This window comes from Hakea prostrata, chromosome 1 (assembly GCF_041222555.1).
Source record: "Hakea prostrata isolate BN-2017 chromosome 1, UWA_Hpros_2, whole genome shotgun sequence".
Lineage (NCBI taxonomy): Eukaryota > Viridiplantae > Streptophyta > Magnoliopsida > Proteales > Proteaceae > Hakea > Hakea prostrata.
Genome location: NC_142600.1, coordinates 79,920,750 through 80,039,286, shown reverse-complemented (window position 1 = coordinate 80,039,286; position 118,537 = coordinate 79,920,750). Strand labels below are relative to the sequence as shown.

Genomic DNA, 118,537 nt, shown 5'->3' with positions numbered 1-118,537 from the left:
GTCCGGATCAACGACCCTAATTGTGATCCTTGAATGCTTGTTGACCACAAATATAGGGGAGCCACAGGGTACCCCACCTCTCTTAATTTTTTTTATTTGTGGGCTAAGGAACAATTTTTGGCGTTATTTCGTTCTCAGAATGCTGAAGAATGCAAAAAAACGTTTAGTTAAATAGGTCGTCGTTCTTTTGTTTTGAAGAAACGAACCAGTCTAATTTTCATGTCTAAGAAGACTTTTTGCTGAACAACTTTTACTTGTTCCATCGTCCTCAAAAACATAAAGCACGTCAAAAAGGGACACTCAATTCAAACTTCATTCACATGTAACTTCTAATTCCTTTCTGCTTTCATAAGAATTTAAAATTTTTGTAAAAAAAGTTGTCATCTTCTCAAATGTTCTCAGCACACAATTTATCAAACGATCAAAATTGTGTTCAAACTAATGTTCTTTGATAAAACGCTAAAAGACGATTCTCACAAAGATCGTTTTTCTCAGAAAAAGATTGTTGCCAAACGCGCACTAAGGGGATCACAAAGTGCTCTCCTTCAGGGGAGATGATCAATACTCCTAGTTTCATCCTCTGTTCATCTCATTTTTACTGATTAGAAGTACTATTGAATGGTTGTTCTTTCTCATTCGATGGTAAATAGCATCGTTGCAATGAAAGAAATTGAGGAATAAGTTCTTAATTAGCCAAAGCATATGAAATATGGAGGTTTGTTAATAGTGACGCACATTAGCTAACATAAATGGATGTGTGAAGTAAGGTCATTTTTCAATGAGAAATTTATTAGTTAATTCTCTAAACATCCATGAGACTAAGATATGTGATAGTATTGCCTTTAAACCTTGCTTATTTTTTAGGAAAGTTTCATTTATATACTATATTCAAGAAAGATTTATTTCATAAGATTTTTAGGGCGGGCGGGTTCATACGATCAATTATAGCCAAACTATGGGTCATAATTTATAAATTAAGTGTTTGGTTGTGGAAGACGGTCATCCAAAACTATTTGCGCGAATTGGAGGAAAATTTATAGCTTTTTTGAAACCGTTTCCCCCTCCTATAAATCCGATTCCGTTTTAGTGTAAAAGGTGATATATGAATCATGATCTAGAGTTTTTCAACCAGCGGGTATAATTCTCGATTCTGAACCCAGTTTGAAATCTCTAGATTCATGTAACCAAACAGGCCCTAAAGGGTTTTAATTTTGAAAATATATATTTACTATCGCTGCTTTTCCTTCCTTCCTAATAAAATTTTTTATTTTGACAACCCAAAATATCATTTTAAAGTTTTTTCTCAATATTTCACTCCTAAAATTTTGGTAAATATCTTTTGCTAAAATGTTTTGGCTAATAGTCTTGTTGTATTTCATTGACTATATTAGTTTTACCAGGCTGAAAAAAAAAAATGTAGAACTTTTTACTTGTGACTCGTGGGGGGTGAAACTGAAAGTGCCTCCTTTAAGTGCCAAAAATTACTTGTGAATCAACTAGGTATTGCTAGTTAATCACACATGCATTATGTTTTTCTAGTTAGAATGTAACATGCAAGAGTAAAACTAGAGGATAACCATAGCAACGGTGGAACAAAAAAACAATTGTAGGCTTAGAAAGTTGTCCACCTACCATTAAAGAAGTATTGTAGTGGATGAAACGGTCAAGGGGCTTGAGATGGTTCTTCAATCTCACTTTCAACTGCCACCAGCTTTCGTGAATATAAAAGTGCTGCTCAGGGGCAGAGTCAGAATTTAATATAAGAATGGGATCCATATTTCAAATAGAACATAATGAATTTTCTATCCATATTTTTTTTTTTTTTGGAGGGGTAAGATCAACCCATTATCTTTACCACTAAAATTTTTGTTAAAGTGGGGATCAAATACTAATATTTCAGATATGGAAAGTGGGTTAGAGGGAAAATTTCAAAATTTTGAGAAGGACCAATTGGTGATGACCAGGACCTCTCAATGAAAAGGTCATGAGTTCAATGCTTCCTGGGGTATATGTAATGTTAGGTAAGTACAATCCATGATCTCAATGTGAGATCAAGGTCTTATATTTATATTGAATAATACAACACACGTGTGAAAAACCATATAATAATAATATGGTATATTATTCCCTAATACCCTCCCTCAAAATCAATGGTCCTTCTTGGAGCTTGAGTTTGGACCTAAGGAACCGAAACCGAGTGGAGGAAAGAGCCTTGGTGAGTATATCAGCTAGTTGATCATTGGTGGACACATAGTGAACCAAAAGATCTTTCTTGGCTACCTTATTGATCATGCACAAAATGAAAATCCACTTTGATGTGCTTTGTTCGAGCATGAAATTCTAGGTTCACAGAGAGATAGGTTGCTCCAATATTATCACACCATGATGTAGGAAGGAGAAAGTTGAGAGACCCCTAACTCAATCAAAAGAAATTGTATCCAAGTCAACTCAGTAGTGGCGAGTGCAAGGGCACGATACTCACTTTCTTTACTCAACCTAGAAACCGTGGTTTGCTTCTGAGATGGCCAAGAGATGAGGTTGGAACCAAAATATATAAAACAACCCCCATCAAACTTTCTATCATCATGACATCCTGCCCAGTCAACATTAGAATATGAATCCAAAGAAAATGTGGTGGAAGGATGAGATGTAAACCAAATAGAATAGTGCCCTTGAAATAACATAATAATCTCTTAAGAGCAACCCAGTGTGCCTTTGATGGTGCTGCTAAAATTGATACAATTTGTTGACAGATAATGATAAATTAGGGCGTGTGAGGGTAACATGCTGAAGACCTCCAACAAATACTTCGATATAAAGTTGGATCAGCAAAAACCTTCCCATACTCAGAAGATAGCTGACTAGAAGAAACTATCGGAGGACTAATCGGCCTAGCATCAAGCATCTCAGCCTCGGCAAGTAAACTGGAAATATATTTCTGTTGTGATAAAAGAATCCCAGTAGGTAAAGTAGTCAACTCAATACTCAAAAAATAAAGAGCACGACCAAGACACAATAGTAGGATAGTTAAAATTTATTAGTTAATTCTCTAAACATCCATGACACTAAGATATGTGACAATATTGCCCTTAAACCTTGCTTATTTTTTAGGAAAGTCTCATTTATATACTATATTTAAGAAATATTTATTTCAAAAGACTGTTTAAAGGGTTTTAATTTAGAAAACATACATTTAATCATGGAAAGAAGATTCGGCGAATTTCCTTCCTTCCTAATAAATTTTTTATTTTGACAACCCAAAACGGGCGAAACCCTTACGTAGCCGCAAACCGCGATAATCCTGGATATATATTTCGCGATATTTCGGAAAAAATATTTTTTAACTTTTTTTGTGTATGCTTTTATACTATTTCTTGCACTTTTTAGGCGATTTCTCAATTGTATCACAATCTTACCAATTTTATCACAATGATTCAAGACTCAAAAGTTAATGTGTTAAATGTAATTCGGAAGAAAATCTACAGAGAATAACTTATAAATAGAAAAACTTTTTATAGTAAAATCATCAAGATTAATGAGCAATCTTACCAACTATATTCTAGTGATCTAGTCCTCAAAAGTCAACATGCCAAATGTGGTTAGGGAAGAATATATACATGAAATAATTTATGGAAACAATTTAATTATGAAGATATTTTGTAATAGAATCGACGGTTAATCTTTTCAACTATGTCCGAATGATTTAGGCCTAGAAGGTAACACATTAAATGTGGCACGAGGAGATTTAAATGGAAATATATATTAAGAAATAATTTAAATATCAAAGCAACATGCCAAATGTGATTAGGGAAGAGTGTATACATGAAATAATTTATGCAAACAATTTAAATTAGTAATGAATCTTATAAAATAATCTTCAGAGTGATTTGATAATCGTTCCAATTATGTCCTAATGATGTAGGCTTTATAAGGTAACATATTAAATGTGACTAGGTAAGAGAATTTAAATGGAATAATTTTTAGGAAATAATTCAAATTTACCACATATTTGCATCAGATTAGGATAAGCATCAAATTTACCAAAATTATTGCATAAAAATACTTAAAAAAAATTAGGGGAAATTCTATAGGGAAATATCGGCGGGTAGACGGAAAATATCAAATCCCCTCCATTTAATATCGTACTGCTTTTCCTTCCTTCCTAATAAAATTTTTTTAATTTTATTTTGACAACCCAAAATATCATTTTAAAGTTTGTTCTCAATATTTCACTCCTAAAATTTTGGTAAATATCTTTTGATAAATTGTTTTGGTAAATATTCTTGTTGTATTTCATTGACTATATTAGTTTTACTAGGCTGAAAAGAAAAAATGTAGAGCTTTTTGTTATTACTTCTAGGGTTTTCCTCAAAACCCTAAACAATAATAAAATCATGCAAGAACTAGAATGTGATATAATATATTAAGAAGTATTAGACATGCCTTACACCAGGAGTATATTAAAGAAGATTGACGCAAACATTGAATGCCAAATCTGCAGAGTGACAAAGCTTTCTCCAATCTCTTCGTCTTTCTACAGAAAAAAGGAAAACAAAAGAACTTAAAAGATTGAAGGGACTCCATCATAACTATTTATAATAGCAATCCCAAACTCTAGTTCATTTCACAATGGACCGGTTTGGCACATCTCAGAAAACATAATGGTAGTGCATCGGCTTTGATGTGTTAAAACCCCCATCAATTATTAACCCTAGTAATTAATCCAATCTCATATATTGCCTGCCCGGATAAATCTAACAATCTCCCACTTGAGCTAGATTAATTACTTTGTTATGATAAATTAATGTGGCCATGAAATCTCAATAAAAAAATCTGTCATTAATCTTTGATCCAGTTAACAAGTTCATTAATATTGGACAATAGTAGAATATATGTCTCATTATACGACATATTTCTTTCTATTATTCACATCAGAAGTTTACTTACTAACTAAACTGAAATGAGATGAATAAGGAAAATATTCAACAATTGTGATCACATAAACAACGTTATTCCTTGTTGATCCTTCATCATATCCATTATCCATGAATATCATTATATTCATGGGTTGCCTTGGACAGTGGTTGAGATTTTACCACGTAATCAAAATGAAACTGAACGGTGCATAATCAAAATAGTGGGGGTTAATTTGTAGATATAATTTTTTGTTTTTACATTATAAGGGTTTAATAGTTTACGGATTTACAAAATAAAACCCCTCCATTTACCGTCTGTCTCCTTCTCCTGTCTCTTCTTAGAAATTGAAAAGTTGTGCAAGAAATTCAAGAAGAAAAGAGAAGGAAACAAGAAAAAATCAACCAGCATGCCGATCTGAGCAAAGTAAGTATGGCTGGAGACAGTTCTGGAGCTACCATTGTCCATAATATGGCTTTGCGAGCAGGAGAAACACCATTAAAGGGGGTGAGATTTGTTTGGTTGGCTCTGATTCATCCTTGGTTCCATGGTGAAAAGCATCTGGTGAGTTCAGAGACGAGTGAGGAGGTGAAGAAGGCTAAAACGGATAAACTGTGGATGTTGGTGTGTCCTTCGAGCAGTGGTTGTGAGGATCCACTGATGAATCCAGCGACTTGTTCTAATTTGCAGAAGATGATGGGTAAAAAGGTGCTTCTATTTGTTGCAGAGATGGATGGGTTGAAAGAAAGTGGGTAGGAAGGAGAAATAGAACTAATAGAGAAAGGAGAGGGTCATGTGTTTCATCTCCTCAATCCCACCTCTGAGAAGGTTGTGGCATTGTTGTCTCGCTTAGCTTCCTTCATCAACTTGGACTAAACTCCCTAGCTGAAGCTCAATAATCAGTGTCTGGAACTAAAAATACTATTAAAAATAACCATTATTTGTGAATTAAGCTTGGTATTCTGATTTGGTGTTTTTCCCCTTTTCTTGAAAAGCTGTGCAAGAAATTCAAGAAGAGAAGAGAAGGAAGCAGGAAGAAATCAATAAGAGCCATAACCCAGAAACCCAGCCAAGATTTTAAAGCAAATGCAGTCAAAGGGTCATCCTGAAGAACTGGAAATCATTTAGATTTAAGGCTAGATCTAAAACCCCAGCTTTTAGAGAATTAAAGAGGGTAAGATCAAAGAAGAAAAGGAAAAATAAATTGCAACAATCCCCTCTTGATGCTTTTGATTTCCTTTAGCAGTTAGCTTACTTGATTCAACCCACAAGTTGAACAACAAAATCTGCAAATCACATTTTGAATGGTTAAAAATCTAACATAAAAGAAGAAATTTTTTATTGAACAACTTTGTTTATATGGTGCTTATTATACAATAGTATACAGATGTTCGAACCAAAATTTTCGATCTCGCCGGATCTTGGTGTTCCAGTTTCTCAAATCTCTCCTAAGCTTTCTCATTGACTCTGATATCTGGGAGTTGCTCTAAAATCTGAACTTCTTTTGTTGATTTTTCTCTTTTTTTCTTGAATTTCTTGCACAACTTTTCAATTTCTGGGAAGAGAATGAGAAGGAGGAAAGAGAATCGGATAAATGGAGGGGTTTTATTTTGCAATAAAAAGGGAATTTTCACCGGCCCCCGGGGGGTGGGCCCCCGTTTTTTTTCGAAAAAGAAAAGACACCCCCCCCCCCCCCCCCGACAAAAAAAAAAATAGATATTTATTTTACAAAAAACCCCCAAATATTATAAATATAAAAAAAAAAAAAAAAAAAAAAAAAAAAAAAAAATTATTAATAAAAAAAATAAAAAAAAAAATTATTAATATTTCCCCCCCCCCCCCCCCCCCCCATTAATAAACTATTAATCCCTTATAATGTAAAAATAAAAAATTATATTTACAAATAAAGACTGGCTAATTAATTCTGCACTGTTCAATTTCATTTTGATTACATAGCAAAATCTCAACCTTCAACTGCTGCAAATAAAAATCCATCATAACTGGGAGCTTATCCAAATTCATGGTCTCCCGCCCTAATATCGTTGCACCACCAGCACTGCTAAGTGGTGTCTAGTGGGTTGGGTGCCCAACATGTATGTTCCCCCAAAAATCCTTAGACACGATTCCAATACCTAAACCTATGCACTAAAATTTTCGTTGATTCATATAAGTTGTAATTTGGAATTTAGTCCCATTCTTACTCTATTCTCCTGCCTTCATCTACTATGTAATTTGAGGGTTCGGCTCCTCTATAGGGAGAATATCTCTGAGAAGTGCCAAGTGACTTTCGATCGCTTGCCACCTGGATTATTCTGATCTAATGTCTTAGATTAAGCATCTCTATCTTACCCAAGTGAAACCCATGGACCCGAATTGAACCGAACCACCGGGGGTGGTGGTTTAGTGGTCCCAAACTCACTCCCAAGTGGTTTGGTAAACCTCATGTCCCAGGTTCGAATCCCCTCTGCTCCTCTGTTTCTTGCATTGAGCAGTTTTGTGCTCTTTGGCCTGGGCATGAGTGCTACCCGCTTCTGTGGACTATACTAGGCCTCCGGTGGGACTCCGCTGACAGGGCCAGTGCTTGCACTAGTAGTGCACTGGGCTAATGCTTGCATAGGTCGCATTCAATAAAAAGTCCGAACATGCGTAGCGGGGGGCTAGGTCGCCGCTAATGCATCCCCTCTTTTATTTACCAAAAAAAAAATTTGAACCGATTTTTTAAAAAAAAGAGATTTTAAAAAAAAAAAAATCATTATCTTACTTCGATTTAGATCCCTTTGTAATAAACCCAATCCATTGCTCCAATATTGGAAAAAGTTCGCACATTTCACGATGTTTGAGTGAACCTAGAAAGGATAATTGGTCGTTTACCAAAAAAAATAGACAGGATAATTGGTCAAAACAGGGAGTTTTCTCACATTCCACCACTGGTTGCCAGCGTTTCTCGATCTGAGTATGCTGAAGAACAGTGAAGTTAGGGGTTCAAAGAGAAGTGGGAAGAGACGGCAGTGACGAAAAGAACAAGGTAATAAGACTTTAATGGCACCATTGAGCCTGCAAGATCAGGGGCGATGGAATAAAATAGCTTGAGGCAGAAAAGAAAATGGAAAATAGTATGATTTCACCAAATGCTGAAAACAACCTGAGTTTTTTATTTTGCAGGTTTATGCAACCAGGAAGACAAAATTTTTTTTCCTATTTTCTTTTTTGTTTTATATCAGAGGGGAAAGATGGGATTCAGAATCTGGTGAAGACCTCTTTTCCTAATATTGGAGAAACGAATTGGGTTTACAGAAGGGATCTCAATCGAAGAAGATGAAAGTCTTTTTCCAAATCAGGTTCTGGTTTAATTAGGGTTACATGGGTTTCAACTGAGCACTCCATGGGAGATAGATATTCTCTTTGAAGAGGCGCCAAACCTGAAGATTGAATCTATTGTAATCGTTCTAAAAGCCACAGTTACCTTCAAAATCTACTAAAACGATTTGTCAACCATAGAATTCTCTCAATCTGATGGTGGCTAGTGCATTCATACATCCACATGTAATTTAAGATGGCCTGAATCTGGATCATGAAGCTGCAAAACTCTTCACCATACATCTAGCAGTTGTGGAGCAACTTTGCATCAAAATAACACTCAGACGCTAAAACTAAAAAGACACCACAGAAGCACCTGTAGCCAAACAAATCATACATGATACAACACTTCTGTATTATTCTCTTTTACTTAATACAAAACAGGGGAGACAAATACTGACTCCGTATCAAACAACAACCCAAAGGCTGTTTGTATGGAAGAGCCATTTCTCCTTCTCTTTTTTTTTCTTATATCTATAAATTCTCTGGTCTGCAACCAAAAGTTAGTAGTTTTCAAGGAATTATACACTAATTTCCAAACGTATGCTCAGTTGAGCTCGCCGTTCAAGGATTGCTCACTGCAAAAATATCCAAGAGAGCCAGTGCCTGATTCAAACAAACAACAGTTTCAGGTAACCAATAATTTGAACAGGTACCCATAAGAAAAAAAGAAAAGTTAAAAATGAAAATTTTTTATTAGAAGCCAGAGATGTGCATACCTCAGGAACGCTGAGTTCTAGTCGGAACTTGGGGCCATCGTAGTGGTGAAGGATAGGTCTAAAAGCATCTTCCTCCAATGGCTCACAATTCTTTTTTGTAAGAACTCGTACCTGTCAAACCCAAAAAGAAATTTAGATGTAAAGCAAGAGAGCAAAATTGGGTTTTTTTCCCTTCCTAATCACCTCATAAGATCTCATAAAACCATAAATGGTGAAGTGGAAAACAGAGGAATACCTGAGCAGGGAAACGAGATTCACCAGGACATTTCTTGTCCTCCCAAGCAGTAGGATCGATATTAGTGCCCCCAAAACTTGCAGCCTGAGCAACAACATAGATGTGTCAAAGAAAAATCAAACAAGAATCTTGATCAAAATCTCTTTTTTTTGTGTGGGAATAACACCAACCGTGAAAATTCCATGGAGTTGGTGGGTGGAGTAGTTGTAGAGGAAAAGGGGCAATCCAGGGGTTATAGCTCTCACAGAATCTCGGTATCGAGGAGGAAGACCTGAAACAAAAGTGGGTTTAGTTAGAATTCTAGATCTAAAGTTCTACAGAAATGAAATTTAATTTGAAACAGGAAAAAAAAACTAAGAAAACAACAGGAAGAAAGCATACCAAAAAGCAGCCTTTGGAGATTTTCCTGCATCGTTTCGTTGTTGCAGACAAAGATATAACCACCAATCGTCTCATCACGAGGGAGAGACTCAGATGCTGGAAGCGTCTTAAATCTCTTGTCGGCGCTGTTCTTACTGCTACTGTTATTATTGTTGTTGTTATTCTTTTTTCCACTTCTGCTCTCTAGATCTTCGTTCCTGATGCCTTTGCCCTTGTTGATGCTGCTATTATTAGGGTTGATGTTGATGTTGACCTTGCTATTATAATTGTTCTTGCCTTCAACGATGGACTTTGGGTAGATTCCCTTATCGAAGACTCCATTAACGCCGGCGTTCTTTGGAACACCACCCAGAACTCCATCGAGACCACCGTCGATCTTCCACCCGTTGTTGAACCCACTGAAGTTGGATCCTCTTCCCATCTTCCAGTCATCGTTGACCCCATTTACATTCGATTTCAGAACTGAAGAAGCTCGATCTCCTCCAACCCTGATATCAAAATTCCTCCTTTCTTCTGGTCTCTTCGTGGTAGTGAACGAATTTCCCCATATGCTATCGTTGATCGACAGATTAGCCAAGTTAGTCGATTGCAACCTGAGTTGATCACTGAACTGCCAAAATGATTGCTGGTTGTTCTCCATCTTTCAACCTCTGTAGCTTCCTTCTACTGGCTTTTTCTGGGTTTTCAAGTAACAGAGAAATGGGAAGCAAAAAGGCAAAAATCAAGCAAAAAATCAAGCAAAAAGGATCAATTAATTCCTGGTACTAAACTTGGTGGAGCAGGTCTGTCTCTCTATCGAGTATCTATATCTTAATATCTATATAAAAAGAAAGAAAGGGAGAGATGAGTGACCAGATTCTTCTGCTGAAGAAGAGCTGGAGAAGGAAAGGAAATAAGAATATAGACAAAGACAAACCACAGGAGATAACGTGTCGGTATTGATATTGATTTGAATAATGAAAGAATCGAGAATTTTAAGGTCAAGCAAAGTTAGTGGAGGAGTGGCTGCTTTGGAGGGGCCATGTTTGTTGACGCCATTAACGCGTTCCCATCTAGAAGGTATTTGCCAGATACTAAGTAACGCCCGCCTTTGTTGCTTCGTCTTCTTCTTCTTTGGTTCACGTGAATTTCTAAGTTGAAAAGCAAAATCAAACAAGAAATTCATTTAAAAACAGATAAAGAAAGGGTTTGGTTTGATTTACTATTTTTCAGGGTTACGATCGTTCCAGCTGGTTCTAACTTCTAACTAGAAATGGACATCTCTACCACCTGTTAGGTAGGCTGAACAAACCCCAGCCCGTGTCCTTTTTGTCAGTCAGGATAGTCAGGGTGGGGTGGAAAAAAAAATATGTGGATCCCATGTGTAGTAGGGTGAAGGAGAAAGAAAGGAAAGAAAATGAAAGAATTTTGTGAAAAAGTGATATAATGGTTGGGGGTAGGAAAATTGAGCTGCCACATCACTAAACAAGCTTTCTTGATTCAAGGAAACTTCTCTCTTACTTTCTCACCCTATGCAACCAAACAATCTACCATTTTGGGATTTCAAGAAAAGTGAAAAATCTATAATTTTTTCAAGAATTTTCCCACCTCTTTTTTCCCACCCACACTTTTATTCCAACAAACAAACGCAACCGAAGTAAAACTATATTAAAGCTCACATGGATCTCACCATTATTATGTGGTGAGTAGCATGCAGGGCACACATACCTTTACCCTCACGGAATGAACTTGGATGGAGCACACCTTCTTTACTTTTTTTTCTTGAATAATTATTATTGTATCCATGTATTATAGCTTAATTATTAAAATGACTTTACTCTTTATAAAATTACGATTGTCTTCCCCTAGTTTTAAGGGTATAAAGAAAACATTGTGATTGGATATTTAGTGTTTATTTGCCTTTCTAGAATTAAGAAACTAAAAAACAATATTATCCTCATTTAGGAGAGTGTGAATCATTTTTCGTGACGGTGTTACAACCACAAATTATGTAAGGCCCAAAAGTGAAAAATAATAAAATATTAAAAAAAATATATCACCCAAAATTCTGTGGGCCCCTATAATTTGTGGTCAATAGCCGTCAAGGTAGCACTGAGTGCTCCTCGTCAGGAGAGATGATCCAAACTCCATTTAGGGGGAGGGAAAATATTATATAAAATACCAATTTTACACTCTTTTCTGCCTATTCTTATATCTTATACCCTTTCATGGAGGAATTTCGCATATTTTCATATCTAGAATTTTCATAAATTTACATATACAACATATATTACTGTCAAGAGTTAAGTCTTTCTTTCATATAGATTTTCTATTCCGAATTGTTATGTTAATATTACTGTCAAGAGTTAGGTCTTTCTTTCATATAGATTTTCTATTCCGAATTGTTGTGGTTGTGGTACCGAAAATACTGCAACGGAAAGGGTGAGCAAGACACCCCTACCCCTGCCGATCCATTTATGTTAGATCAATGGGAGAAAATTTTGCATTAAACCCTTTTGGTTGATTCCTTTGGCATATTCTTATCATTTTTTATTTTTTTTAAAAAAATCTATCAATAGTAGTAATTTCCTATAATTTATAAGGTAAAATTAGAAAGTAAATAAATAAAAACCCATAAAGTAAGAACTTCTAAAATTGGTAACGTCAAATTAGAAAGTAAATAATAAAAATTAAAATACCACTAAATTGAAAAGTAAATAAATAAAAGCTAAAAAAAATAAAGAATTACCTAATTTTTTATTATCTTGTATTTTGAATCTCAGTTTGAATTTTGTCTAAGATGAGAGAAGAAAAGGAGTTGGGTTCTGCATCTGTGAGAGAGGTGGAGGAAGAAATACATGTTGCTTTTCCCAAGATAAGAGAAGAAGGCAAGATTTTTCTTTTTTTTAAAAGTTTCTCTCTTAATTTTAAAATTAAAGAAGAAGATCGTTTAATTTGAATTAATTTTTTGTGATTACTAAAGGTAATAATGTAATTTAATATAAAGTAAATAATATTTAATTTTAGAATTATTTTTAAATTTTTAGATAAATTAAAGATTTCATATCATCACTTAACCAATAGTCTAAGGCTCTTTTTGGTTCATTCTCTTCCTTTTTTGGGTTTTTCTTTTTTTTTGGGCTGTGGGTGCCGATAAGATTCAAAACAGTTTCAAAACCCCCCCCCCCCCCCCCCCCCCCCCCCCAATTTAAAAAAAAAAAGAAGGATATAAAATAGTAATTAAGCTAGGTTCAGGTTTACAATTGAATTTTATTGATCAATAGCGTTACTAGGGAAGAAAAGGACTGGTGACGGGTCTCAACTCCCAAATGTCTTTGTTTGCTTAACAGCTAAGGCAGAAGAAGACATTAGTTAGGTTTTATCCTTTTAATTTATGGGATTTGTTTAAGGAAATTAATCGTGATTAAACAGTCTCCCCTTCCCTTGACTTCTCTTCTTTTTTGGGCAAGCGTTTTCCGGTAAGACCTTTTGAATAAGTTGGCAAGAGATTTTTGGGCTAGCCATTGATTTTGTCTCATTTCTTTTCCTTTTCATATGGGTTGTGAGTGTGACTTCTCTTCTTTCTTATGAGGTGTGAGTGTGATTATTATTATTATTATTATTTTTTAACCGACAGCTTTTTATATATAGTATATTACATAATATATTATCAAGTAAGATCGAACTCACAATCTCTCTACTAAGATGTGTTGGTTTTACCAACCGACCAACCCTGCGATAGTGTGAGTATGACTTCTCCCCCACTGATATATGAGTCTAGATCTTCTATCTGTCACGATAGAAGTTTATGTTTCACTTACACCTCTCCATCACATATTATAAAAAGAAGATCTACTTTTGAACTATAAAAAATGAATTAAAGTTGAATCCCCAATAAAGTAGACAATTGTACTCCCTTCACCCCTTCGTCACACATCAAGAAGGGTGGTGAGCACTGTTAATATCAACTAGATACGCAAATAAATGACCTAAGAGTCATGATAATGTGGGGGATTTGCAAGGTATCTGCCAAAAACATGCCATCTCTAATAGCTTCTAATTCCAAAGCAACAGTTTTGTTGTACTGGTGTTTTTTTAATACTAGAAATGAAATGCCATCTGGGTCAAACCCAAGACCTCCCCACTGAGAAGTATGGGTCTTTACCACTCAACCAACCCTGCATTGGCAGTTAATAGACAGTTTCGTTTCTAAATTTCCAGATGTTCCAAGCTAGAGTACTCAAGATGGTATCCAATATCTGGAGATGACTTTAGATAAGGCTTGGCAGCCACACTTCCAAAAGAATGGCTTATCTTAACCTTCGGCATCTTGTGTTAATGCTCCAAATTAATTCCCACAAAGGGCTGTGAGGAGATGGCAAGTTCACTTGAGGTGTCACCAATTAGAGTGAAAAAGGTAACAAAAATTTGTACCCCAGAAAAGGTAAAAATAAAAGGTAATAAAAAGAAAAGGAAAATATGTCAAAAGATAATCAGTTATAGGGCTGAGCTAGGCAGGGCTTTTGCAATCCCAAGTCTAGCCCTATATATTCTAATCTAAGCTCATTCCCGCCCTGACCTTAATTCAGAGCCAAGGATTATTATCCTGACCCTAAGTCCTACAGGGCCAAGCCAAGCTCATTCCCGCCCAGATTGGCCCTATCTGTGGCCTTGATTAGCCTTGTCCTTAGCCCTAGCCCTGAATGACCCTATACTTGGCCCTGACTGTATCCTTGTCTCTATTCCTAATTCATTGAAATCAAAAATGGGAAAAAATTAGGGCCAAAATCAAGGATGGGTCGGGACAGGCCTGACACGCCAAAGAGTAAACCTAGAGCCCTTGGCCCTCAGGGCCAAAATCTTGAGCCCAAGCCTATTTGGGCTCAGGATGGGCTTAGGGCGGGTCATTGCCAAACTTGCACCCCTACCAGTTATGGACAATATCAAGACCATGTGATACACCAACATGGAGAATCTAAAACTAAAAAATTTGCTAAGCCTTAAAATTTTAGATTTCTTTTCAATTAGTACTTAGGCTTCGTTTTGGTAAATCAAGATGTAAATTATACATTAAGCAAGGAAAACAAACTAACATAAATAGAGTTTTTTTATAAGATGCCCACTTAAGTGGGTCTATAATTCTTGACTGTCCATTTAAGTGGACTAAATTGCATGGTGCCCACTTTACACTTTTTGTAAAATTGCAAGTTACCCAAGTTAACTTTTTAATTAGTTTAAAACTAAAATGGTCTTTTTTTTGTAAAATTGCAAGTTACCAAGGTTAACTTTTCTGTTGGTTTTAAAACTAAAATGAAAAAGTTAACCTTGGGTAACTAGTAATTTTACAAAAAATGCAAAATGATGTAATTCATAGGCTCAATTAAGTGGGTTTCCCACAAAAAACTCGAAACTAAAACATAACTTTTCTTTTCTTTTTTTGGTAATCAAGTAGTTCATTATAAGGAGCAAAGGATGTGGCCAAGCAAAGCTCTAATAACCACTCGTTGGATCTTGACCAATCTTTCAGGCTCTCACCGAAAGGGCCTTCTGGACTAGGATATCATTATCAACTATAACATTAACTTTTCTAGGAACATAAGAAATCTAAAAATTTCCAGCAAAGGTAAGAATATCTTCAATCAAGGGCTTCACCAAAGAGGGACAACAAGTGCTATGGCTTTTAACTAGTTTTGCTAGCTGCTGGTTGTCCGTTTCCACTTGCACATAGTTGATCCAATCCGCCAAACAACAAAGCAGTCCCTCTCAAAGTGAAGAGCCTCCTCACCTTCCAATACCGAAGAGAAGTGATTAGGAATGGACCATGCAAGTTGCGGCTTCGTTTCCCAATCTCTTACGGTAAACCCAAGTACACCTTTCCCTAGCTTTTCTTTCCAAGAAACACCTACATTTAGCTTGGAAAAAGGTTGAGACGGAGGAATCCATACACAGCCCCTATTATCAAGTGAGTTTGGTAACTCTCCATCCCGATATTGAGTTCTTCTCCTATCTTGCCAATACTCCTCATGTGCTCTTGTAGCCTCAAGAATCACCTCACTTGCTGTCCACTTCCCCCCCCCCCCTTTGATTTTGTCATTTTTTGCTCTCCAAAGTGTCTATGCAATGAAGGAAACAATACTATTAAGTTTTCTCACTTTCTTTTCTAACTTCTTTCCATCCTCTTATCCATTCGGCCATGCCACCCAAATTTGTTAAGGTACTTCTCCAAGATAAAGAGCTGCCAAACTATACTTATCTTGCAAAGTTACATCAAAATAAAACATGTGTGACATCTTCTTTGAATTCCCTGCATTCGCCCACAAGTATCGTCCACCTAAATTTTCTGTGAGCTCAATGCAAGCTTAGGCCTCAAAGCCAAGTATACGCTCCCCTTAACTCTTGAATGAACATTGAAGAATAGTTTAGGGCCTATTTGGTTACATGAATTTAGAGATTTCAAATCTCTGGATTCATGAATGCGAGAATTATACCCGTTTGGTTGTAAAATTTTCTGGATTCATGAAATCTAGAAATTCACCTTTTTACATTAAAACGTGAATCAGAGATTTATGGGTAAGGGGTGAAATCCGGAGATTTCAAAAAAGAACAGACATCACAAAACACGCGATCAAAAGTAAGGAGAACATTCCACAACCAAACATCTAATATAAATATAACCCAAGATTGAAATCAAGATTTGAAATCCACCATAAAACCAACGGGCCCTAGAGATTTAAATCCGGATCAGAATGTGAGATTTATACCCGTTTGGTTGTGAAAATATCTGAAATCACTCACATTAAAAACATGAGTATATAGATTTACGGGTATGTGGGTGAAATCCAGAGATTTTACCCCTACTATAAAAGTGCTAAACATTTACACATTCACAAAAATAACGTTGACCAAACAGTTTTTCAGAATGAATCTACAGATTTCATTCCATAGATTCAAGTTAACTAAACAATAAAATTTATGATATCTCTAGATATTTGAAATCTCCAGACTCATGTAACCAAATAGCCCTTAGAAAGTTGGCGAGCACTAATTAATATCAAGACTTCATAATATTTTAACACAAAATTTAAAGAAGAACTATATATCTTAGATGTAAAATAATGTTCAATTTTAATTTTTATTTTTTATTTCTACTTTTGAATAGCTGCACACTTTGGCATTCTAAAACTTAGGTGTAACTTTGTCCCGAATGGCCTGAAGTTGTCCTGGCCTATTCTAGCCTACTTTAATCATCCAACCTTTATAACCCTACCCTTCCTGCTATTAAAATTATTTTGTTTACTTTGTAATGGTTCTTTGTATTCTTTTTTTACTGCTTTTATTTGTACACGATGATGTGATGGAATTAAAAAAAAAAAAGAAGAAGACGAAGAAGAAGAAGAAAAAGAGTTAAAGGGTGCCAGAATGAATTGAGATTCACATAAGCTCGATTCAATTTCACCCTATATGGCTATACTTGTCACTAGACACACCATTGATCAATAAACTTTTTATTCTTTTTTATTTTTTCTTTGCAGTCATCATCAAACCAATCACAAGGACTGAGAACCTACAGGCCGAGGGGATTGGAGGGGAAGGATGAAATGTGTGAGGGGACGAAGGTTCGAAATCAAGACATCCTTACTTACTACCTTTAGATAAGGAGACTGCCACCATGGGCAGAGCTCTCCATGGGGGTCATAGCCCCATTTGATTTTTTTTTTTTTTTAAAATTCTTTATTGCAGCCCATTTTGGCCATTTTTAATTGGTAAGAGGGTTGTGCCCTCATGTTTAATCCTAACTATCTCCACTGTGGCAGCACTTCTACAAGAAAAAGAAAGAATAACTGTGATAAGATCATAGCGTGCGTGGCATTTTGACGGTGGCTGTTAGAAAGAAGAGTTCTAGTTAGTGGACTTCTCCTAATGGCTCTTTAATCATTTATCTTTTGGCTTTATTTACTTTTTTCTTGACCCCTATCATTCATGCGAATGTGTCCACCTCACAATCCAACAGGCCTTGAGGATACATTTTTCTTTATGAAACTATGTAGCATTACTGAAAAGAAAATTATACAGTAAGTCCTTGGTGTACAACCCACCTGAGAAACAAATTGTAATGCAAGAACAGAATCCAAGTTAAGTACATCATGGCTCAAACTAAATTGACATCAATTGTAGCAGTGTCTTGAACAGAAAAAAATAAAATAAATTATCACTATGTAGATTTGAATTAATAAATCATAATCTCATAGAGATGTTAGCTAAAGAGACTCGATAAGCATGATGATTATTGAAGTGATGCATCCAATATCTACAGATGACTCAGATAGGGCTTGGCAACCACACATCCAAAAGAATGACTTGTCTTAACCTTCGGCTGATGTTGATGCTCAGGTTAATTCCCACAAAGGGCTGTGAGAAGGTAAATGGCAAGTTCAGTTTAGGTGTCAGTCACCATTGAAAGTGAAAAAAGGTAACAAAAATTGGTAACCCAGAAAAAGGTTGATAAAGGGTAATAAAAGTTTACTTATTTTATCAGGAAGGATAAATATGTCAAAAGATAAAGGGAAGATGCTGTTCTATTTTCCAGAAGGATGTGGTGAACAATCTGCTACTATGGCTGAAGCGCTGGCACTCAAGAAAGCTCTAGAATGGGCACAAGATTTGGAGCTCTCTTGACTTGATCATTAAGGAAGACAATTGGGATTTTATGGATCTCTTGAACAATAGGACTAGAGAAGCTTGCTAGAGAATAAGATCTATCATCAATGATAGCCAGGTTCTCACAACCTCTTTTGATTTTATCTGTTCAATCACTACAGGTAGATACTTTAGAACTGCATGGAGCAAGAAATCAGCAGATTTTTTGGACTGAGGAATCCCCCCTCCTTTTCTAGTTTGGCCTTTTGTTATTTGATAGTCTTGAGTTGTAAGGCTGAACAGGGTTTTACACCAACATGGAGAGTCTAAGACTAAGCCAAGCATACTCTCCTTGACTCTTGAATGAACATTAAAGAATAGTTTAGAAAGTTCTAGTTTTATTTCTTTTTGGATCGGAGAGCACTGATTAATAATTTAATATCAAGACTTCAAAATATATGGTGTTACTTTGGCCCGAATGGCCTGAAGTTGTCCTGGCCTATTCTAGCCTACATTAGTCATCTCAATCTTTATGGCTCCAACCTTCCAGCTATTGAAATTATATTGGTTACTTTGTAATGCTTTTTGGATTTTTTTTTAATAGGCTTTTATTTGTACATTGTGATGTGATGGAATTATCTATATGTTAGAAAGCAAAGAACAAAAAAGAAGGAAAAAGAATAATGGTTGAGTTTTCCAACCTTAAACTAAAGGTAGGACAGGCCTTTATCTTCTTTTTTTTTTTTTTTTTCTTTTTTGGGTAAAAGGTAGGACAGGCCTTGACTGACTTAAAATGTGCCAACCGAAAGAAAAAGGAAAAAAAAAAAAAAAAAGGCATAGACTGACTTAGGGTGCCTGATTGAATTGAGATTCACATGAGCTTGATTCAACTTGACCCCATATGGCTATACTTGTCACCAACACCAATATCAATATATAAGTTTTTTTTTTTTTTTTTCAATACAAAATATATATTCTCAGTCATCATCAAACTAGCCACAAGGACTGAGCCTCATAGGACTAGGAGATAAGAGGAGGAGGGGGTGAAAGATGTAGAGAGACAAATGTTTGAAATCAAGACCTCCTTGAACTTATTGTCTTTACATAGGAGACTGCCACCATCGGCGGAACTCTCCAAGAGGGCCATGGCCTAATTCGATTTTTAAAAAATTTCTCTATAGTAGCTCATTTTGGCCTTTTTTGTTAATTTTTATAATCATTTGGTCCTCTTTCCAGTGTGAAATATTAGCATTTTCCTCGCCCTCTCTTTTTGAATAAAATATTGAAAAATATAGACACTGGGTAGAAAAGTCATTGTGTACCCCACGTTGACTCTTGTCCCTGCTCTGCCGACTATGCTAAGAGCGCGTTTCAAAAAAAAAAGAAAAAGAATGACTATCAAAAGATCATAGCCTACGTGGCATTTTGTTGGTGGCTGTTAGAAACAAGACTAACTAGCAAGTGGACAGATCCTAATGGGTCTTTAATTATTTATCTTTTGGCTTTACTTACTTTTTCTTGACCCTGTTATTCATGCGAATGTGTCCACCTCACAATCCAACAGGTCTTTAAGGGTACATTTTCTTTATGAAGAGAACCATACAAAAGTCCTTGGTGTACAACCCATCACGATAAACAAATTGTAATGCAAGGACAGAACCCAAGTTAAGTACATCACAGTTCAACTAAATTGACATCAAGTATTGCAGTGTCTTGAACAAAAAAGGAAATAAATTATTACTATGTAGATTGAATTAACAAGTCATAATCATTCTCATGAGATTTTAGCTAAGGAGACAAATAAGTATGATGATTATTGAACCAACTGAGGTTTCAACAGAAATTTCACAAAGAATTTACATACAATCAATCCCATATGACACCATGCAGTGTTTCTGTGTTTGCATACTATCGTCATCTCTAATTAGCTTGGCATTCTATGGATTTGGTGTCCAGGTTGCATGGTTGTTATATGTTTAATGGGGGCTTAATTTGATCTATGAGCACTAGATTGGGTTAGATAGAGTTAAGAGTGCCAAGAAGAGATTACCTGATTGGGATTCATATTCAATACGAATGAAGCAAACCATGGAGGAACTTGAGCATTGATGGGACGAAAAGCTTTCTTCCAATGGGGCTGCCGCTATCATCCTGTTGATAGAGGAGAGCTAGGGTTGGTGTTGTGACTATTAAACGAATGGAAAAGATAAAAAACATAAAGTGCAACCTACTATATGTGGCCAAATTGAAGTGATACTGACTTGCACAGCAGTGACGAGAGCAACCCCTGTCGGAGGTAAAGGTGGATCACATTAATCAATCCTCTTCATCAATAAAGCTACCTTCACCAAAAGCTCTATATGGATTGGAAAATCTTTCACAAATATCCCGTGCTAGCAGTGTCCACCCAGGAGGCTAGGACCCCTCCAACCTCACTTCTGCATAAAGTCGAACACCTTGCGTGCATTGGTAAATTCGTCAGGAGACGTAAGGAGACGAGCTTCTTACGATCTACAGAATGGCTGGACCAGTGGTAAACTGTTGATGTACTTGGGGAACGTTTCGATCTGGAATAATACACGTTCCAAGTTTCCAACCTCACTTAAGCATAAAGTCAAATACCTCGTGTGCATTGGTAAGTTCATAAGAAGAGAAGACAGGCTTCTTACGATCTACACAATGGCTGGACCAGTGGTAAACTGTGCTGTAATTGAGAACGTTTCGATCTGGAATAATACCGGTTCCAACCTCAGTTAGGCATAAAGTCGAACACCTTGCGTGCTTTGGTAAATTCGTAAGGAGACGTAAGGACACAAGCTTCTGACTGGACCAGCGTAAACTGTTGCTGTAGTTGGGAACGTTTCGATCTGAAAAAATACCCGTTCCAACCTCATCTAAACATAAAGTCGAATACCTCGTGCGCATTGCTAACTTCAGAAGAAAACAAAGCTTATTACGATCTACAGAATGGCTGGACCAGTAGTAAACTGTTGCTGTACTTGGAGAACGTTCGATTTGGAATAATCCCCATTTCACTGGTAGTGTTTGGCAGAGTTATCTCTGTTAGATCGCTTTCGTTGCTGACAGATAAAAGCAGAGCTTTGAACTTTGAGCTCTCTGTAGTCAGTAAACGATGAGGAGCGTAATTTGGTCAGCATCAAGGTAGAAAACTGGTGGCAGACAACGACATTCTATTAGTCACCACATTACCGTAATTTTGTAACTTGATATATATTCCAATGGAAGCCACAGAGCCCACAGGTTCCTGTTAAGTTCTGCTCTCAGTGTACTAATGGAGAAAGAAAAAACCACTCCACCTCCTCCTCCTCCTCTGACGACGACGGCGATTTCTGGAGATACCAAGCAAAAATCTGAAGCTGACGATGGAGGTACAAGGCATCCTGTGTACAGAGGTGTGAGAAAGAGGAGGTGGGGAAAATGGGTTTCAGAAATCAGGGAGCCAAGGAAGAAATCAAGAATTTGGCTTGGTTCCTTTCCAACGCCTGAAATGGCTGCAAGGGCTTACGACGTCGCTGCTTATTGTCTCAAGGGACGTAAAGCTCTGCTCAATTTTCCTGAAGAAGCCGAGTTTCTTCCTCGTCCTTCTACTTCTGCTGCTAGAGACATACAAAGGGCAGCTGCTGCCGCTGCAGCAGCGGCGAAATCGGTAATGTTGGAGAAGCAAGAGATTAATGAGAAACCCAACAGCAGAAGCGATGAAGATGACGATGACTTCTGGGGTCAAATTGAATTGCCGGAGTTGAAGAGCGGAGGCGGCGCGTTTTGGCCTGGTATAGCGACTGAGCAACTTCTTTTGTCTGAATTTGGTTAAAAAATTGAATCTTTTTTCAAAAACACGTCGATGTGAAGCAAACGTGGATGGAATCGAGGATTTCCCTGAAGCTCTTGTCTCCATTTCTGCAATTCTTCTTCCACTGTGTGCCAAGTTGAATTGCTGATCTCCAATAAACAAACCTTGAGTGTGTCCCTACTAGCTCAAGATAAAACTACGTGTTAACTCTGTAAGCATACCTAAATTCTTAATTTCTTATATTTGTCTATAATAATGTAATAAAAATCTCTCTCTCTCTCTCTTAATTTCTTATATTTGTCTATAATGTAATAAAATCTAATCTCCTCTCTCTCTCTTGATTTCTTCTATTTGTCTATACTGTAATAAAAATCTCTCCCTTTCTCTCTCTCTCTTCTTTTTCTTTTATGATGAAATGAAAATCCATTAATTGCAGGTTTTCTGTTGACAAGGTTTAAATTTTTTTTCTGAGGTGAACTACCATAGAAGGAAAGGATATATATTGGTTTGATAATTTGGAAGAAAAATGTTCAGAGTTTTGGTTTGGAATTCTTTTTTTTTTGGTAAGATAAAAAATCGAAAATTTTCTTTGTTACTCATGCAGTTCTAGATCGTAATATGTGGTATTTTTGAGATTCAACGATAATAATATTTCCTGCTTTCTTATATTTACAATAGTTTGATCTAGAAAATTTCATGTATTACAATTTGAGAGTCGTGCAATTTCTTATTACATATATTTTAAATATACTTTTGAAATGAAATGCTACTTAATGTTGCATTTGACTTAGCTATCCTATGTTGACACAAAATCTTCTTGAAATTTTTATGGATAAGAATGTAAGATATCTAGAGAGATATTCCTAAGGTTAACTATATACTTTATAAGAAATTTTTACTTAATAAGCAGGAGCATTTACTCTTTCAGAATTTGGTAAAAATCTTATCTTGAGTCATTGGTGAAATAAGAGATATAATAGCCTGGATGAGAGTTCTTAAGAGAGGGGTCAATGTCTTCTCTTATCTTATACTAGCAATCATAGAGGGAGGTGTATGTGTCACAAAATTCAGTGTTTATATTAAATTGATCTCTCTACTTTTTTGTTTGGATAGAAAAATCGATCTCTCTATTTTTGGTTTGGTAGAAAATTTTATCTCTCTCAACAGTGTTTTTTTCTTTTTTTCAGTAATCATCTCTCTCTACCGTGTTACGACTTTATTACATTATTATTGGTATATCTTGCATATTTTTAGAAGATTATAACGGGTAAACTACAAAAAAAAAATTGCAAGACATAGACTAGAATATATATAAATTTTTTTTTTTTGTTTGAGGTTCATCCGGGACAGCTTATGCGCACCTCGATTATATCCTCAGAAGAAGCTTTGTCGTCCGCAAAAGTCGAACCCATGACTTCTCCACTGAGAAGTATGGATCTTACCACTCTACATTGAGGCTAGGGGACCATAAACCCTCCCTCCCAAATTTTTTTTTTTTTTTCTTTTCATTTTTTTGAAATTTCCTCTATAGTAATCTTTTCCATGTATGAAATATCAGCACCTCCCTCCCCCAAATCCCCAATTTTTTGAAAATTTTTCCATTTCTTTTCTAAAACTTTGAAAATTTTTTTCAGACCGTCTTTCCATGTGTGAAATATTAGTACTTGGCCCCTCTTGAGTATTACATCTAAGCTTCACTAGGCTGAGCTCCCTCAAGACTCATAAAAGCTCTTTTGAGCCCCTTTTCATTTTTTTCTTTGTAACTAGTGAAGATAAGGTACACATGCATGTGTGATATATTATTGAATGTACTTTTTTTTCTTTAAGTTGCATGTTTTTCACTTTAGGTTAGACGTTAATTTCATAATGGAGGAATATGAACAGGTGAAAATTAATTACGTCTTAAACTAGGGTGGAATTCAAAGCAATAATTGAAGAGTTGAGGGGAGGAAGATTTGAGATTTTTCAAAAAGGAAGAGTTAAGAGAGTAAATAATGTTCAACAACGAAAAGGGGCTCAAAAGAGAAACAAAGGGCACAAAAAATACCCCTGTGTCCTTTGGATATTTTTATTTAATTTTAATTTTAATCTACTAAAATAGAAACGGAATAGTTGCTCTGCAAGATTACAACCCAAGGAAAAGACGAATAGTCTGCTTCAAATTCATCACTTGTGAACTACTGAAAAGTGTTCGTTAAGTCAATTATTTATATCAACAAAGGGCAAAGAGTGGCTCAATTCAAAGATTCCAGAGGAGACGCAGAACGGTAGGTTTTTGATGATGTAATGGGCTATTGATTTTTCCTTTGGGCAATCAAAGGAGGATTCTGTCTCTTGTGCTCGGTGGAAAAAATGGATTTTCTTCCCAATAGATGAGGAAATAAGGAGAAATGGGATATATGTGCGAAAAGGAAATTGCAGGTGTTGATCAAAAGGCCGAAACCTAGCCCTAAAATTTTGATCTTCCTTCTCATCCTCACCATCGTTCGTTCCGTCTTTGGCAACGCTTGTTCCCTCTCTATATAATTTATCGATCCTTACCCTGTTATATTTTTTTTTCTCTCATTTTTGTTAAAATTCTGTTCGAACAACTGGATCTAAATTCTAGTGTTAGAATTGTTTCTTTCAATCTCGAAGGGCTCTGTTTTATTGCTAGGGTCTTGTATCTTTACATATTTGATTCTTAGATCTGAAGTATTGTGAATTCAAGGCTTTGTAACCTGAAGTTAGGGTTCAAACTGTAGCTGCAAGGTGTGCTTGTTGTCGTCTTCTACAACTCTTTTCCTCCACTGCTTCTTTCGCTGTTGAAGCTGCAAGCATCAAAACACAGAAAAATGGCCCGTAAAGAGGAGTGAAGATTACATGCATCAAGAGGAAAATTTCGTCAATGTTTTTTCCCCCCCTCTTTTTTAAAGGGATGTGAATATTATTAAAACTAAAATAAATAAAAAAATCCAAAGGACACAGGGGTATTTTTGTCACAAAATTTATTAAAGTAACAATTTCTATTAAGCTTGTCTTTATTTAATCATTTCTTAAAACCACAGGGGAGCCATATGCAAAAATAAATTTATATTGGACTAAAAGTGACATGGACCAAACCTTAGGGGGTCCAGATGAAAATTACCCATGGATTTTAAACATCGGGATTCTTAATACAAAGAAATATATTAATGATAATTATATATTATTTCTATTAATTAATGTTGCATTATGAGTGACAATTACAATTCTGGACATCATTCTTAAATGATTTAAAGATCAAATGAATTGAAAATGCAAGGTTATTTTAGGAAAGAGAAATATAACCATGTCCTTTGAGTGCGTGTTCAACTAATGATAATCATTTTGTCTATTAATTAATATTGTGTTTATGAATGATATTTTAATTTTGAAAATCTTTCTTAACTACTTTAAATATCTAAATAATTGAATAGATAAGGGTATTTTGGGAAAAAGAAATGTAGCCATGTATTTTCAATTTGTGCTTTTATAATAGTACTAATAATAGTATATATGATATATGATATGATATTATTTAGCACTCTTTCTAGTGAGAGAGAAGAGAGAGAGGAGAATAAATAGGGGTTGAGGAGTTAATTTTTAACTATGGATGACATTATACCCATTACTTTACCTTTAAAAATTGTTCTCAATATTGAGGAGGGGTCAAATAGTGATATTTCACATCTGGGAAGAGAGAAAAACTGAAAAAAATGAAGGAAATTAATATAAAAATTTTAAAAATCAAAGGGAGGGGTCATGCCCCCGGGCCCCACTGTAGTTCCACCCCTGCTATCTCACGCAAGAAGAATGGTGAAAAACACCTCTGGGCCTGCTATTAGGTCAAAGTTGTGTCTTAGTTCTCAGGTCAGTCGATGGTTTTAGCCAGGCTCACATGAATGATCTCAGATTTAGTGCAAAAGTCTTTGCAACTGAAGTGGATTGGGCAGAAGTTGAAGACATCTAAGTTTAAATGTTCATTTGGATCAATACACAAACACATGGTGTGCATTACTTTAAATTGTCTATGTCTAAGGCCCACAAATATCTAATTCTTAACATGACGCCTCTACCTCTAAGGACCACAGATATCTAATTCTTAACATGGCGCGCCAAAAGCAAGCTTACATTACGTTTATATACATTGAGTGAAAAATGCTTAGGTAAAAGCTCTCTATAGGGAAACATGAACCCTACATATGTGTGAAGCTAAAGACAAATGAGAACAGATCTCACAACATTAACTAGAGATCATGATCACCTTTTGAAAGGATAAAATGGTCATTTTATTCGATACGTATAAATGAGTAAATGCCACGATAATATCCTCTCACTAGAAATAGAGGCATTTCTTAAATTGCTTTTTTCATTCCAGGACAAAACACGTTCAAATGGTCTTGGGCTCATGGAGACCCACCAACCCAAATGGTCCATGAAAAGTCTAGACCATGAGAGATTTGTTATATACCTTAAGCTTTGTTTGGTTGCAAATGGAAGTGAAGGGAAGGGAATTTGATTTTTCTAATTAAGAAACTTTTGCACTCATGACCTATGTAATTGCATAAATTTTATATGATATTTGGGAATGATATATTTTACATGTGATGTTTATTTACATGTTAAAATCAAAAGAAAATGGATGCAAGGTAAAGTGAATTTTGATGAGCAAATATGAAATAATTTGGAGTACTTAGTAATGCAATACAAAATAACAAATACAAAAGAATATGAAAATTTCCCTTGTCTTCTCTTAAATTCCCCTTACAATCTGTTGTGGATAAAATATTACTGAACCGGGTCCATCTTTGGTTCAGTCTTTGACCCTAGTATAAGACGGCCTGACCCCACAGTCGGGTTCGTTCATGAAATACCATATCGGATCTGTTATTGTTTGAATTTGATTTTTATATTCAATTTTTGAATTCAAGTTTTTCAAATTTGAATATTGTAAATGAGTCTTGTACAACAGCCATGTTTATTTATAAATACACAAAACTTACCCATCAAGGTAAGCAACCTACTTATCAAAATTAGAGTTTTTCTTTGCATTCTTTCAGGACATCAGGTGGGTTCAACCGTCTGATCGCGTTCGGCCATCATGATCAGCTTCGGCCATCACGGTCGGGTTCGGAAATCATGATCGGGTTCGGCCATCATGGTCGAGTTCAGAAATCATGATCGGGTTCGGCCATAACGGTCGGGTTCGGACATCCGATTGGCTCATTATAGTGTGATGAGGAAGGAACCATGCGATTCCAAGGATAAGCATGAACCCATAAAATTCGGGATGGATAACAAATCAAGAAGTGGTTGTTATCGCTTATGGAAGTTGGTGATTGTGCAGGACATGGTAACTGCCATGCACTTAGGGTAAAAGATCGTGTGATCAAGGGAAGTTGTCCATCATCCCACTAACGGGTCTAACCGTTAAGATCTGACGGTCACCAGAAGAAGCTCAAACGAGTTCAACGGACAGGATTAGAAGGTACACTCCATATAAACCCTAACCTACGTACAAAGAAGGTAACTCAATCGTTTCTTCTTCCATTCTATCTCTCAATTAACCTATGCAACTCGCCAGAGCTTTGTGGTGTTCCAACTACTGACTTAGCCTTCGGAGGTGGACTCCCGATCCCCACGGTCGAGCCACATCTGACGATTGTTTTGCAAGTCATTCTGACGTGATCTAAAGGCTGAGCAGATTTTGGACGCATCACAACCAAATAACACTTTAATTTTTAACACATCGTTTGAAGTTTTCTTTTTAGATGAATTAATATTCATTACCAAAAACTTCGAGTGGCAAAGAGATAATGTACAAAGAAAGAGTAGGGAAAGAAAAGGCGATCCACATCTTTAGTACCATACATATCCCTTAAAGTTAACATTGATTTGGAAATGTTGCGAAGAGAAGATGATCGTGGCTTCTTCATAGTATGTTGACTATCAACAAAGCTTCAGGATGTAGTTTCATCTTCAACCTAACATGTAATGGTGTTATACAATAATATGAACTATTTAAGCACTACTCTACAAATTTAAATACTTCAACATTTCAATCGGTTTTAGATTAAGTGCACCTTATTGTCATGAAGATGGTGAAGTTGAAAGTTATATTTTGTTCTAGTTATTTCTTGGTGGCAAGAGGTTTTTCCTTTTAGATTATCAGTGAAAAATAAGGTCACTTATGTGAGTGAGGCTTTCAAATGTACTTTTGGCTAACTACCCAATTCTACAATATCAAAACAATGCAGTCCATATTGCTAAGTACACTACCTTGCAATTGAGAATTGTATTGTTACTTTTGTTCTAAGAACAGCTAATTGTATTGCTGATGGCTTGTCTAGGTTGACATTACCTGTATAAAGTAGATGCTAGTGCTTGTTTTTTTGTGTATTTTTATTTGCGCTTGTACGGATGTTGTCCGTAGAGGTGTGAGGTTATGATACACGCTATGTAAAAGATCTAACGATTTTAAGAGTATTCAAAACCTAACGAGTTTCATTATCCTTTTGCCCGATCTCGGTGTGGAGTTTTTTTTATAACAAGTGTCGCAAAACTATTCGCCCAAGCCCCCAAATTGGCTGGATTGGGTTTCTTTGAACCTTCTTTAAGGAAATTAAAGAGACTGATTAGGCTCTTTAGTTTCATTGAGTTTCATTTTCTAAGTAGAGAATTTAATATGTAATTAACATTGCTAATGACCAACTCATCGGTGTACAAATGTACAATACGAGGCGGGGGTAAAACTGTCAACGCAGTTGATTTCTTGAGGAAAATTCAAGGGCAAAACCGTCACGAGTTGATTGATAGTCCGATTTCAAAATAGGCGACATGTTATCCGGTGCGGTGCATTAATATCCATGGTCCATTCATCCCTACTACCCGAACCGAGACCCGAGAGTGAAATAGCCAAACGCTTACTTAAAGTGCATCATCGTCTCGTCTGGATTTCTACGTTATTCAAAAACTCGGTGGGAACGGCTCTTCGTTGATCTCTGCTGCTCAAGTGTGGTGGTGAGAGATCATCACCCTTGTTCGCAGCTCTCTCAGGTACTAATCTATTTCTATCTCTTCTTTCCGCTTACAGTTCTTGGTTCTGAATCTTCTGAAGTTTCTTTAGTTCTTAGTAGTTTCACAGAAACCCTGCTTCGCTGCATTTGATTTGTCCATTTTTCTGTAGGTTTATCTTTCCAAGATTCTTAGAAGATAAAGAAAAACCCTAGCCGCGAATAAATATATAGCATATTTTCAAATCTTCAATCCACAGGGAAAGACATTTCCATCGTTTCAAAACAATGGGAGAAACCCTAGAACATCTCTCTCAGTGCTTCCTTCAAACCCTATCTCACAATCCTGGGCCTCGCCGTCAGGCTGAAGCGGCCATTTCTGACATGGCGGACAAGCCCAACTACGGCCTCACTGTTCTCCGCCTTGTTGCGGAACCCTCGGTGGATGAACAGATCCGTCAGGCCGCCGCTGTTAGCTTCAAAAACCATGTACGTGCACGGTGGGCTCCGGAACGTGCATCGGACAACAAAGGCTCTCTCCCAGTTCTTGAACTATCCCCAATCTCTGACCAGGAGAAGGAGCAGATCAAAACCCTAATTGTCCCTCTCATGCTTTCCTCGACTGGGCGTATTCAGAGCCAACTTAGCGAAGCCCTTGCTTTGATTGGCAAGTGTGATTTCCCCAAATCATGGCCTACACTGCTACCGGAGCTTGTCTCGAACGTTCGACAGGCCACTGATTATGCCTCCATCAATGGCATACTTGGTACCGCCAATTCTATCTTCAAAAAGTTTCGGTACCAATACAAATCCAATGACCTTTTTCTTGATCTCAAATACTGCCTTGATAATTTTGCTGCACCTCTACTCGAAATTTTCCTCCGAACTGCTTCTCTCATTGATTCCTCTACTAGTTCTGGTGCTACGGCTATTTCCCTTCGCCCATTGTTAGAGTCACAACGGCTTTGTTGTAGGATCTTTTACTCTCTTAACTTTCAAGAGCTTCCAGAGTTCTTTGAAGACCATATGAACGAGTGGATGACTGAGTTTCGAAAGTATCTTACAACCACATACCCAGCGCTTGAAGGTGGCGGTGGTGATGGGCTTGCGCTTGTTGATGAGCTCCGGGCAGCTGTCTGTGAGAACATTAACTTGTACATGGAAAAGAATGAGGAAGAGTTTCAAGGATATTTGAAAGATTTTGCCTCGGCCGTCTGGGGTCTCCTTGTAACTGCTTCTGCTTCCTCAAGTCGGGACCGGTTAACCGTTACGGCAATAAGATTTTTGAATACAGTTAGCACGAGTGTGCACCATAATTTGTTTGCCGATCCTGGTATCCTACAACAGATCTGTCAGAGCATTGTTATCCCCAATGTACGTCTGAGAGATGAGGATGAGAACCTCTTCGAAGATAATTATGTTGAGTTCATCAGGAGGGATATGGAAGGGAGTGATGTTGATACTCGGAGAAGGATTGCCTGTGAGCTTCTAAAAGGCATTGCTACTAATTACAAGGATCAGGTCACTGCTATAATTTCTGTTCAGATAGAGAACATGCTGACGAGCTTTGCTCAAAACACGGCTGCTAATTGGAAGGAGAAAGACTGTGCTATATACTTGGTTGTCTCCCTCTCTACCAAAAAGGCTAAGGGCAGTTCAGTCTCGACAGACCTTGTGGATGTGCATAGATTTTTTGGATCAGTCATTGTCCCTGAGTTGCAAAGCCAGGATGTAAATAGTTTCCCCATGTTAAAGGCAGGGGCTTTGAAATTTTTTACTATGTTTCGGTACCAGATACCGAAGGATGTTGCGATTGCTTTAATTCCTCATGTTGTACGTTTTCTGGGTTCTGAATCAAATGTTGTTCACTCTTATGCTGCAAGTTGCATTGAGAAGCTTTTGCTTGTTAAGGATGAGGTAGGAAGTCCGAGGTATGGTTCATCAGATATTAATCCATTTCTTTTGGTGTTGATGAATAACCTCTTTACTGCTTTAAGATTTCCAGAATCTGAAGAGAATCCTTACATAATGAAGTGCATAATGCGAGTTCTGGGAGTTGCAGACATTTCTGGTGAGGTTGCTGGAGCCTGCATTACTGGCCTGACATCCATTCTGACTGAGGTCTGCAAGAACCCAAAGACCCCCACTTTCAATCATTATTTGTTTGAGGCAGTTGCTGGTTTGATTAGGCGGGCTTGTGAGAAGGACCCTTCTCTCATATCTGCATTTGAAGCAAGCCTTTTCCCCATCCTCCAGACCATCTTGGTTAATGATGTAACCGAGTTCTGGCCCTATGCATTCCAGCTCTTGGCACAGCTTGTTGAGCTCAATAGACCTCCCTTCTCACAAAATTACATGCATATATTCAAGCTTCTACTCCAACCTGAAACCTGGCAGAGATCTGCAAATGCTCCAGCCCTTGTGCGGCTGCTTCAAGCTTTCCTTCAAAAGACACCCCATGAAGTGACCCAAGATGGGAGACTGAGTGAAGTTCTTGGGATATTTAACAAACTTGTCTCCGTCTCTAGCACAGAAGATCTAGGATTCTATGTGCTCAACACTGTTATAGAGAATCTGGGTTATGATGTGATAGCACCCTTTGTGACTCACATTTGGGCTGCACTTTTTACACGGATGCAGAGTCATCGCACCGTAAAATTCATTAAGTCTTTGGTTATCTTCATGTCTCTGTTCTTGGTCAAACATGGGACTGTGACTCTGGTTGATTCGATGAATGCTGTTCAGCCTAATATATTTCTTATCATCCTTGAGCAATTCTGGATACCTCATCTCAAGCTGATCACTGGAAACATTGAGTTGAAATTGACGTCAGTTGCTTCCACCAGGCTTCTTTGTGAATCTGCAGCTCTTTTGGATGCTTCATCTGTTCTCCTCTGGGGAAGATTACTGGATAGCATTGTTACACTTATTTCACGACCAGAGCAAGAGAGGGTTGAAGAGGAACCAGAAATTCCAGATATAGCAGAGTCCTGCTATACTGCTACCTTTGCCCAACTTTACAATGCTGGGAAGAAAGAGGAAGATCCTGTGAGGGAAATTAATGATCCCAAAGAATTCTTGGTGAAGTCACTGGCAGGACTCTCTGCCCTCTCTCCAGGGAAGTATCCTGACATCATGAGTAGATGTCTTGATCCAAGCAACCTGACAGCTCTGCAGCAGCTCTGCAGCACATACAACTGTGCTATAGTCTGAGTAAGAAAACACATATCCTTAGTGCTTCTTTATCCATCTTTTCCCAGATGCTGCCCTGCATGATATTCTTGTTTTAGATACAGTTTTTTCTTCCCTTCTCTTCCCCCCCCCCCCCAAAAAAAAAAAAAAAAAAAATATATATATATATATATATATATGTGGACTCTGTGATTGCCTAGTTTAGATATTTCACTTTCACTTTATAATGTTTTTTGAATGTGTATCTGTTTATTTTTTGTGTAGGGTTTTTAGTGGGTTTCACATAACTTATTTGAGCATTCTTTTGGAAAGCATAGGAACAAGTAAAGGGTTCTTCTCTAGATTCCTTCCAGTCCTAGGTTGTCTAGCTCCTCTTTTTGTCATCGTACCTGTCTCTTTATCTTCTTCTTTTGTGTTGGTTAAGTTTCTCTGTACTACATGTAGTATTTAGGGGTATCCAGAAGTCATTTGTCAAGCATGTCTTCACAACTGGCAAGCATGTCTAAACATCAGGAATCCTATGATTTGAGTGGTGAATATATTTTCTAAAGTAACTGTAGTTTTTATTAAATAGGTTCTAAATGAAATTAATCTTGTGATTTATATTGCAGACGGTGTAGTAGATAAGTACTTTTTCTCTATTATTTTAAGCATGTTTGCTACTGATATCAGAATCATGTGTATATGCTAGGTCTGGAGGATTTGAAGTGATCCCAGGTTTCAGCCTCATGGACAGAGGTGGCTGATAGAAAAATGATAGATTATTTGTCAAAAGTCCTCCTTTGAACTATTGTTTCGGAAGATTCCTGATGTAGATACACTGCCTTCAACCAACCCAGACCCAATTAGGTATTCAGATAAAGATGAAACAAATGCAGTTTCAGTCATGGGTCTAGTAAAATATACACAATTTATGTTATTTGGGGAAATAATGTGATGCAGCATCAATAGACTGGTCTAATGGGCTCTGATCCAACCCTAAAAAGAGCTGGTCCAATGGGTTTTGGTCCAACAACAGTTAAGATTTAATTAAATAAATTATTTGATATCTTATTTTTGGTTTTCTAATTGTTTCAGTTTTCCTACCTTGGAAAGAGTTGCCTTTGGTTTGAACTTTGTTTTGAGTTTCATATTTCAACTAGGATTTGTGTTCTTTCCCTTTAAATACATGCTTGTAACACCCAACTGCAGTTAGACTGAATTGTGAGAGAAATTGACTCTTATTGGAGGATATGATTGTGGATTTTCTTCCCTGTTTCCCCAATGTATTTCACTTTTTCTTGTTTTTCCAATTCTCCTTCTGTCACAGCCTACCCTAGCAGCCTATCCTAAAATTTGCAGCGTAATGTCTTTGTTTACTTTAAATTAAGTAGAATGAAGACAAAATATTTAGTTTGTAATTTTAGTCATGATCGGGTAGACAATGAGGTGGTGAAACTTGACAATAAGGAGATTCCTCAAAGTGATTCTTTTAGGTACCTAGGTTCAATCATCAATAAAAGAGGTGATATAGAGGATGTTTTCTAAAGAATTAAAATATGGTGGATGAATTGGAGACGTGCGTCCGAGATTTTGGGTGATCGACGTATTCCATTAAAGCTTAAAGGAAAATTTTATAAAACCGTCATTTGACTAGCTATGATGGACAATGCAAAGTGTTGGATTGTAAAAAAAAATCATATAGATAAACTTAGTGTAGTAGAAATGAGGATGCTAAGATGAATGAATGGCAAAACTAGGAAGGATAAGATAAAGAATAATCATATTAGAGTTGGTTGGGGTGTTGCTCCCATAAGTGATAAGTTTCGGGAAAGTCATTTGAGGTAGCACGACCATGTTCAACAGAGACCTATAAATACCCCTGTACGAAGAAGTGATATAATCCAAATTGAAGGACCTAGAAGAGTTGGGGTAGACCTAAGATAACCTTAAGAGAAGTGATGAGAAAGATATGCTTAGCTTAGGCGTTGTATTTAACATGGCTTCAAACATAACTGATTGGAAGGCCATAATTCACGTAGCTGACCCCATTTAGTTGGGACAAGGCTTATTGTTGTTGTTGTGATGTCTTTGTTTACTTTATTTTATTTGTTTTAGAATTTAGTTGTATTGAATATTTGGCTTCTAATTTTGTTAGTTTCCTTATTTGAACTACTGTCCTAGTTATAGAGTTAGTCTTTTAATTTTCTTTATGTGGAATGTAATCCCCTGTTGTTGGAGTTAGATTGAGAAAATAACAACTCTTGGTATCTTGTGAAAAATACTGGAGTGTACCGCCCTTAGATGAAAACACTCTTTAGGGGTTTTTCCCTTGCTTTTCTGATAGTTGGTCCTCAAGAAGTAGAATCTTAGACTTCATTTATTTGATGGAAAAATGGGGAAAAAGTTAAAGGGGTGGGGGACAAAATACCAAAATGTGAGTTTGTTTGGTGAAGTGAGGTGTGAGTATGACAAGACAAGTTTCTTTAAATTAAGGTACTTTTTTGCTGAGGTGGATATTATATTTGCCCACCCCATGCATTAAAAACATCCCATATGAAATGAGGAACTTGTTGGAAAGGAAACGTAAGTTTACATTTTGATTTTGTAGCCCTAAAATGCTTTTCCTTATCCCCCTTCTTTTTGTGCCCTATTGCCCTCACTCTTCATAACCATAGAAGTCGACCGAAATTGTCGAAATTTCGGTCGAAATGTATGCATTTTTCAAAAGCGAAACGAAATTCCAATTATTTTTGAAAAGTGTCAAATTTCAAATTTCGACCGAAATTTTGGAGCGACCGAAATTTCGACCATTTCAACAAAATTTCGACTATTTCTACCGAAATTTCGAACATTTCAACATTCCTACTTGTTTTTCCTTAGTTTTTGTTGTTTTCTATCCCATTTTCACCTAATTTTCACAAATCCTTTGCCTTCAAACACCTCTTTTGCTCAATTTTTTTGCCTTCAAACACCTCCTAAGCCACAACAACTACAAAGAAAACTCCGACAACAATAAAATGTGAAGCATAAGCCATATCCAACAGTTTCAAACTTTTCATTTTTTATTTTATTTTATTTTTGTTTTGTTTGTGCCTTAAATGATCTTGTATTGCCTTGAAATTAATATATGTTTAGTCTAGGTGATCTATGATTGTGTTTTGTTACTTATCTTTTTATTATTTGCTACCACTTTTTTATTTTTTGATTTTAATAATTATTTTTAAAATTATGTATTTTTATTTTATGTATATATGATATATAGGCTTCAACTTTATATATGTGAAACACCATCACTTGATCTAGTCGGTTATTTTATTTTGTTGACTTGTTGTATATGTAACCATTCTACCAAACAATTCATGTATGCTGATGATTCTATGCTTGTATGCAATACAATTTGCACTTGTCGGAACCAATCATTTGTTAGTATACTTGAATGATAAATTTTCAATGGTTTTTTTTTTTTGGGGCAAAATACTAGTTCCATTTTGTTTATTATGCTTGAAATAGGTATTATGCAAGAATCCAAATCATTTTGATTCCATATGAGGCCCGAAATTGAAGTTCCAATTTCTAGAAAAAAGTGTCCAGTTTAGAACGAAATTTCGGCCTTTTGCAAGGTCGAAATTCCTGTATCGGTCGAATTTTCTTCCTTGTTCTTAACATGGGTGCCATGCATTTAATTACCCCAACTTTTTTTTTTTTTTTGAATTTAGAAAACACATTCTAATAGAAATTCCAAATGAAAGCTCTTGATCTTCATGGTCTTTTTGCAAGCCAGATTGTTTGCTGGGGAGTAGAACATTTAATATAGACTTGTCATTTTTAAGGTTCTATCATGTGTTTGTCAATAGTCAAAGTGATTCTCCTGCTGCGGTCTGGGGAATCCAAATGCCTTGCATTGTCTCCATTTAGCACACAATTGGCTGTGTTTTACTAATCACTAGCGACATTGTTATGCATTGGGGCATCTATGACCCATGCAGAAGACATCACTGCTTCTCCTAGTGTGATGGTTTTTAGGTGGAAGCCAATTGGCCTTACTTCCCAATCATTGCCTTCATTATATTTTTTAGACTGTAAAGTAGTTGTCCACCCTTCAGTTCTTTGATCACCTTCCCATTCACCCACACCCCCCAACCAGCAACAAGAAAAAAAGATCCTGTTTCTGTAGTATCTTGAACCCTTTATTGGGAACTCATCTGAGTTCTGTTTCACTTGCTGGTGATATGCACGGAAATGTTTGTAGAGAAAAATGCTCTTCATTATGACAAGAATGTGATGGATATTCTGCCTCACCTATTGTACACAGGTGAGATGCTTGTCGCATAGTTTTAGGAGTGTCATCAACCACCAAATTTGGTGATGGATGATGTGGTTCTCTTTCTACTATGAGTGAAAGCAAGCTCCTTCCCCATTGTTTTGATGACCTGTTGTGGAATTATCTAATTAAAATCTTAGAATAATCTGTTACGTTTGTTTTATCATTTTGATTGAAATAGAAATTACTACATCAAATTCCTAGATTAAATATTGTCTTGTTTGGTTTCCAGGATCATTGGCGTTAAGGATGTAGTCACCTTGTCAGGTTTTCATTGCCTTTCACCCCAGCAGAGCCACTTTTTTTATGGGTGGATGATGTTGGGTCTTCTTGAATGCAGTGAGTGTCAAGCTTTCTTTTGTACCATCATGCAGCATTTCATCCTGTTTTGATGCCTTATTATGTCAAACTGTCAATGTCCGAGTCTGGGTTCCTTTGATTTTTTGTTTTCTTAGTCACCTATGAAAGTAAGAAGGGGAAAGAATGAAATGCAGCAAGAGAACGTTCTTGTAAGTTGTTGGTGATACACAGACCTGGTTTTAGCATTGGCGGCGAAATGTCTTATTTTCCATTGTGAGCATTCCCTGCATGTCGCAGAACCCAGTCATGATCTCCTGGGGGTCTGGTGAGTTGCAAGTTTCAATTTTATGAATAGAAAAAAGTAGCATCTGCATTACCTCGCTCTGAATATTTACATTTGCCCTAGTACCCCCACAAAAAAAAAATTGACATTATAGATTTTAGGGGTGTAATTGGATAACAGAAATTTGCTTCCGAATTTGTATCTGCATCCGTTTTGCGTTGTTCTTATCGTTTGATTAATAATTGGACACGGATATGGTATACCATTTTTTTACTAGTTACCCGTCTGATAAAATTATTTGATCAAGTTACTTGTTTGGAATTTTATTTTATTTTTATAGATGTTTTACTTGAGACGCGTGACTATTTTTCTAGTTTCTCTACTAAAATAATTGTGAAAGTTGCTAAATTTTTAATGTCAAACCTATCCCTCACAAATAAAATGGCAAAGATGTTAATAACTAGTCGAAAACTTGTATTCAATCCGTATTCATATCTATTTAGAAGAATTTAATTAAGAGAATAATTGTTTGACTATCATCCTAATCATATTGAATTCATTTGAGAATTGATAGAATGTTATTAGAATCTGTATGAATATAATAGGATGCGAATATGATATAACCACCATTTGATTCGTTTACATCCCTTTATGAGAGGAGATTTAGTTGACGTAATTCCGTTGTTCCATCCTTTTTGTTGTAAACTAGTAGGCTTATTTGAATGTTATAAACAACTATATTGAACTCTTATGGTCCTTTTTAGGGTTGCATTTGTTTCAAAGGAAATTATTGTGGGGGCACTTTTTTTTGGGGTAAACCTTGTGGGGGCACTTAATCAATACGAAATTGCTTTGAATATTATTAATAAGGAAATATATAAAAAAACATTTCATTGAAAATATTGGTTGGTTCGACATTACCTTTTTTTTTCCCAAAACGAAACTGAAATTGTAATAACACCCCCTATTTCTAGCCAACAATTTGTATTGCAGGTCCAAGTATTAGAAGTTCTAGCCAAAAGAAGTTGTGGGCTTTTTGGATTGAAGCCCATGATTCAGACCCTGAACCCATGGATTTGGATACTACTGGCAAAGAACATGCCTTACTAAGAACCCGAAAAAGATCTAGGTGGAACCCAGATGAATTGGGTAGATGGATTTCTACCATGAGACGAGTTGAGTTTTGAAGATGTCCGAGATCAAGATAAGAGCCCTCCACGTGTTGGTTTAAGTTACATTGATGTTGGGGATCAATCGGGAGAGCAAAGACACCCAAGTACTGTAAAGTATGGGGGTGGTTGTTTAAGGCGGTTGATTGACCCAACCAACCACCTCAAGCCACCGGTCGGTCTGATTACGGGTTTTAAACTTGGTTTTGCTCCCGACCCTCTATAAGTAACCATTCATGACCTAATTTCACATTATTATATTCATGGATGCTATTGTGAACTGAGTAGAGGTTGTGTACACGTGGTTGGTGGTGAAGAACCCTCGATTCGTGAAGAAGGCTTGGATCTTGCTTTGACTTTCAGATATTTTAGAGGTTAGTTCCTCCCTCTAAAATTCTGTAGTGGTGAATTGGAGTGATTAGATCTGATTTGGATTGGATCATGCCAGGAGATGGATTTTCATATTTGAATCTAGGGTTGATCTTGTTGAAGAAGATGATGTGGATTCGAATAATTTTTCTTCAATGATCTGGTGTATGGAGACCTCTCTGGAGTTTTAAAAACAAAGTTTGGACTTGAATCAACCCAAAATCAAACCGATGATGGGTGATCAACAGTTTGAATTTCGGACTTGGAATTCTGCGCAAGAGGGGAGCGGTCAATTGACCCAACCAACCTTCCCAAGCGACCAGTTGGGTCATAGTGACTATGTCAGTATTGTTTTTCCGTAGTTTGGATCTTAGAACTTAATGAAACCTAGTCTAGGGGATCTCTGATGTTTAATGGAGTGGTTATTTGAGAGACTTAATATGTCTTTTCGTGATATTTCCGATAAGTCAAATAAGGTTACAATTACATATATGATTGATAAATGTTATGATGAATTGCCTTTCACTTTGAACATGTATGTAGTCTTATAACTTGCTATAACAATAGTTAAATATGATTACTTGATGATGACATGTTATGGATGATATCAGATGTATTTAATTTATCATTTGATGTGGAATGATGTGTTTGGTGCAACTATGATTGAGGGTTATCCTTGCTGGGAATTCTTAGTTTGAGATATCAAGGATTATGGTATGAGACACTATTCTCAGATGTCCCTAGCACTGTCATGGTTATTGGTTTACATACCTAGATGGTCTAGACTGCATGATTAGGTACCCTCACATGCTACTACGCTTTCAGCAAGGGTATTGAAGCCAAATGACCCTTGACGATGGTGACATAACTATGTTTTTCAACAGCAGTAGTTAGTCCGTCAGAATTTCAGTGGTCCACTGTTGATCATATAATTGTAGGGTTACATATATTAGGGTTGGGCTCATGGACACCTAATAGGCGACTTGGGAGTTGTAAAGGGATATGAGACTGCCTACCCCAACAATATGTGGACGACCATAGGATTAGGGAATGGGGTCCAACAGAGGTAATCAGTCGGTGAGGATTCTCATTCCTAGGTAGAAGAGGATATCGAACTGAGTTGGTTGTTGTCATAGGGAAAGTATCTGGACCACATGTAGTATGTCATCATAGGACCTTACATTAGGTTGAATCTATGACATGCACCAATATTCATGCCAATGGTTGTGGTGAGAGAGAGTGTAGACCTAAACCTTGACCATGGTTGATTGACGAGGACCGTACCCCCTTGCCCATGATCCTAACAGAGGTAGCCAATCCATAAGAGATTAGAGTGACAAGAACTACCGAGAGGAAGGTTGGTGTTATATCTTAAAGCATGTCTATCTTATTAGAGACTTACATAATTAGTTGCTAGATGCATCCATACTATTGTTTATCACCTTTTCTTTTTTATTCATGATGTGTATATGAGATTGTTGGCTTACTAAGTTCGTTAGAACTCATCTTTATGGATTATTTCTATTTTTCTTCAGATGACTATACAGATGTCAAAAAAAATTCCATATGTATGGGAGAACTCCAATGAAGAGACTGTGGAGACTTCAATGAGAATTGGTGCTACACAACACAAAGCCTCCTGTGGGCAAGGTTTAAAGTATCGGTATCGAGCATCGTATCGGTTATGTGATTTTAAGAGACGTATCGTCCCGTATCGAGTATTGTATCGTCTGAGAAAAGTATTTTAGTTCAATTCAATAGAAAGACGTATCGAGATGTATCGTATCGGTTGTGTCAAATATAGATATTTATCGTGTGGTATCGTGGAATACTTTAAACCTTGCATGTGAATGCATGGAGTGCTCTTATGACAACTATTGACGGCAAGAGGATCCAAGTGGTTCGTCATTTGGATAAGTCGATGAGAGAGGGTTTTATGACACCGTTTATCGAGAAATTAGTGGAAGGTTGTTCCAATCCTAAGAAAGACAAAAACGATAATTAAATTATGATATTTTCTTTGCTTCTTCTAAAAACATTTTTTTGGATACATTTTCCTTTGATTCATTCTTTGGATTATATTTATTACATTTCATTGGATTTTGGACTCTTTATTCCTTTATATTAATTATTGAACTATTATTTGTTCTTGATTTGGCGTTGTGTAGTTATTATTATTGATGGTTAAACCGAGGATCTTGTGAATGTGGACCACACTTACCAATACTGGCGGGTGGGGTGTGATAGAAACGTACAAAAAATGGCAAAAATCTTGGCGATATCTTGCGATAAATCACCGAAAATAGCGATAAAAAAAATGATATTTCGCCGAATTTCCCACAATTTTCCAACCTATTTTTCGTGAATTTCTCTCTTCTCCAGAGCTCCGCAGACCTTCTCTCTCATACTTCTTGTATTCTTGCCATATATCTTTTGACCTTCAACATAGAGCAATAGGTCTCACTTCATTCTTGACGGGTATAGCATTGTTTGCGACGATCAAATAGGATTTCAAACAGATTTGAGAGTTTTTTGGAGTTTTTTTATTTGAGAGATAACCATTGTTCGTATTGCTATGGGTACGATGATGGTTCATCCATGAGCTTGGATGACTCCTGGGCGCCACATGGACCACATCTACTTATGGGGTTATAATGGTTGGGGTCAATATCATTAAAGTGTCCTGATTATTTCTCCCAGTGACTCAGGGACTGGTATGTTGGAGGTGATATACCAATATGGTATGTGACCAAACCTACCATCATGTGCACCAGCACCAACACCACCACACCCACTAGGTTCTCTTGACTCTCTTCCATTACTTTATTCTCATTACCCTCCTTATGGGAGTAGTTTTGCATTAATAGATGGCGCCAATTATATAGCTCTAGTTTCTCTGTACCTCAACAACCATCAACGAGAAATGTAATGGAGTGACTTAAAAATATTTTGGATGAGAAGCTCATAAGTATCACATTCGGGCCTTCTAGCGTGAGATATGAGTCACAAGACTCACAATAGATGGATCAATCGAGACATAGTACTTGGTATTGATATGATACAGGTGGTGCCAACACAAGTATATTATACTTAGTTGTATTTGTATACTAATATTTTATAATGATGTTTATTGTTCTTGCGCATATTTATTTAGTTTAATTGTTTAAAATAATATTTTAGAATTCCAGTTTTGCGCATATACAGTTGGGTATGTGCCAATCAAAAATGCCAATTTAAGTGTGGTTTTAGGCAATACCAACAATTCAATTGTATTTACTAGCATCAAATTAGGGTAAATACCAAATTTGGACCCAAAATGACCTAAAATACCCTTCAAATTTATTTTAATTGTTTAAGGGCCTGTTTGGTTACATGAGTCTAGAGATTTCAAATATATAGATTTCAAATCTATGAAGTTATAATTTATAAAATTAGATGTTTGGTTGTGGAATGAAATTTGCGGATTCATCCTAAAAAACTATTTGATCGATGTGATTTTTGTGAATGTGCAAATGTATAGTTTTTTTGAAATCTCTGGATTTCAGCCCTTACCCATAAATGTAAATATTCACGTTTTTAGTGTAAAAAGATGAATCTCTAGATTTAATGAATTTAGAGATTTTTCCAACCAAACGGGTATAATTCTCAGATTCATGAATCCAGAGATTTCAAATCTCTGGATTCATGTAACCAAACAGGCCCTAAAATAATGTTCTAGGCCTCGTTGCGCTCAAAGCCTACAGTAATTGGGAGCCTTGTGCACGATGACACTCTTTTTGTGTATGGTCAAAAGTATTGCAGCAAGAATATTGAATTCTAGGTGAACCTTGAAATTTGATAAAGATCATCTGTTGTGCATGTCTCTGCTGTGCATAATAGTGCAGCAGAGGATGAGAGCTGGAAAACCACGCACCTTCAGCATGCGGAAACCAGTATTTAACATCCTCTTCTCTAGTCTTGGGTGTGGGCTTCAAATCTCTAGTCCAAGTCTTTTAGTGTGAGCTTCAATGGTGCTCATGGTGCGATTAGCATAGGTTGAGGACCAATCTTATTCCTCACCCAACTCGGTGACCGACTCAGCAATGAATTCTGCAAATCTCAACCATCAGATTGGGAACTTTCAAGTGTCATTCTCTCCTGCTGCACTATTATGTACGGCAGAGAGATAATGCTCAGCAGAGGATTTTCCCCCTTAAATATGCCCGAACCATGGAATAGTCTATGAAATCCAAAGCATTAAAATTTGGGATCCTCTCAAATGAGTCAACCATGTGAATAGAGAAATAAGAATGGTAAAATCTTCTCGGTATGTGATGATCTATTGAATCTAACCTAGATTCGTTGCAAACGGACTCAAAATTTAGTACCCGTGAGAAGAAAAACCCTAGAATTAGTTACACTGAAACTTTCACAATCGAGATCAATTACTACCAATTCAAAAATTCAATCGATCAAATTCCAATTAAAAAAAAAAAAAAAAATTGAAGTACATATAACTGTTTACAAGATTTTCAAGTCCTATCCAACATGCCATGTCACAGATACTTTAGTCCAATCATATGAACTTATTTAATTGAGATGACAAATAAACTTTACCTAATATCTAATTATTTATAATATTTACCTAATCATTTATTCTCTTTTCTCAATTAGCATGAAACATTACACACAAGTGCCCCCAAAAAGTAATAAAAAAATGAAAAGAATAAATTAAAAAGAAAACCCTCCCAAGAGGCAGAGATACCACATCAAGGCTCAAACCATCCAGTCCAAGACCCCATTTTTTGAGCCAATGGTCTGTTTTGTACTCATCCCCCTTGTCTACAAGAAAAAAACAGTTTTCGACTGCCATGAAGGTTTCCAATAGCAAAGATCAACTATACTACAAATCACCAAGGTAGGCCAAGCACTTGTGTAATTTCTGTTTGTGTTCTTAGTTATATTTCAAACCTCAATTTTATTTAGGTAATCAGGGGAAGAGTACAACTTAATATATCCGACTCAAACCCACAGTTTTTGAAACTCCCTTTTAGTCCCGAGAAGAAGAAACAGCTAAATGTTCAAAACAAGAGAAAAACCACTGTTACATTTATAATTTTTCATGTTTCAGTTTTCAACTCTGAATCCATCGATACAACAATCCTGTCACCCTCTAAAGATGAGGTTGAACACTTACTCCCTGGAGTAGTTGACTTCTTCACTAATTGGGTTGAGGAGATTGAGATTTTCCTTGCCATCTTAACAAACTCCCTGCAGAAAACACATTACAAAAGCACATTCAAGTCAAAATCATTTTTTGGATCATCCAATCAAATGAATAAAGTATTGTTTATTGTGTTCATAGTTTTAAGTTACTTACTGCCAAGGATCATCACCAAGAAGCATCATGTCTCCTTCATCATCCGTGAACACAAGTAACCATTTGTCCCTGTCCTGAAGCTCTCCTTTAATCTCAAACATATTTTCCAGCTCATTTATAAGCTGTTCATACCCTTCCAACACTGTCAAGTCAACAGCCCGACCAACTGCAATCCCTTCCATTTGAACCTTCAGCATTAAAATGAGGGTTTATACTATGAGTACATTATCAGATGAGAGCCACAGGAGGCTACTGTTGTGCTTCCTATTTATAACATATGCATTCTGGACTCTTCTTTATATGGCCTCAGCCACTAAAACTCCTATTTTAGCTTGGTTGTTAATCTGGGTTTATCGTGCAACTTTATAGAAGACACAAGAAGTTTTGGCATTACCTTTATACGACTCCTGGTGGAAGAACTGCAGCAACTCTGCTTACTTTGACTCTCTTTCAGTGAGACTTGTAACAAACATTGTTTCCATTCCTTGGGTGTATTCGAGAGGTCCGAATCGGCTCCAGAACCATTAGCTGGGGTGGATCTGTCTGTAGTTGCACTAGATACGCTCATAAGACATGATGATGCCTTCTCTGTAGGGACATCTAATACATTTACCAAATTGAATCCAAACAACCGGCAACCACTAGCCATCTCAGGTTTCTTCCCTGTGTCCACAAGGTCAAGCATCAAGTTGTTGCTTGGCTTTGATGTATCCAAGGTAGAAATGCCTTCAAGAAATGAATTTGTAATGCCAGTTTTGTGATATGCTGACTCTTGAAAGAGACTCAAGGAAACATCCACCTGTGGAGATTGCAGCCAGCCCCCATCTGTCCAAGTCTTGGAGCCACAGCCATTGCTGCCATCGATGAGATTGCATTTACCTTCTTTCTGCTTTGGATGCCACAAAACCTGGCTTTCATTACTTTGGGCTTCAGCACTACTTGAATGAGTTAGATCATGGGACTGAGTGGATCCAGGATACCAGAAAACTGAGGCTGCAGAATTAGCTGCAGTTTCTACATTCCAGGACAGTAAAGTTCAAAATACATCCAACCCAATGCAGACAAAGCAGAAAACAAAAGGTAAAAGTTTCTCTCACCAACAACATGGGTGTCTATTGGTGGTCGGGGCCTCTTGTTCTTTACAGCTGGTGGTTGAATAGGGTTAGAAGGAATAGAAGCAACAAAAGGTTCAATCTCCCAAGGAGAAACCCTCTCTGGTCTTTGAATAGAGGACGATGGTTCATCCCATTGAACCTGAAAATAAACAATATAAGAATTCAAGTATCTAAAAGAAGACCTTAAACTACTGATTATGTGGAAGAAATTCCAACCTTCAATGACCTCCACTTGGAGTCCTTCCACTGGGAAGAGACATCTTCAACCCCAACGATGGTACCTGTAAACCTAATCAACCAAAACAAGGAAACATTATGCCAGAGCAGTAAACATATAGCATAAAACGTACAAAACAGAGATAAAAAAATCCCACAAATACCTTCTTTCAGGGCAATCTTCACCCTCAAATCTCATCTTGAATCTCTTACCAACTGAAAACGCATTCTTAGAAGCTTCCAAATACTTGTTCAAGCTTATAATGAACTGACTCGTTCTAACGAAAACCATGAACAAGAGGGATAATTAACAAGATAGTGAACGGAATAGACATATGGTGGTTTCTTTGGCAGAAAAGAAACAACCTTAAAAATAAAAAAAGAACTTTTCCAACCTTGGCTTGTAATAAACAATAAAAAGGGTCTGAGTAGCTACAGCATGAGATGCAGTTGCAAGTACTCCAAGATGCATACTCTGGCTCGATATCACAGAGGATGGCATAGTGCTCTGTTGATGAGCAAGTCGTCTAACTCCAACACATAGTTCTCCATTCTCTCCCCTACATAATCACTCTGAGAGGGTAAAAAGAGAACCTACCGCAAAGTAAAACTCGCGAAATCCAGATATTACAAAGCTGACAGAAGATCATAATAAGACCTTTGCCAAAATACCTCAAGAAAACAAAAGCATCTCCTGCAACCAATCTCTTAGAAGTGACAAATGTACTCCATCCAGTCGTAAGCAAATGCCTACGGGGTTGACCTATCACAATCATATTGAAAAATAAATACGACTTATCTAGCACAACCAAATGTTAGATGTCCGGCAAAAGGAAAATTGCAACAGCAGGTACCTCTAAAGATATGTTTAAATCGCCACTCATATCCATGAAGATCCCTAGCTGCCAATTCCTGAGTTGGTGTTGATTGGCTCATGTCCTTCAAGAAAGTACAAGTCGAAGGAAGACGATCCAACAGAAAATAGGAAATCGAAAGATGCACAGAGACAGTGGAAAAAAGAAAAGAAAAAAAATGGAATAACGAAATAGAATGAGCAATACCAACGGAGGAAGGCATTCGTTAGCGTGCTTCCGAAGAACAGAGAATCCTCCATGTGTGCTTGTATCAGACGCAGTTAGAATCTTGCAAAAAGAATGAACCGCCGGTTGCGTAGTTTCAGAAGGGCTTGGATCAGGACTTCTCGGCTCATTTTGCTGTAGAAATTACAAAAAAAATATTTAAAAGAATAAATATTCTCCATCCCTTCTGCAATTAGATATGGATTGAAAGACGAAAAGTAAGCAAGTCTCACATCTGCCTCAGGTTGTAAGGTTATCTGCGCGTAAACTTCATCGGTTTCTTGTTCAGCCTAGCAGTACCAGAAAGCAACAAAATCACAAAGCTTTTATTGGAAATTTAAAAGAAAAATAAAGAAAGAGATTTTCGAAGAAGAATACCAGCAACTGAATGTGTATAACACGACAAAGGATTTTGGAAGGAAGATTAAACAAAGGAATTCGCTGATTCAATTCCTGGTTTGTCGATGCTTCTAACTGTAACAGAATCCCAAACGGTATAGAGAAACAAAATTACCTCATTCATTCAAACTAAGAGGAAGAAACAAGAACCACAGCTGTGGTTCCAGAAAACAAAAATTGGAAATATAAAGTAGCTGATAAATTTAGAAAGAGAACAGAGCATCACTTACTTGTTCCATGTGACCTTGCGGGAAGTAGAAAACTCGCTCGCCCTCCCGAGGAACATCCACGAGAGGACCTGCACAAGCTCTCCAAAGTGCCGCATAGAGCTCATCACCGCTAAAGCCTATCAAATACACGTAAGAAATCAAATCAGCAGAAATAAAAAAAAGCCCCAAGTGTGCTCTGAAGCAACAGGCATTACAACGAAACACTTCAATGATGACTACAAAGCTTCAAGAGAAAGATCATTTCACCTGTTTCCTGCCGCAAAACCGAAGCACCTCTTAAATCCTCAGCATAAGCCATGAAAGCTTGCCTAAGCTCGGAAAAGCCACTACTCAAGTCAATGAACAGACAACTGCCGTCTTCTTTACGCTCTGCTAACCCATTTTTTCTTCGAAGAATGAAAACAGAGATGAATCACGAATCGAACAAAGGAAAATCCGTTATTCTGGATCGAGTCAACTTTTTCGATTTACAATAATTCACAGAAACAATACCGAACGATGAGATAAACCATCAACCACCAGTATTCTTGTTCACAGAACTTCTCTGTCAGTACATATCATCAGCCACTCTCTCGCTTTCTATTTCCTGATCCAGTTACCGGAAAACCGCTTCCCAAAACCACTTCACAAACCAGAAACCACCTTTTCTTTGATCAGTTTCTCAGTTCTTTCGAATCCAAATCTCTTCCACGAAGAAAGATGAAGCTCAGAAACCACCATTTCTTCCGAATCCTTCAAAGAAAAACAAAAAAGAAAGAAAGGCCATTCCGCGCTTGCTATTACTATTATATGCCTTTCTCTCTCTCTCAGAGAGTTAACCTAACCCTAAACCGTGGTTAGGTATTGACCAGAATCAAAGAAACTGTAGTTTGTCCGTACAGCACGCTTTGCAGAAGTGATGGAGCTGATACCATCAGATAACGGCGGTGACCCTTTTTAACGACAGTTGGCGTTTGAAGTGTCGCTGATGAGTGCCTGGGGATTGGGTTTCACATTCACGGGATGCCAAATGGCCGTTACCGTTAGTTGGTCGTCGTCGTCGTCTATTTCGTTTTGTCGGCTTTGAGGCAGGCATGCACTGTCGGCCCGAGTAAACCCGGCAGGGGAAATAGTTGCCTCTTGAGGGAGTTACAATTAACCCTGGAGAATCATCATAATTACGAAATATCTGCCATTCCACGTATCACATGCCTGTGGGGCCCATCAGCCCTAGTCAGATTCTTGACCTGGCAGTTTCCGGAAAAAGCATTTGTCAAGCTGAAATCTAAAATCTCGGTCAAGATTTCGATCTTAACCTTTGAATTTTGACGGTCAAGATCGAAATTTTGACCCGACTGCTCGAAATGTGTGGCTTAATGGTCCTGCTCATTTGATGCACAAGACCCAAGCAAGACTCGCAATTTCCATCCCTATGGAGAATTGAGGCCCCCACAAGACCCCACAAACTGTCCCTACTCGTGGGAATTTCCAAAAGTCTGGATTATTGCTGCGCCGGTGCTTCTGACATGGTGGTGCTCGAAGCTCAATTATGGATGGATGATCTTAATCATATAAAAGAATTGTTCAATTCGTATTAAAAAAAAACTTGCTTTATTTTACTTAAATTGATATAATTTGCACAATCTTTTTTGTGCAATTGAGGTTAGCGGAACGAGCAGTTTTCCAATCGGATTGTAAAGAGTTAATTCGGCTGCTCCTTAACCCAATGGCTATTGGCCCACTCAATCTTGACCCTATCATTGTGGATATAAGAAGGTTGAAATCTTATTTTCTAGAATGTAGTTTTACTTTTATTCCTAGGTCTTGCAATTAATTGCTCATGTCCTAGCTGGGAAGGCACTGTCGATTCAGGGCTCGACAGTTTGGCCTCTATCCACTCCTTGGCTATTTCCCTCAGCCTTGGCCTCTACTCCTACTTAATGAAACTTTTTACCAAAAAAAAAAAAAAGAATTTTTTCGCATCGATCTAATGTTGGGCATCACATGCACCACTTCTACTAAGGTAAAGCTTGTGCACTTCTTACATTATTTCACTACATACTAAGGGTGAGACCTAATGTGGGTCCCACTTTTAAATTATTTTGATGGGTCCGCCTCCAAACATGTGATGTTGAGGTACGAAGGAACCACAAACCTTTATCATAGTGGATAGAACCACGACGAATAGAGAATCCAAACTCGTATGACACGTCCATGAAGAATACACGTAAGACATGCTTTTGGAAAGAATTTTGACATGTGTTGTAAAGTAGTGGCTAACGTGGCAGCCATGCACTTTGTTTGGAGTCTTTGGACCGGAAGGCTCAGTGTAGTTTTGACTTTTTGACTTCTGAAAACCATGAAGACTTACAGTGTCTTTGACTCTTTTTAGTAATCATGACTGGGGAGTACAAATGAATAACTTTGAAATAGAAAATAGCCAACATAAGAAGATTGAAACCACAAGACCATTCAAAATTAATGAAATTACCAAATTATACATCACCAGTTTTTATCTAAAAACTAACCACTGGCCTTATTTATTATTTCTTTTGGTAAACAGACTTCATTCAGAGAACTAAAGAAAATACAGACACAAAAACTGCATGTGTACACAAGGTTCGAACCGAACCAAAGAGCGGAAAGTGACCAAACTGTCGTACATGCAATAGACAGGGTCATCTAGGGTAAGGGTTGGGCCCAAATAACCCTTATAACAAAAATACTAAAAAAAATACCAACACCTGCATAGGGGGACAGAATACACGCCACGTAGGGCAGACATACAACACACTCATAGGGGGACATACAACATGCTTTAAGGGCACACAAAACTCGTACAGTTGTTGCGATGGTAGCATCAAAAGTGCGGAGAAGGTTCGGACCTGCCATCCGGCTCCGCCTTAGAGGCGTACCTGTCAAGCTCGCCGCAGAAGAACTTATACTCAGAGCTGGAGTTGTTTTACGGTGTGCACCAAAGAATGCTGCAACCAGAGAATTGATTTGTTATTTGATAACGAAAAAATAAAGAAAAAAAAAAGGAAAAAAAAAATACTGCAACCAGATCTACAATAAGAACAAGCAGATCTAAGGGGAAACCCTAGATCAAGTGGAGACGGGAGAGAGAGAAACAGAGACGGGAAAGAGGGAGAAGACAGAAAAGAGGATCAGAGGAGAAGAGAGAGAAGATCCGAGAAGCCGAGGAGGCGGGAGGTGGGAGCAGGCAGAGAAGGCGGAAGCAAGGAAAGAAGGCGGGAGGTGGGAGCAGAAAGAGGAGGCGGAGAAGGAGCAAGGGAGGCGGAGAGACTGCAGACGCAAATCTCTCCGCCTCAAACGACGGTCAAGGTGGCTTCGTTCACTTCAGTGGAAGAAAGAACAAGTTATCATGACTAACCACTGGCCTTATTCATAGTAATCAAACTCCACTACAAAATGTTTATTTCATAAATTTTTCAAGGGTAGAGTCAAGATTCAATACTAGAGAGGTTGACTAGTGATGACTTGTGAACCTTAGTTTTTATGAACTTGTCGAATACCTTAAAAGTTAATTATTTACACTAATTTTTCTACCAATTGTCATTATTGTTAAAACTTTTCTCTAATCGAAAGACTAGACATTTCTCACATAGAAAGAAGACCAAAGACCTTTTTCTAGGGCAATTTAAAAAAATCGAATAGACCACGATCACCTAATCCCTGGAAAACTCCACCCTTGCACATTTTTCTAATTTTTTTTGGCCAAACACACCTTTGTAATTGAACAAATGAACAATAGAAGCCACCATTGATTCCTTAATAGTATTAATAATATCATAAAGGTGTTCTCCATATCCATGCCAAAAATTAGTGCCTGGGTGATGAAGGATTAAGATTTGGGAAGCAAATTAGTGGAATCATGCAGATGTATATCTTTTAATATATTTAACCTAATTTTCCCCACCAACAAGAGAACAATTAAGAAGGAAAAAAAAGGGGGAAAAAGTTAATAAAGGAATTGAAAGAAAAGATTTTGTTTAATCCCTAAAGCTAGGAATAATCCTTGCAGTAGCACAAAAGCTTTGATATTGTTCATGGAGGGTTTGGATTCCCTCTTAACAGTTCCTTTTTATTATAATCAACTCATCCTCCACCCCCTTCATGGACTTAGAATTTTCAAAAGATTCCTTCAACCCAACACTTAACTGGTTTAGAGTGGTCTTCATTATGAGTTCATGTCTCTTCATCTTTGATTGGTGATTTATGCAAAATATCTAATGAAACTTGTTTGTTTGTGAAATGCTTATAAAGATATCTCAATTAATTTATGAAACAGGTTCTCCATAACACACTGTCTAGGAAAGAAATCTTTATTGAGTGGATCGATCGATCGATTCAAATGATCTCGAAATTTGAATTTGATGACTGATTCTAGGGTTTCTGAGCTGATTTTAATACGATTAAACTCATGCATGAGAGAAATTGTACTTAGAATTTCTTTTTGTTGGTGGGTTCTCACCTCACATGATGTATGATGATGAATCAATCCATTAGAGCACTGATCAGAGAGATGGATGGTCCATTTAACACATCTGTTCTGATGCTGTAATGAGGGTGCAACATTTCTTGTCTAGTCCACATCAACAACACTAATTGCAATTAAATTATGTTAGTGGTTATAGATTAGAATCCTATGTTTAAGGAAGGAGCTTTTTGAGAGTGTTCTTGATAGATTACAATGAAGAGGATTTGAGATTTAAGGTGACAAATAAAGAATGAGGTATGTGAGTGTTTCTCCCTAGATCATGCACAATTATTAAGTCTAAAAACCTAATCCTTTGGCCTCATTCACCTTGATATGAAATGAAGAAACCAAATGTGTGAATCATGTTCATGGATTTGTTGGTTTTATAACTTAATTATTTTGCCTCTCTTATTGGCTTTCAAAGGGTTAAAGTTCCATCTCCCCATAGTTAGGTGCCCATGTATCTCACTTGTTCCAAGGAAAATATAGGGAAAGTAAAGTGAAATCAAATTACTACTAAATTATTTTTCTTCTTTTATATTAAAAGTAAACAGTTTTGAAATTTTTTCTCATGTAGACAATACATTGTACATAGTCTTAATCTCAAATGGGTTTTACTTAATATTTTATTTAACCATATTATATTGACCGATAAAAAATCATTGGTGCGATATGAGAGATTTTCCACATTCATACTAATATAAAGAACTTCATTCTTTTCAATAATCATATCATGAATGTTCTAGATTTTTAGATTATAGATGTCTTGAAATGAAAAAATAAAGAAAGTCGTATTTACTCTCACTCGCATAGAAGTTTTTCTAGTTAGAAAATTGACTACCGTGCTAGTTTCCCTAGGAATAATGAAGAAAAATAGTTTACTAAGTCTCTTTTCTTTTCTTGTCGTAGTTTGAGTTGAGAAACGTCATCTTTTCAAAGCAAGAACAAGTATATACAAGCTAATGAGAAGCATAAAACATATAATTTTGTCTGTAAACAACGGAAAAAAATAGAAAAACATAAGAGGAAAAAAAAAATTTCAAAAGTAAGGCATTATCTTCTAGTGGATTTCCCTCTATCATTTTGGTCCATCCAAACTTTCCTAACCATGTTAATTAAGAATTTGATTTAATATTAATCTTTTGATGTATAATTTTTTGTTAAAAAGTTAAAAAAATATTATATATAATAATTATGAATAATTATAATAAGTTAGTTAGGTTATAGGTATAGTTTTTCATGTGTTAATATTACAAAAATATTAAATCAAAACAATCGATTAGAATTGAAAATCACGTTAAAACATGTGAGACAATCATGGGCAAATAGAATTTTTAAGCCTTGGGTGGAGTTTTGCCTTTCCATCTATTGTTTCCATGTACGAAAACTACTTAACATAATATCCTTTTGGTGAAATAATAATTAACACTAATAATAATTAATTATCATTACTAATATTATATTTATTATAGTTACTTGTCTAATAGATTAAATGGGTTTGGTTCCCTACCCATGTCATGCGATGGGTGACTTTATTTGACCTTGTTCAAGGCATTCACAGCCGTTGGATTTTATGATCAGGATTTTGATTTGTTTTAAATAATAATTTGGACTCATTTCTATTTCTCTGAGATATAATTATTTTTTGTCTAAGAATCTAAGATCCATTGGATCCCTTCTCTCCTTCCTTTTTTTTTTTGTAATATGGCACTTTCCATGCCAAAGGAAGAAAAGGACACCACTCCTGTGTGGAAGTTATGAATTGGCATTCATCAAATCAAAGACATAAAAAAATTAAAATTAAACATTAATTACATGCAGCTGGCCCCTAACAACCAAACACCCTTTTGTCTTGTTTTTCTAAAATGCTAAGTGGTTCATTTCCTCTCTCTCATAATTGGGCTTCAGAGAAGAAGTGGGAAAAACAGAAACCCAAAAAATCTCTCTCTCTCTCTCTCCCTCATAATTGGGCTTCAAAGAAGAAGTGGGAAAAACAGAAACCCAAAAAGAGAGACATGAGAATCCCAAAGTAAATAAGATTCCTCATAGATAAGGTGTCTCACTTTGACACATTGAAAGTCTAATGCAAAGCAAGTGAATCATCACAATAACTATTATTGTAAAACATGATAGAGAAATGTAAAGCTAGAGAAAAACATCAGGGTAGGGCAGAAAATAACTCAACAAACACCCACATAAGAAAGAAATTTACATAACTTGGCTTGTTCATAAGAGATAGATGTCTCCATACCATCTGTCAATGTAGATACATATATGATAAGTCACTTCTAATGTCTCTACATTTCCCACTTAGGAACACATGCATGGAAAGTTATATTTGGTGACTTTCTTCATAAATGGCCTTTGATGAATTAGGTGAAACCCACATTCTCATATTAATAGTCTAACAAACCATGCATGCTATGAGTCATGAGCCAAAAAGCCCCATTTGGCAATAACTATAACCACTTGAATAAAGAAGGAAAAGAGAGAGAAAGAGAGAGAGAAAGCCAGAATGTAAAGATAAGAAGATGGATGCTGTCAAACTCACAACTCAATCAAAAATTTGCATATACAAAGTTTTGCCTGTCTACAAACAAGAGAACAGTACTATTATACATGAAATATAAAATAAGTGCTACTTCTTAATACATGGCAGAGAATCCTAGTTCATTTTCATGTGAGACAAGAAATCACTGGGTAGCAAGGTGATGCAAGAATATGATGAACAGTCATTTTAAACTCTCAGCCACAGGGAGTAAGCTTCTTGTTTCCTGCACCACGAGGATGGTCATCTTTCCAGTCATCCCAGGCCCTTGCCTTTTCTACTGCAGCATCATCATCTTCATCCTCCTCATTTCCAGGTCCAGGCATTCGACCTTCCTGGTGCCATGAGGAATTGGCTTCTTCCAAGAGCCTAGCATTCATTTCTTGCCATTTATTCATCATTTCCATTTCACGCAGCCCAGCCTCCTCTATGCTCATTGTTGGTAGTCTGTGGGTAACAGAAAAAGAACAAAGATAAGGACCTATGATCCTATTCTCAAGGTAGTTTCATTCAGAAAATTCCAAAGATTGACATGTGAATCTTAATTTTCATCTATCGTTTTGCCATCTGTAAAATAAATCCATGCTTCAAATGAAGGATAAAAGATTGCATAATTGCAAACCCTAGAGAACAATATAAATGTAGATAAAGGCTTCCAAGGCAAGAAGTTTGGTATTTAAAATAAAAAAATAAAATAAAATACAACCTCCTATCTTCACTTGATCATGTTATTAAACACATCAGATGGTAGAGACATGATTACCTATGACCAGGCTGGAATACTTGTGCTGCCATTCTTTCCCTTTCACTTGTTAATCTTCCACCCACTAGACTAGCTGGTCCAAATAAAAGAGGCTGGTGTTTGTGGTCGTGTGCTTGTGAAACTGTTGCTCTCCCTTCAATGACATCTTGAGCAAAAGTGGCACATGTGATTGGCTGTGCTGGTTGTGTGAATTGTGCTCGGACTGCTGCATCACGATGCCAAGCTTCTGCTCTCTTAGTCCGCTCATCAAGGACATCACTATCAAATTCTTTGTCACCCTCCTGTACCTCAGATATCAGTATTTCATGAGCATTTTTTTTGGTGGGGGGGTGGGGGGGGGGGAGGTGACGAGCTGCAGATGACGATGTTTTCAATGAAACAGCAAACAAAGTAATGCAATTTCTCAGACATATAGAACTCATAAGCATCTAGATTGACACAATGCGATGCATTGGAGGGTGTCTAAGAACAAGGAAATGCCAACTTTAATAGAATTCCAAACTACAAAATTGAAGAACCATCACAGGCAAGTGAAATACATAATGGCTAAAGTGCCCAACTCATAATTGGTAAATTTGTGGGTTCAAGTACTGTTGGATACACACTAATGTGTACGCTCAACAAGTCTATAGGAACCGGCTATATATCAATGGTTCCTCATCACACACACAACTCCTAATGGTGAAGAGCCAGTAAGAGGAGGGGAAGTTGCACACCCAAGGAGTCTTTCTTTAAGATATTACATATATAAGAAAAGATAAATTTGATGAGAAAATCACATAGCTTGTCTTTCTGTCACATGTCATATATAAAATATTGCCACCAATCAGAGCATTGTAGATACCTGTAATTGCTTTTCCTTGATAGCAGAAAGCATTTCTTCCTCTTTCTTTAGCATTTCCAGCAAATCAAAGGCCTGTGACAATTGTTCCAGAGCATGGAAGTAGGATTAGACTTTCCACATAAAAAGGAAAAATACAGGTAATATATATATATATATATAACTGCTTGACAAGTGGTTACCTTACAGAGAGCCAAAGAGATGGTAGTAAGCCATGCCTGTACAAGAGGACCATTGCAAGTAAGAGAAATATTAAAGAATTGAGCAAACCAAAATAACAGGGGGAAAACACTTTTTTCCTCTTTTGGAAATAGGGATTTAATGGAGAAAGAGATTGTAAATATAATTTGTGCCTATACACCTCAAGTAGGTTTGGATGAAAGTCTAAAGTTAGAATTTTGGAAAAAAATTCTAAAGGACCATCGTTCCATTAAAGCTTAAAGGAAAAACTCTACAGGACCATCGTTCGACCATTTATCATGTACAGGGTGTTGGGCTGTTAAAAAAATCATATAGATAAACTCAGTTTAGCAAAAATGACGATGCTAAGATGCATGAGTGTCATAAGTGATAAAATAAACTCAGTATAGCAGGAATGATCATATTAGAGTTGGTATAGGACTTGCTCCCATAAGTGATAAGCTACAAGAAGTTGTTTGAGGTGGCACGACCACGTTCAACGGAGGCATATAAATGCCCATGTACAGAGAAATGATATAATCCAAATTGAAGGAACTAGAAGAACTAGGGCCAGATCTAAGATAACCTTAAGAAAAGTGGTGAGAAAGGATATGCATAACTTAAGCCCTGTATCTAGTATGGCCTCAAACAGAACTAATTGGAGGGCAAGAATCCATGTAGCCAATCCATTTAGTTGGGACAAGGCTTATTGTTGTTGTTGGAAACAGGGAATTAAGAAACAAACAAATAGACAAATGAAGTTATCAAATCTTTGAAATCTTTGAACCTACTGTGACAGATTTTCATCCGAAAATAGAAGAAAAGAAATAGTTGCAACAGCGTGAGAAACCTGACTTTATTTCTCGCCTAGGGTTCAAGTTTCAAACCCAATATTGATTCAATGGTTCGTTCAGCCAGAATCTCTAAGCTTAACTGGTTTATTTTCTTATTTAATTAATCATTTAGTCTTACAGTCAGGATGAGATTTCAGTAGTTATTTTGCAGACTGATAATGCCTTTATCTTATTTCAGTTTCCTCTCCACCTTAGCTCATCCAAGTGGTTTTCCTAGGTTAAGTTGGTTTTACCGTTTTATAGGGTGGACACTGGCTGACTGTAGAATTGCTCCACACAACCTAGTTGTCATAGGTTCAAGTTGGGAAACAATCTCTCTGCAAAGCTGACGGTATCCTTAGACCTTGCAATGGCGGAAGCCTTGGATGGTGAGTATTCTTGTGTAGATCACAAGTCAGTATGCACCCACAAAAACAAGCCCCAAAGTCTGCCTGGCAGGGTGTGGGATGCGACTGCGATGAGAGGAATCCGGATCAGCTCCCCGTCAGGAGAGAACAATGTGCTTCTCTGACGTTATTGAACCACAAAGCAGGGGGTGGGGCCCACAGGGTCCACTGAGATTTTTATCTCTGATTTTTTTTAATATTTACAAGTGGGGTCCACCCCCTACTGTGGGATTCAAAACCGTCAGGGGAACACATTGTTCTCCCCTGACGGGGAGGTGATCCAGACTCCTGTGAGAGCCTTGTCTGATGATGTGGCGAGTTCTAGTTGGTTTAAAGCAGCATCTCATAAGTCAGCCCCAGCATAAAGAAATAACGGATCAAAACAGTGAATAAAAAGGAGGATATTGTTCACATGACTAATGATTTGGGGCTGGTGTGAGATTAGCTGCTGGATGTTGGTCGAATATTCTATTAGAAGCTATTGTTAGTTTAGCTTCTATTTTCAGTTTTAGAAAGTATATTTTCAATTCAGCTAAGTAGTTTTTCTAATTTCAGTTTTGTTGCTACCTTTGTTTTACCAGTATTCCTGTTTTGACAAATGGCAGCTAGAGTTATTTGAACTTTCTACTTCAGTTGTTTAGCTTTTATTTAAATATCTCCATTTTCTGAAGTTTCTATACCTGAGACTATTTTGTGAAGCTTAAGTTACAAGTAGGTCCTATCAGTTGCACTTAGTTAATGGAAATGTATGGTCTGTGAAAGATTTACTTGAACAGCAAGATAGTTGTCAGTGGGAGGCCCAAGGATGAAATGCTTGCCATCCTCATCACCCCCTCCTCATCTTTTTCTATATTCATTTCATATATAAACAAGAGACAGAGGGAAGGGAAGAGGAAATAAAAGTTGAGTTTTCCAATTTGTTAATCATTATTATGGTGTTGATTCTAGCTACAATTGATCACCCTCTTGTTTCCTAGGTTTGAGGTCGGCTTTTGCACTAATGCCCTTTTATCTTGGTTCACTATTTCCTTCTCTAAGCTGTTCAGTTATAAAGAATGTAAATGCTCAGGCTCTACAGTACCATAGAGTTTTAAGTAATAAAAAGCCTTTTCTTTAGTTCTATGGTAATTCAGACTTCCCACTTGTGGTGATTCAGCATGTCCTTAACAATGTTTCAGGAATCGCCTGGTGGCAATTCCAAGGTTTCAGGTGGTAACTCCTGAATACATGTCCCCATTTTAGGTTCGTGTACACCATTGTCTCCTCTAGTTACTTGTCCATCTATGAAACGTAAGACTCTATAAAAATGTGAGATTCCAGAAAATAATCGGTTGTAAGTGTAAGTTATTAAAAATAAATTAATGTGATTCTGGTCTGTATCCTGATTCCTTATATGTTCACCAAGTTGGATTGCAAAGTGACAGGCTCAGGACAACAGCATTAAAAGTATGCTGATTAGAGAAAAACAACAATGAACAAATGATACTACTCATATCACCTCTCGTTCCTCCTCTCCATCATCGTCCAAAACATCTTCCTCCCCAGCCTCAACAGGAGTAGACAAAGCAGCAGCTCTGGAAGAACGCCCCCTCCGCTCTCTCCGTTCCTTAATTTCTTGCAGCTTTAATTCTGCAGCTTTCTGGCGCTTGAACCTAGCAATCTAAAATTGACAAAATCAGAACTAAGCATCTGATGCTACTTCAATTAAGGTATTTACATAATGGTAACCCCATTCATCCCTCATACAGTGTACAGCATCACAATGGACCTTCATGAAAGAATACCAATGGATTGTAAAAGAATATGCAAATGCAAGTCAAATCTGGATATGTTTATTCAAATACTTCACCATATTGAATATTTGACAGAAAAAGTAAATTCGTAAATCCATTCTATGAATGGATAGAGTTATATATCTACATCATTAAAAAATAACTGACAAATTGGCAATAAACAAAAACCCAATTTTAATTATATATAAGTTCACGACTCAAAGTATAAAAAAGTCCATAAATAAGTATAAAATTTCTGAGGCATAGATAAATGAATAAGGAAGTTCCCAGGCAGTGACAACTGGAAAAAGGAACAGTTATCTCTTATGTCCTCATGTCCTGATATAGATTGAAGCACGAAGAAGACTGAAGTTAAAAGGGACAAAAAAAGTTACTGTTCACATGAAAAGTATACCACATGACACTGTTCACATGAACATTTATTTGAGGGCTGGTATGGACTTCTAGCTTAGAGGAGTTATTTTTATAATTAGCCACTGTCTAGTTACTGTTTGGTTTTTTTTTTTTTTTTTTAATGGGTGACCTAAGAGGCTTCAAACCTTTGGGATTCTCAAGCAAAACCTTTGAAGATCCATTAGTAAATATCAATTAATAAAAATTATTATATTTTCTATAGATAATGATTTTAATTAAATGAATATCGTTGGTTTTGATGGATTTTCTTTTAATGGGCCAACTAAGAGATTTCAAACATTTGGGATTCTCAAGAAAAACCTTTGAAGATTAGGGGTATTTTATATCATTTTAGTAAAAGTTTAAAGGTATTTTAGGGGGAAAAAAATGTAGACATCTTCTCATGAGTTCGTACTTTTATAATAGTAGTATGATATGATATGAAATGAAATGGGCCAACTAAGAGATTTCAAACGTTTGGGATTCTCAAGAAAAACCTTTGAAGATTCAATTAATAATAAATATTATATAAATTATATCTATGAGTGTTAAATTATCATCTTAGACATAATTAATTGTATCATTTTAGTAAAAGTTTAGGGGTATTTTAGGGAAAAAAATGTAGCCATCTTTCCATGAGTTCGTACTTTTATAATAGTAGTATGATTAATTTATTTCTTACTTAGATTAGGATAGGATTGTTTTCTTATAAATACAAGTACGAGGCTGAAACAGAGAAACGTCAGAGATGGAAGAAAAAAGAAACATTGATAAATCTGTTAAGATATGTAGTTCAGAAGATAAGGGGGCTGAGAAAGCTGACCGTGTCCCCCTTTCAATATCCCTTTCTACTTCTTTTCCTATCTTTCGATGTCCATCTTTCATATGAAAACAGAAAATAGCAATAGAAAAGAGATTTTCAATTATTAGTTATGTTCTTCTATTGTATTGATCCTGCTGCATTTATCTCTCACTGGTTTCCCTGTTTCGAATATGACTTTTGCATTATCACACTTCTTCCTTTAGGGTTTTCAACACACTATTGAGAACGCAAAACAGCAATCAGGATCCGGTTAAAACCCCATTCCTTCTTCCTACAATCCTACTGTACATTCTCACAATTATTTATTGTTATTATTTTTTTATTTGGCAAGGGGGTTTGTTTACAAATTACAATGCCAAAGGAATCTTTCTGGAAAGTGGAAGATGGAAAGGTGAGACCTTGTACCGCTTGGGAAGACCAGAAATGGGACTCACCTTCAAAGCCCTACGATCTGCTAGAGAAGCTGAACCCTCTTGAGCAGAAGCTTGCAACTCCTCTTCAGGTATGAGCTCCATTGATTCACAAAATGAAATGAATTCCTAGAAAATGTAGTCAATTGAGTCAACCTAAGTACCTTAAAACACAAGTCACCATAAACAATGAAGAAAAAGAAGAAGAAAAAAAAAACACATGGTTTAAAACACTGAAGAACCAATATCAGGAACTACCAGCCCAGAGAAATAAAATGCAGAGTTGATATTATCATATGATGGCTCAACATTTACCTTCAACTTTGCCTGGGAAATTTTAAGCAACTGAATCCTGTCCTTGTGTACAACTTTTTCAGACAACTCCCCTAGATAGAATGGTACCTGCAATAGAGTAAAGAGTATTAGGTGAAATATTAAACATACATTATGACATATAGTCTTCAGCTCAGCTTATCCTGATCTGACTCTATAAAGATCATCAGACCTCAAAATCATTCCAGAAATGAAAAATCTGCAATCAAGTTTCATCGTATGACCTATATCTCACAATACACACTGAGGGGAGAACAACGTAAGCTTATGCAGTCTCAACTTACAAGATAAATGTCTAGCTTATCCTTAAACCCATCCGATCATTTCAAAACAGGGGGCCAAGCTTATCCTTAAACCCGTCAGATCACTTCAAAAGGGGATCCAAATGTGGTCTGGAATTAAGTATATGTTTCGAAAGCAAGGGGGATGGAGCAAGTGACCAAAAACCCAAGTTCGTCAGCCAGGGTATTGGATTTTGAGATTTAAGGTTGCCACCTTACGTGAACCGGGAAATATCGTCCGTAGCACTTGCAATTGCAATCGCAATCACAATCACAATCACAATCACAATCACAATCACAATCACAATCACAATCACAACTAAGGCTACCAAAAATCTCAACTTCTAATAAATGAAATGCATTAAAACCATTACCAGCAAATATTTCAGATTAGTCGTGCTGATATCTTCTTTAGTCTCGTTGGAGGAGAAGAGACCGAGCTTGCTTATCATCTCCTCGCACTGTTGCAAAGCTTCGCACCCCTTTTTTAGGGTATCCTGCAAATCGTCAAATGAGCAAGAGAAAAATATGGACATTAAGAAGAGAACACTGGAGAAAAGTTCATTGAAAAAATGTCTTTGGCGATCGAAATTACCTGATCAACGCTGGACTCGGATGCCATATTATGTACCTTACGCCCTTGCTCGAAGAGAGCGGGCAGAGGCAATTCTTCCATTGTCAACTCCCCCATCGACAAGGTAATTGAGGAAAAAACAGAACGCGCAATGAGAGAATAAACCCTAAAATGATAAACGAAAAGCTTTTATCTCCTTAATTCGACTAACAACTCCAAGAATAAATCATACTGATCTTCTTCAATGACAACAGAAACCCTAGAAGAAAACTAAACTAGATATTCTCTTTACGCTCGTAGCTGACTTGCAAATTTACTAAACTTGGCGAAATCGGAAACTTACGGTTCCTACGCAAATAGGCGTATGATAGCAGCGGCGCCAGATCAACTTATAACGTTCGTGAACGCTAGTCTGGTCTGGAAGCGTTACGCTCTGCCCGTCGAAGTTGAAGATCGAATCGATGTCGTTTTCATAAGAAGGCTGAGTGCGTGACTGACTACACGTCACGAGATTAGTCGTGACATGTAACGGCGCTTGTGGGCAGTGGATCGGCCAAGTAAAGAGGACCCGTGGAAAGCAAGAACCGCAAGGTTGGGTTGGGTTGGGTTGGTTTTTAGATTTCGAGATCCGGTTTGGTTTTTATTTTAAAATTACATATTAGATTCAGATTTCTATTTTGGGAAAAAGAAAAAAAAACCAAGGATATATATATACCATTTTTATAACTTGATTTTTATTTTGGAAAAGAAAAAAAAAAACCAAGAATATATTACCATTATTATAACCAAGATACCCTTAAAACTTTTTGATTTACTGAAAAGATAACTCATAGGAAACAAGATCAAGGGCAAAGGTACGCCAGGCTAGGAGATGTTTTGAAATTTCTCTCTAGTCTTATTTGTCGTATGAAAAATATCAACACTTCCCCCTTCCTCATTCCCACAAATATTCTGAAATTTCCTCGTTCTTTTTCATATTTTTTGAAAATTTTCTTCTAGTCCATGTTTTATGTATGAAATATTAACAATTGATCCCCGATTGGGAAAAAAAATTTAATGGCAAAGACAATGGGTAAAAAAAATCATTGTATTTTGTGTGAAAATTTAGTTCTTGGCCCCTCTCTTCTCGATGTTAACTCCAGGCTCTACCCATGAACAAGATGCCAGTGAAGAACAAAACGTTTGACCCACCATTTTCTTTTTCGTTTTTGTCACAAAAAAAAAAAAGAAAAAGAAAAAACGAACATAGTTTTAGACTGAATATGTTCTTTGCGTCTCTCCATAACTAAACTTGAAATACCATTTGTAATTGTTTTAGATATGAATGAATAAATCAAATATATGCTTTGCGTCTCTCCATAATTAAACTTGAAATACCATTTGTAATTGTGTTAGATATGAATGAATAAATCAAAGTATTGTATGAATATACAGCATGATAACGTAGTATAGCATATTATTGATGTATCTGAACAGTAACTGAGTCTTCAGGTGAATTATCAGTTCCATTAATGTCTATAGGAACCGACGACAGCTCCTGCAAATCACTGGATTGTGTTATCAAACGGGTTCTTCCATTGGTTGATCCTTCTATTTGTGTGTTTTGCTCAACCTCTGCATCCATCCTTGGTTGCAAGTTCAATCCAGTAGAACTGGGTGCTGATGTCTGTGCAGAGCCAGATTTCCTACTGTTTGTTGCAAGGACAATGGATCCTCTACAAAGTGGGCATGTTGTGTTTGCTTGAAGCCAGTGATGAATACAGTCAATATGGAACACATGATTGCATGATGGAATCTGGTGCAGCTGCTCTTTCAGCTCAAACTCTCCCAGGCACACAGAACACCTGCTAAGCCAAAACCCATCATTGATTCACTAACAATTCAGCAAAAGATCACAAGAAGGCTTCTCTTCAGTTCAATATATCAGATCTCCAAAAACCCATGAATATAATGTATGAAATACTGTCTTCCTCACTTATCAGTAACTACTAAGCTTAGGGTTTTAGGGTTTATCTTTTTTCCCAAAAAAACTAGGACTTACTGTGACTCTCTGGATCTTACATCCTCATCAAACATGATCATGGGAAGCTTGGCCTTGAGTTCCTCTTTCTTGTGAACTGTGGAAGGCTATAAGTAAATAGCAAAAATGGAAACCAGAATGAGATTAGGCAATCTACAAAACAAAAAACATAAAAAGCCTGGATTCAACTAGTCTAACAGCAAAGCTCATAGTATCTTATTCCTGTAATAAGAATTAAATTCTTATAATTCAAACCCAGAAAAGGAAAGAGAAGGAGAGGTTACCAGGGGATCAGTGGCTTGATTTGATCTCCATGGAGGGTTTGCTGGGGAAGAAAAGAAACTAGAAGCCCTCCTCTTCAGGTAAAAGAGGTAAAACAAGAGAAATAGAATTATGGAGAAAAGGACTGGAACTGAAAATATGAAGGCTTGATAGAGCTTTAGTTGAATTGCTTGAGAATAGAGGTGTGGAGGACTGGGAGTACTTGGAAGACCCATTACTGATCTCCAGAATTCCAAAAATAAGAAAGATTGAGAGTGAAAACTGGTATGACAAAGATCTTTTGATTTGCAGAGATGGGAAAATTGTTGGAAACATGTTATGTTAAGTTGTATTTAATGGTGAGAGTGAAGTGAGATTCTGGGAGGATACATTGAAACCTGGGTATTGAAAATCTAGTCATCTTTGAGGTTGGGATATGAGTCCATGAATAAAGCAACTCTGTTGATTGGAATATACCTGGAGCTTTTCTTTTATCAACAATCCATGATGATATTCTCATCTTTTTTTAAGATGGGACCTGGGCATTTTCCATGACTCTCCACTAAGATTTTTAGCCCCACATAGGAAACAACAAGCATGGGCCTTAATCTCCTTTGATTATTTGTTTCTTTCCCTATTTCATAATTTCATCAATGAATAACAAACCTAGGTTATTGATTGGATTAAGGTTGAATGACTCTTGTAATCATGATATTAGTAAAGATTTTGCTAATAATGTCTGCTGATCAAGCACTGGCGAAGACAGATAGCGATACTAACCGGTTTGTCTCCTAATTTTCACATCACATTTACCAGACCTAACAAGCCTAGCAAATAAGCCACGCAACTGGGTGACAAGGTAGATTTTAACTTCTCAAAATTAAATTATTCGATGTATCTCCAAAAGAATGTTGGGATGTCGCACAAACATGAAGAAGAATACGAGTAAAATATATTCAAAACAGTAATAAATTTATCGTGATTCAGTAAAGTTGCCTACGTTTACTAGAGAGAAAACGAGATTCTACTATTTCTTGAAAATTTCACTACCCTCATACCTTATTAAATGCTACCATTTGCTTGCCTTGTTCTTTAATTTATCTAAAGAGACTGTCTATAGGAAAACCAAAACCATAATTCCACAATTATAACTCTACTATTGTAAAACTAATTGACTTAAAACTCATAACTGATAATGCTTTATGAGCTAATAGTTAGAAGAAGTCATGTCTCACCACTTTCTTTTGTTTTTAGTTCCTCTTCATTTAAGGCCCTACAAGGTGCAACTTGCCCTATTTGTCTAAGTAACCCTTTTAACTTTTATGCTATCATGGAGTCATCTCTTGTGTGTTGTGTTCATAGCTGACTTACAAATGTTTGGTCTTCCATGGAGAGCACTAGACATACCTTCTTTTGTACCTAATAATACCTTTTCAGACATAGAAAAACACATCAACTGTGAACAAAGTCATTCCTCTATTCACAACTATATTTTTCACATGCCAATCTGGTGGCAGAACAAACTTTTTGATAAAAAAAAACTTCATGTCATCAAACTTTAAAATGATATAAACAAACATGTAAGGACAATAGTTAGTACAGTTCAATTTATGATAAGAAGTATAGAAATCAAAATAAAATGATCAACAAACTTAACAATCATCCAACCTTGATTATTAAAACTAAGGTATCAAAAAGGTGCAAGTAGAAAGTGGGTACAGGTAACCAACGAGGGGTTGGTCCAAGTGGTAAGCAGCTTGGTCCGCTTAAACAAGGTTCCGGTATTGAAACCTTGTGCATGCAAAAAAACCCTACTGGGAGACTCACCCACCACAGCCAGGTGTATGACTCGGATCGAACACTGGATTAATCAGGGTAAAGCCTTGGAAATTGGGGTTGGCAAACCAGAAAAAAGAAAGTGGATATAGGTTTTTTCTTTTTCTTTCTATCTTCTTCTTCTTTTTCTTTTTCTCTTTTTTCTATTTTTTTTTAAGACCCATAGACATGGAATTTTCTTGAAAGTTTTTTATTCTATTTCTAAAACAAAATGAACTGCTGCACTGAACTTATAGTGAATTTGATGATCTCTTTTTTTATTTTATTTTATTTCAGTTGAATTATAAAATCCACTAAGAACAATAAACAATTGTATATATATTTCTGAATCTTAACAATAAAGTTATTAGATGGAGAATAGGCAAGCATGGTTGAAATGTTGCATAGGTTTAAATTAGTGGGGAATTCAACTAGAAATCTATTAATTTATGTAAGATATGACTTAGTGGTTTGTGGGTATATATGAGACAAAAAGGAAAAATAATGATATTTCGACGAGTTTGGCCATTCAGAATAAGAATGTCACCGTCGTGTAAAATGGCCATTATATCCTAAATAGTTTTTCATCATTTAATAAAAAAAAAAGTAACAATGTGTCACCTCCTAATATTTTTTGATGGTACAAGAAATCATTGCAACAAGTAATGTTACTTGATTTTAGGGTTAGTACTATTTACATTTGCATTTTTCCTTGGTTCAAGAAATTTATCATTTTTTGATTATGAGGATATAATAGATACTTCACATTATTGGAGGGAATAACTTGTTAACAAGGAAATAGATGATATTTTGATTTATTTTGAGGTGAAATTAATAAGGAAAATTTCCACTCCCTCTTCTTGAATTACCCCCAAATATTAATGTCAAACCCTTCAGTTATCTAATTTATCAACTAAAGTACCCCTATTATTGACATCGTTTTTTTCAAATAATTTTTATTTATCCATTTTTCTTATTACTTTTACATCTTAAGTTTGAAAATACTATCTATAAACCATATCTCTCAAACTTAATGAGGATATAAGATTCGAGGGGAAAGAAGTCATAGTCATAAATGGTAAAGAGCTATGAAGAAATGAGTCAAGTATAGTGTGTTTTGTTTAAGATTTTTTATTTTTTATTTTTTATGGTGCACACTTAAGTTGGGGCTAAATTCTTGATTGACCACTTAAGTGGAAAATTTCCAAACTGCCTACTTTTCACTTTTCATTTTTTTCAAAATTCCAACTTACTCGCTGTTAACTTTCTAAGCTTTGACCGTTAGTTTTTCAAATTTAAGTGGTCAATTAACCAAAACACCCTCTATTTGTCAAATTATTAAAATGCCCTCAGGCAATGTTTAAAGTATCCCATGATACTATACGATACTTGCTAATACATATCCATATTTGACCCAACCGATACAATACATCTCGATACGTTTCTCCATTGAATTACATTAAAATACATTAGTCAGAGCGATACAATACTCGATACAGGACGATACGTCTCTCAAAATCACCTGACCGATACGATACTCGATACCGATACTTTAAGCCTTGCCTCAGATGGATTTCCTCCCATTTTCTTTATGTCTTCACGAAGAAGCTTCTACGAACAAAGCACCATCTCATCCTCCTCCTCTGGCTTCGGCAACCAAAACCCTCACTCTACAAATGCTAACAAATAAGTTCCCCCCTCCTCATATTGGCAAAATCAGCATTTGTGCCTTGCAAAAGAAAAGCATAAATTCATTGAGCAGAGAGTAATTGATCTCCATAGAAATGCATGAAAAAAAGTCCTATTCCAATTCAAAACTCGAAAAAGTACGAATGGCAAGTGTTGCGTTTAGACCTTCTTCACGTCAGCTGGGTAGTTGGACGACCTCTTGAAGACTTCTCCAACTCAATATGAGTAGGTACGACGCCTGCACACTTAAAGGAAATTAGAGTGGCCGGACCTTGTGTTGGTCGAGAGACCTCCAATGTATTATTCATGTCTTTATGGATTAGTAACGCAATGGATTAACCATTATGCATCACTTGTCTCTTGAAGGTGTATGAGTCTCATTATGAATCATTTTGAATAATACATGAATTTGCACAATAAGATTGAGATGCATAAATCATTTTGAATAGTAGGTGTTGGACTAGGGGGCGTTGGGTAGTTGGGCGGGGGGGGGGGGGGGTTGAGGGGGTGTGTGTGGAGGCACATGTGCAAGGTCGAGGTGCATTGCATGGAGGCCCTAAGGGTGTGGTCAATGGTATACGAGGCGTTCACAAAGGCAGACCATCAAGCACCCTACATGCACTATGAATTGCAAGCTTCAAAGCCATAAATTGAAGCCAAAACGGAACCTAGGCAAACAACCAATGGGGTGTGTGTGTGATTGGGTGCACCAAATAACCCTTGCTGTACTTGATTTCTTCGATGAAAGCCCTTGTTGGCGGCGATGAGTGTTGATTGCACAAGTTGCAGGAGGAGGATTAGGTTGCAAAGGTTGTAGACTTTAGTCACAATGGTTAGGTTCAAAAGGAAATGGCGTTGGCCTTAGGGTTAGTGTGGGTAGTAGTTGGGAGGGATAGTGGGGGTTCGTCGGAAGTGGTCAGAGTTGTCAGAAGAGGAAGAGGTGGCTCAATGATGAAGCTTCTTCATGAAGTCAAGGGTAAAGGGAGGTAAAGTAAATTTTACAAAGGACTATTTCGGTCTTTACACACACAAGAGCGTATATTTGATTTTTCCAACCCTCACTTGATTGTCAAGCCTCTTGACCGTCAAGAGGGGTAATTTGAAATATTCTTAAGAGGTGCGATATAAAATATTTGGCATATAAGTGGGCAGTCAATAATTTAGCCCCCACTTAAGGGGGGGCCATGAATTAAACTCAAATTAACATTAGCATGGCAGGTGAAACACTGACAATTTGCCCCAATTTTATAGAAGTAAAAAAAAACAAATTACACTAAAATCCCATAATGAAGGCCTTAAAACACTAATATCCCGATTTTCTAATATCCGTTAAGTCATTGTCTATTATAAGGTTTTTTTTAATTAAAATAAAATAAATAATAATTTAACGATTTTCTGTGATAAATTGGGATTACATACGATTTTGCAGAGCTTGCTATGGCTCTGCGCGAACTCAGTGACTCACTCAACGTTGGTTACAAGGACGCAATTACCCTTCCAGCAATCTATCTTATCCAAAATTTGACAATCCAGTTGAGGTTCTTCACCGCTCTGCCTCGGAAAGCTTCAGCCTTTCAGTCATGGCATCGACTGCAATGGCTTCAACGCTCACCTCTTCTTCTTTCTGTCCTAAATTATTCTCCAACAATTTTACCTCTTCTTCGACGTTCTCCGTTCCGTCTGTTATTTCTATCACTCGTCATCTCAGACTTCGCCCTAGTAAATTCGAGCAGAAACAGAGGAATAGGCAAGGGAGTTCTATCGAAGCCCTAACCTTAGATTTCTCTGGTTCGTTCTTCGAAGGAGGAGTTGTTAGCGATGAACCACCAATAAGCCCACCTGGTTCATCCATTTCGGCGGCGGAGGACAAGGAGGAGCCTCAGTGTCCGCCTGGACTCCGGCAATACGAGACCATGGTCGTATTGAGACCCACCATGTCAGAGGACGAACGTCTCGCTCTCACCCAGAAGTACGAAGAGGTAACTCCTATACTTCGTCTTCTCCGATAATTCCTTTCTCTTAAGTTTATTTCTTTAAATTTTAATTGGATTTTCAAATTTTGAATTTTTAAATATTTGAAAAACCCTAATGGATTTCCGTCGGACTCTCTTTATGGCTCTAACCTAGAACTGAGTCCCATATGTACAGCGACTGAGATTTTTCAGTGTTTAGGAGTGCCATTTGCAAGATGGCTGGAAAGCAGAATAGATCCAATTGAATTTTTTTCTTGAGGTCTAAGTGAACTACAAGAAATAGCACTTACTGAAATATTTTAAAACGGGGAAGGAATTTCGTTTCTGTTCATAAATGTGGGTCTAGCCTAAATGCAGTACAGTTACCTTTGAACTGTTTCTATTAGCAAATGAACTGGCCAAATGCGTTTGCATAATGTTGCTTCAAAATTTGACTTTTGGCCAACTGGTTCGGTTAGAGACCGAATCTGGTTCCTAGATCTTGGAAAATAAATAAAGTGAATGTGGGCCGCCTCTTGAGGATGGAGAAGCCACCTCCAATGATTAAGTCAGATTCGGATGAACACAAATCCTTGTAGGGAGGAGTAAATGCTCCATGAAGCTGAAGAGAGAATGTCTTCTTGGGTAGTTGTAGGATAGTAAATGCCCGAGTTAATGTTTATCAAAAATTTACCCCATTCATTTGGAGTGTTTGTATATATATCACACTCATACCTCTAAAGTGGTGAAGATGCTTCGTAACCCTTGGATCTTTCGATCCCAGATGGAAGGTGACGATCACTAGAGATGTGTATCTTGATCAACAAGCTAGGTGCCCAAACTTCCCGAAGAAGTCTCAAGACATACAAAATCCCACCGAATATGATGATCAAATGTGCACTGACATAGACATGACAACAAGTCCAATCTTTGGCAGATAAAATGATAGGGTACAATACTTGAGAAAGCCTTTAGGCAAATGAGAAGCTTCTCGACAACATGCATTTAATGAATCTCAGTGCATTCAGTGCTAAAATTAATGCACTGATTGACGTCAGGAGTGAGATACAGAGAATCCTTTGGCAACGTTACTTTATTCGAGATGTGGCTTGTCGAACACTCACTGAGAGGCCATTTGAGAAGTCTCTCATGACAGCTGGCTATCACCAAGAAGCACTCTTCTCGAGAAGGCTTTTCTGCTAAGAAGTGCCTCGTCAAGAAGTGCCTTACAAACTTAACGAACTGAAAGACCGAACCAGGGTATTGGTTTGCTTGGTTCACCTAGGCCCCGTGGTTCAAACCAAACATTGATAACACATATACAAATTTTTAATATCATGGCATCGAGTGGAACCTTCTACTTATTGCACTCTTGATGGGGAAGTAGTATTTGAAATTCACAATTGGAAAGCGGTATCTATAGCTATTATGTGCTTGTGAATGGAAGCATCTAAATGTGAGACTCGTTGGCTTATTGCCATCATACAACCCAATTGCACTCAAGAAAAACATAATGTTAATTGTTGACACCCTTGAAAGAAGTGCTCATTCCCTCCTGTTGCTATACATTAGTATTTAGGGCAAATTACATATAGACCCCCTAGATTTTCAATCAATTACATTTACTACTAATAAAAAATCAATTACAAATGTCCCCTTGCTGTTAAGAATTGAGTTAAGGGATGATGTCACCACTAAATAAAAATTCAAAAGACCAATTTTGCCCTTCTTTGTTTAGGCATTTCTCATAATATAAATTTTAACTCCAATATTAAATGACTAAAATGCATTTAAAAATTACTAAAGAAATGGGTGAAGGGATTTCCTCTTCACCAGCTTCTTTCCTTAACCTTGCCAGAAATCACCCATTGGCCCCACCCTACCGGAAACCACCGCCATATAAACAAATTTCCGGGGGTTAAGGAAAGAGATGGGTGAAGAGGAAATCCCTTCTCCCACTAGTTTAGTAATTTTTAGGGCATTTTAGTCATTTAGTATTGGAGTTGAAATTGCTATTATGAGAAATGCCTAAACAAAGAAGGGTAAAGTTGGCCTTTTGAATTTTTATTTAGTGGTGACATTGTCACTTAACCCAAATCTTAACAGCAAAGGTGCATTTGTAATTGATTGCAAATCCAGGGGGTTTATATGTAATTTTCCCTGGTATTTAATTTATCTATTTATCTTAATGGATTTATGTTCGTTAGCAATTGTTCCAATCTCCCGTAGTAGATATGATTAGCAAACAGCTTGTGCTTTCAGCATTGATGCTTTTGACTAGAAGCTGATTAATTGGAAGGCCTCTTTGATTATCTTAAATTTCAAATATGCTTTCTTTACCTATGCACTTTTTTGCATGAGTTATTGCAATTCGCGCAATGATGTTGATTGCTTCTTGATCTTCATTTACTTGGGAGTTCTCCAACTCTGTTGAACTGTTTGTATGAATTTTCTGGTTGACACTTTAAATGCATGAGAAGAAGAATATACTGATTTCCTATTCGATGAAATTGAGGATTTTCACCACCCAGATGATAGTGGGATCCTACAATGTTCTTGTAGCGGAGCTGTGCATGGCTGCCTGTACAGACATTTCAATAAATGCATGGAAGGACATGTATGGATATTCTAAATTCCCACATAGACATATAAGAGTCAATTAAAAATACAAAATGGCAAGTACAGCTTGAGATCCATCACATTGACATGCCTATTGGTCTTCTGATGACTTGGTTCATATAGTTGGCAAGTCAAAAGGTTTTGCTGAGAAACCAAATTCAGATAGCATATGTATTCCATTACATAAGGAGCAAAACTCCCAGTTCAAATTGTCAATGGTATCTGCTTTCATTGTTTTTGTTTGGGAAATCAAATGCTAACCAGTCTGGTGCCTTGTGTAGCTCCTACTCCTAGATACACATGGTGCCTTGACCACCTGGGGTTTCTACTTTTGGCTGGGAGCAAGACAGTCATTTCCAGGCAGACAACACGCCTTGTGTGTCTAAGCATGGGAACCATGCAAGATTGGATAGTATTCTTTTTTCTGTTTATTTTTTTTAATTGAAGATATGTACTGTTGGAGTTCCTGCTTTTGCATGTGGTAAACACTTTGGGAAGGAAAGTGAATTTTGTACCCCCAGCAAATTCATAATGAATTCTTTGACTGGTATGATAATTGTTGAACACAAACTAGATTCCTACTGTATTTGGGAAGAGACTGGGGATTTCTTTTCCTCACTACCCATTGGCCTTATGTGCCAATAACCAACACCTGATGTAACCTAAACTTAGAGTCTTCTGTCAGATATCACCTGACCTTCTGTTATTTTATTTTGAGCTGGATATGAGTTCAGCTGAAATACTGAATACTTGCTGGTTTCTTCACTGAAAAAAAAAAAAATAATTCTGGCCAGAAGTAAAAGTGTATTATTTCCACTGATTTGTACAACTTTGAGCTGTATCTTCATGGATCCAAGTGATGTAGGTGTTAGCTAAAGCCGGATTAAACTGACATTCATCATTTTTGTCCTGCAGTTGCTTGTTGCTGGGGGTGGCATGTACATCGAGGTATTTAACAGAGGAGTTATTCCACTTGCTTATAGCATCAAGAAGAAAAACAGGGCCGGAGAGAGCAACACCTATTTGGATGGTATCTACCTCCTTTTCACCTATTTCACTAAACCGGAGTCCACTTCTGCACTTGAATCAACCTTTGAATGCTGATGACGATGTTATTCGATCCTCAACCTTTAAGATAAGGAAGAGAAAGTATTAGATTATGTTGATACTGTCTCTTCAGGGGGAAGAGAGAGTTCATGGTCCAGGATCTGTCTCAAATGGCATCAAAATTTATGGAATTCAGTGTACTTGAATCTAAGTCCATGGGAGTAGGATGTAGGAATGTTTTTCTTGCACAGGTTTCATCCAGTTCAAGGATCATCTTGTAAGGTGAAGGTTTGTCATCAAGGGACACAGAGGAGACAAAAATCACTGCCAGATCTCTCCCTTCTGGAACAACAATGGATGAAAAATTAGTTGATTGGGGCTTTGTATGTCTTTGTGATTCATTCATTTGTGTCATAACTCATAATCATAAGATGCTTTACTAGCAGTTGCAATTGATCTCATGTAGCAAGTTTGTACATGCCTAAATGGATCAAAGCCCCCCCCCCCCAAAGAATAGAAAAGAGAGGGATGAATGGGGGGGGGGAGGGAAGGAATTAAATATTGAGCCCCAAAAGTTTCATTACTCATGTAAGTGTTCATGTTCAATAATGGCAGACATATAAACCATACTTTTGGGCTTTGTAGAATCATAGGACATAATGATTGGCTTGGATTGACTGAAACCTGTGAATTTATTTTCCCTTTTCTCCTTTTAAAATGTTCGAGAAAAACTCAAACATTACAAATTGATCCCATTACAGTAGAACCAGAAGAACTGTTCTGCCATTGGATTTGACCAGGTAACAGGAAACCAGAGTCCTGGGTTTGATTTTTGGAATGAATGGCTGGTGTTAGAATCCCTGTCTGATTCAGAAATAGTGAGTGTCTATTTGCATTTGTTTAGCTGTTCGCCTCTATCACTAAAATACTGGGGTAGTTGGGTTAATGATCCATTTTTAGATTTTGGATGATTTGACACGGCTGTCACTCATTTATGTTTGCTGTCATTTGAAGACAGAGGTCTCCTTCTCTACCCCATCGTCATAGATTCATGAAATGCAAATGGGCAACTGGGGCTTGGAGGTATTAAAGCTTTTTGGTACAAAATCAAAACCAGACGAAGATGATGGTAACAAACTAACAATAAATAGAGATTTGACCCCCAAAAAAATTTTAAAAAATAGAGATTTAGGGTCCCTCTACCCATAATAAAGCTATATTGGGCAGGTTGGCGTGGAAGATTTGGTCAAATCAGGAAAGTTATTGGTTTAAAATTTTCAAATCATTGTATTTTCCTAACTCTAATTTCCTCAAGCTTCAATTGGTAATTGTCCTTCTTGGGTTTTGAGGGGAGTGATGGTTTGTAGGGAAGTTCTACAAAGTCGCTTGGTTTGGATTGTAGGTTTGGGTGATCACATTAACGTGTGGGAGGACTCGTGTCTGAAAACTACCTGGAATTTTAAAATTCAGCATAAAGAGTCTGAGGCAAGAAAATATATTACCAAAGTGCATGAGCTCAAGAAGAGAGGAAATGGAGAGTTGATTTGGTTTAGAATACCTTTCATCCAGATAATTCAAAAGAAATATTGAAAATAAAGCTAGGATTATTTCAAATGGATGACCATCAAGTATAGGGTTCAGTAAAGAATGAGGTTTTCTCAACAAAATCAGCGTATCGCCATTTATGTAATCCAAAGGAGCATGAAAATGAAGTGAATGTAATGGCTAATATCCCTCTGCAACTGTGGAGGAATGTTTGGGCTTGCAATGCCCCTCCAAAGGTGAGAAGTTTTATTTGGAGAGCATGTAATCGTGCTCTCACTTCTGGTATTAATATGAAAAAGAGGGGTCTACTGAGATACTCGAACTGGCAACAATGTGGGCATGCTAAGAATCATAAAATCATCTCTTCATGGAGCGCCATTTTGCTAGATCGGTGTGGTTTGGTTTGACATTCTCCTATTTTCCTCCCCCTATTAGCCCATATTTTCGTCAATATGTTATGGATTGAATGAAGCAAAGTTGGCCAGGTGAAAAGAGAGGTCATCTTGCGGGGTTAGTTGCCTTGATTTGTTGGCAATTATGGCTATCAAGAAATGAAAACTTCTCGACAATAGGTGCTGCAAAGAGCTTCTGATCAATTCTAGGAATTATGTAATTTTAAACCCCTTGTTGTTCGTCCTTTAGGTGTTGCTTTAGCGAAGAAACCTGCAAGTCGAAGACATGGTCTCCCCCTTCAGCTGAGTATGTGAAACTCAGCTCTGACGCAACGTTGCTGGATTCCAAAGGTGGTTTGGGCTTCATTGTTAGGAACTCAAGTGGAATGCAACTTGTTGCGACTTCCATTCTAGCTGATTTCTCTAAAGTAATCGAAGGTGAGGCCTTGGCGCTAAGAGAGGGGCTTCTACAATGTCTTAGTGAGGACTTTAGATGGGTGAAAGTGGAGGTGGATTGTCTACCTTTAGCTAATATTGTTAATGGGATAGCGAAGGCTCCCACATTATTAGCAATGTGGTTGAAGACATCAAATTCTTAACTTCTAAGTTTTTAGGTTGTATGTTTGTTTATTCTCCAAGGGAAACTAACAGTTGTGCTAACTCCCTAGCAAGGATGGTTGTCTTTGTTTCGAGTAGGGTTGACCGGCCTAGTTCCACGTCTTGGTTATCCAAGCTTTATATCTCAAATGTTTGTTCTTATTTCTTCTCAAGGTTCAAGATAACTCACTAGATCCTTGGAATCAATCAAGGAAGATAGGGGTGAAGGGGGAATTCCTACACCCACTTCTGTGAGTGTAGAACTATGGATTTGAATAATCTTGGTAGAATGGTGAACGTAACTATGTGATGATTGAAAGGTTGATAGTGGGTAAGGCAAGAGCAAGGCCATGGAGTCTCCATGAGAGTCATGCAATCTCATACTTGAAAAACCTAATACATAAAGAGTATTAAACACTAAAAGGTCATGGGACAGGATGGGTACCCCCAACACTTAGGCTTCTGTCACACTTAATCACATGGATGGGTGTAGTTCCTGGCTCTTGCTCTGCCTCAAAAACGTTATACTAATTTTGTCCAAGTCATTGACCCCTTGATGGACCGGAATCTATTTGGACTAGAGCAAATCAAATTGGAGGACTCAACCCAAAGAAGGTACCAGGGACCTTGGCCGAGGCCAAGCCTTGATCGTGATCATTGGAATCATTGAGGGTTCATCCTGGATAACCCTTGTTGAGGCTAGAGGAATGAGTCTAGCCTCTGAGGAAGAAGCCATGCAATTGTCGAAACAAGGGGGCTCAACCCTTAACCTCGAGAATGAAGAAAGCGGGAAAACTTTGTGTCTCGAGGTCTGACAGTCTATACATGTCAAGAGATACGTTAACTTTACCCACATCTGTGTAGTGTTAGCTCTTGCGGACTTGTGGAATGCGCACATCATGAGTTGTCACGTTAGCCTCCATTGCTGCACCAGTGTCAGAAGTAGATCTATTAGAATGGTCATATCCTTACCATCTATGTGTCAACTTTGGAGGAGATCTGGGCCACTTTGGATGATTCAACAGTCATGAAGAGCCAAATTCAACCATAAGTACCCTTCACATACCATTGTTTTTGCTAATACGCATTTACTTCTTGACTACTCATTATGCTTTCTAGCCCAGTAGTTTTAAGCCCCGGAAATCGGAGCAACGTTGTTTCTGAATTTGACTTAACCTTCGAAAGTGATTGACCAACCTAGAATAGGTCGACGCTCATCTTTTTCTTCACGAATAAATCACAAAACAAACCAATGAGAATGAATAGGGTTCACTCGAAGGGATTAGATTCGTGTGCAGCACGAGTCAAGATACAAGAATAGAAAACCAACTGCAGAAAATGAACTTGTTAAGGATTTGTGGACTAACATGCCACTAACGGATAGGAACGAGTCAAGACTATATAAAGACAACTGAAGTCAAGACTTATTATTTACTTTTCACTGGACTTCTGCCTTGCCAATTGGGTTCTCCCTCTGGGTTCTTACCTACTTGGCTTTACTTGTAATGGACGACAACTTCTCCAGAAAACTCATTTTCCCTTTCCATAGAGAACTGGGTTATTCATATTTACTTGTCAAGAATGAAAATTTCTCTAGATTTCCTCTTTACCTTATTTAATACTTAGATATACAAACCACAACAAATCTTTGAAGAAAAAAAATCAATTTTGATGCCAGAAATAGTGAGGAAAATGATGTATTCCTAAAGTGTGATCTAAACTCAGATTCTATTATGAGAATTCATAGCATGAACCCCTTAAAATATCCAAATCGAACCAAATAATTTTGACTTTAGGAGACTGGTCCTATTCCAACAAAATGCTATTTAACCCCATTGAATCAACATCACCACCAACAACTCTTTTTATTGTAGTTGGTAGCATTATGGTGGACTAATTTCATATATTAACAGATATTGAAACCAAACCTCTTGATTATATCACTTCTGATTTTTTTAATATATCAATAATACATGATAAAACTTATCCAATCAAATCACTAATCCATCAAAATTCAGTAAATAATTCGGAGAATCAAGAAGAGAAAAGAAATGTTTTTCAAAATTTTTGAAATTTGAGCACAGAGATGGACACATTAGATATTAATTGTGCATGTATACATACATGTCTTTTTACTTACCATAAATGAGAGCATTAAAAAAAATGAAAATAGATGCCAGTATCACCTAATAAGCCAAGGTTTTAGGTTTAAGTACCCAAGTATATTTCCTGTTTCAGTTTGAAATTGCTTTTGTATGGACCATTAGATGGCTCCCTGTCGGCATGAGTCCAGATCTTCTCGGCTCTACCCGCATGGGGAGGGATGATTGGAAAGCGACATCAACAATATTAATGCTTTGAGAAAGAAAAAAAGAAAAAAAATTTAATGCATAAATCAATCTAAGGATCAAATATCGGGTGTCGGTGGCCGGCAAAACCATTGAAACTTTGAAATCTCGGCGACATTTTGCCGACGTTTGAAAGGGTTAAAAGGGGTTCGTCATTCGTTAGAGATGATTTTGTAGAGAGAAGCAGAGAGAGAGAGACAGAGTAGAGAGTACTCAAGAGTAAAAACACAGAGAGCGAGAGAGAGAAGACGGAGAAAACAGTGGTGGAGAAGAGTAGCACTCATGAGTCGTCTCTGAGCATGTTCGAAGTTTGAAGCTTTCCTCTCTTTTCCACAATTCCAACAATTCTCATTCTCAATCCTTAGATCTAGATTTCATGGAAGAAGCACAACAACAACAACGGTAGTAGCAGAACAAGTGAATAACTCGTCGGAAAATGCAGAGTAATGACGATTCTCACCGACATTTCAGCGATATTAGCCAATTTTTTTACGAATTTCCGGTGACTTTTGGTATATTTCGTCTTGGAGGTTGGTTTCATGTCCCCAATCCCCAATCTCCCGAGTCTCGATCATCTACTTTGACTGCTCCCCTTATACTTTCCCATCACACAATAGTAATGAGGCCTACATGAGTTCTACAAGAGTAGTAGATAAATATGAAGGAAACACGGACTTCTACTATGACGGGTAGCTGGAAGATGCAGAATGCTCTCCATCGATCAATACATATTTAAGATAAATTTCTCCACCTTGAAGGGCTGGTCAAAGGAAGGAATGGTCCTATGAGACGTTTCAAAGGTGGGACCCTCATGGACCCATGTGGGCCCATTATTATTGTGTGATAGGGAAATGTAAAATGATCACAGGACTCTAACATGTAGTGGATCCATACTCCAATAATCTCCACCGCTCTATACATATTTAAGTAATCCCCGCCCAATAAGTTTCTCCATGTTGAAAGGCTGGGCGGAGGAAAGAGCGTCTCATATCACGCTCCCCATCACCACAGAGGAGAGTCCTGTTTGTGATCTTTCTTTTTGATTAATTAGAACCTACCCACAGGCCACAATAAAACCTCACCTGGGCTCTTTGAAAAGTAAGAAATCATACATACTTCTCACAGTCCCTCACTTGCTCTCCCAGTAGTAGCAGAGCAGAGCAGAGACAGCTTCAAGAGTAGTAGTTGCAGCGGTAAAGAAACATGGGAACCAAATCCCAACCAGAAGCAGAGACAAGGGAGGAAGAAAGGTTACAGCCAAGATCCACAACGCCACCAAAGCTCTCTCTGTTCTCAAGAATTCCGCACCAGTCATCTGAGCTTTCTGCAGCAACAGGCATGTTAACCCCACCACTCCGAGCTCGTGCTTCTGTTCCTTTCTGCTGGGAAGAAGAACCAGGCAAGCCCCTTCACAACGCTGCTGCCATAGTTACTGCCAGATGCTTGGAGCTCCCACCACGGCTGCAAATGGCGGATTCTTCTGCTTTCAACAGCAAATTGTTCAGCAGCAGCAGCCGCAATCTCTCTCCGACTACTGTTCTTGATGGCCCCTATGTGGGTCATGGTCGCTCCTCCTCTTTCACTTCGTTCTCCTTCAGCAGAGACCCTCTTCCTCCTCCTCCTGTAGAGTCCTTTCGCAGAGGAGAAAGCCCTGATGATACTGAAGGTAATGGGAATCTCCTCCAGCTTGGCTCCTTGGTTCATGGGCAGAGAAGAGAGATCAGCATCAGCAAAGGGTACTTTGGTTCTTGGGGTAGGAAGGCCTCCTCTAAGCTGAATCAGAATGTTGGCGAAGGTGGTTTTGTCTTCTCCCGTTCTTCCTCATCTGCTTCTGTTCCTGTGGTACTCGAAGTAGAAATTGGGGAGACTGAGGATGCAGGAATTGCAACTCCAAATGTTAAGATTACCAGGTTCAAGAGGACAGGGAGCTTCTTGAGTCCCCCTTACAGCAAATCATCTCAATTATGGGTGAGCACTCACTCCTTATCATTACTTCTTCATTTTACAGGTTTCTTCAATTTAAGATTAAACCCAGTTTTCTCTTCTTTCTTTGGATATTTTTAGTCTTTCAGACTCTTTCATATACCTTAATTATGGTGATTAGTACCATTGAGCTTTAAACTCATCTCCTCTGTGTATAAATTTGATGTCCGTTGAAATTAACAAAAATTTCAATGGTGGGTTTGAGCGTATCAATTTCAACCTGCAAATGTGGTCAGTATCAATTTTCTGTTTATGATGAGAGAAAAACCATAGAATCCAAGGAAACTAAGACAGCTTTCAAGTGAGTATAATTGGGAAAAGTCCAAATTCCAACCCACTTTTTGACTTTTGCAGAGTTGTCGCCCTAGGCAATCGACTCCTTTGTGAGTCATTTCTTTCCAAAGAATATAAAAAAGATCAAAAAAAAAAAGACAAACCCACTTGACGACTGGTGGGCTTGGGTGTTTTTTGAGTGTTTGTATTATGTGGCATAATATAATTCGAGTTTTGCTGTAATTTTAATTAAAATAAATTTTGGGTTTTGGGTTTGCTATATATAGTTTTTGTTAGATATCCTAGGTACTTGAAGGCAAGTGAATCATAATAAAATTTTCGAATGTGTTTCACTTGTGTTTAGTTGTGCATCTATGCCTAACACCAACAATTCTTCCCTTGGCCTTTTTCTTTTCTTCTGTGTGGTTTAGTGTTGTAGTAGTCTTTTATCAAGAGCACTCTATGAAGGTAAGAACAACAACAACAATGTTTGTCTATCTTGAGAACTTCATACCAGTGGGTTAAATTCTGCAGGAAAGCATTTGTCACGGGCTCAAGCAGGTGGTCCCATGGAGGAGAAGGAAGACAAAGAAAAAACTCACAGTTTGATGGAGACAAGAGATCTTGCTGAGCACCTTCAACCACCAAGGCACCAAGAGCCGAGTTGTGGCACAGCAAGCACCTTCAGGCTAGCCATCTTCTCTCCTTACTGTTGCAACCTGGTTTAATTTCTGATATTCCTTCTGTAAATATAAAATTCCAAGCATGTTTGGTTGACAAAACAGAGCAAGAAGCATGTGGCCCTTAAAGGCAGAAATAAAAGTGTAGTTGTTGACCATGAGCAACTTTACCTCTGTATTTGGTGTAATTGTAATTGTAATTGTCATCGTCTCTATCATTGTCGTTTCAGTCAATATAGACCTCAATTATCAAATCATTCATTGTCAATCGTTCCATGTGGGGATTGGATTTCTGATCTTACAGCTAGAAGCAGATCTTTTGGGCAAATTTCAATGTGGTATTTTTTTCTTCAGTTTGTCTTGTCCACACACATTTCGGAAAGGCATTTGTGCTTTGGACTTTTTAACTGTTTTTGAGTGTGACCTCCAATTTCACCCAGAAGAAAAGAAATGTGAATGTGAATACACCACAGAAAGAGGCAAGAGGAGAAGACTGAGCAAAACTGTTTACTTACGTTTTTACCAGCAGAGACAAGAGGAAACACAAGGATAATGCTAGTATGCTGCCTTGCCTGACAGGCTGCGCTGCTTGTGCTCCCCATCCTTCCTTCAGATGATTCTGCTGGGCAAAATGTACAGTGATTTGAGCTTGTGCATGTTAGGATGACCCAAGTGAAATAGTCCGTCAAAAGCCAAAAACAAATCCAAACCAAACCAAATCAGTTGAGGAACTGTTGAAATCCATCTTGTTTCAGCTCTTCCTCTTCCTCACTACGACAAAATACCTTCTTATAGAGTTTTCTCTGGGATTTTTCCCTTTATTAGCCATTCGATGGTTGCAATTAAATAGGCCACGAGGTACACGAAGCAGGGACACAAGGGTTTGTCTGGAATGAAACCGTTGGAAGGCATCAATTGTTGAGTGACTGTAGGCTCAACAGCAAAGCTTTCACCCACCAAGCAGTGCTCTGGTGTTCCAACTTGCCTTTTGCACCATGCAAGGACAGCAAGCAAGAGGCAAACATGATCAGGCAGATCGGGCCAAGCCCTTAAAGTGCGATGCAGACCAGAGCATAGTATTATGATTTGGAATTTTCGGTGGGTTATCGATTCACAATCCACGCGGTCAGCCAAGCAGTCAAAAGCTCAGAAATTAAAATTCGAATTTGAGAATTATTCATTTGCTGAAAGAAATATGGGGTAAAAAATTTGGATGTTCTAAGTCGAGAAAATATTAAAGAAATTCAAAATAGAAATAGAATCATAAAGATAATGGAGAAGACAATATACTTAAAATTACTTAAGTGCTTAAGGGCCTGTTTGGTTACATGAATCCAGAGATATGAAATCTGAGAATTATACTTGTTTGGTTGTAAAAATCTCTAGATTCATGAAATCTAAAGATTCACCTTTTTACACTAGAAATATGAATCCATAGATTTATGGGTAAGAGGTGAAATTCAAAGATTTCAAAAAAGCTATACATTTGCACATTCACAAAAATCATGTCGATCAAATAGTTTTTTAGGATGAATCCACAGATTTCATTCCACAACCAAACATCTAATTTTATAAATTATAACTCCATAGATTTGAAATCTCTAGAAATTTGAAATCTCCAGACTCATGTAACCAAACAAGCCCTAAAAGAAACTAAGTTTAAGAGAAATTAATTATAAGACTAATCAAAATATTATTGTTCATTAAACAAACACAGTCAATAGCCAATAATTTATCAAGATGTAAAACAAACATTACACTCAGTAAAGAAGCTAATTATACCCCCAAAAAATTTATGAAATTGAATTTTATTCGTTCAAAAAGTGGTGAATTGTCGAGAACTCAATCTCATGGCTTATTTATCATTCTCAAGTTAAGAATCTTAATCTATCATAGAGAAATGTGAGAAAATTGCCTGTAGAAAGAGGAATCGTAGAGAATTCCATGAGTGTATTGAAATTATTTGCAAAAGAAATAGAAGAAAGATTAACACCAACGAGTTGGCAGTGAAAAAAATCAATCGGGTTTAAACCCAGTTCGATCAGATCAACTAGACCAGTTATTAACCAAATTATTTCCATATAATTCGATTTGGCCAGAATTAATCGGGAATTTTTATCGTATCGGTAAGAGTTGAGAATTTTACTAAATCAACAGGAAAAACAGGAAAAACGCAGATTCTGGAGAATAAATCGTAATATCCGGATTCGGAGAGAATTAATAACCATGGTGATGACTGATGAGTAATGAGTTCTCCCTTGCCGATCTTTCTCACCTACCCAATACGCCCTACTTGATAGATACTGAAAATGGTTGTTTACAGAGAGGAAGAATGCTGGGGTTCATTTCTCGGTTCATGGGTTCAAGTTTGGTTCGACCTAACATGGGTTCAAGTTTGGTTCATTTCACTTGAGTGATCCAGACTCCATATATATATATAGAATAATTGAAATTATACTAAGCCCACCTCACCTGGTTCAATCCCAACAATGGGAAGCCAAGCAGCACCAGCTCTTAGACAAGATAGAATCCTGATCCTATAATGCAACTCATCCTGAAGCACGAAGCAGAGGCCTTACAACACTTCATTTACAAAAATCAGTAAGCGTTCATTACATTAACCAGTGAAGTAAATTACGACAACAAAGAAACATGAAAACAAAATTTCAGTTCTGCAGCAATTCACATACAAGACCCAATGAGATGGAATATATGCTTCAACCTATCAAAATTTGTTCCAGAATGATAAGTTTGCATAAGGTCTTATTCAATAGATAATAAGTGAGAAAGACGTGTTGCAGATGACACTCATATTGGAAACTACTGCTAATTCTTACCAGCCATCCCTGCAACCACCTGCAAAGTTTGTTTTTCAGGTAAGCAAAAAGTAACTGAATCATATGAAACTAATCAAGTCCTATATTCTAGAATTAAGTATTTGTAGAATTCTCTGAATCACTGGAATCACTGGAATCAATAGAACCACTGCTTTTGGCATAAGCCATATAAGACCTTGAACTTCATTTATACCAATATTTATATACAAAGAATCTTTTATGTGATTCAAAAATAACTGTTGAATTCTTTAGGAAATGAAATTGAATAACAAATAAAAAACTTATTTAAAAACGAGAGAATGTAGAATAGAATATTTATTTCTTATTTATACTAATTAAACTGAATCCAAATAAATAAGAAATAGATACAAAATAACAATTTAAACAAAACCAAATAGTTCAAACTTTTCCATTTCATGGTAACTTAAAACTGCAAGAATGTTGTTAAAACTCACAACATCCCAAGATACCAATGGCCCAAATAGGGTCTGGGCTCAAAATTCTGGCCTTGAGGGTGGATATTATCAGATCATGGGCGGATCAAGGTTAAGCGTTCAACTTGGCTCGGCCTGGCCTGCCTTCGCAACTTGTAGGATCTTTTTGGTAAGCGAACAGCAACAAGATGGAATATGCATTGCTTTGTGCTTTGTAGTTAGGGTTAGGGTTAGGGTCAAGTCCAGGGTCAGGGCAGAGGTCAGGGTTGAGTATGTCACCTGGCTCTTCCCCAACCTGTTCCCTCGGGGTCAGGGTCACAGTCAAGGTCAAAGTCAACCTAGAGCATTCAGGGTAAGGATCAAGGTTTCAAAAAGTCCAGCCCAACCTGCCCCTCTTCCTACTAGATACTATTCTAAGATTATTGAACATTAAGACAACAATTTATACGAGTAATTTACTCAGTTCAAGGCTACACAACCATGTGAAACAACACTTCCAGTGACTTGAGGACCAAAAAAATTTTGAGGACAGGAACACCTGAATTCCTGCTTACGAGGATCTAGGTAGAATAGGGGAGGTAGAAAAATTCAGAAAACCACCAAAAACAGGTATAAGTTCACGTAAAAGGCAAAATGTTTGAAAATAGAAAAGTCAAAGTTGCAAACTAACTAACTCTAGTCTAATAGAAAAACATTTTGAAAACAATGAAAGTTCCAACAGCAATGCAATACAAGTAGAGCAGTAACAATTTGATGCTTTGGTCAGTCTTATCATCCAAAATTAGTACTCACATCACTTAAAGCGGGTTGAGGAGTTTCCTTGGGTGTCTCAAAAGAGTCCAAGATAGGCCTGACCACAGCTGGAAGGAAAAGACCTGGAAATTTACAATGAATAAGTGCAGATTAAATGGATAATCCTTCTAAAAGCATTAAAATAAGAAAATGCTAAACAGTACTTCTCACCACACAGTAAACTGTACGTGACCAAGTACATAACATTAACAAAAGACAGCTATCAACCTCTAGGTATAAAAAAAGAAATGATCTTAACTACTGCCGTCACCTTCCCAAATCACCAGCACAAACTTTTCCCCTAACCCAACTCCATGAAGACATAAGATAATTTTCAGTTGCTATCCAAAGGAGAGCTCACTGCTCAACATACATTGGTGTCCATGGATATGTGTATCATCATGAAAAATGCTAATATATTGGGCCTATCTGCTGTAAGGCAAGGTTGTGGAGCTTGAAAGGAGACTCCATGAAGTCAAACTAGGAAACTGGGGCTTCAAGAGAGTTACTAATTTGATAACAAAGGAGATGTCTACATATATCAACAAGGTGCCTAACGAAGCCCTAGGAAAATTGAGAGGAGGAGATCATTCTCCTAGGGGAACTTGATAGTAAGATGATGAAGACCAATCAGCCATCAAGACTACAAAACTCAAAGGTTTAAAAGGGTATCTTATTAACTACAATTTTTCCCGCTTTGGGATACATGATGCATATGTGTATCATGGGGCACACGTCATGTACATGTTTTAATTTATTGATAATTCCTAGTACAGTTAAGGATAATCTAGCATCTATTTTTGGTTGCAGCAGAACATTATGCTGCCAATGATATTTTCTTACAGTCCTGGTTTTTAAGACTATGAACACAGAAGTAGGACAGTGGGATCTTTCTACCTGAACCAGCTTATGAAGATTTACGGTCACAGATTATTGAAGGTTATGCAAACCATTGTTGCTGCTACTTATTCTTGAAAGGTTTCTTCCAGTTGTTGATGTCTTCTACTACAGATTAGCAGTTACTCATTTTTTGAGGGTTTGTTTTCCTTGTCTTAAGGACCACTCAATTTTATTTTAGCCATTCTGCTTCCCAACTTTTTTTGGGCAAAGATCTGTCCATTACAGCTCATAAGTCCTCTGCATTTCAGTTTATTTCTGATCCAGGCATTGGCTATTACCTGACCTACGCCAGCTGATTGTTATCATTTTTGGGAACATTCTTCCCCTCTACCTGGCGATCCTCCCATCATATTTTCAGGTCATTCTCACATGCTGATGTTGTTTAATAAGCAATCACAAATAATCTATGTTTCTCACGCTTGTTGCACATGCTAAGTGTAACCGTGATTCCTACAAAAATGAGCTAGGGATTTTATTTTGTTGCATTAGTTTCTTTCCTACATTTGTATTTTTTTTTTTTTAATTCTTTCTTGAGGACAAGCTTAGTCTAAGCGTGGGGGAATTCTAATGAGCCAATTTTTGTGTGCAATCTTAGGGCATAAAGCATGCATTTTATACACTTAGAGCGGAGCTACCCTTGGTTTTATGTTGTTTTTGCAAATTTTAGGATTTTCCAGGACTTTAACAAATATTTGGAATTTTGGGTATAAAACATGCAATTTTACGTCAAGAGGTCCATTCAAATTCTCAAGTGCGAAAAGGGCTTGATTTGGAACATGATGGGCTAGAGATGCAATTATGGGCCAACTCCAAGAATATCTTAGAAATAAAGAAGCCAATTTTGATCTACGGCTGAGATTAGTAAGGATTTTTATTTTATTTTATTTTATTTTATTGTAATTGAAAAATATATGGGCCCACAAGTAGTCAAAGATTAGGATTTTCTATTTTTTTTCATAGATTTTCTAGAAAATTTTATTTTATTTATTTCCCTAATTATTTTTCTCTCCCCACTTTCTATTTCTTTCACTTTACTATTTTATTTCTTTTTTTCCTTAATTAACCCACGTTACTTTTCTAAAAATATAATTAACCGCAAACGCACAATATCATGTAGCTAACAGCTCGATCTCAGGGAGATATATCCTTTTATAATTTAACGTCTTAATAGTAACGCGAGAATTCAAGGATTCAAAATTTTTAACTAATTAATTGAACTAAATTAACAGATCTAAATGAGCGGTCCTAACACATACATTTAATGCGATCAAAATGAGAATAAAAATAAAATGGACATAACCTAACCATTCATCGTCTAATAAAAAAATGCATAAATAAAAGGCAAGAGTAAAATAGGCGAACAATATATAAATAAACAACTAAAAGGGAAGTAATCCAAGTGTCAATTCTGGATCGAGGGGAGGAGAGTATAACAACTAAAAGGTACTTTTATAACTACATATAAAATTGCATGTTTCATACCCAAAACTTCAAATATTTGATCTACGGAAAGATTAGTTAAGATTTTTATTTTGATCAACCAATTTTGATCTACGGCTGAGATTAGTTAAGATTTTTATTTTATTTTATAGTAATTGAAAAATGTATGGGGCCCACAAGTAGTCAAAGATTAGAATTTTCTATTTTCTCCCATAGATTTTGTAGAAGATTTTATTTTATTTATTTCCCTAATTATTTCTCTCTCCCCACTTTCTATTTCCGTAGATCAAATATTTGAAGTTTTTGGTATGAAACATGCAATTTTATATGTCAAGAGGTCCATTCAAATTCTCAAGTGCAAAAAGGGCTTGATTTGGAGCATGATGGGCTAGTGATGCAATTATGGGCCAAATATTTGTTAAAGTCCTAAAAAATCCTAAAATCTACAAAAACAACATAAAACCAAAGGTAGTTCCGCTCTAAGTGTGCAAAATGCATGTTTTATGCCCTAAGAATTCACACGTAAATGTGCTCATCAAGATCCTCCCATCATAGTTTCAGGTCATTCTCATATGCTGATGTTGTTTAATATGCAATCACAAATAATCTGTGTTTCTCGGGGTTTTTTATGAAGAACCCCTAATATATGCTGATAGTTATTGTTGACTGCTATCTTCTTTTTTTAACTCAAAAATATCTACAACCTGCTGCTATTTTTGACAAGATTATACTGTCCAGAACCCCTGCTACTGCAACTGGTTGCCGTACTTGTGCCTTGCTGGCACATCCGTGACCTATGTCTGCTGCTCCATCACAAGTTCTGGTTATCAATGGCCGAATCTAAGCCTCTCACTGATATGGTACAAGTTCAGATTACTAACCATTAATTGCATAATGTCTCCAATTAGGGTTGGATATCCAAGACCCTCTTTAATAAGAACCAACACCGGTTTAGGGTTTTTACAGGCTCTAACACTGCCTACAGTCTTGCCTCTCTTTGGTTAAGGTTTTCATTTTTCTTTTATTGTTTTGTTATTTACTTTCTGCATTTTTTTTCTCTTTAATATCCATTATTGTTCTCCTTTCCCCCTTGGGTCCTTGGTCAAAGATGCCTACAATCGTGCCTCTTTTTGGTTAAAATTTTCATTTTCCTTTTATTGCTTTGTTATTTACTTTCTGCATTTTTTTTATATTATTGTTGTCTTTTTATTTATTTATTAGATAGATGATGAATGGTTAGATTATGTTTGAGTTTTTTTTAGTCTTAATTCGATCGCAATAGATGTATGTGTTAGGATCACTCGTTTAGTTTAATTAATTAGTTAAAATTTTGAATCATTGCACTCTCGTGTTACCATTAAGAGATTAAATTCTAAAGTGGCATATCTCCTTAAGATCGACCCGTTAGCTATATGATACCGTGCATTTGCGGTTATTTTTATTTTGCAAACAAGTTTTTGGTGCCATTGCTGGGGAGGTATTAATCCATTTTATTTTTCTTATTCTTAGGTAAATCGAAGTGTTTATTAAAAAAAAATTCAAATATATTACTTTTAACTAGAGTAGAAACAAAAACGTATAGTAGTCCCCACTCTACTGCAGAATCCCTAGGATTCGATTGTAGGTGGCTCCAAAGACTAAAGGAATTCCCTTGCTGTCAAACCTATACAACGCTCAACTATACGGCAACCTTACGACTTTGGAATCATTGTTTCAATCTTTGTGGTGAAGAAATCCATTACTTCCCCTTTTGTTTTTGGTATTATTATTTTTTTTCTCTTCTTCTTTAGTTACTTTATTAAAAAAAAAAAAAAAAAAAGAAGCATTCTTTCATAAGAGCCTTTAATTGCATTGGGTGTTTGGTGCATGTGTGTCTGGACTCGTGATTCCACAAATCGAATTGTCCGAGTATCTACCTTAACCATAAAAGACCTACATCCACCTAAGAGTCTTAGAGATAGATTTTATCCAACTCAATCTGTATACGTTTACCTAACGTGAGAGATAATAACTTTGAACTTAAACCTCATTATCTATCTATGTTACCCCAATTTCCTATGTTACCTGATCAAGATGCGTATTTGTTTCTTAGGGAGTTTAAGGAGGTTTATGTCCTTATGAAAGTGCAACAACTCACTGATGATGCCGTAAGACTACGGTTTATAACATTTGCATTAAATGACCAAGCCAAAAAATGACTTTATAGCTTACCTCTGGATAACATTACCACATGGAAACAATTGATTGTCCTATTTTTGAAGAAACCCGTTCCTTTTTCCAAGAAGAATAAAATAAGAAATAACATTCTTCAATTTCGTCAAAAACCCAATGAGTCATTTGCTAAGGTAATGGAGAGGTTCCAAAGCCTCCTCTAAGAATGCCCTCACCACGGTTTACAATTGTGGCATTTATGCCAAATAATTTATAAGGGTATCGATTATCAAACTAAGTAACTTTTGGAATCTATGTGCCCCCACAGGATTTACATCGTTCACTGATGATTCCAAAGCTTGGGAATTTCTTTTAGACCTAGCAGATGGAACTAGAGAATGGGAGTCAACCCAAGAATCTGAAAGGACCAGGATGGATATTTTGTTGGCCAAGTTCATAAAGATGCATAAATAGATAGTCTTTTGAAAAAGTTAAGAGACTTTAGTAGTAAAAACTGCACCACCACCACCACCAAGTCAAGTACATTTTATTGACAATTCACATTGTTCACTAATCTTGCTCTTTTCATTAATATGTGACTCACTTCTTAAATACTCTTTCCCATTTTTCAATGCAGACACATGATTAATTGAAGCTAAAGAAAAAAGGGAGAATTCAATTTGGTTGACTTGATTTGGTAAATTTGGTGGTCTTTGTTGAATCTGAGTCCTAGGATTTAACTCGGATTTAACTCAGCTAGGCATTTTACCTTTTTCTCGCTCAGACAAAGCACTTGCAAGAGTGGAAATTTATTTTTCCATATTATGCATAGAAGTCATGAATGTGCTGAAAGTACTTCCATATTATTCTATAAGGTAGAAAGACGAGAAAACTCCGGATAATTATCTCTATTGATACCAGGTGGTGATTGATTTTGTGTAATATAAAGCATACAAAGCACAATAGGTGGATTGACAACCCTAGCTAAATTGGCATTCTGAAAATTTGGGGATTGAGGGAACTGGACATTTTGATTGTGAGAAAATTGTGCACTTTATTTTTTAAGGGCACCAAATTGATTTTGTGTGGAATAATTGCTTAATTCATTTTGGTTTTGCCTTGAGACCATGAAAAGTTAGGATGATTCTTCCACCCAGGATTGTACATGTTACTATACGGGTTTGGAAACATTGCACTGACATTTTCATGTTAGCCTCTAGAATAACTAAGGCATTCCTCAATTATATGTGTAGAAGACTGACACCATGCACACATAGCAATAGATTTGTCAATAAAATGTGCTTGACTTGGTGGTGGGGTGCAGCTTTTACTACTAAAGTCTCTAACTTTTTCAAAAGACTATTTATTCGTGCATCTTTATAAGCTTGGCTATCAACAAAATATCCCCTACTGGTCCTTTCAGATTTTTAAATTGACTCCTATTCTTTAGTTCCATCTGCTAGGTTTAAAAGAAATTCCCAAGCTTTGGAATCATCAATGGACGATGTAAATCATGTGGGGCACATAGATTTCAAAAGTTACTTAGTTTGATAATCGATACCTTCATAAATTATTTGGCATAAATGCCATAATTTTAAATCGTGGTGAGGGCATTCTTGGAGGAGGCTTTGGAACCTCTCCATTACCTTAGTAAATGACTCATTGGGTTTTTTACGAAATTGAAGAATGTCATTTCTTATTTTATTCGTCATAACGAAATTGAATAATGTCATTTCTTATTTTATTCATCTTTGAAAAAGTAACGAGTTTCTTCACGAATAGGAAGTCAATTGTTCTCATATGGTAATGTTATCCAGAGGTAAGCTATAAAGCCACTTTTTGGCTTGGTCCTTTAATACAAATGTTATAAATCGTAGTCATATGGCGTCATCAGTGAGTTGTTGCACTTTCATAAAGACACAAACCTCTTCAAACTCCCTAAGGAACAAATACGCATCTTGATTAGGTAACCCAGGAAATTGGGGTAACATAGATAGTTAATGAGGTTTAAATTCAAAATTACTACCCCTCACGTCAGATAAATATACACAAATCGAGTTGGATAAAATCTATCTCTAAGACTTTTAGGTGAAAGTAGGTCTTCCATGGTCAAGGTAGATACTCGGACAATTCGATTTGTAGAATCACAAGTCCAGATACATATGCACCAACCACCTAATGCAATTAAAGGCTCTTATGAAAGAATGAGTTTTTTTTTTTTATAATAATACCAAAAACAAAAGAAGTAATGGATTTCCCCACCACAAAGATTGAAACAATGATTCCAAAGCCGTAAGGTTACCGTATAGTTGAGTGTTGTATAGGTTTGACAGCAAGGGAATCCGTAGTCTTCGGAGCCATCTACAATCAAATCCTGAGGATTTTGCAATAGAGTGGGGACTATTATACGTTTTTGTTTCTACTCAAATTAAGAGTAATATCTTTGAATTTTTTTTTTTTTAATAAAAACTTCGATTTATTTAAGAATAAGAAAAATAAAATGGACCAATACCTCCCGGGCAACGGTGCCAAAAACTTGTTTACAAAATAAAAATAACCACAAACGCACGGTATCACATAGCTAATGGGTCGATCTTAAGGAGATATGCCACTTTATAATTTAATCTCTTAATAGTAACACGAGAGTGCAATGATTCAAAATTTTAACTAATTAATTAAACTAAATGAGCGGTTTTAACACATACATCTAAATCGATCGAATTGAGACTAAAAAAACCACAACATAACCCAAGCATTCATCATCTAATAAATAAATAAATAAAAACGCATAAATAAAAGGCAACAATAATATAAAAAAATGCAGAAAGTAAATAACACAGTAATAAAAAGAAAATGGAAACCTTAACCAAAGAGATGCACGGTTGTAGGCATTTATGATCAAGGACCCAGGGAAAAAGGAGAACAATAACGGATATTAAAGAGAGTAAAATATGCAGAAAGTAAATAACAAAGCAATAAAAGAAAAATGGAAACTTTAACCAAAGAGAGGCCCGACTGTAGGCATCTTTAATCAATGACCTAGGGGGAAAGGAGAAATAAATAAATGTTGAAAAATAAATCTCAAGTTAAGAATATAGAGGGGTAGATAGAAGCGGGAATGGAGGGGGGAGAGAAGATTATTGGCAAATGTTACTTACTTACATCTTTGAATCTCGAATAATAAAAATAACTTGAACGAACGATTCGAATCTCAACCAACCCTAACAACCAAATCTAGAATGATCTAGATCTGCAATTGCTAGACCCCGGAAAGAAAAAAAAAACGAATCCTCAAACTTGAAATTGTAATTAAAGTTGCATTACATAGAAAAATTGAACCTAAACATTCAATCCAGAAACTAAAATCCCACAAAAGCAATAAAAAAACTAGAGAAAGCCTAAATAAACTAAAGATAAAGAAAAAGTGTAGACGGCCTAAATAAACTAAAGAGAAAAGAAAGTGTGCTCCTCCAAAGCTCCAAAAAACTTTTTTTTTCCCTTTTTGTTGGTGAGTATGCTCTCCTTTTATAGAGCAATTTCCTAGTTTAAATGGGATATGATTCTTGACATAGTTTGAATCAAACTCAAAGTTCCTATCTGACTCAACCAATGAGGGTTTTGGCGTACTAATTGGACTAACTTAGAGAGATCAAATGCACAATTCCACCGTTGGATTTGAGGATCAAGAAGTCGTGAAGCTCTCCTCCAAAAATCAGCTCAATCGGACACCGGATGACCATTCGATGAAGGGCTTGATCGAAATTGGATAGAGACACTCAAAAACGGGATTTTTCCCTCTTCCTTCTCTAAATAGGATTCTTTTTCTTCTTTGGTCAAGTCCCAAATAAGAAATAAAATATTGAAGCATGCAAGGACTCCTTCTCTCCATGTTTTTTACTTGAGGAAGCTTTTAGAATACACTATAACTTGATGAACAAGACTTTCCTTTTTGGAGTGGAATACAATCCAGCTTGGTTCCATTAGGACTCTCTTTATAGAATTTTCCAATAATACCTTTGTAGATTTGATTGATAATTTCTAATCTCAGCCGTAGATCAAGATTTGCTTCTTTATTTCTAAAATATTTTGGAGTTGGCCCATAATCAAATCTTTAGCCCATCATGCTCTAGATCAGGCTCATTTTCGCACTTGAGAATTTGAACGGACCTCTTGTCGTGTAAAATTGCATGTTTCATACCCAAAACTCCAAATGTTTGCTTAAATCTTGAAAAGTCCTAAAATCTGCAAAAACAACATAAAACCCAAGGTAGCTCCACTTTGAGTGTGTAAAATGCATGCTTTATGCCCTAAGATTTCACACATAAATGTGCTCATCACTCCCTTTTAGGCTCTTTTGGGATTGCTGGAGGCTGGTTACATCAATTACCTCCTCTGGGCAAAGACTATCTAGGCCAACATTCATACAAAGGGTAAGATGAAGTACCTTATAGATGACCATCCTACCATTGATCCTATCTCCTAAGGACCTGGTTAGTATTTATCGTGGGAAGCCTAAATCATACCATTGACATATGTTATGCAAAACACGGGCGAAACATGGTTGACCAGATTTGGCTAATCAGTTGACCAAGTTAAGCTATGCCACACTGGAAATTTTCATGCCTAAAAGCTTTACCTTTTGATTCAACGAAGCTGAAGTGTCCATAAACATGATGAATTATTCATACACAAGGACATACTGAAGCCACTTTTGACTTTTAAGATTAACTTAGGTTTGATGCTACAGCTTTTGCACCTACTCTTACTGTGTGCATTTGGTTTTGTAATACGAAGAAAAATCTTAAATATCCTTGGATAAAGAGAAACTTCTAGCCTTAAAAAGTTTTAGACAACACTTTAACTTCATTAGCTCCTTCTCTGTTTAAAAAGTCAACCTATACTGATCAGTGACCCACAAAACTGATTCACCCAAATATTCCTAGAACATTCCAAACCTACAACAAGATAAAAATTAGGGTTTGTCATCCCTCTCACTGTCTATGGCTATAAACCCCCCCCTTCATGGTGGTTGAGCTTAACTCAGTTGATCATAACAACTACAACAAAGCTATGCTTTAGAGTTCACTAAAAATTCCAAGAACATCCACAGTTATACAAAAGAAAGAGCATACAATCCAACTGAGATCCCCGGGTTTGTTGTCAGAAAGAGATTGTTTGATTGCCATTTTTACGTCATAGAACCCCATTCTACCATTGCACTTGTTCCTATATATTCGTTTATTGCTCAAGTGCCACAACCACAAAACCCCCTTTGACAACAAAATGCTATGAGAATGTCAAACAACTATCTTTGATAATTCATGGAACAAGGAAAATATGAAAAAGTTTTCAGTGCACCAACTCCATGGAGGCCCCTTGACTTCACTACTTTCTACATGTGGCTGGATTGATGGACCTAGATGTAGGGATGGAGAGGGGTTGCTTCCTTCTACTGCAGCTTTTACACAATCCCCAACTAAAGCATCTACAAACCCAACTCTGTCTTTCTTAAAAGCATATGCAATCTCTATGCCCTTTGTCAACTCCATGAGGCCCTCAGCCTCTTCTATGCAATTAACAAGCCCCATTAACAAGAACTACACCATCCTCCAATTTTGCTCTTGGCACTGCTGCCTCAATCAAGGCAGAGCCCCCAATCAATGTTCACCCAGAACCATGACCTAGGCCTCCTCATTATAATCATCTTATCAACATGTATGCCAAGTGTGGTTGTTTCGAGGCTGCTCATCAAGTTTTTGACCATCTCTTACCATTAGCTATAACCAAGATTACCAACCCAATGATTACCTCTGACCCTTCTCCAACATTTTTGCCTAATTTGACTTAAGGTTTCGTTGCAAATGAGCTGACATAAACAAATACTGGAAATTTTTTGACAACAACAAGCCTTGTACCAACTAAATGGGATCTACCACATAGATCCTTGCCTTCCAATCAGCTCTAGCATACTAGATACAAGGCCTAACCAATGCATATCTTTTCTCACAACATCTCTCACGGTTATCTAAGGTCTGGTTTGCATATACAATTTTCATATGTAAAATTTTACAATGAAACAAAAGGAGTCCGACAAAATAATTCTCAAGATCACATGACATACTTGAGACCTCACTTTTGGCCAAATGCCAAGAACCAAACAGGAATGAGTATAACAGAAAAACCGTATAATAGAACAGAAATCAATGCAATCCATTATTTGCAAGTGTCCGCACAAGATTCATCATATTCAAATCCAGTCTAATCAAACGAACTTCCTTGCATTAATTTAAACCAGATTTTGGTAGTCTTGAAATATGAGAGAGCAAGCAAATCATGAATCATGAATCCCGAACCTTTCAAAGGCATCAACAGACGAAAGCAGTATAATATTCGGACTATCTCTAATTTGATTATTATTATTTTTGGGAGGGTTAGGAGGTTGAATAAGATCTCGAATTTGATTGACAATCTCTGAACTAGAAAATATGAAAACTTGATCTAATCTTCGCATCAGAACAGACCACCCTTAAGAGAGATGACTTCCTCACACTCCCTAATGTTCTAACGAAAACGAAACTAAAACAGAACTACAACATAAAGAAAAATAATTAGGGCTCGGAATAAGGCTCAACAAATTGTGAAAACTTACCGACACCGGCCATAACGCAAGAAGCTGCAACAACAGGCTCTTGGACCACGAACATCTTCAACTTCTCCATCACCGTCATCTCTTCACCACACTGTAACTCTCGGCGGTGACCTTTTTCTTGTTTTATAGAGCTTCTAAGCTATTATCATGGCATCAAGTTCTTGAATGGGCAAGCAATTTAGAACCGGAACCGAAAACAGATTCGGAATCGGCCGTTGGGAACAGTTGGGCAAATGAGAAGCCCACAAGACCATAATCATTTTATTCATAGGGTGAAGGGAAATATAAGTTTTCTATTCTTCCAAACCTTCCTTTAACTTTTTAAATTTATAAAAAGAACTCTCAAGCAGAAGAAATACCCTTTAGCAATGAAGGGGTTCACCATTTATTTTCGTTTATTGTCCTCCCAGTCTCCGTTACATCTATCAAAGTCCTCTGTTCCATAATCAAATCAATCAAAAGCCCATTTTCGTTAAAATTTGTTCCAATGGAGAAATTCGTAAAGATTTGTCACTCATAATAACTGCCATGGAATGTATATTGGACATCGCTCAAAATCATTGCCATGAAAGATTTGTCAACCAGAATCCTACCATTTCTCTGAACTGTGAATTCACTAACACATGCTTTCCCTTTTGTATCTAGGTATTTTTTATTTTAATTTATGACACAAAGACAACAATTGGTGGACAAAATAGAAGGGAAGGGGTTTGCAAATTAGGGAAACAATTTTGTGGGTTATGAATGACAAGAAGATGGGCCAAGAGCTGGATGGTAGGGCAGCATACTTGTGTTGGCAATTTGGAAGGCTCGAAATCATTTCCTCTTCAATGGAGTTGCTGGGTCACCTAGTGAGACGGCCCATTGGGCCTCAAAGGACTGGGAAATATTCAATGAAGCGTGTAAAGGTACTCCTATATCCTCTGTTCCTAATCCTTTAAATCATGTGGATAAAGAGATAAAGTGGACTCCTCCCGTAGCCCCTTTCCTTAAGTTTAATGTGGATGCAAGTTTGAAAGAAGAAATGTCTGGTGTGGGTTTCCTCATCAGGACCTAGTCAGGAGAGGTAATTTTGTAGAGTTGTAAATGACCCGATCCCATTTGGTCTCAGGTGTGCTGGTGGAGGGGGAGTGAGCAGGGCCCGCGAACGATTCGAGAGAAGGTATTAGTGGTAGTGTAGAGGAAGGTGTGGACTACTTATTGGTGGAATCTGACAATCAAGAGCTTATTTCTTTGTTGAACTCCGATAGAGCGGCTCCGTTGGAGGTTAAAGAATTTGTAAGGGATATTAAACAGTTGGGGTTGTTGTTCTTCGATTGTAAGTTCTCTCATATTTTCAGGTTAGGCAATAGTTCGGCTGACCGCTTGGCTAGGAAGGCCATGTCCTGTTCAGGAAGGACGTGTTGGCCGATTTCCATTCCATGAATTCTCGATCCAAAGCCGAAATCTGCGTGTTGTTCCCGTTCTGATGAATGAAAATCTATTTACCAAAAAAAAAAGAAGAATGAATGAAAAAGAAAAAGAAAGAATAATGTCCTTGAAATTGATTATTATAAAAAGCCACCTCAAGCTTGAATTATGTTATCTTTTTGTTATGAGATTTTCACAAAGAAGTTGAAGGCCACCAATTGAACAAGAACAGAAGAACACCATCATCATCAAATGCTTCAAATCGGTTTATCAATGGCTCCTCTCCTCCGAAAGAGCAGAGAGGTTTGACCAAGAAATAAGAAAGAAAGAAGAAGAAAAAAAAACCCTAAAATCATTTAAATAAGAATGTCCATCACATCCAATGCAATTTCCCATTTGGGTTTCTTCTTCTCTTCTATTTCAGATTCCCACTGGAATTGTTCTTTTCCCGACAAGATTTTCCATTTAGTTCACATATTGATCTATAAGTTCAAATCAAGTTACCAGAATTTAAACAGAAAACCGTGAAAAGAATAAAACAGAGAGTGTGACCTGTGAAATCAGTTGCAAAGACAAAAATGAAAGATGAAATTCAAGTGAAAGTCAACAAAGAAATTTCATCTTAGTAACCTATCGAAGAAAAGGTAAACAGAATTTTAAGGAAGAAAACCAACAGACAGAATAAAGTTCAAAAGCAACATGAAGAATCTGAAGAGGCAAACTAATTGAAAATTTAACCATTAAAACGAGTTAGCAGAATAAAAATATTATAATGTAGATCCAATACAGCAAATTTAACCATTGAACCAAGAATCAACCCTCTCCTTGTGTTCTTATGTACAAAAAAATTTAAGAACAAAACTTTGAAATAGAGAAAATTTGGAGGACTGATTTTCAAGACTTGGCAGTGATAAACAGATGATAGAACTTTGAAGATAACATGTATTATAAAATTCTCTTAACCTTTTCCTTTTTTCTATTAATAGTATTTTTAGTCCCTCTCAGAATACTTTATTTTCCTTTTTTGGGTAAAAGTTGTGCAAAATGCACTATATAGGAATCTTAGGAAACAATTATAGCCCAAAGAAAGACCTTTTACAAAGAAACATTCAACTTTGGTGTCCACTAGTGTTTGTAAGCTTTAACTAAACAACTTCCAGAGATGAATGGGCATTCGACTCTTCATGAATACTCCTGACACACTAACCTAAAACCTCAGAATTTCACATAAAAATACTCTCCAGTCTTCTAGTTTACAGTATCTGGAATTCAAACTCTCTCATCAATGATTAATAACTTAATTCCAAAGTAAACTTTTTTGCATATCCAAGCTGGTTTCCTGCCAGTACCAGGTTCCAGGCTATAATTTAACTGACCTTCGTTCTTGTCTGAGAAGGAAAAGTAAGGAAATCGATTCTTTGAGAAGGTGGGAGAATAAATAATGAAAAAACCAGCTTTTGCACTTCTTCTTTTTTTCCGGCACTAATCATTCCATGCCAACCCCTAGTCCTCCACCCTCCACGGTGGTTCTCTGCTGTCTTCTGCCTTACCCAGTTACCCCTGAGAGTGTTTCAGTAGTAAACTAGTATGGCATTTGCAATTTGAAGGATAGAATCTAATTATGAATCAAGAAAAAGTAATAAACCATGAAAGATCTTCTAGCCCTCTCTACTAATGGGAAGTTAGAGTCCGAATCACCTTTCCGTCAGGGGAGATGTATGTGCTCCCCATGCTTTTTCATCACACAATTAAGAGTGGTGTCTATATGAAATCTAAGGATTTCATTTTTTATTTATTCCATCAATACTTAGAAGTGGGCGAGAAAGGAAACACATGCCTCTACCCTCACGGGTAAGTGATCCAGGCTTGGATGTCTTCCTCCCGGACTTTCCCTTCTTTCTATTAAGGGTAATTAGTAACTAAAGGTGTTCATTTCAGAAGATGTCTGCACTCTTCCCTGTCAAACTCATTAGTGTCCTTTTATTGAGCAACAACCATGATTGAAACAAAGGATCCAATCCAACAAAATGTTGTTGGGGTAGATAGCATTATTCATAAATTCCTCAGCTCGCTTGAATGGACTTTGTCTCCTCTCTTCCCTTTATGTACTTATCATGCATGAGAGGTTGAATTGACTGAATTCAAAAGAAGAAGTTCTGGGTTATTTCCTGCAATACAAGCTTAATGACACAGATGCTAAAGAGTTTACTTTTCGATTTTTTGTGAGGAACCGTGCTTTTGGTTGTTGTGTCCCTATCTACATAAATGTGTGGGTTTGAAAATTTGAACTTTGGCTTCAAGCCTTTGCAGGCATACCATGGGGCCATGGCCCAGTTCCAAATAATAACTGTAAAATTGGTTGTTAGAATGTTTAAATGTTGAATGAATCTTATCAACCAAACTCCACTCCTTCACAGAATTCCAGACTGCAACAAAACACAAATAGACACACTTGTTGAACTGATGATGAGACCATTCTAATCATTTAACTACTACCCAGTAGCTATTTTTCATGTCCCTCATCCATCATCTTTTTGCATTCCGGGTTTTGGGAAATGGGAATATAATAGCAAAATCAAAGTCTTAATGAGGGAGAGAAATGAGTGAATCGAATAAAGCCTGGTGGATCTGGATATATTCATTTATTTATAGATTGGAGGGACCCCAGGGACAAAAGCTAATGAAGGTGATGTAAGTGGAGACAAGTGTTTGGTGGGGTCTGCTCCTTTGCTCATTTGGTTCTGCAGCAGCTCAAAGCGGCCTCTGCAGTTCAGACTCCAGTCTCTAGATTGAAGAGGGTCAGTACCCAGCAATGCTCCTGCTTCACCTGACTGTATTACCGAAGTTCTTCTTGTTCAGGTGGATTTTTGGAAGATAAAGCCGTAAAGAGCTTCCTCTTGTTCAGGTGGGTTTTGGAAGGTAAAGCCGTAAAAGAGCTTCCTCTTGTTCATTCTCTCTCTCTCTCTCTCTCTCTCTCTCTCTTTTGTTCACCATTTTCAACTGACAAAAAACACTTTTTAATAGGGTTTAGCGTAGTATCCTTTATTAATCACGCACCCACTAGCAAATTACCAGAGAAGTAGCAGAGACAGATTATTATCAGACCTTTTCTCACTTTCATCTTCTTTTCTTTGTCGTTACATACTTGGGTCAAAAAAATTATCGGTCAAATCCTCTCCACCCAATGAGGTTTTTCTTCTGCTCTGCAGTGGGTTTCATCTTTTAAGGATATAGAATAGAATAGATATAGATAGATGATTTGAACGGCGAATAGGCTTTGGGTCACACCGTTGGAGGAAAATCCGGTTATTCTTTCTTCCCTGTTCCCTTCCCTTTCTAATTTGCCTATTATTCTCCCCTTCTCTTTCTTCGTTCTGGGTTTTTGGGGAAGATGGAGGCTACCCCACCTGAAATCAATTGTTCTGGTGCTTCTCGTGACTCTTTTTTGGGTTTCTGTTTGGTAGCTTCGAATTTGGAATAGGTTTTTCGGGTTCTACGTACAGGGGGAGTAACAGAGATGTGCTTCGAATGGCTAGTTAACTGCTTCCTGTAGTTCGATTGTATACTGAGTCGGAACTTTGGGCCTTCGAACAGCTCAACATGAATTACTGTGTCTTTTCTTTTAGCCCTTTCTGAATTAGTTTCTGGGTTGCAACGGGGAACTTGTTTTGAACACGAAACGGGTTCTGGTTCTTTTTACAGACCCTCTGTCGCGGAAGAAAATGCCGTCATCTTCTTCAATCCATGTTCAGCAAGAAGCTTCAACTTGTGATGAGCTGTTTATGCAACAAAGCTTGGTATTCTCAGACAATCTCAAGGTAGGCTCCAACCTCTTTGCATGTTCTTTCACTGAATTTTTGGTTTCCGAATGCAATTGGTTCTCTGTGGTTTAATGGAAACATTATGAGATTAAAAATTAGCTATTTTGCCCTGGAATGAGCATGCTTACATAGTAATTAATCCCAGCTATGTAACATATGGTATTAATCTCGTTTTAGTCATGGAATTCTGGTTCGTCATTAATGCCTTCAATTCAGTTGTACATGCTTTTGTTTACTTCTGCATCTCCATTTGCATATGATTAATTGGTTGGTCAGTTCACAACATTTTTGCTGATATTCTGAAATTCCAGGGTTTGTGTCTTCGTAACTTGTATCTTCTTCTTGGATTTCAGGATTTGAAGAATTTAAGGACACAGTTGTATACTGCAGCAGATTACTTTGAAGTGTCGTATACCAATGATGACCAGAAACAGATGTAAGTTTTCTCTGATTTACTTGATCGGCTTCTATGCAGTTTTGAGGTTGAAAGTTTTGCTTCAATTATTTGCTTATCTGATTAGTCACTTTCTTATGCTTGTAGGGTGGTGGACACTTTGAAAGACTATGCTATAAGAGCTCTAGTTAATACGGTAGACCATTTGGGTTCTGTAACATTTAATGTTAATGGTTTCTTGGATGAAAAAGTTGAAGAAGTTTTGGGAACTGAGCTTCGAGTCTCTTGCATTGAACAGGTATTTCTAGCCTAGGTTTTTTCCTTTATCACTTACACGACTGTCTCTTAGATTTTTGTCTTGCAAAGTTATACTGAAAGAAATCCTAAACAGTAAGATCTAAAGAGGGAAATATCTGCAATAGGACTATTTTTTTAGAACTCTTATCACGCTTTGAACTTTCTGCATCCACCAACTGAAGAAGGAAATCTCTTTAAACCTCTTACAGAACCAGTGGTGCAAAATTTATGATAGAGGTTGCATGAATTACAAGGTAAACGTCCATTGAGACTAGAGCAAAGCTATGAAAATGAACACTGAAAATCTTTAGTGCTCCAGCGGATAATAGTTTTGGCAGAAATGACTGAGAGAGATGCATTGAGATGACTATGTGCTCCTAAAGCAGGGCTTTGTTTCCTGATAGGTAGGACGCAAATGGAGTTGACCTCTGACCTCTTAATTGTTAGATGTTGGTCTTTGCCAAGTGAGTACTGGCTTGTGATGCCAAAGCTTTGCTATAGCTTTAGAAATGAACACAAACATTTCTGTAGGAGAGCTAATTTATTCGAAATATTGAAGAAGCCACTTGTCTTGGTAATGTCTCAGGATTATTTTTTATAGAACCTTGGATCAGGTCCCTCCCTTGACCTTGTGCAATATATGCCTCTCATATACTGTGAATACATCTCTCTTATGCTTGTGCTTTGTTGCAGGTAAATTAGATCAATTTTATTGAGCTTATTAATGCTTCCTACTATGGTCTTTGACTCGGTTAGTCATGTCATGAGTTGATTAAAGAAATCTACCACCGTAAAAACATTCTTGTATGTCAATCCTTAAATAGCAAGAGGAAAAACAGCAAGCAGTAGGACTTGGCAGCCCAAAGGGGCTTATGTATTGGCCAGTTACCCTCAGTTCACATGGTGAATTTCTTCTCTCCCTCATATGCAAATCAAGGATGTCTTTTTGTGGATTGTTGTATGAGAAGATTTTAATATGATGGTTGAAACAGTCAATTAGGTCCGGAACTTGGAATGTCTTGGTTGTTGCATATTTTAGACAGGCTATTCTAGCAAAGATGTTCAGGAGATATTGTTTCAAAACTTGTATTATTGTGTTTATGTCATGTAATAAAATTTAATTTACAGTGCATGCACTCTTTTTAATTGAAATTTCAACTTGAATCTCTGAGTAAGATCACGAATTGAGAGTTCAGAAAGTTTGGTTAGCAAAATAATGCACCACTACATCTATTTCATCATTCATAAAAGATTGCACATAAGGGAGCTTACAGTACTGAAAACAAATTGATTACCCTTATAACACCATTGAACAATACGATGGCAACGGCAATGGCAATGACACTGAGTACTGCAATATCTTTTTCCTCGTCCTTGGATTCTTTCTTACCTCTTTTTCCTCCTGGGCATCTTAGAGACTACGGACATGCCAAACATGCATTGACCATCAAGGACTATCCCAACAATCATTGGTCATCACGACTCCCAAGTATCATAAGCGATACATCTTACCAGGCAAGTATTCTCTTCCCTTTGCTAAATGTTATAAAACTTGCATTTTAAGAAAAACAAAAAGGTTAGGGACATGAATAGAGAAAAACATTCATTTCTTTTACCATGTTACTGAGGCAAAGTTGGGTGTGGTTTCTTTTTGTATCTTATGTTCAGTTGGTGAGACAGTCAGGGACTCAAGTTGTACAGCATCAAAATATCAAGGATATAGCTTAGATAATGAAGATGAGATGCATCAGTTTAAGAAAGGTATTTTATGTTGTATCCTGGTTCTATTGGACATCTCCTTTGTGTTGTTTACCAGATCTTTGAAAATTTTGATTGTCTTATGATGTGGTTGTTTTGTTAAAGCTGTTCGAGCAACAATTCAGGAAACCCCATCATTGTTGGTAAGGTAAATGCAATTCATGAACTCAGCCTTTGATCACTGATCCATTCCTAATTCACCAAGATTATTATTTAATTGATCATATTCTCTGGACAGAAAAGGACGTTCTCCATCACCTTCTCCACGAGCTTCTACCCAACCTGGAACCTTTTCCTTTACAGGTGTAGTGTCTGTATATTAGATTCCTGACATCATTTATTTACTTGCTATACTGACAGAAACTATGTTTCCCAGTGTTAAACCTTATGAGGGTGTTGTCTAATTTTTATGCATGGAATCCCTCCACCCCCCCCCCCCCAAAAAAAAAAAAATTCTTTCCTTTTGCTAGAAAGGCCTGAAAGTCCCTTGCTTGGAATTTTTACTGATATATGCTAATTTATTAAATCAGAGAAGCGGACTGTCTCACCCCTCCGATCTGCATTTCCATTGTTGCGTTCGGGTTCCCTCTCGCGTTCGGGTTCCCTCTCGCGTTCGGGTTCTCTCTCAAGTAGGCCAACCACTCCTATCAAAAGCCGAGCGACTACTCCAACCTCTAGACAACGGGTAATGTTGGTTAAGTGAAGAATGCTTACTGCAATTACAAAAGCAGAGTACAACAATAAAAGACCAAACAATGCCAATGATGCAATGTTACTTTTGTTCTAATATGTGTTCACATTTCATAATTTTCATTTCTTTTTGAATTATGATACTGCAATATTTGCTAATTGACTTCATGTTGTATTCTGAATTGAAAATGTCTCCTTTCTGCAGTACCCTTCTGAACCAAGGAAATCGGCTTCACTGCGTCTCCCAGCTGAGAGGGACAGCCCAAAAGAGAATGAACAAAACCCTAGCAAAAGTAAGCGCCTCTTCAAAGCCTTGCTCGGTCGACGCAAGTCAAAGAAAGACGATATGTTGTATACTTACTTGGATGAATACTGAGATAGCAATGAAGATAGAAACACATGCCAACACCAAGGAACCATTCATACATTGTTGCAGGAGGGTATCTTTAGAAATCTATACAAAGAAAATTGGCCTTCTTTCAAGATGCCTTGGTGGTGAAATGGTGATACCTGAGACAAATTATGGAAGAGAGCAACACAATGACTTATACCTGCTTATTCAAATATTGCCGTTTTGTTTATTCCACCAATTCGTTGCAGTTCTTTTTGCGTCTGGGTTGAGGATTAGTGCTTTCATGTACCCTGAGCATCAACAAGGACCGCTTCACAATAACTTGTACTGTGAGCATCACCATGGTAGACAGTACAAATTCTAGAAGATGGCAATGCGATTCCTGTTTGATTTCATCACTGAAATTGTAACTGTAGTATTTATTTCTGCTTTTAGGTTAGGACTTAAGTGTCATCATGTACCATTATCTTGTGTGCCCTGGGACATTATATTTGCCACTGAAACTTGTTTATAGTTGCTTTCGTAATCTTGATTACAATTTCTTTGAATGTGGAAGATGTTGCCCCTACATCTCATCACTGAACATTTTTACAATAGTAAACTCAGAGATGGTAACTACTGGAGGAGTAAATGGAACTTCTACTGCTCTACCTTAAACAAAAATGCAGGAGGATCGTTTGCTAATTATCAATACGTTTGTGCGAGAGAGAGAGTTTTGGACCTTCCACTGTAAGGGGAGGGGTTTGGGGATTGAGAATTAACGAAGAGACTTAGTGTTCCAAGAGTCTATTCACACCATCCAATCCAATGGATTAAGAATTTCTCTCTTCACCCTGGATGACAAAAAATGTTCAACCAAATGTGATGACATTTATCTGTATTGGCAACTGAGGCAATTAGATATTCAAGTAACGTTCAGGAAATAAAGGATAAACTTCTGGAAATCCCTTATGACCCAGCCAAAGTAGCTTTTCAATACCAAAAATCCTACTTCATAGGGCTAGTCTATTTCTCTGTGCATAAATTGCTCTAAGTTTAGAAGGAAAGGTGGAACAAAGTCTGGCTGCATCACCCGTGTTAACTGGGCGAATTTCTTTTCATTATTCATGCCTATGTCCCTCCCAAAACTCTGGTTCAGGCTACAAATTAGGGAGAAGTATTGGCACCACACAACACCGGAAATGTCTAGCAGTTATTACTAATACTAAACCAAGGTAGCTAGTTAGGCCAAAATTCTGGCATCAAAAGCAAGGACAAGGGCAACAGGTAAGTTTCTCTCTATGTATATGGATTAAGGCTCAGTCACAGTATCCTATTAGATTCTTGCTTCTACCGGCGTTATATAAGAACGTAGGAAGCACCAAATTCAGTAGTGTGTGCTTCTGTTTGGTGATACCTGAGCCCTTAACACTAATTAAGGTTCTTTTCAGAGGGAAACAATTGTGTGGAAAGGCATTTGCTGATCAACTTAGCTACTGTAGCTAAGAAGGTAAAAGTCACACCTACAAGCCAACTAGCAAGGCTCTTCTATTTATTTTCTCTAAAGAAGAAAAGGAGAAGAGTTAGCATTAGGACTCCTTTATGGTCCAGTAAAATCCATTCTTGTTGGAATTTCAGTTTATTGGTTGAGACTTATTTAGGAACTGGTATTAGATTTTACTCCACTTGGAACTTTGGTCAGCTGCTTAGGTTCTGTATATATCAGATAACTTAAAGATGCTCCTCGCCAACCATGATTCAAATAGTCACCAAAGTCTACCAAGTAAATGAAATAATAGAATTCTCTCATTATCCAAAAAAGAATTTCTGTATGAAAGGAGGTTAAGCATTCAAAGTTTTCCATTCCCAATATGTTAGTTGTACAAGGTGTTTACACTCATGTATAAGGTATGAAGCTTGTTTTGCTTCAGTTGGAAGCATAAACAAATTCCATCCCTGCTCAATTCCCGTTTCAGTGTACATGTAGAAAATCTTCGGTGGTTAGCACAATTGTCAACCTGGTTTGACAGACCAAGGTCTTGTTGATGTTGTTTGCTGGCATTCCTGATCCCGAGCAACCATATTAGAAAAGCTGGAACATGTTCCTCCTCTTATCACAAAAGAATCAGCAGTCTCGGCCAGCATGTCTCTGTCTTTACACTTGATAGTCACGAGTGAATTGGATACTTATTTTGAAACAACAAAATCTTCAGTTGATGAAAAAATCCTGACCTGCCAACATCAGAAATAGATTCTCATGAGCTACTTTATGCAAGAAATTGGTTATGTATCAGCAATATGGACCTGGTTACAGGAAGGCATATAGCTCATGCAACCAGTAGAGTGAAGATTTTCAGTAACTATACCTCTTGTGAGATTGAGGGGCCAACTTGAACTGGCTTTAATCTTCTTAAAGCTTTCGTCCCGCCTTCGATTGCCACCATGAAAGAGATCAAATAAGTACAGAAGGAAAAGATAAAAGTTCTCCATAATGCCAAACATTAAAAGTGATAACTGTATCTCCTTCGCATGCAACCCTGAGATCCAAAAAAGTATCATAATCAGGTTATAAGGCATTCAAACTTAACATGAAAGACAAACACTCTGTAAAAAAACTGTGGAATTGCTAACATGTTAAATTCCTTCTACCATATCAACTTTTTACATGAGTTTTTGCTGGGACTTTATGATATATTATCCAAGGATGGTATAGAAAATCTCAATCAGTTGGTTCCAGTAAAAATACTCTTTATAATCCAGTTTCTCAAAATTGTGCCATGTCTCTGAATCAAGAACATATGTTACATACCCTCTGATTAGGAGCTCTGCAGCATATACATGGCTCAATAGTTTTCACAATTTCACAGATGTGTTTTCCATACTAATGCATCTTGCATGCACATATGTATATTCATGGACACATGAAAATTAATTGTAAAATTGAGGCAGAAAATTGCTTTTGTATTGTGTGCTTACCACTGTCTTTCTTGGGCAAATCTGACCAATCACTTGGACTCAACTTCAATTCTGATACCTTGATCAACTCCGAAAAAGCTTTATTGACCTGAAAGATTTTGCAGTCACATTATGATTAGATAGGCCCCACTATCTGACCCAAACAAAAAAATGACATTGCTTTTGTATTGTGTGCTTACAATTGTGTTCATGAGAGAGAGAGAGATTGTGTTTTTGTCCAGCATCTCTTCCCTTTTCTCACATGGGAGAAGAATGATATAATGGATTTACATGACCACACAAGGACCTAATCTATTATAAACTGAGTCCAAGCAAGTCAAAAATAAAAATAAAAAAATTCAATACCTCTTCAGTTCGTTCATGACTCACTAGATGTCCACCATGAAGATCTATCATTCTAGCCACAGGCTGTAGTTTTTCTGCAAGCTTCCTTGCATAATATATCTGAGCGATAATGTCATGCCTGAAGGATAGGAAAAAATATCAAATTAATACATCCAAAGGAGATGACAAGCAACAGGACTACTAAGTTTTGGGTTTTGAATTTAACCTGCCATGAATGACTGAAACCAGACAACCAGAAGACTGAATCGCTTCTAGTTCCTTTTTTGTCATTTTGTGCGTCCAGCATGCATTTACTTGTCCCTCAAAACCATAGTTAGATTGCATCCCAGTTGATGAAATATTTTTCACGTATTCCTGCCAAAAAGGAGGAATTCTCTTTTGTGAAAATTTTGGTATGGAAGGGATGAAAAGGCAAAACACAAACAAGCATTGCAATAACGCATTGAAAAGGTGAAACTTTGACCATGGGTTGTGCAAAAATATAAACTTCACAATTATATAACATCAATACTGGCGGAATTTTGGTCATGAAAATTGTAGAGCTATAAGGAATTAGCACATTTACCAATCAGAAATGATGTACAGCTCTTACAAATTGATGAAATTCTCACCCAACCCTACAATCTTTTTTTTCAGAAAAAGATGGCTTTCAGGCATTGTAGATTGTAGAATTAGTCATTGTCAAGTTACCAATTTTGATGAATTCCTTACTACATCAAAGCTAATGAGGTATATAGGACCTTGATGCCTGGTTTTTTCACTAGTTTCCAGGTAGAATTGACAAAATATGGGTTCTCCTCTTCCAACAAATACTCATACCTAAAAAAGCATACCAGTGCATCAAACTCCCACCAATATAGGGATGTGGGAGAGGTAGATATATGTCCAGCCTTACCCTGCGAAGAGGATGCGGGAGAGGTAGATATATATCCAGCCTTACCCTACTTCGCAGAGAGCTTTTCCCCAATTAGAACCCACAACCATCAGGTCACAATGCATTAACCCTACCACTGTGTCCAGGCCTGCCCTCAACCAATGTTCATACATAGCCAGGATTTAACTGCTTGAGTCAATGAAGACACTTAATCCCTAATTAAGCTCCAATGGTTTTATATGATGGTTGCACACAAACAGTGATACCTCTGAAAGTGAAAATTTATTTCTTGAGTAATTACAATTGAAAGTGTAATGTTGTCTCTTTGTGACAAGAGGAGTAGCTTCTCTTTTGAAGAGTGAAAAAGATTACATTGAAACTCCAGGTATAGAACTTCAACAGGAATTAGAAACTTCCTAGTTGTTTTTGAGGAGGTGGTAAATAGTGACATCCCAATTTGATCAGTTTTTAGTATAACATGTTCATAAAAAAACAAACCAATAACCTACTTTTGAGATACCATTTTAAACTCTTGGTCTGGAGTTAATACACTTGCTACACAAACTCCAAATTGTGATCCATTTAATAAATATCCCAAATCATGATATTGGAATGGTGTCACAAGAAAAGCATGTTATGGGTTTTTTGGGGCTGCAAAGGGGATATTTTGTAAATCCTAAAGTGATTAATCCTTTCTCTTCCTAACCCTATTTTTTTCTCTGTGTATCTGTAAATATATCAGGTAGAAAATATACATGGTAAAAAGTTCAAACTAAAAAATGGAGTTTAACTTTGACTCACTTAAGGTCAATGTAAATTTAAAATTGTTGCCAAAACTGAAGGCAAAAATTTACAGGATGAATTGAATCTCTCAATGTGCTTAGTTTAGATGCAACAAGTCACAAGTCACTATTCTACTGTTTTCTGAAAAAAAAAAAAGAAGATAAATAAAGTCTGTGTAAGGTGTATTGTTGCTTACTTGATACAAGATCTCTCTTCGTGTCTTATTTCCAACATATTCATCAAGATACTCCTGCAAAGTCAGCACAATGTGAACAAAATTAATCCTTTTCGGTGCATAATAAATTGGTTATAACAATATGAAAAATGTTTCTGAGTTTAGGAAAAAATGTCTCTACATCCTATGGTCAAAAGATGAGCTTAGCCAAGTTCCAAAAGCTGAACTTTTCTGCCAAATTTTTTATGTAAGAAGAAAACTCACCAAGCAAGAAAGGGCCATGAAAACTTATTACAAATACAACGATTATGCTAAACAGGCAGCTACCCAAAGAATCAGCTTCATCAAGATCTCAGAAGAACTTACCATATACACAGCACAATAACAGTCACATTCTGATTCAAGGAGATAATGCGATTAAAATGACCTAATAAATATCAAATATAGGATTGAGCTTATTTGTATCCCATATGGATACCAAATTGAGAAGACAATTAAATATCTATCTCAAAACAGATTTAGAATTGAATATCCTGTCTCAAAGTTTTTCTCCTCTGGGCAGGAAGGGGGATGGGGAGGGTGGAGGAGCATATCCCTGAGTAATAGAAGATTTGAGCTTTCAGAGGTTGTAAATTGTATTCAATGCGTGATTCTTCAAACCATCATCTTTGGGTTGTGGAAAAAAAATGGGGTTTCAAACAGCAGGCCTTGGTGCAATTGTAAGGTTGCTCCATTGAGACCTAGTGGTCTCGGGTTCTAGTAAGGAAACAGCTTCATACAAAGCACGGGTAAGGCTGAGTTATGACCCTCCCAAAACCTGAGTGGTGGAGCCTCATGCACCATGTATGCTATTGTTAACCTGTAGGGTTTCAACCTTCCAAACTGAATTAGCTTATTGCCAAGATGGCAAGATTTCAAGACAGGGGGAAAATTTTGGGCTAGGCTTTTCTCAATGTGAAGGTCAAAATGATGGGTACAGATTTATGCTCACTGTTTCAGATGGGGCATCCTAAACTTCAATGTGATTGAGTGTCTTGCAGCAGGCAAGTTGCTGTACTAGATCACTTCCAAAAGAAACAACAAGGATATTTCAAGTAAGAAAGATCAATAGAAAAAGAAAATGGAACAGCATTTCACCTTTGAGTAATGGGTGTCCAAGTCAACAGCAGCCCTCTGCTCAGGAGTCTTTGCCCTCAAGAAACGGATAGCAATAGATACTGTTTGTCTGTCAAGCTGTAGAAGTATAAAATAGAAGGGTGTCAATGCAGAGAAACAATCAGTTAGATGATGGATACATAAAACCACATGTTCATGTCCACACGTAAAATCAAAGATGGAAAAATAAGATTTTGAGCTTGATGAGGGTCTTGGACTTACAAATCTGGACTTGTTTTCTAGTACATTAAATACTTTAATAAGAAAATATACTGTAATGGGCTCTCTATTTGGAAGGATTGCATAATCTTTGAGCACCTGGGATAGTAATTTCTATTGTGTATTTTGAATCTTCAATTATGACAATATACTGCATATGCTTTCTTAAAGAAGGCCAGAAAGGTTTTAACATACCTTGGGAAAACATTCATAACCGCCTCCAGTTGTATTAAGTAAGGCCAACGATGATACCCTTTCAGGGACCATTGCAGCTAACTTGCAAGCTATCATCGACCCTGTATCATAACAAGAGGAAGAAGTTAAATTCCCAAAGAACATCTGAAATTTATACACCATTGCCAGCTCGATCAAAGTACAAAAATGGGGACATCAAAGTGGAGATAAGAATCTCAAGCTTACCCATTGAATGCCCAAAGACGTGAGCTTTTTTCCATCCCAAATGATCCATTATAGCTATGGCATCTTTCGCCATGATAGTCGTTCTGCAACCCATTAGAGGAATGTTGTTATCAAAACAATTCTCTTCTCAGTCTTCTGGACTAATGAAAATGACAATTATTATACAGTGAAAGTCAAATTATTCCAATCGCCTCCAATCAGGAAAAACGACCATGAGAAAATGGGGAACAATCCGATGGAAATAGATAATTGAACAGAAGAAGCAGAACATACGAATACTCTGATCTCTTCATTGGAACAGAGCTCCGACCCATTCCACGATTATCAAAAGAACAAACTTCTATCCCTCCAATGTCATCACCATCGAGACCTTCTTCCAAGTCGTTCAGTCCTGACTTGGTGATCTTCGATTCAGCATCATTGGGCGTCTCAACACCCGTAAGGCCCTTGATTTGAGGACCCCAAGAATCATGGGTACCCGCCAAACCTATCAAGAATTGTAAGAAGACGCAGATCAATAACCCAGAAAACTGAAATGCAGATGATAAAAACTTAAGAACAAAAGGAAATTAATGAGAAGAGAAAGAGAGAGTACCAATGATGAGAAGAACTTTGGTTTTCCCATGACCATAAGTTCTATAGAAAATCTTAATTCCATTGTTTCCACTTTCTCCATCTTGGTGTTTGCTAACATCGCAGAACGGCATGTTCGCTGAAACAAAACAGGCTACAGAGAAAAATGCTGGATAGACTCTCAGAAAACACAGCAAAACTCTGTTTCAACTCAGAAGAAGAGAAGAGAAGCAAAGAAAAACCCAAATTCCTTTTTCTGGGTTGGTTTGTTAATTTGGATTAGAATTCTGAATGGATGTGCAAAGCTCAAACGATTTAACGATAATGAGTGCGTGAAGCCACGTCAGATGAATTCAGTTGCCATAGCTCAGTCAAACCATTGAAATACTCTAGAATCTGAGAATTTAAAACTTGTTGGTCGTCGCTCACTACTCCCTGAATGGAGAATATTAACGGTTTCCCAGTTGTTCTTTATGTACAGTAATCTAAAGACAGAAAACGCGGTTTCTATCAGAAACTAGTAAAATAAACTTGAATAGAGGATTTAAAAACAAGCGTGAATCACGGAATGTGAAATGTTCTCGTCTTTCACATGTTTTTGATTGAACACTGAAGAGTAACAATCCAGTTTGAGGGGACAATCAAGATTGGGTCGCTCTTATCTTATCTTTTCCAGACCTTTCTTTTTCACTCTTACATATTACGTGAACATGATGACTCTGGATTCCTCCGTGTACCCCTCACATTTCTTTATCACAGGCTCAACTTCAGTGTTTCGCAATTAGCACTGCATTGAGAATGTTGAGATTTCGATCTTGATTGTCTGTTTTTCATTCACATTTTTTCGAACTTCAATGCTGTAATTGTGCAGCACCTCAGCACCCAAGCAATTTCCCTTCATCACATAATAAGAATGGATCACACATCTGAATGTTAATAAAATAAATTCGAGATGGTTATCACATGGGTCTTCTTTTAATATATGGTGGAAATGTGTGAAAAATGTACATGAATTCAAAGTCTTTGAGCAAAACCAAGATTTAAAACATGGAGTCCAATAGAGGTGAGTCATACATCTTGGTCTTTGCGAATAATCCAATGTCTTAAAAGCTACTTATTGACATAATTTATCTATCCATTGTTGTCATTATTAAATTATTGTTTTCAATTGGAGGGTCAAGCATTGGTATTTCACACGTAGAAAGAGCGGTGAAAGGGGTCTTTTTGGAGAAATTTCTAAAAAATTGGGGGGAGAGAGGACAAATGCCAGTATTTTACTAGTGTCGATCTTCTCTCCTGACACAGAGCACTCTGTGCTCCCCTGGCAATCTTACAACCACAAATTATGTGGAGCATACAAGTAAAAATAGATAAACTACACAGATTTTTAGGATTTATTAATTATTATCTCTACATCCCTTTGTTTCAATTTATATATCAAATTTATCCCTATTGTTTGAATAATGGGATTAAGCAATACTCAGCATTTATTTTATTTTCAAAGTTCTCATGTTAACCTCTTTTAATGAACAAGAAGTATCAAATATACATATATACTTCTTTAAATTGAATCAAGAAGTTAGTATATTTTGTATGTGGTGTTGTGTATTCTAGTTATTTTTAGGTAATTTTTTTAATTTTTTATTAGTTAGAAAAATTTAATAACGGCAAATATGTCTTTATTTATTTACACTAATAATGTTAAACATATGGACAAAAGGGACATTTGCAATAGAAAAACTCAAAGAGGATAATAACGTAATAGTAGTTCACAAATTTGAGTTGGTCCGCACTCGCATTCTTTTGTGGATAGATCTCAACCAACATCAACAAAACCAGAGTCAAACGTGAACTATTCAAAAGGATTAGATTTGGGCACAACACTTAGTTCTAAAGCGATATACATAAAGTGCTTTTGTACCGGAAAAAAAATTGAAAAGTATTTGAATATACAAGCAATTTGACCGAAATGACTCCCATAAGCCACGGAGTGGAAAATGGCCATACAAATTGATATTAAATAGTATAAAATATAAAGCATGGTATATGTTGGAAAAAGAAAGGGTGTGTGGCTAGCATCCAAATAAAAAAAACCCAAATGATTGATTTACCCTATAAAAAATAAAAATCTTACCCTACTTAATGCTGTCACATTTATTTATAATTGGTCCATATGGATTATAATATTATATATTATTAGACAAAGAACAATTCCATTGGACAATAATCATGATTTTGTCAAAGTGGGGTTGCTTGGCTAAGTTAGTAAATTCAACGCCATATTAATATGAAATCAAGAGTTTTCAAATCTCATCACGACTAGGAACGAAATTCCAACGTATATTCAAAATAGATATGAAAATTATTTTAAAAATGTAGTCGAAATGTACATAAGTTGACCCTCATGAACCTCAAATTGAAATTTTTGATTTTGTCAATAAGGGTAGGAGTATGATGACCTAATATCCTTGATTACATGACTACATCATCAATAAGATTTTGGAATAATTCATCAAGTATTTATATTTTAAGAAACAACAAAAACAGTTCTAAGCTAATATGGTGGCGGATGCTTTGGCCAAAGATAGTGCTCTCACACAAGAAACTTTTTTAACCATCAACTCCCCTCCACCCCTTATTTATTGGCTTTTACTATTTAATTTGCTAGGTTTAACATCTAATAGAGGTTTTTCCTTTCAATAAAACCTTTATTTCTCATAAAAAAAAAAAAATTTAAGTGTTTTTGGAAATAGGAATATTTTTTAGGCATTTGATAAAAGTTGTTTTTGGAAGTAGGAACAATACACCGGAGGTGTTTGAAAAATATATATTTAAAAAAAAATTGTGGAAAACTTATCAAATTTGACCACTGTTATGTATTAGTTGTTGCGTTCGTTTCTTAAAATAAAAAATTTCATAAATTTTATTTTATATTACAAAAATCGTGCAAAACAAAACGGTTTTATCGAACAATTTACGGCCGATTTTTCTGTCTGTCAAAACATTAGAAATTGCATCACAATTTGTAGGGTGCATTCCATGGCAAGAGGTGTGTTGCTTTGTAAAAAGGGTATTTTGGTCCGTTCAATGAGAAATTGTTCATCTATGGTCTACTACTTTTTAGGGTTGGGATGCTGGCAGACGGGTTTTGACCTGTGGTTCTTTTAAAAATATATATCACAATTTTTGTGACTGTTTCAAGTTTTTTTTATTTTATTTATTTATTTATTTATTAAAAAAAAATCTCTGAAAGGGATTCTATATGGAAAAAAATAAAATGAGTGGCGAGCTATCCAATTAAAAATTGAAGGTTAAAGTGAAGAGCGGCAAGGTTTGATTTGAAGGTCGACCTCCACAGCTCCACTATACTGAAAAACGACAGAGGAATCTGGTTGGCGGCCACCGCCTGCCACCGCCTGCCACGGTGCCACCGACGCCCAGTTTTTGGATGGTTTTACTTTGACCGATCACTATTCAAATTAAATGCCCTAGAAATCGGATAAGTCTCGCTCAATCATGGATTTATTTTATCTCAATCTGCCACTCAGATTCAAACATTTGAAATCATGTTTGGAATTGAATAATGAAATCCGACAAGCCAAAAGATTAGAAGCTGAGGCATGAAATAACTCCATTAGGTGAAGGTTCTTCTTTTTTTCTTTTTCTTTTTTTTTTTTTTTGGTATGAGAAGGTCAAATTGGCACACCAGTGTAGGGTTTTTTTAATGGTTAGAGCTTGATAGCCACACCCTTTTAATGAAAATGATTCTAAATTTCTATTTTCATTAGCTTTTTAAAAATTCAACTTATTGAGTTGAACCATCAAATTAAAAAAGAAAAAACAAATTCCAATATTTACAAACTCATCCCTATTGTGGCATCCACATTAAGTTTGATCTTGCCATGCAAAGGGGGCTCCTAGCGTATATCGGTTGGAGACACATGTGATGGTTTGGATTGGATTGGATTAGGGGGTGAATTTGACAATGGCTTGATGCAAGCTTTGATGGGCGTCTTGAAGTTTCGGTTGTTGGGAGGAGTGAGTAACAGTATTATACTAACATCACATAGCCCAAAGAGCAATGAGGCGATGAGGGTTTGGAATATTTGTAGTCAATTAGAGGAGGGTCAAGTATACTGGGATACAAGGAGCTTAAATTGGCAGACGACTGGTTGTGAAGGGTCCTAATGGTGGAGGCGGAGGGCATGGCATAGGTGAATGGTGAAAGGGCAAGTTATAAAGAGGTGATGTGCTGATGAGTTTGGACGGCCACAAGTTAGACGTTCAGAGGGTACATTACATCCTCACGCTAGCAGAAGGTCCGTTGTTGGTAGTCTGTCGTGAATAACTTTCTATAAGAAGAAGAAGATTTTTGGTGGAAGGGGGAGATGCCAAAGATGTAGCCGGTTGAATGTGAGCAAAATAGATGGAGTGTTGGGAGGTGGAGTTGCCAACCGGTAGGCTGAGCTTACAGTGAACGTACCTGCCGAAGTATGTTTCTAGATAAGACAATCCTCTATTAGGTGAACGGGGAGAGGAAAGCTGAGAATCTTAGTTGCCACTTCGGCAGGCCACCATGCTATAACTTTTTCTCTAATCCATGAACCAACGTTGAATTGATAAAGTCTGAGACTTTAAGAGGTTGGAAAGAATCAAAGATCTTAGAATTAACTGGAAACCAATTGAGATTTCATGGACTAGCTTATTCACCATTTCCTATCTGAAAGAAAATGCCTTGACGTAGAATCATGTTTGACCTTGAATAATGAAATGCAAAAAAGAAGATTAGAAGCTAAGGCATGAAATAACTCCATCAGGTGAAGGTTCTTCTATTAGCCTTTTTATTTTTTATTTTTGGGGTGGTACGAGAAGGTTAAGATGGGAGATGATTCTAAATTTTCTATTTTCATTAGCTTTTGAAAAAATGCAGCTTTATTGAGTTGACCATCAAATCAGAAAAGAAAAAAACAAATTCTAGTCTTTCTCCTTCATCATCCTTTGTCGCAAAAGAACGGCGAACGAAAATTTGTCATATTTCAGCTTGTATGGATATTGAATTTAGAATCGATACCATTCACACGGATGTAGACATGAATCTGCCAATTCAGTCAATCAAATAAAATTGCTAAGTCTCTGGATCCTCTATCAGTACTTTTTTCACATTTTTTCACCACACAATAGAGGTAGGACCTACTTCAAAAATATTGATTGAATGAATTAAAAGTCAAACTCATAGTGGATCTTATACAAACTCGTCGCTATTGCGAGGTGGAAAAATGTGAAATGAACACAGGGAGGATTCATGTTCAAATTACACCAAATTCTCCATTAATGGTGTCTTTCACCGGATTGCAAGGAACTTGGTGATTTTTGGTAAGGATAGTTTATCACCATATGATGTAGCAACAAAAGCCTCTCAAGCCCACAAAGAATTTCGAGAGGCAACTTTGGCCCAACACAAATTCTCAAGCACATCATTTACCATTTGCCAACTATCAGCCAGCAATATTGACACCACCTATACAAGGAACAATTAAACTCGCTTGTGACCAGTGTCCGACATGTCGCCTGGTGTTGCCGTGTCGGTGCCTGGCGACATGGGCGACACAGGCGACATGTCGCCTGACTTTGGTGAGTATTATTCCATTGGTTGCACAGGAGGCTCATCTTTCCTCCATTTACTAATATCAGAAAGTAACTCTGCTACATAATAAGTTTCACCACAAGGTTTGACTTTCACATTTACTTTACTATGAAACCGACAACCGTGAAAGCCTCAAAAATATTCCATTAATTTTGAGATTATTTGACTAACCTTCAGTTAACGGCCCTACTTCTCACAATTCCACAGCCAAGAAACGCGAGATGGAAAAGTTGGAGAAGAAATGAAACGCCGCAATCGAGACGGAGAAGATTGACTAGGTCACCGGAGACGGGGAAGATGATGAAGGGCGACCGCCTTCGCAAGGACAAGAGCAAGGTTTGGAAGCTTTAGTTAATAGAAAAAGAGGAAAAAGCCCCAACCGGAATTACTTTCGTTAACGGATGACCAAATAGTTGACCGTTGGCAATATATCGCCAAGAAAGATAAAATGTAAAAATCGTGTCGCTCGGGGGTTTCGTGTCGCCGACACACAGTACCCTGCTTGTGACGCAACATACCACAAGGAAGG

At 37.0% G+C, this 118,537-nt stretch overlaps 11 protein-coding genes and 1 pseudogene across 17 annotated transcripts; 6 read left to right on the top strand and 6 right to left on the bottom strand.

Annotated features, from left to right (window-relative positions):
- The first annotated feature begins 5,063 nt into the window (after positions 1–5,063).
- Positions 5,064–5,790, top strand: LOC149030393 (putative carboxylesterase 12; annotated as a pseudogene).
- A 2,837-nt stretch (positions 5,791–8,627) lies between these two features.
- Positions 8,628–10,539, bottom strand: LOC149030392 (DCD domain-containing protein NRP-B-like). The gene is made up of 5 exons (XM_089142693.1): positions 9,607–10,539; positions 9,396–9,496; positions 9,226–9,309; positions 8,991–9,101; positions 8,628–8,877 (listed from the first exon to the last, which is right to left on the bottom strand). Exons 1-5 carry the CDS (start codon positions 10,244–10,246, stop codon positions 8,836–8,838), a joined length of 978 nt encoding a protein of 325 aa, XP_088998819.1. The 5' UTR covers positions 10,247–10,539; the 3' UTR covers positions 8,628–8,835.
- A 10,637-nt stretch (positions 10,540–21,176) lies between these two features.
- Positions 21,177–22,401, top strand: LOC149030391 (ethylene-responsive transcription factor ERF023-like). The gene has a single exon (XM_089142692.1). It carries the CDS (start codon positions 21,515–21,517, stop codon positions 22,052–22,054), a length of 540 nt encoding a protein of 179 aa, XP_088998818.1. The 5' UTR covers positions 21,177–21,514; the 3' UTR covers positions 22,055–22,401.
- A 6,579-nt stretch (positions 22,402–28,980) lies between these two features.
- On the top strand, positions 28,981–40,599 carry LOC149030390 (cellular apoptosis susceptibility protein, putative / importin-alpha re-exporter). 2 transcript variants are annotated; one of them, XR_016171268.1, is made up of 4 exons: positions 28,981–29,089; positions 29,220–32,259; positions 36,774–37,166; positions 40,198–40,599. XR_016171268.1 is itself a non-coding variant. In XM_089142691.1 (3 exons), the coding sequence occupies exon 2, from the start codon at positions 29,335–29,337 to the stop codon at positions 32,257–32,259; it is 2,925 nt and encodes a 974-aa protein (XP_088998817.1). In that variant the 5' UTR covers positions 28,981–29,089; positions 29,220–29,334; the 3' UTR covers positions 36,774–37,216. The 2 variants fall into 2 exon arrangements, 1 of the variants encoding a protein (XP_088998817.1); XM_089142691.1 differs by lacking the exon at positions 40,198–40,599 and having other exon boundaries at positions 36,774–37,216.
- Positions 40,600–43,561: 2,962 nt separating this feature from the next.
- Positions 43,562–47,847, bottom strand: LOC149030389 (auxin response factor 11-like). Of its 2 annotated transcripts, none has more exons than XM_089142689.1 (14): positions 47,307–47,847; positions 47,061–47,176; positions 46,810–46,905; positions 46,665–46,721; positions 46,414–46,566; positions 46,207–46,291; positions 46,025–46,115; positions 45,748–45,912; positions 45,517–45,630; positions 45,353–45,425; positions 45,119–45,275; positions 44,416–45,035; positions 44,022–44,209; positions 43,562–43,912 (listed from the first exon to the last, which is right to left on the bottom strand). In XM_089142689.1, the coding sequence occupies exons 1-14, from the start codon at positions 47,356–47,358 to the stop codon at positions 43,762–43,764; spliced, it is 2,118 nt and encodes a 705-aa protein (XP_088998815.1). In that variant the 5' UTR covers positions 47,359–47,847; the 3' UTR covers positions 43,562–43,761. The 2 variants fall into 2 exon arrangements, with proteins under 2 accessions (XP_088998815.1, XP_088998816.1); XM_089142690.1 differs by having other exon boundaries at positions 44,416–45,026.
- Positions 47,848–54,043: 6,196 nt separating this feature from the next.
- Positions 54,044–62,167, bottom strand: TAP46 (2A phosphatase associated protein of 46 kD). Its single transcript, XM_089142688.1, has 10 exons — positions 62,063–62,167; positions 61,741–61,885; positions 61,520–61,642; positions 60,847–60,933; positions 60,556–60,660; positions 58,611–58,772; positions 55,875–55,910; positions 55,696–55,767; positions 54,852–55,132; positions 54,044–54,535 (listed from the first exon to the last, which is right to left on the bottom strand). The coding sequence occupies exons 2-10, from the start codon at positions 61,834–61,836 to the stop codon at positions 54,286–54,288; spliced, it is 1,212 nt and encodes a 403-aa protein (XP_088998814.1). The 5' UTR covers positions 61,837–61,885; positions 62,063–62,167; the 3' UTR covers positions 54,044–54,285.
- Positions 62,168–62,768: 601 nt separating this feature from the next.
- Positions 62,769–64,439, bottom strand: LOC149030387 (putative E3 ubiquitin-protein ligase RHA4A). The gene is made up of 3 exons (XM_089152856.1): positions 64,024–64,439; positions 63,761–63,846; positions 62,769–63,563 (listed from the first exon to the last, which is right to left on the bottom strand). The coding sequence occupies exons 1-3, from the start codon at positions 64,234–64,236 to the stop codon at positions 63,176–63,178; spliced, it is 687 nt and encodes a 228-aa protein (XP_089008982.1). The 5' UTR covers positions 64,237–64,439; the 3' UTR covers positions 62,769–63,175.
- A 4,572-nt stretch (positions 64,440–69,011) lies between these two features.
- LOC149030386 (Translation elongation factor EF1B/ribosomal protein S6 family protein) lies at positions 69,012–73,605 on the top strand. The gene is given in 3 exon segments (XM_089142687.1): positions 69,012–69,483; positions 72,991–73,167; positions 73,169–73,605. Coding segments are annotated over 3 exon segments (639 nt in total). The 5' UTR covers positions 69,012–69,084; the 3' UTR covers positions 73,232–73,605.
- Positions 73,606–78,958: 5,353 nt separating this feature from the next.
- LOC149030385 (uncharacterized protein At4g00950-like) lies at positions 78,959–81,114 on the top strand. Its single transcript, XM_089142686.1, has 2 exons — positions 78,959–79,972; positions 80,795–81,114. Exons 1-2 carry the CDS (start codon positions 79,208–79,210, stop codon positions 80,867–80,869), a joined length of 840 nt encoding a protein of 279 aa, XP_088998812.1. The 5' UTR covers positions 78,959–79,207; the 3' UTR covers positions 80,870–81,114.
- Positions 81,115–83,024: 1,910 nt separating this feature from the next.
- LOC149030384 (uncharacterized) lies at positions 83,025–96,356 on the bottom strand. Its single transcript, XM_089142685.1, has 3 exons — positions 96,144–96,356; positions 85,004–85,086; positions 83,025–83,796 (listed from the first exon to the last, which is right to left on the bottom strand). The coding sequence occupies exons 1-3, from the start codon at positions 96,220–96,222 to the stop codon at positions 83,767–83,769; spliced, it is 192 nt and encodes a 63-aa protein (XP_088998811.1). The 5' UTR covers positions 96,223–96,356; the 3' UTR covers positions 83,025–83,766.
- A 3,882-nt stretch (positions 96,357–100,238) lies between these two features.
- LOC149030383 (protein ABIL2-like) lies at positions 100,239–105,547 on the top strand. 5 transcript variants are annotated; one of them, XM_089142684.1, is made up of 10 exons: positions 100,239–100,472; positions 101,256–101,371; positions 101,728–101,810; positions 101,916–102,066; positions 103,481–103,580; positions 103,734–103,826; positions 103,929–103,971; positions 104,062–104,126; positions 104,354–104,508; positions 104,719–105,547. In XM_089142684.1, exons 2-10 carry the CDS (start codon positions 101,276–101,278, stop codon positions 104,887–104,889), a joined length of 957 nt encoding a protein of 318 aa, XP_088998810.1. In that variant the 5' UTR covers positions 100,239–100,472; positions 101,256–101,275; the 3' UTR covers positions 104,890–105,547. The 5 variants fall into 5 exon arrangements, with proteins under 5 accessions (XP_088998810.1, XP_088998807.1, XP_088998809.1 ...); XM_089142681.1 differs by having other exon boundaries at positions 100,241–100,458; XM_089142683.1 differs by lacking the exon at positions 100,239–100,472 and adding an exon at positions 100,536–100,858.
- A 1,039-nt stretch (positions 105,548–106,586) lies between these two features.
- Positions 106,587–112,975, bottom strand: LOC149030382 (alpha/beta-Hydrolases superfamily protein). The gene is made up of 11 exons (XM_089142679.1): positions 112,387–112,975; positions 112,065–112,278; positions 111,792–111,874; positions 111,567–111,667; positions 111,135–111,230; positions 110,019–110,072; positions 108,371–108,519; positions 108,166–108,283; positions 107,821–107,908; positions 107,211–107,381; positions 106,587–107,076 (listed from the first exon to the last, which is right to left on the bottom strand). Exons 1-11 carry the CDS (start codon positions 112,496–112,498, stop codon positions 107,054–107,056), a joined length of 1,209 nt encoding a protein of 402 aa, XP_088998805.1. The 5' UTR covers positions 112,499–112,975; the 3' UTR covers positions 106,587–107,053.
- Positions 112,976–118,537: the final 5,562 nt, after the last annotated feature.

What these genes read in the sequence shown, in the direction of transcription:
- LOC149030392 (XM_089142693.1), bottom strand. Translation starts at nt 10,246, where the DNA reads ATGGAGAACAACCAGCAATCATTTTGGCAGTTCAGTGATCAACTCAGG. An exon ending in TCTCCAAAGGCTGCTTTTTG is followed by an intron (nt 9,497 to 9,606) that starts GTATGCTTTCTT and finishes CTTTTGTTTCAG; the next exon opens with GTCTTCCTCCTCGATACCGA. An exon ending in TAGAACTCAGCGTTCCTGAG is followed by an intron (nt 8,878 to 8,990) that starts GTATGCACATCT and finishes TGTTTGAATCAG; the next exon opens with GCACTGGCTCTCTTGGATAT.
- LOC149030391 (XM_089142692.1), top strand. Translation starts at nt 21,515, where the DNA reads ATGGAGAAAGAAAAAACCACTCCACCTCCTCCTCCTCCTCTGACGACG.
- LOC149030390 (XM_089142691.1), top strand. Translation starts at nt 29,335, where the DNA reads ATGGGAGAAACCCTAGAACATCTCTCTCAGTGCTTCCTTCAAACCCTA.
- LOC149030389 (XM_089142689.1), bottom strand. Translation starts at nt 47,358, where the DNA reads ATGGCTTATGCTGAGGATTTAAGAGGTGCTTCGGTTTTGCGGCAGGAA. An exon ending in CCTTACAACCTGAGGCAGAT is followed by an intron (nt 46,567 to 46,664) that starts GTGAGACTTGCT and finishes TAATTTCTACAG; the next exon opens with CAAAATGAGCCGAGAAGTCC. An exon ending in ACGAATGCCTTCCTCCGTTG is followed by an intron (nt 46,292 to 46,413) that starts GTATTGCTCATT and finishes ACTTTCTTGAAG; the next exon opens with GACATGAGCCAATCAACACC.
- TAP46 (XM_089142688.1), bottom strand. Translation starts at nt 61,836, where the DNA reads ATGGGGGAGTTGACAATGGAAGAATTGCCTCTGCCCGCTCTCTTCGAG. An exon ending in TTTCCCAGGCAAAGTTGAAG is followed by an intron (nt 60,661 to 60,846) that starts GTAAATGTTGAG and finishes TACATTTTCTAG; the next exon opens with GAATTCATTTCATTTTGTGA. An exon ending in GTATTCCAGCCTGGTCATAG is followed by an intron (nt 54,536 to 54,851) that starts GTAATCATGTCT and finishes TGTTACCCACAG; the next exon opens with ACTACCAACAATGAGCATAG.
- LOC149030387 (XM_089152856.1), bottom strand. Translation starts at nt 64,236, where the DNA reads ATGGGTCTTCCAAGTACTCCCAGTCCTCCACACCTCTATTCTCAAGCA. An exon ending in ATCAAGCCACTGATCCCCTG is followed by an intron (nt 63,847 to 64,023) that starts GTAACCTCTCCT and finishes ATTTACTTATAG; the next exon opens with CCTTCCACAGTTCACAAGAA. An exon ending in GTAAGATCCAGAGAGTCACA is followed by an intron (nt 63,564 to 63,760) that starts GTAAGTCCTAGT and finishes TTGGCTTAGCAG; the next exon opens with GTGTTCTGTGTGCCTGGGAG.
- LOC149030385 (XM_089142686.1), top strand. Translation starts at nt 79,208, where the DNA reads ATGGGAACCAAATCCCAACCAGAAGCAGAGACAAGGGAGGAAGAAAGG. An exon ending in GCAAATCATCTCAATTATGG is followed by an intron (nt 79,973 to 80,794) that starts GTGAGCACTCAC and finishes TAAATTCTGCAG; the next exon opens with GAAAGCATTTGTCACGGGCT.
- LOC149030384 (XM_089142685.1), bottom strand. Translation starts at nt 96,222, where the DNA reads ATGACGGTGATGGAGAAGTTGAAGATGTTCGTGGTCCAAGAGCCTGTT. An exon ending in TTGCGTTATGGCCGGTGTCG is followed by an intron (nt 85,087 to 96,143) that starts GTAAGTTTTCAC and finishes GTAAATTTCCAG; the next exon opens with GTCTTTTCCTTCCAGCTGTG. An exon ending in CTCAACCCGCTTTAAGTGAT is followed by an intron (nt 83,797 to 85,003) that starts GTGAGTACTAAT and finishes CAAACTTTGCAG; the next exon opens with GTGGTTGCAGGGATGGCTGG.
- LOC149030383 (XM_089142684.1), top strand. Translation starts at nt 101,276, where the DNA reads ATGCCGTCATCTTCTTCAATCCATGTTCAGCAAGAAGCTTCAACTTGT. An exon ending in AATGATGACCAGAAACAGAT is followed by an intron (nt 101,811 to 101,915) that starts GTAAGTTTTCTC and finishes TTATGCTTGTAG; the next exon opens with GGTGGTGGACACTTTGAAAG. An exon ending in ACCCCATCATTGTTGGTAAG is followed by an intron (nt 103,972 to 104,061) that starts GTAAATGCAATT and finishes TTCTCTGGACAG; the next exon opens with AAAAGGACGTTCTCCATCAC.
- LOC149030382 (XM_089142679.1), bottom strand. Translation starts at nt 112,498, where the DNA reads ATGCCGTTCTGCGATGTTAGCAAACACCAAGATGGAGAAAGTGGAAAC. An exon ending in ATGAAGAGATCAGAGTATTC is followed by an intron (nt 111,875 to 112,064) that starts GTATGTTCTGCT and finishes AATGGGTTGCAG; the next exon opens with AACGACTATCATGGCGAAAG. An exon ending in TTTGCCCAAGAAAGACAGTG is followed by an intron (nt 107,382 to 107,820) that starts GTAAGCACACAA and finishes TTTGGATCTCAG; the next exon opens with GGTTGCATGCGAAGGAGATA.